Source organism: Electrophorus electricus, chromosome 11 (assembly GCF_013358815.1).
Source record: "Electrophorus electricus isolate fEleEle1 chromosome 11, fEleEle1.pri, whole genome shotgun sequence".
Taxonomy (NCBI): Eukaryota; Metazoa; Chordata; class Actinopteri; order Gymnotiformes; family Gymnotidae; genus Electrophorus; species Electrophorus electricus.
Genome location: NC_049545.1, coordinates 14,662,388 through 14,780,428, shown reverse-complemented (window position 1 = coordinate 14,780,428; position 118,041 = coordinate 14,662,388). Strand labels below are relative to the sequence as shown.

Below are 118,041 nucleotides of genomic sequence, written 5' to 3'. Positions count from 1 at the left end.
CCCAGGCACATATCCCTGGATGCAAATCCCTAAAAAGTGATATCTATACCTTTTGTCCTTGCTAATTTTCCCCCATCCTGACCAGTTAGCAAATGATTAGTAGACTAATAATCTTTGTGAGGAATGCTTGTACTGATGTTTAATTCATATTAGCAGTTTTGCAAAAATTTTTAGGTTTTCCTTCATGATTGTGTGTGTATTCAGGTTCTCCATGTGACACTTTCTTTGATCTGTAAATATGTGTAACCAGAAGTCTGTTCATACTGTTTATAAATGTGACCACCCAAGGCAAAAAAAAAACCTTAGATATGAGAGAAAATTTGGAATTTAAAATTAAGGCCTGCAATGTTGATGTAGCCTTGGACTGCAATCCCTGGACAGTTGTGCCATGGGTGATATTTAGACTTGAATGCTAGGAGCAAAGATTTCAAAAGTGGAAGATTTCCTTTACATTGAAGTGTGCAGTTATAGACAAAGCAGATTACAAAATCTGCAGGTTTTCTAACATCAAAAATTTTAGAAAATGGTAAAATATGAGAATATTTGAGTACTCAATTCAACAGCTAATATGAGATTACATCACTTTTTAGATTACTTTTTTGAAACCACACATATGACACTTTCATCATCCACAAAAACGTCTGGTACCCAAAAGCTGGTTTTATATATTATTTATATACATTATCTAAATGCTTGCCTAAGATAGCTACCTTTGTTTATTCTACTTATGCATATCAAACTATCAGATTAGTTCCTGCCATGAATGTGAGAATGTTTTTAGTTTATATAGACTTAAGATATAATCACCTGAGGAGGTGTGTTCACTAAAGTTATTTTGGAGTTTCCTAAAAGCCCATATGAAAAAGCTGATTGATGAAAGATGATTTATAAAATCTAAAAGTGTGTTGCTTGAAAATTATGAACTAGGCAGCAACATGCCCTCAAAGGCATTTCAAGTGTGTCTTGAAAATCCTCTCTCTCTCTCTCTCTCTCTCTCTCTCTCTCTCTCTCTCTCGCTCTCTCTCTCCTGTCAATCACTCTAGGTGCTGCAGTTTGATGCAGTCTAGCCCTACATGAGCTTGTCACGGGCTGATGGACGTGGATTTTCCCACTTTGCAGGGGGTCACAAAGTGGTGGGTAGAGAGAGAGAGACACACACACACACACACACACTTAACTTCACATTTTTGCATAAAATATTAAACCCTACTGATTTTTGTTTCATGGTGAACTGTGTGAAATGCTGGCTTTTTTCGAACAATACCAGATTTATTGGACGTAAATGAAGTAAGGAAATATAAAACTTTATAAAAAATAGATGCTTGCCTTATACCAAACCTTCCAATGCTTTTATCCTACACAAACATAATCATATACAAAGTTCTGAAGCCCAATTAAACAATAACATGACAATTTCACAGTAGAACAGGCAATCAGCAATTTAGGGGCTTACTGAGGCAATCTAATGGTCTCTAAATGAGCTAGATGGTTGTTCTGACTTCAGACAGACTCAGTGGTAGTGTGGATACAGGTATCAAAAGGATAAAACTGAACACCATGTCGATGGTGTATCCAAAAAACTGTCCTCTGCTAATGTGTGATTTTCAAGGCTGTTCTACATGTTGTGTAGTGTAAAGCTGCTGTGCAAAAAATGTTACCATATTGATTTTTCAAGGTTTGGGCTGGTCACCATTAGACTGGTTTTAGCAATGGCATAATGATAATATATAATTCTTTTTTAGTATCTTTATTAAGATACAAACAGAAAATGCAGGAAATATGTATACAAAATTTTAAAAACCACAATTTTCAGAACAAAATCATTTCTTCAGGCAAAAGTAAGTATTTAGTGTGACCTCCCTGGGCATTAAGCACATTTTTAACTCTTTTGTGGAGACGTTTGCTGAAGTAATCTTCTAGTACCATTCCATTCAGGTTCCATTTAATTTAGGTTTAAGGTCATGCTACATATTTGCTAGTACTGGGGTCACAGTAAATACTTCTTGCTAGTAGCTGTTTTTTCAGATTTTCTTTTCTGTCTGTTCTTTCTTAATACTGCATACAAAGTTCATATATATATATATATATATATATATATATATATATATATATATATATATATATATATATATATATATATATATATATAAACTTATACATATATATGCTTATTAACCATAAATAAGCATAAAGCTACAAAAAGATTTTTGAAAAGAGTCTGGGTTGTAAGACACTGTTGAAGAGTTTGTCCCTAGTCTTCTCTTACCCGTCTCTTCCCGAACCCCCCCTTTTTTTTATGAATAATTGGTGATGTGTGTCAATATTGCACCCCATAGTAACCATATGGTTGGCCTGGGCAGACAGGCAATTGTTTGGTGCTGTGAAATATTGTGTAACCCTGTGAGTTGTGGAGCCAGTGGAAACAGGAACTGTTGTTCAGACTGACAGTTACATTGTCTTCTTGAATAGAGGAAACTTCTGAGGAAAAGACACAAGTAGACCCAGACAGAATGTCCTGACCCTGGAGAGAAAGGCCAATTTGATATGGTATAGGGTCGTCCATTTCTTCCCACCTCTTAGTATTATCCATTAGACCAATGACATAAGAAGAGGCACACTAGATCTCTGGAGGTTTCTCAGTGGTGAAGAAAAAGCATCTTCTTTAACTCTCGTTGTTTTACTTCCATCATTCAGCATTAATGAATTACTAAACTGTTGCCATTTAAGGGGATTTATCTGATGCAAGAGGATGAGAATGAGGGGTAGGCCAGTAAACAAATGTTGTCTAGTTCAATGCATACATAAAAACAGCACTTAATTAATTCACCCAGTACCTATGTACAATCAACAGAAAAGTGAAAGAAATAAAGATTCCACATTACGAGTTTATCTGTTGGTCACCAAATATATGTAAATATATGTAAATGTATTTATTTATTTATTTTGGTCTATATCCCATTGACCAGTGTTTTATTTTCATGCCAGTCATGCTCCCACTGGTTTCACACACTAATCTGTGGTTCAGATGTCAATAGTCTGCCTTCTTGTTGCCAGAACGCTGGTCTGAGTCAGTAAACTCTTGCAAGACTTCTTTACTTGAAGGGCATCCTTCACTGAATCTAGTCATGCCTTCCACAGTCATGTTGGGTTTCCTTTTTGATCATTTCTATTTTCATTTCATTAAGAGAGTGCACTCGGTAGCCATTTCTTGCCTGTTGTAGTTACCTTTAATCATCCTTTACATTTCCGGGCAACAATTAGCATTCTCTCAGCGATAATCTGCTTTGTTGGCAAAGAAAGAGGAAGTAAAGTGATGCCCAGTCTGCCTTTATCTTAAAAATAAAGCAGAACAATTAAAGCCCATGTCCCCTTGCACAGTGTTTGATCTTACACAAAGCCGGCTTTCCCTCTCTGCTTTTTTCTTTGTATATCTGTGTGTGTGTGTGTGTGTGTGTGTGTGTGTGTGTGTGTGTGTGTGTGTGTGTGTGTGTGTGTGTGTGTGTGTGTGTGTGTGTGTGTGTGTGTGTGTGTGTGTATGGGATGGGGGTAATGTAAAGCATTCAGGCGGACCTCAAGCCAGGCATTAACAAGCATGGGGTGCCTCCTTGTTTTTGCCCAGCCAGGGGCATTCAGAGCCAGTGTTTGGACTATAGGCATGATTTATTTGTCTACACTGACCCGTGTTCCCTGTTTAATTACCCTGGGATAATCTCAGACAGAGCCTCTTGACACTGGCAGAAAGCCCAGCTACTTTGGCTCTTGGGACCAACTGTTGACCTGATGGCTGGGGGAGGAGGGTGATGGGAGTCTGCGGGGGCATGGGGTGGCAGGTCACGGGTACACCCAGTGCCCTGACACAGGGTCTCCGCGGCGTCCGGAGCAACAGGCCCACGGTAGAGGGACCCCACTGCCCTAATCAGGCGGTTAAACGTGGGCGTGGAGAGTGTGCTGGCGTTCCCAGGTCGTCCAGCCCTCGGCTGCAAATCATTGACTGGAAGCAGTGCTGGCGACGGAGCCAGTGTGTGTGGTTACCTCAGTGATGGTCCACATCAAACGCCCGCCACTGCCGCTGTTGTCCGAGTAGAGCACATTAATCCATAATGATGATGGGCAAGGGGTTTTGAACTTGTGTGGGGATTAGGAAAATCAACTACATTCTCCAAAGAAAGTAATTTAATTGAAATGGAAATTTGTTTCAACAGTTAAAATGAAGAGATAATTATGATGTCTCATTTGCAGGGGATATCATACAACTGCACAATGTGAACTAAAGCAAAACTAATTACCAGGAAAGTTGTATCTGAAAAAAAACAAACATTTAAAAACACAGCATGAGATCTTTGACTACATTTGAGATGTTTTCCCTTTTCTTATGCACTTGTATTTTTCTATATTCTTTGGCAATGAGGGAACATTTTTATACAAATATAAATAGAAAATTAAGTCAAATGATAGGGTTGAATGAAATCAAGAAGCATAAGATCATTATAGTGCATACACATAAACACTAAGTATTAAGTTTGAAAATTTTCTTTAAACTATATTTCTAAAATTGATTTTACTCTTATTGTGGATGAAATGTAGAAAACATTAATCTTCCATTTCAAACACTGCTTCGTCTCTCATATCACATCATTTTAGAAAATATTGCAGGCAACTTCATTTCAATCAAGTTTATTTTAACCTATACATTTTATATATTTTTTCAAAATGTACTTGAAATTCCATTAATACATAGTGTGCTAATCTGACATTCACCTTTAGCAGTACAACTATCTGTAAATACAGCTTTAGCAGTACAACTGTAGCACTGTAAAAATGACTTTTTGTTATCGTAAGTTCCTCTTTTGTCAAGTCAACTTAGATTTACTAGTGTTCAGATAAAAAAATAATTTGTTTTACATTGTGTTTACTTACTAGTTACGTTTCAGGGAAGTAAGCAAATATTTTATTTTAACTCCCCAACCCAACCCTACACACACACACACACACACACACACACACACACACACACACACACGTCCTGCACGCAGTTACCTTGGAACCTGTGGATGGTGAGCTGAATAATGCTCTCGTGCAAAGCCAGTGACAGCAGAAGTGTGGAGAGAGTGATGGGACGTCCCACTGGCCCTGACTCTGTCCTCCCATCTGAGGCAAGCCCCCTCCTCCCTTTCTGTGTCAGCTCCCTAGTGCCCACAATGGGAAACATTTAAAACTGCATCCACTGTAACCTCTTCTGCCCAAATTAGTGCTTTTCAGAAGGTTCTTGGAGTCAATGTACCCCTTATGTTTAGAAAATGTACTTTTTTAATGCTAATGCTTTAGATGTGGATGTCCATCAGTATAAAACTATTGAGTTGGGGGTTTTTTTGTTTTGTTTTTGTTTTTTTACAATCTTCTGTCTTTAATAGGTTAAAATGCTGACCAGAACATTTACATGACACATAAAATGTATATACATGGTCATTGCTGAAACAAAATGACACTGTCATAGCTCTGACACATTTACTGTTTACAGATAAATAAAAAGAAAGGTAGGAATGCAAGACAGATAAGAATGCAAAGACAGAAGATAAGCAAAACAGATCAGTTAGCAGACGGATACGTCTCATCCACATATATACTTTCATGCAGCCTATTTTGTGCCCTCAGAATTTGGCATGCATTTTCCCTTTCCCCTAAGCCTCGACACTCATATTTTAAAGTGCAAATATATTCTTAATGTTTAACTTTGACTTATGACTATAATCTTCATATAGTTGCACACAGTTTCTTTCACTAACACAGACATGCGCACACACACACACACACACACACACACACACACACACACACACACTCTGCCCCTTTCCTCTTCGTAGGCGAGCATAAGGAGCCCGCTGGGCAGAAGCGCCACTCTCTCTCCAGGGGAAGGCAGCCCTCAGTGTGGGGGCCTCTTTGTCACGCGGCCCCTAGCCCCTGGCCCCTGGCCTCAAGAAGCAGCCTGCCACGCCGACCACATCTACGTGCTTCCCTTTGTCTCTCCCCATGAAGGCAAGAGAGACTGTTGGAAAAAAAGGGAGGGGGCATTTCAGTATGACCAGAGTTACCAGGGCACCCAGAGTTAGAGAGCGAACCTTTGTATGATTTAACTGTGGGTTTGGCTGCCTGTTTGGGCTACTGCTTTCTAGCTTTCAGAGGACAGGCAATTTAAATGACTAGTATGTAGGCACTCATAAAAAAAAAAAAAAAAGATTTGGATAAAATTCTGTTTCTCTGAGAATATAAATAAAAGTGTATGTCAGTCAGCTGTGATGGATAGGAATGTTCCACATATGAATGGTCAACAAGAAAAAAATCACAAAAACTATAGAAACTATATGTATTAGATTACACTGAACAATGTAAATTTCATATTCATTATTTATAGAGCACAATACATTTTTGATCAAATAATTAATTTTACATGCAATAAATATTCAAAAGGGAAAAAATATTAAACATACAACCATATTTACTGATCAATGATTATTTGACTGCAAGAAAGCATATGATAAATGTAAAACAACAGCAAATGTTCTGATGGTGCAGACACATATAGCAATGTATTTTATTGTCCTATAGGTCTGCACATAGAACAAACATAACCTCAACACAATCTAAACATGATCTAAAGTTAAAGTTTTAGATTTAGAATTTTGCAGTAAATTCCTGCTGGGCTGTTCACAAAGTACAAAAATATGCACACGTAATCCAGAATATATACAGAAGCACTGTGAGTGCATTTTGATGGGGTTGGTCTGTAGTCCAGAGTCCCAGAGAGTAATCACTTGCTCTGCAGCCCAAAACAATTCTTGCAAACATTGAACATAATTTAGTTGAATGCTGGAATAGTCTGGACCCACCCAAACCTTTACTTCCATGTTACTGTACTGTACAGGATGAGTTTCTTGATATTTAATGTTCTCCTTCTACAAAAACATCAGTACCAGTACAAAATATCAAGTGATATTTTTTAAAAAGCTTAAAATATAGTTCCACGATCGTAGCACTAACAGAAAATTGAAACTAATGAAATATAGTAACAATGGCAAAAAATGTTGTTGATTAAAACAAAGTTTATCTTTTAAGTGAAAACAGTTTCAGTAGCTGGAAAATGGATTGAATTTGAGCCATAGAGATGTAAACAGCTCATTCCAAATCTGACTTTGCTATTTGAATGAGCAAACTATTAATTTTGTAGCATAATTAAAACTATAATCTTGAAAAATAAACAAGTACAATAACACTTTGACTTAAAAAGCTAGCAATCCCTTTAAAAGCCACTTTCTTAATACCCCAGGTAATGGCTCTGGGAATACTATAGCATTTGTTGGTCACAAAAGTAATTTAAAACTAATAAAATCTACACTGGCTTTAAGAGAATATGAAAATTAATTGTGTGATTGAATTGAATTAGCTTAGATATTATTCACTGTAGTATCTGTATATAAATATGAGACAATTCATAAAGAGACTTAGTTTGTATGCTGCCAGTTATTACAACAGTTAAATACAACACACCCAGACTCACACTAACCCATCCACCAACACACACACAGATAATGGACATCCACACACAGATAGATAAATGAACACACAGATAGATAAACAGACATGAAGATATATAGATAATTATAGGAAGATCATTATTTAATTAAGTAAATTATAAAATGTCACAAATTTAAATTAACGCGTTTCAAAATATTTCGTCGCCTATTAAATAATTGTATTAATTGTTTTAATTTTAATAGCAAACACATTACTTCTGGGTGTTACATATGCTTTTTACATTATGTCTAATTTTTAGGACCTATATTCATTAAACTGATGCTCATTGCTATACTCAGCATTGGTGTTTTTAAAATAAAAAATTAAGCATAGTTTATAATGAATGCCAGGTAGACATTGTATATATTGACTTCACTGACAGAAAAATGTCTTTTTTGAGAGATATACATTCAATCAGGTAATTGCTTTCAGCATAATCTTGAGAATTTAAAAGTGCAAGCAATTCTTTGCTGCCACCCAGTGTCTCATGTGTTGTGTGTATTGTTCTTCATTTAGCTAACCCTGAGTTACATTGTCTTTTTTTGTGTGTTAAAGCAGAGCTAAAGGTTCAACCATTACTCAGACCTGTGACATTAGCAGAGGTCATACGTACACATGGCAATCTGCTGCTCCAGTCTAGGAGAAATTAGACAAATCTAATCAGCAGTGTAAGCACATACAAATGGATCTAAACATGAAAAGATCCTAAACTTGCTGATAAAGAAAAGTTTATATAAATAAATTAAATATAGAAATGACCTAATAAGTACGTTCTACTGAAAATATATGCATAATCATCATATATAACAAATAAAAAAAACAATGCACATAAAAATTCAAAAAATTATGTTACATGTCATTGATTGTTAATTTTAAATGTACTTTTTTAATGTGATGGAAGGGTTTGTACTGAAGTTGTGAGACTTGTTTATGGGCCCACTACAAACTGATAAAAATATTGTAGGAAAATAATTGGAAAATAAGTTTTTTCAATTATTTTACCCACAATTACAGCAAAATAACAGAATCAAATAAATAAAAAGAAAAGAAAAGAAAAAAAATCACATTTGCAAGGTGAAGATTTTTCAAGTGTCTTTGACGTTTGTCAAGCTTCTTTGTGTTTGAACACTATGGGAATTGCAACTGGAAATATGCATGACCAGCAAAAGAAAAAAATGATATTAGACAAACCATATCTCCTTGTTCTATTTATCAAATATCATTTAAAACAAAGCAAAACAATTTGACCAATATAATTATGTGGCCTACTCCAGCCACCCACTTCTCCATAGCCCTGGGCAGACATTCTTGTGCCATATGGAGATGATGCCAACTTTGGACCAGGCCTGTTCATTGGTCACAAAACATGTAAGAAAATGTCCTGGTCCTGCCAGTAGATAAACCTATGTTGCCAATGCTGCCATCCCAGAAATAGCCCATTCACCCTAGACCCACTGGAGTAGCAGAGGCTCTACCCTAGACCAACTAGAGTAACTGAGGCTCCACCCTAGACCCACTGGAGTGATTGAAGCTCCACATCTACACTGAAGTAGCTACTTGGACTAAAAGTAATATAATAAAGCATGGACTGGTTACTAGCTGGGCCACCCAATGGAGGATAGGTTCCCTCTTGAGTCTTGGTCCTCCTAAGGTTTCTTCTTAAACCCACCCAAGCAGTTTTTCCTTGCCACTGTCACCTTTGGATTGCTAATTAGGGATCGTTACCCGTACATTTGTAAAGTTGCTTTGTGACAATGTGTGATTTAAAAATGCTATATGAAAAAAAAAATTGACGACTTAACTTGAATTAGCATCTTATTATAATACCTGTTAATATCCTTCACTAAATTTAAAAAGGCAGCAGTTTATCTATTACACCATTTATAGTATTGAAACAGCAATCTATGCTGTTTTGAACAGTAGATCAGCATGGTGTCTGTGCAAGCAGCATAGACCTCTTTACAGTTTTTGCTACAGCAAGAAGATTTTGGTTTAACCGAGGTTCTTGGCTCCTCCCCTAGGAATACTGCCATGGAGAGTTTATTTCCAACCCCAGCCCAACTCACCTGATTCAGTTAAGTAAGACTTTCAGTTGCATCTGAAAACAAAAACGAGGTGTATTTGAATTCTGCTGGGTGATAGATTTCCTGGGCTTGAGTTGTTGTGTAATCTAATACACCAAAAAACAGGGGGTTGGGGACAGTGAGAAAAATGGCCCTTGGAATCCCAACTCGCAGATCTTTGACGCAGGGTTCATGACAACGAGGCAGGCAGTTGGAAAACACTTTTCAAGCAGGAAGAGGATGTGATTGAGACTAAATAGAACAAGCATGAGAACCCACAAAAGAGGACATTCCCAGAGTACAGTAACTGACTCATCCTGCATTAATCAAAAACTCTATTCTTATAAAGAAACACAAATTCTTTATATACTATTGATTCAAGGGTTTTAGATCAGGAAGCTTCATAATGATACTTCCAGGAATGTAGAGCTGAGCTGTGATGTGAATAAGGTGGATAGTCATGGAGATAACAGGTCATTATAAACAGACAAGTATTCTCATTTAAACATTCAGTGCAGTGCATGATTGCAATGCAAGGTTGTGCAAGATTGTGCCATATGGGAGATAATACAGTAAAGTGAATGAATGGAGTTTAGCATGTTTTCCAAGATTTGTGCAACAGTTGATGTATTAATATTTCAACAGTTCAAAGTCTACATCAGCAATACCAGCCAGTCTTCCTGTTTGGTGATGTAAGCTAGGGCCCCACTCTGAATCAGGAATGTCCTGCTATAACACTACCATGTACTCCTAGTCCACAGTAGCACCATCCAAGCATCTTGGGGTTAATGGACTTATTCCTTCTCCCTGTACAACTCTTCTTCTTCTGCAAATGTAATTTACCAACATTTTCAGTTACAGCATTTGCCAGATGTTCTTACCTAGATTGACTTACATATTTGTCAGACATTGTATGTGTTCCCTGGGAATCAAGCAGATGACGGTGTTGTTGTTAGCACCAGCAGGTAAGTTACAATAACACAAAATATTGTGTACACAATACACTGTGTGCACAATTATTAGGCAAGTTGTATTTTTGGGGATTCATTTTATTATTGAACAACTACAGTGTCCTCGGTCAATCCAGAATGTTAATAAACCTCAAACCTGAATATTTAAGAAAGTAAAAGTGAGGTTTTGGCTTTCTTAGGAGAATATCTATGTGTGCAGAATTATTATGCAACTAAATGAAAAATAGAAATGTTCCCATCTCACTGGTATATTTTCATCTGTTAAAGTGAGAATAATAAACAACTCAAAATGAACAAATAAACATTTCTGACATAAAAAAAACAGTGACCAATATAGCGACCCTTCTTTTCAATAACAGTCATAAGACTTCAATTCATGCTATTCTCTATAAGTCTTATAATTTTTTCATTTGCTCTCGTACTATAAAAGTGCCATTGAGTATCCTGAAAGGCACTTATAACTAAAATGTATCATTATTATTATTTTTTTAGTTTTAAACAATATATGGTTGTATATGTAAAACATCCATTATACAAATCCACTTGTATATTCAAAATGAAACTGTGGATGTGGAAACTGCCACATTCAAGAGGGTATGATGCATGTTCCAGGAGTATCATATTATTTTTATGGTCATTTGTTTCCAGGTGTTAGATATTACATCACAAGTGCTCCTCCCTGGAATGTGAAAATAAACCATTTCTGAACTTGTGAATGGGAAGTTCCTGCAATGGGCATTATGAGTATTAATAAAAGCACTACTAGTCTGCTTCATCCTCATAGAATAAAAATTGAGAAAATTTTGGAAACTTGCAATACCTTTTACTTTATATACTACATCGCAGAATTCAATAATTAGACAGGTGCTAAAATGTCCACTAGATGGAGCATGAGTTCGCTTTTCTTGCCACTCCAACAGTAAATGGCCTTTTGTCTTCTATGAAACAATTCTGCAGACGAGTATTTCCAAACTCCTGTCTTGAGGTCCCCTTGCACTGCACAATTTTGTGTAATGTACTTGAGTTATGCCATTGGCTTTATCAAGCCCTGTAAGAAGTGACATTCCTGTTAGAGCAGGGACCTTATTAGACAGTCCAGAGCAAGATGGATCTCTTCAATTAAAGTTAGAAGACACATCTAGACAGTATAAGAAGTGAACTTATCAACATTATGCATGAGATACTTAAATTAGAGAATTTTAAAGTTAGGTACTGAGAAAAAGGGAGTTCTGCTAGAAATGTCTATATTAAAGAGAATAAAGACAGCCATTTTTTCTTATTTATTTTCATTTTATATTTGGCATAAGGAAAAAATAAAAGCAGTGCAGAGTAGAATATGCTGTGGAAAATGCTTTCTGTGTCTCTAAATGTATTGTTTTACATCTATGTCTGAGAATAACCCCAAGGAAGTTCCCCTTGACTAAACTGAATGAAAAAAAAAAAAACTGGGTGATTGATGTGAATCATATGTAGGCTTGTATCCTAAGAAGTGTGTGTTACATTAGGTAAGGCCATATGGCAATACAATCTGAGAAAAGTCCAAGAAGACTGGTGTTTAAAAGGATTTGATTATGGGTATGGTCACAGTGGCTTCTTCATAGAAACCTTGATGCTGTGTGCATGCAGACTGAAACTAAATGGTATGTATACATGGATTTTTGCACACATTCATTCACACAAGTAGACAGGAGGAAACAGGAAAGCTCCTTGCATAAAACAAATGTGACTTTAGCCAAACTAAATGATTAAATAAATAAAATAAATAAATTATATGTAAATTATTGTGGAAAAGGTGATGTTTTACAGTGCTTCAGAATTTAGAGTAATGTAGATTTGATGCCCTCTTAAGATTCAGATATCCAGAAAAACTCAGTATAATCATACCCACAAATGTTTGTTCCGTGCTATAATAATAATGATTAATCTGTATGTGTGGTTGGTATAATAGTCTTATTTAAGTCTTTATGAGTAAAACACAAAGCCTGAGGGTATTGGTGTCTGGTGGAGGAGAAAAAATGGAATAAATGTTGATAGGAGCCAAAAGCCCATCTGCCCAAGTCTTAGGATGAAGATTGCATCAGAAGTCATTTCCACATCAGAAGGAGCTGCCTCGCATGTAGTCTGAATTTGTAAATTATTTTTATTTATTTATTTATTTGCTGTTTTGGTGATAAAATGTCTGACTTCCATATACATCGAATCATTTTGGGATAGTTTCAGCGGTAAAATGTCTGAGTTACTGTTATTAAGGGAGTCTCTTTTCTTGTGGTTATTCTAAAATATAGTTTATTTATTTTTTGTTGTTTTTAGATAACATGTTCCAACTAGAATAGTTTTAGAACAAGTCCTTGGGCGAAACAACACTTTTACAGATGAAAAAGTGACTTCTGCAGACTGTACAACCATCACAAGCCACCTTAATTTGCCATGAAGTGTCAAACGCACAGCACCCATGGACTTGCACGTCACAGTTACTCAGCAATACCACCTGCTGGACAAAACCGCAAATGGACAATTTCAAACAATACTAAGAAGGTTTAAAGATTTTTTAAAATGGTGGTTTCCTTAAATCTGTATCTATACTATAGGTTTTGTGATGGTTGACGTTTTAGCAAATTAGTGACTGAAACTACGTTAAAGACTTTGAAATATGTTACATGCATTTGTCTAAAATATATAGAAAAGCGAATGAGATAACAATAGTAGCTAGCTAGTTAGATACGCCTACAACCATCGATGGGTGTGGCAAAATTATCAACGTAATTGCGTCATCCTTTTAGCGTAACGTCACCACGCTCCAATGAACGTCTGTACTGGCTTAGCTAGCTAAGTAATTCGGTTTATGATAGGTTGTGAAAGTGGAAAGTACCTCCTTGGAAATCCCCAATGGCTTTTCCTTGTTGACATCAATTTGAAATCTTTTGAGTAGCTAGATTAAATCCTACACTGTGTTTTTTAGCTCCTGTAACGTACGCTCGCTGAAAGAGGTTGAATGTCTGAAGGCGCCATGGACTACTAGGCTACTCTAGGGTACATTGATTGAAGTACCTGCCAGGCAGTGGAGTCAGAGCGTCTTATGGGCTTTGTTGCTGGATACCGACATATTGAACAGGTGAGAGTTGTATGCTTTCAGTCGTTGTCCGCGTCTCTCCCTACTATATATTTATACTAGGTCTATACATATATAAAAGCTGAATACACCGGGAATTAATTTGAAACGTATTGTAGCATGCTAAACGACAATCAGTCTGTCATCCTTGGATGTAATGCCATGGTTTTGACAGCCATTGTTTGTGAAGACGTCACTTTTACCAATTATTAAAAAACATTAATCAAGCAAAGCATGCAATATTTTGTTGCTGGCGCAAATATCGTCGCATTTGGTGTGTGGCAGTGTTGCATTGTCTGTAATGGTTTATCATCTGAATTACGTAATTCGAGCGTCAGGCGGCTATTACTCGGCTTTTGCTAGAACGAAGTGGCTAAACCGCAACCCTCTCTATTGTGCCTATGTGCGGAGATGGAAAACAAACGACAGCTTGTTTTGTATCCGTTTAATGGCATTATCATACATTTTGCTAGGAGGATTTTTTTTTAACGAGATGCGGGATCGTCTGTGTGAGTAGTATTTGGATAAGTTGCCCTCAGACAACTAGGGCACAATCTAAATTATGCCTTTGTAAGTTAAGTCCTTAGCATTCTAAAATATATGTAGTTAATTTCAGCAAGAGAAACTGTAAATCACGACTCATTGTTCGTTATGTCCGTAGACTGCAGACTGTAGTATGCTAGTAGGCAAGTAAGCACCTTGCCCATTTCACTCATGACCTCGAGGTAGTCTCTTGCAATGGAAGTGGAATTATCCACATTCAGTTTCATGGGCAAATAGTCCTCACTTCTGTGTGGTAAAGAGATTGGGGGGGGGGGGGGGTTCACGCTTACAAACAGACATACTAATTTGACATCCCCATCCCCCACTGCACCCCAGGCTGGATTGTCTGATTGGCCAAATACATTGTATGTCTATCCATAAGAAGGAGAAATCATTGTTGCTCTCTTTTTCCCACAGAGATAAACTGGTTTCCCATTCCTTTTCGAGAACACAATGTCCCAGGGCCAGAACTTCCTGCCCAAGTTCCTCTTTGTCAGTAACCTCCTAAAGGCTGTGAAGATCCGGGAGCGTGTACCCAATGACGTGGTGAAGCCTTCGGCCAGCGGTGGCCAGCTACATCACCTGCGGGGCATGCACCGCTACACCCTGGAAATGATCTGCATGAACCAGTTCTCACAGTCATTCCGTGAGGTGATCCAGTCAGCCATCTTGGACCGGTGCATGCAGACGTCTCTCGAACAGGAGAAGCGGCTGAACTGGTGCCGGGAGGTCAAGAAACTAGTGCCGCTCCGGACAAATGGTAGATGACGCCTTGTTTTCAGCTTTACCTTAAAGAGCTTATCTTGGATCACCTGAAAAGGAATCCAATTAGATTGCACATAATTTGTAGCTCATGAATAAGATTTCCCACATCCTGTGTTTTCTAAGAATTTGAGCATGAAGCCTATATCCTGTGAGTATTGAGGCTGCTTGTGTTTGCTATTCACAAAAATATTGGTGCCTTATGAGAAAATTAGGCCTATTTTGTTGAGCATTGTGGGTTTTTTTTTTTTTTTTTTTTGAACGGGACTGATGCACCGAGGGTATGAAAGAAATCACTTTGAATCTCTGTAAGAATTGGGGCAAGATCAAAGAGTTAAAAGCAGGAGGAAACTGTCCTTCTCTTTTTTGTGTCTGTATCATACTTGGAGGGAAAGTCCTGTACCGTCACACTTACACCCTCCTGTCTCAACCCCACCTCATCCTTTTTGGTGCAAGTTGGTCTAAGGGGCACTTTTGAAACACTGCTCTTCATGAGCTTCTTGTGAGTTTAACACTTCTGTTAACTCTGGGTCAGGTTGCACTGCTCACATATGGTGAGTAATGTTCCGAAAGGAAGTTTCTGTGTACTTGCCCTTTTATGCTCCACTCTACAGTCACTAATTTTACTGTAAACCCACCTCACTGGACACAATTGTCATAAAGGCTCACGTTTTACAGAATACCCCAATTGGCCACAGGCCTGGTTGTATTTTTCTTCACCGTTCTCATGATCGGAATATTTATAAGTGGATTTACATATACAGTCAGATGTATTTATATTGTATTTTTCCACTTCTATATTGTTACATATTTTAATTACATCCTCCATAAGATAATTATTGAACCTGGTAATTGTCACTGAAAGCAATTATTCTTTGTCCTACTGTTGGTGACACTTGAACCCATTGCAACCTTGTCCTTAAGGAGTCCCATATTTGGTCTTTTGAGGCTGTTTGCCATGAATGTGAATGTGTTGAAATATAGATTTTGCTGTTTTGGATTTGCTTTGGAGCTCTCAGACTGAAGGCACTTGGCTGCTGATTTCCAGAGTTCATCAAATCACGTGCCCCTGAGACAATGACAAGGGGAGCATGAATGGCCTGTGATGGTGTCTGTAAAGCTGACTCATTTTGCTTTGTGTCCACATGTTGAAGTGGTAGCTGAACTCCATACTGGTGATCCGTAATGATAAGGCTGTGGTTTCGTTGGGGGTCTGGGTACTTCCAAAAATCTGTTACACATGTTTTATATCAGGTTTTCCCACACTCTTTAGCAGTCACAAGGTTTTATAGGTCATTTTAGATGGCACATAAGTTATTCGATCATTGAGTTGTTTGTCTGGAATCAGTTTTAGTCTGTTTTAATCATTTTCCAGATGTGCTCTATAGCATTTATTGAATATGATGTTAGTTTTCTAATGTGTGGCACAGTGTCATTAGGATCATAATGCCTCATCAAGAGTATGGTCTAAGTCAGTGTCTAGTTATGTAGAACGTGGGTCTGTCCTACAGATTTATTTCACTGGTGATGTAGAAGGAAAAAAAAAAAATATATATATATATATATATATATATATATATGTATATAATGTGTGTGTGTGTGTGTGTGTGTGTGTGTGTGTATGTATATGTGTATATGTGTATGTATATATATATATATATATATATATGTATATATATGTATATATATGTATATGTATATGTATGTATGTATGTGGGTGTGTGTATTTTTTATATAGATATATAGAAAAAGTGTGTGTGTCTGTATTCCATACATCATGGAATTAAAAAGAAACTATGGAGGTCCCCTTGATGATCCTGGAACTCTTGGGTGTCAGTGGCATTTGCAAGGCTGCAGGCATTCCAGAGGAGTGAGGCCCCTCCTCTCTGGAAAGTCCAGCTACTTGGTAGCACAGCTCAGCTGTCTCAAGAGCTAGGGGAAGAAAAAGTTGAAGTGCTGGCCTTATGGCATTTAATCAGAGAGAATCGCATAAAAGGGAAATTCCTGTCTGTTGTGTTACAGGCCTGTTAAAGAGTGCCTTGTAACCATGGTGCACATGCACACAAACACACGCACGCACTCACACACTTTCTCAGTCTCTCTCTCTCAAGTTGCACAATATCGAAAAAACCCAGGCCTCAAATGGAATCTAGCATATAGGCTGTTCTGCTGCTATAAGGAGTGTGGTGTAATGCACATTTGGATTGTTTAAGTTGCTCGTAACTATGTATCTAATGATTCCTTTTTGCCAGTTCTTGTCGTAAAGCAAATTTTATTTAGCCTGCAAAGTGTAAAAAAAAAAAAAAAACCCAAAAAAACTTGATTGAAGAATTGCTATTAAATGTTGTGTAGTGTTATGCTTTTTTAATGTCTTTTTTTCTTTTTTTAACAGAAAATGATAGCTTTTTTTAATCTTTGTTGAGTTTGATTGAAAAAAGGGTATAATGGACTATATAGAAAAGGATAGCTCTCAGTATTGAGCTATTTACCTTTTAAAATACAGCTCCTTGCACCTTTTGACTTCTGGATCTTGTGTACCAAGAACCTTTTCTGATTTGATGTCTTAGGAGCCAGTAAATCCTATGTGATCTTCAAGTGTTTTAGTAAATTCACTGGCAGACCTGGAAACGTTGTGATATAGTAGTTCTCTATCCGCTGTAAAACTCATTTCCACTATAGGTGCCATGACAGGTGACACTTCTGTACTTGTACAAAGTCATATTTCCTCTTTCAAAAGATATATGGCCCCATGTAATAGATACCTCTAAACTGCTCTAACAGCTTGGTGGAAATTCCCCAGTTCTTTTTTGTCTCGCTGCTTGACAAAACACTTTAGCATTTGCGATATCTCTAATGGCACCAAAATTCTTTATTGCTTAACAATAACGCACAAAGCACGTAGATAGTTGTTTTGCCTCTTGGAACTAAATCTCAGGTACCTTTCAAATAGCTTCTTGGAACTCATTTGCCCTCTGCCTGGCTTTTGCCTTTGGTTTTTCTTTCTTTTTTTTTCTTTTTTTTATTCCCTGTTAGCTTGTGGAGGCGGCCTACAAAAAGACACCATTCAAACCAGAACCACAAGTCAGCCTGCAGTGCACAGACTAAACCCTTTTTTTTTTTGCTGCTTTTGCTTCTTATCAAGTGAAACTGAAGCATGGTTTGCAGTGTTTCAAAAGACTGGTAGAGGTTCTGAAATTTATAATGACAATTAGGTCTGCAATGACCATCTCAAGTTCCCCAGTCCCTAAGATCATGCTTATGCATCATGGCACCTCTAAATGCTAATGTTGGTTTGGGTGTCCAGAACAGCTTCAGCAACCTGCTCTCGTGCCATACAACGTTAGACAGTGGAAATATGGTTCTCTGTGTGCTTCAGGTGATGAGGCCTCTCTGCTACCTTGTGTGTTGCGTCTAGGTGATGGGAACTGTCTGCTGCATGCAGCCTCGCAGTACATGTTGGGCGTGCAGGACACAGACCTGGTCTTGCGGAAGGCCCTTTACGCCGCTCTCAAAGAGACAGACACAAGTGGTTTCAGAGCACGCTTTCAGACAGAACTACTGCATTCCCAGGAGTTCACCCAAACTGGCCTGCGCTATAGCACTAAGGTAACAACTCTTGAAACAATACAGCACCATGTGCTCCAAGACAGCTTTCTAGAGTAGTACATGGCATAATACCCAGAGGTTTGTACTCTAGGGTGGTGTTTCTCATTCCAGTCTTCTGGTCCCACCATACAGTCAACATTTTTGTCTCAGATTGCAACACATCTGGGCCATTGAAAGCCAATAATATGTTATTAGACGTCATAATACTGGAGAACTGGCTAGTTCTAAAATGAAGAGTTGTGGTAGCTCAGTGGTTAAGGTACTTGACTTGTAATTGGAAGGCTGCTGGTTCAAGCCCCACCACTGCCAAGTTGTTGGGCCCCTGATTGAGACCCTTAACCCTCAATTGCTCAAGTTGTACTCAGTAATTGTAAGTCACTTTGGATAAAAGCAGCAGCTAAATGCCTTAAAAATGTGGCATTAGGCATCATGCTTTGAACCAAACAACTGGAAGCCAGAAGTTTACTATCTACCAGCCCACAATTGCAATGCAAATTTTTGGCAGTGCTTCTCTCTAGGCATATGGTTCTAGATTCAAAGTGTTGACATAAATGTCTGATTTTTCTTTGTTCTTACAGAACTGGGAAGAGGAATGGGAGAAGATAGTTAATATGGCATCTCCTGCGTCCAGCAGTAATGGCCTGCGGTTTGACTCCCTGGAAGATATTCACATCTTTGTGCTGTCAAATATCCTGCGTAGGCCAATTATAGTCATTGCAGGTGTGATTCTCCTCTGGGGCTTGTGGGGTGTGGCATGGGGGGTCTTGAAAGACTAATGCTCAGCCTCAGGATTTACACACTGAATTCTGAATTCACTGATTTATGTAACTCTACAGCTCAAGTGGTAAGGAGCATGAAGTCAGGCACCTCCTTTTCACCTCTCAACTTTGGTGGAATTTACCTGCCTCTTCACTGGTCCCCAGAAGACAGCTACAAGTATCCTATAGTGCTTGGTTATGACTCGCAACACTTTGCCCCCCTCATCACAGTCAAAGACAGTGGCCCAGGTACAGCCTGTACATGGTTCAGCACTTTCAGTATGGGTGATTGGCAAGTGGGTTGCTTTGCCTCTGTGTGTCTGAATTGATTGTTGTATTGTCTTTCTCATCAGAGCTTCGGATGGTACCACTGATAAACCCTGGCAGGGGAGGCTTCGAGGAGTTGCGTGTCCATTTCCTGACTGAGGAGGAGAAGCAGCGGAAGGAAAAGCTGCTCAGTGACTACCTAATAGTCATGGAGATCCCCACTGGCCTGGGCTATGATCCTACACGGATGATCAAGGCAGCCCGGTATGAGCCAGTCAGACACGTCTGCGGGAACCACTGGTGTTTCCCGTTTACAATGTACTCATATTTTGAGTCAACTTTTAATTTCTTGAGTTCAGTTGGAAATTTATCTCACTAGTCATTCATTAATTGGAGCTCAAACATGTATTGCCACTTTGAATGTCTACTATTGACTTGATAGTGTAATATAAGGGTGCGGGCTTAATTTTCAACTTTGCCTTGCATCTCCACCAGACTTGATGAAGGCAACCTACCTGAAGACATGAACCTCATGGAGGACTACCTGCAGCTGGTCAGTCACGAGTTCAAGCTGTGGAATGAGGACAAGGAAGCCCCAAGGGCACCCCAGTCACAGTTCTCTGTCTCTCAGCTGTCCCTGATTGAGATCCGCTGTGCCACACCCCGCTGCACTTTCTATGTTTCGGTGGACACGCAGCCACACTGCCATGAGTGCTTCGAAAAGCGCCAGGCAGGCAGGAAGCTGGAGGCCGTGACCAACCATGTCAACTCGCCATCGGAACCTGAGGGTTGTGGTGGGAGGTCAGCCCCGTCAGAGCGCTCTGTGCTGGCCAGCCCTCGCTCAGCACCACCGACGGCACCCAGCCTGAGCCTCTACAGCGAGACGCATGCCATGAAGTGCAAGACGCCTGGCTGCCTGTTCACACTCAGCGTGGAGCATGATGGCCTGTGCGAGCGCTGCTTTGCCTCCCGTCAAAGCCGGCTGGCAGGCAACAGGCCAACCCAGGGCCCCTCCCATGGCTGGGGCCACGCCCAGTGGGCATTGAGCACGCGGGAGCGGGAAAAGGAGAGGGAACGGGATGCAGAGCGATGTAGCCTGTGCCGGCAGGAGACCTATCGGACGTTCAATGGCATTTGCGGGCCCTGCATGCAGAGGCCTGGTGTGACGGAGAGACCTGACACCCAGCAGCAGGAGTCCCGAATAGATGGTTCGGTGTGGGCTCCACTGAGGGACCGCTCAGGCACTGCTGGCCATGGCTGGCACACCCAGACAGCACGCCAGTGCAAGCGATCGGGCTGCCAGTTTTTTGGGACACAAGAGAAGCTAGGATTCTGCACCATATGTTATGTAGACTATCAGACCAATCACCGTAAGTGGAACCAAAACACGCTAATGTGGCTAACAGTGAATGAGAGCTCATATAGATCACTTAGCATGATGTCTTTCACATTCTTTCTGTTCTTCCTTATCTTTCCTTCATTACTTCTTGCATTTACATGAAACTTACTCTCAGCCAACTACTATGAAACCAAATGCAGCAGAGAACCAAGTGCAGGCAGTACGGGTGTATAATAGGATATGGGATTTATCATTTGGTGGTAATACTACTGTCATTCTCACTCTTAACATTAATCCTAAAACTTGACACTCAGTCCATACCAACAAGTGGCTCTATTTTGTAAAAGGACCATATCCATCATAGCAAGCACAGCAACCCTGGTCAGCAGATGCAGTGTAACCAGTGCTCTCTCGTCAAGCACATGGAAGCTTTCGCGCACCATGCTTCTGTGGTTTGACGTTATACCCACTTGCTCACACAGAGGCAGCTCCTGCAGTGGTGCAGCCCAGACACACGTCGGAGGCGGGCTTCCAGAACGTCCGTTGCCGGGGCCAGGGCTGCGGCCTGGCCGGCAAGGCCATGCTGGAGGGCTACTGCAACAAGTGCTACGTGAAGGAACAGAGCACCAGGCTCAACCAAGCCGCCAGCAGGGGCTCCAGCTCCCCTCCAGTCATGGTGAGTTACTGTGCACCAGCACTTTTTCCACCAAGCACAACTTAAATTCACGCTGGTGCAGTCTAAACCACAAATACCAACTTGTTCATAATTTAGCATAATTACAGGGGTCAAAATTATGTCAAAAAGCTGTAACATTATAGCTTTGCCTCATTAGCTATTCAGAAATCATATCGTGTGCTGATTATTCCAGTTTACACATGAATAAGTTTAAGATTTTCTCATCAGATGTTCCCTACATTAAAACAAGCTCTTTTATGGCCTCCCCCCAACAGCGCGCCTCCAAACCGCGTCCGCTGCCAACACTCAGCCAGGTTCAGTGCCGGCGCAACGGCTGTAAGAATGTGTCCCCTGGCTGTACGGACCTGTGCCCGGACTGCCTGAGCCGAGGGCAGCGCGAGGGCCGCAGAGCCCAGGCACCCAAGGAGAAGAGCAAGCAGCGCTGCCGGACGCAGGGCTGCGACCACTACGCCAACCAGGAGAAGCAGGGCTACTGCAACGAGTGCGACCACTTCAAGCAGATCTATCGAGGCTGATGCAGCACACAGACTTCCCGTCTGAAAACGGGGACCCGGAGCTGGCGTGCCGGCAAGCGCACATGCATGAACGTTCCCACTGGAGGGGTCCAGCGCACAGAGCGAGCGGATTTTTCTCGAGTAGGGCTGACGGGCCAGTTGGCGCTGCGGACCTGGAGATTACCTCTCAAGCAAAATTTTTATCATTTTCTATCATGTGTATAGGCAGGGGTATTGACACAAAGAAACTGATGATACACTGGCATCCAGTCGCATACATCTGTGGTATCTGTGATTAATATCGAACAGGGTATTAGATTGTAAACAATTTGTACATTGCCAAACAGTTTGGGGGAAAGCAACTTCAAAGGATCCTTGATTGATTTTTTTTTTTCTTTCCTGATTGTGAGCTGAAAACCCAGCAAAATTTGACCAAAGTTACTTATGAATATGAATATGAATATGACCAAGCCAATGTACATTGCCACTGTGGACTGCAGTAAGCCAGTGGGGCTTGTAGAAAATACAGGAGACATAGCTACAGGGTTTCAGAGGCCTCAGAGACAGCATTTGATAGTTTTTCATACAGTATAGGTTAAGTGCCAATGAGATTGCAAAGCAGAGCTTCAATTTAATTTATTGCTGCACCATTTGACAAGTGCTGGCAGTATGGACCTGTTGCCTTTGAGATTTTTTTTGTGTGTGTCCTACTTGCTCTTGAAACTTAATCACCTGATTTTGCCTTGACATCTTTTTGCTCAGAAATTGTTTGTTTGTTTGTTTACTGGTCATGACACTGGGCAGTGTTGGACACGTTCTAACATTTTTGAGTAACTTTTAAACAGAAATTCCAAAGTGCAATAAAACAGGTTCTTCACCATACCTCCTTAAGCAACAGCATGTGATCACTCACACCCAAAGCAAGCTAAATAAAGTGGGTGGGAATGGCATCTAAAAGGAAGAAATACAGCAAGAATGTTAATAGGGAGGAACCATAACATAAAGTAAAATCCCCTTCAGGAAAGAAATCTTATTTCCTATATTTAAAAAAACAAGTACTCCAAAAAAGCAGTGATCAGAAGAGGACACATCTGTGAGTTATAAGCCCCCTCTTAGATCTGTGAATACCCTGTCTATGTTTCTCTTTATTTGGCAATGGAGCTTCACTCCCTTGGCTGTATTTCTCTGCTACATTCACATAATGCCTCTACTATGTACATTTGGTATGCAAAAATGTGTCTATTTGACTATGGATACCAGCACTTGCATAGAAATGAGCATGGAAAAATTCTTGGCTACTGTGGCTTCACTGAGAAAAGAACATCTGCGTAATACATTCCCATTTCTAAAGTCTAATATTGTAGTAACACATATAACTTGTGGTGACACAAGAAATAGAACCATGTGGGCCCATATACAGAACTATGCTTTAGTCAAATGACACATTCAAGAAAAATTCAGTCAGATCATGAGTAGGAATTAAGAGCGTTTGCTCTTCAACTACTGGATCTGAATTCATTACAGATTACCACAAATTTGCACAATATTAATACGCTGCTCTGGAATTAGTTGAGGTACTTCTGACTTCTGACATTGACATTCCAACCTAAATACAAAATACAAATTTGTGCAAACTTTCATATAATGTATGAAAATTTTTTTCTTCCTTTTATGGGGAGGGGGTGTTGTTTGGTATTTATTCACAGCAAATATTATCTGTATTGTGTTTCAACAATTATTTATATGTTGTTCTGGAATAAATTATTTTTAATAAGAAAAGTTAACTTGGCTTCTTGTGTGTCTTTTAACATTAAAAACCTAGAACTGTGATTCTATGTATTATACATATTATATAGAACATATTTATAAAGTTGTAATCTTGACATTGACAGTATTTACAGCCAGGTGAGAATGATGATGCATCTGACAGCTAAAATAAAGAACAGGATAAAAATTCATTTTTAGGTTTGTGGAAGTCTTTATTGTAGCGTGTTCAAAATGTCATAAGCAATGACAGAATTTTCTTTATTATAATTTTCCTTTTTCCTTTTTTCTCTTTCACTTTATGTACCATTACAGTCAACACACTGAACTGGAACCGCTGGAGCTATGTCATTGACTTCAGGAAGTTTTGTAACCACAAGTTACAACACTTTTTTCTCCTCGGCATTTTTGTCGGTAATTTTTGCCACTCTTTCTAACAATTCGATTCTGAAAGTCAGCCCACAGGCACTGACAGCCCACAGCCAAACTGTTTGAATAGTAGGCAGCCCCCTTCCCATGCAAGAAGCACTGAACTGACTCACACAGGCAAGAAGGAAAGTGTGCATCAGAAAGCTGTGCAAGAGAGGGAGGGGATATTTGTTGTGAGTGTGAGGTGACATTTCAAACTTGAGGGGGAAGAACCGCTGGCTGCGTGGGCTGTGTGCCCACAGCCTAGAGTGTGGCTGGCAACAATCTCTGAAAATAGCATGCAAAGCAGGATTCTGACCTGCAAACTGCACTCAACTGTAATATATAGATCACCAAAGCTCCCTTGTAGCAATAGGACTCTTCCATGAAATGCTGGAAATTTTGGCAATCATTCAACTTACAGAGCACCATTTCTTTTGTAGAGTCCTACACAATAACATGTCCCAATATATTCCAAAGCAAGGTTAAATGTAATTTTTTGTATATGTATTATCTATCTATCTATCTATCTATCTATCTATCTATCTATCTATCTATCTATCTATAACTATATATCTATGTATATAAAACATATATATATATATATATATATATATATATATATATATATATATATATATATATATATATATATATAAAAACACCAACATGGGTGGGACCAACATGGAATGGAATCATTGACACTAAGCAATGAATGTGTGCCTGAGGCAACCCACATGGCCCGAAGATCCGCCAGACCTAAATGAAATGTTTCATGAGGGAGCAACCTTGGAATCCCCTGGTGAGAAGTAGGAGGAGCCTGGCCACCGTGTCCGATGCGCCAACCCCACGCAGAGTAGTGGAACATTGGAGGGTTAAATGGCCACCAGCAAGCAAGGAGAATGTCTGACTTAAGTTTGACAATGATGTAGACAGTATTCTGGAAGCAACATCATATGCTGACAGGAGACTTCAATCTATGACAACCAACAGGTTTGGCACAATGGAGCGGAAGGACATAAAGATCCCTTATGTAAAGAATTGCAGGGCTGAGAGAATATGCCTGATATGGTGGGAACTCAGTGTATTGAAGAAGATGTTCAAGGAGACTAGCAAGAAAGAGAAGCAGGCTGTGGCTGAACTCTGTGGGATCCTCAGGAAGAAACTCATGTCCCTGCACAGAGCTGAAGGGCACAGGAAAGAAGCAAGAGAGCAGGCCAGGAGATGTGCATCCTACATTTCAAACCCATCTGGGTTTACAGGGCAGGTACTAAGAGAGAAATACAGTACCCTCCTCACTTGCTCCAAAGAGGAGATAGGCCATCATCTCCAACACCTGCAGTGATGCTGAAGAATACTACCTCTATAAATACCACAGACCAGGAATTGGAGGCATGGTTGGTGGCAGTTTATAACTCAGGGCTATCAGGAAAATTCTAGGCCTGGATCTATTAGCTTAGAATCCTTCCCAGGATTTTGCTATCTAAATTCCTTTTGACAATAGTGGAGGGTTTTGTCAGTCAGCATCTGTGCTGGTGGCTGAGCCTGCCACACAGCCTGAGTGGCATTGCTCTGTATGGGAGAAGCTTCAACCCGAGGCTCCCCGTGAGCAGCCTAAGTGAGGTCACCCATTACAAGTGAGGTGCTGCAGTATATGTCAAGTGACCCAAAGATCTCCCAGGCTGGAATTGAACTAAGAATGAGAAAATGGAAGACAAAGGATGCAGTGAACAAGTCAGGCAGAATCATACCTGCAGCAGAGAGCTCTTTTGGGTTCAGCAGCTTTCCCTCAACATGTTATGACCAAGGTGAGGGAAAGGACAGATGCCAGTAGCTGCATGAGAAGGTACAAGCACATATTGAGGAGCTGATTGTAACCCAGATGTTAAGTATCAACCATCAGGGAGAAATTGTGACAGGGTGAGCCCTTCCACATAAAGTTCTTAATACAGTCAGTCTATGGCATCCTTCCAAATCCATCTAACCTCTTCAGCTGGTTGATGCACTGGTATGTCCCTTCTGCCTCAGGAAAGGAGCACTGGAGCACATCTTTAGCTGTTGCCCCAAGATACAAGGTGAAGGTCACTACTGCTGGTGGAATGACCAGGTGCTGAAGGCTATTGCTTAGCCAAGTGCTTCTGACCATCAAGGCAAGGAGTGGCATTTGTCAGAACTGGGGTGAAAACCCAGCCCCAGCCAAAGGCAGAGTAGATATCTTTGAAACAGCAAATCACTGGCGGATGAGGATTTATCTGGGGAAGCAATTCAGATTTCCAGAGAACATTAGATAGACCACCCTGAAACCAGACATTGTGCTGGTTTCAGCAAATATCAAATATTTAGTTGACTGTGCCCTGGGAGGAGAGGATGGAGAAAGCCAACAAAACAGAGCCAAGTAAGCAGACTTGGTGGACGCGTGCCACACAAAGGGGTGGAGTATGTGGTGTGAGGATTTGCAGCACAGTCTCTGTGTAAGGCCTACAGTTTTTTGGGCATCACTGGCAGAACAGGAAGCAGAAGACCATCAGAGTCAACACTGAAGCAGGAAAAAAGGCCTGTAGAAGGCTGTGGATCCAAAGGAGTGATTCATGGGCAAATGCTACGACACAAGCTGAAAACCAATCACTCTCAGCTTGGTCACCTGGGAGAGGGTGTTTGATGTTCGAAAGACCCAAAACACCCAGTGACCCAGGTAACATAATTTACAGTTACATTTATGACATTTTAGCTGACGTTTGTGTCACTTATCACTTATAATGTGTCCAAATACATCATATGTATGTAAAAAATAATTAAAATAATATTTTTAAAATATTATATTTAGATTTTATAAATATATGTAAATATACAAATGATATATATAACATTTCACACTCACCCTCTAAGCGGTCTTTTTCCTTCAAGCTTGAGTCCTCTACCAGGGCCTGGGAGCTTGAGAGTCCTGCATAGTATCTTAGCTGTTCCCAATTCTGCACTCTTCTGGAGGAAGATCTTGGATGTTGTTCCTGAGATCTGCTTGAACCATTCTCCTAGTTTGGTGGTCACAGCCCCTAGTGCTTCAATTACCACAGGAACCACAGTTGCCTTCACTCTCCACTTTTTTCTAGCTCAAATTTCAGACCCTGGTATTTCTAGAGCTTTTTGTGTTCCTTGTTCCTGATGTTGCTATAGGGTGGCCATTTCTTCCCTTACAATTGGGTCAGGTCTTCTACCAGAGACCTAAGAGTCTGAGGGTACAGTGCAGTATTTTTTGCTGTTCCTAGGGTTGTGCTCTTCCGGGCTAAGATTGATGTCATTTTTGGGATTTGTTGAAGCCACTCCTGTAGCTTATTGGTCACAGCCCCAAGTGTCCCTGTCACTAGTAGGGATGGGTATCAAGAACCAGAACTAAATTGGTGCCAGTTCCTGACTGGTGTGTACTGAAATATTGATAAGATCCTCGACAAACAGTGCTGCTATCAGTATTTATGTAACGTTAAGGGTTTGAGCTAAATTAGATCAACAGGAGGGGTAGTCTGCTCCCTGTAATGAAAGCATTTGCATGCCTCTGATTGGCTAACCCTAACCTTAACCATTTCAAATACCAAGTGTCTCCACAATTCTTTGTGGTTCCTGTTATTTGAACATCCTCCCATTTGCTTCTAGGCCCTCAATAATATCTAGGATAGGGTCCCAGTTGCTCACTCACTGCCTTTAAACTTGTGGCCCTTTTGGACCCAATGCAGGTAGATGAAGAAATTATAAGAAAGGAGTTAGATTGTGAGGGAAAAGGAAACTTAACCTCATGATGAATGCCCTGGGACAGGGTCTGGGTTTGATCGCACCCATCAGTACTCAGCCAATGAGTGTATGGAATAAAAAGGGAATTCCTTGTTTGTCAATTTTCAGTGCCACTCACAGGTTTGTCTGGTTTTATCTGATGAGTCGTTCATTATGTCAGGAAAAGTTCCAGAGTTGACCTGATCACACAAGGTGCATTCCAGAAAGATTTTACAACAGTTTTCAGTTAGGGCATGGAAGCAACTACTTAAATATATATAGTACTTTTCAGATATTTATATATTCCTCAGCACTGTAAATATGGCTTTTACCAAAAATGTATATAAGTTAATGTGGTAAATTAATTAGATTCAAGATTTGGTTGGCTTGGTTATAATATCTCAGCAGTCTGTGGAAAACACCTGAGGTCTAAAGTTCATTTTGCTGTTTGCTGTTTTGAGATAAGAAAGTGAAAGAAATTACACTGTCCATAAATGCACATAAATGTCCTTAATAATTGTCAGAAAATTAATAAATAAATAAAGAATTAAATAAATGAAATAAATTATAAATATACTCCAGGTTACAATCAAAGGAGTATATAATAGCCCTGAAATATGCCTATGGATATGCATGATTTGCATGCTGGTATTTGATTCCGGGCCTTTCTAATAGTTGTCGGGTCCATGCTGACTCATCCCCTTTTGAGCAATTGAATCCCGTAAATTTGACCAGCATTTAATTCTGATTCGAGAAGGGCTGCAAATCCAGAGCTCAGGGGGTTGTCCCCAGTGAAAAAGAGCACTTTTGAGTTAGCTCAAATTAAGTGAGCCAAGGCACTCAGGAAACAAATAAAGCCACAATATGAGTGAACTAGAGTACATCTGAAGTGGGGGAGTGCACTTGGGGAACATGCTAGACTTGAAGGGGAATCACTTTGTCATTTTTTAAAGATGGGGGCAACTTTTCAGCAAGTTACCATTTGACTTGTTCCCAACTGTCAGTCACTACCATGTTCAGTCATTCACCATCTCTACAGACACACAGTTCTTTACATATATCTAAATCTCTTGAAACACCTTCACATTTTTCTACATTCCATGACACCAGAGAGGCAGGATGTGCTCTAACAATTACTTACTGAAAAAGTCTAAAACAGTATTTTTATTTATATATTTTACTTTATTTTATTTATTTGCAGTGTGGTGCTTAACCTAGCTAGAAGAACTAAAGCTGTTAGAATCCAGTGGTCTAGTTCTCCTCTCTAAAAATAAAAATAAGAAGTAAGAAAAATATTACGTTCTTCTTGAAAAACCTCACAATCTGTATTTGGTTCTTTATATATATATATATATATATATATATATATATATATATATATATATATATATATATAAATATATATATATGACATCATATTAAGGAAGTAAGGGAATTGCCCTTGTCTTTTAACCCAGCAAGGAAGCAAGAACAATAGTAAATCAAAACAGACGCATTGTGTTTAAAAAATGTTTCTTCCTGTGAGTACACAAGCACAACTCATTGCAGAGATTAAGCTAGCTACATGATATAAAAGTTACAGAATAAAACTATACTAAAACCGGTGCTTAGTTTAACATGCACTCTGTTTCCAATGGTATCACAGCCAGGTAGGTCTAGTGACGTCACATAAATGCATATTTAGTTGAGTGTCATGGCGCTTTAAAAAGTTATAATGCTGCCACCTTGTGGCAATAGACATCTTACACCAATGTTATGTATATTCGCACATTAGTTGAGATCACAATTACAATATTATCACCATTAGAATGCTCTACAGAATCAAGTGTAATAGATGACACACTCAGATAGTAAAATTATTTCATTCTTCCAGGAATTTCATATTTCATCAATAAAGAATCCCAATTCCCTTTCAGTAATAATGTGTACAATGGGACTCTTCCCCTGCATTAGCTGCTTTGGCAGGTGGGATATAATTGAAAAAATAGCAATTCATTTTTCTAAAAATAAATTTAAATTAAAAGAACACACACACATATCACAAGTGCTCCTTGATTCATGGATTTTTCTGAAATGGCTATGTTGGTATGTGAGTGGGGTCCAAATAAAGAGGTTTGTGGAATAGCTTGCTATATGAACTTCAGTAGAAACATCAGATGCATATCAGACAGCTAGACGGGAAAGAATCAGGTCTGAGCCACAGGCTAGTTTTAGCTGGTATATTTCATTAATGAGTGTGTACTGCTTTGATGTTTTGTCTTACTATCTACTATCTAGCCTATACATCTGTAATGCTTTAAAAAATCAGAAGGCATGGCCTTTATTTTACAAGCAAACATTTGCATCAGACCAAATGTTTTCCCCAATTGATACCCAGGCACACGGAGAAAAAGGAAACCTCAGACTCCAATGCTACACAGTCATAGTAATGCAAACACACCGGGGACCATGCACATCTCCTTTATTAGTATTAACTCTGTTGATGTTGTAATTCAGAAAATTATACCTGGCAAATACAATGAAAACATTTCTTTCTATATTTTAAGCACTTATACTTTACATAATAATGTGGCATAAATATACTTAAAACTAATTAGTGTTACAGTGTTAAAGGGATATTGATTCAAAAAATGAAAGGATGTGCAGCTCATGTACATACAAAATTCAAATCTGCACCACACTCCTACAAGCCTTTTCTTCCTACTTGCATGTTTTTTCAGTTCTGCTGACTTTTTCACTGTATGGTTCAGTATTTTGTGAGCCATTATGGCAGGGTTGGCATTATTAATTTTGGATTTGGTGCAGGGATTTCTAACAAGGGTGTGTCACTTTAGGTGTGTCTGGTGATAATCATCAGCTCTAAAGAATTCTCTGTTCTAACCAGAAACTACTTGGCTGTCTACTTTTTTGTTTTTCTACAATGAAATGGCACAGCCTATTTCCAATGCCAAGCATGCATTAGGAATTATTTTTTCCTGTCTATCTTACTATAAAGCCTGGCTTGATGGATTATGTAAAAAAAAATCCCAAGCTAATTTAGAATTCCCTTTAACTTCTTAACGGACAGAAACATTAAAAACATGCTAAATATTGGTATTTTAATAGTGCTGAAGTTTGAAACAACAGAAAAAAAACATGTTAAAATGTACTTAAAGAATAAAGATACGTATGTCAAATGAAAACCCCAAAACCCTTACACATCTCCATAGTACTAAATATGTATAGGTAAGGGCTTCTGATAATGTAAAAAGGCTTGTGCTTCAGCAACACAAAGCATAAGTCAATCCATTCATACCAAATGCACACAATTCATACAGCATCTTAGGACAGTAAGAGCACTTTTGTGTTATAAGTCTAGTCTAAAAGTTATATATTTGGTAGAATGGGTCAAGATGTAACACAATCTTAGCAGAAGTGAGGTGAAATTAGATAGATAAATGGTATATGGATAGTTAAAATAGACAGGTTTATGTATATTTTTATTCTTTAAAAATCACTAGCTATCCGAAACATTTAACAATTAGAAAACAGTGCATTCTAACAGACATAACCACCATTGGCTGGTCAGGTAAGCATCTATGAATGCTCTATCCAGGCACTTCCAGAGATCTGCACTTCCATGCAAACCTATCTGTAGCTGCTCAGAGATAATCCAGGCTTAGTGATGCAGAAGAGCTTGAAAGTAAAAGCAGTTTGTTAATAATGAAAACCAAAGCATTCATTTTCTTGTGGGCCAAGAGTGAGATGCTCCACTAGAGCAACTACAACAGTCTAGCAGTAACCAGTGTCCACAGAGTTGAAATAAAACCCCAAACAGGAATCACAGAAAAACATATGGCAGTTTTTTGGTATTGTGAAAACACAGAACAGCTTTGAACAGCTATAAGGCATATAATACTGTACATATGTCTACCATGCCCTTAATTAGCAAAGATCTAATCTTGGGCAAACTGTAGAGCTGTGTTGCCAATTCCGGATTGGGGCTTTATATTATATTCTAAATCGGTCAAAATATAAAAGTCTTTGTCAAAATATAAAGATTTTTTAAAAGAGCAATGCTTAAACTGTGTGACATATGATAGGTCTGAGAGGACATTTTTAGGAGGATTGGTAGATGTATTTGGTCTTTTCCAAGCCAGTGAGATAGTCTTCATATCGGCGTAGACAGCAGAAGAGAACCCCACAGCCTATCATGAGGATGGTGGCTCCCCATCCAAAGCCATACGCCCATGTGTAGTCATAGCGGCCTTCAAAGATCAACTCGTTGAACTTCACGGGATAAATGATAAGAGCGATGATCTGGAAGATCACTGAAACCACACAAAAGTTACACGGTCAGGCAAGCAGGCTTAAACAAACAAAAACTATACAACCAAACCCCAAAAACACATCACTCTAGAATGTAAGAGCACCCTAATTGGGCTAAAAAGTATTTAAAACCTGTCTATCTAAACAATAAGCAGCACACAAAGACAAATGTAAAGGGCTCAAAGTATTGTGGTTCAAAGGAAGTTTCTCTATGAAAAAGGTCTGCTTTGACTTGCCTAAAATTCCAGGCGATAAAAATTTGACTTGCATATGGAGACTTAAATGTGGATTCCATTGTCTTTCCTTTCCTACTGAATGACAGCATGATCATAGAGGGTATGATTAAAAATGAAGTAAGTGGGTATTCAATTGGGGTTTCATGCGTTTGTGGTTCTAGCAAAACAGTATGGTTCATGCCACACAGATCAAGTTTTGACCATAATCCACAAAAAAAATAATAATAAAAAAAAAATTTCTCGTTTGGAAATCATCAGCTACCTTAAATAAAGGCTCTGAATCTCTTATGGAGTCAATTTGAATGAATTTGACATTCATTAGAAAGGTCAGACTCAATTTCACCGTTTAACATTTATCACCATTAAAAAAAATTAGCATAGACCTCTGCTTAATTGTGACAAACATGTAGCCAGCTTGCTTCCTTTTTGAGTAATGAAACATTATGAGCGAATAAATAACTTCTGGAAAGCCATAGAAGTTAGGTGGGATTTTATACCAACAAACATTGAAACCAACCATGTAATACCACTATATTAAATTCCGAAGTTACATTTTTTGGAAACAAGACTGTCTTGTGGTTCTCAAGGAATCAGGTAGTGAAACTGCCTTATGTCAAACCTGAATTGAATTTAGACTGATGGACTGAACATGCACTCTATAATGTAAAATATGCCATAGACTCTACCATGTTTTAAGGGCTGATTAAAAAAAAAATTAAATGGTATTTTTTTTTCTTCACTTACTTTCTCTATAGGTATTTCATGTAGAAAACAATACCAGTGAGACTTCGTCAACACTGTACTGAAAGTTTAACGTAGACGTGTGAGTAACTGCCTCGCCTTGCTTGTGCATGTGACAACAATTCATACAGGCATGTGAAAGGAGAGATTTAAAAAAATATATATATATATATATATATATTTTTTTTGGATGGTTGTATTATAATAATAATAATAATAATAATAAAGCAAACAAGACTCAAGTTGTGTCTGCCAAAAGAGCAAATGGGGGTATGGAAACAGGGCAAACAGCATATTATTTGCCAGGACTGACTCCCATGCCTGTGCATAGACTGGCTTATGGGTGTGGGTGTGTGGTTTGTGTGTGTCAGCAGGAGGGGTGGGTGGTGTCTCTTTCTGCTCTGTGTCCTCACAAGTCACTTAGAAATCCACTCCCAGGTCTCCATGGAAACAGCACAACAAAGCTAAGGGCAGTGCTGCAAGGTGCACAACTCCTATAGTTCACTCAGAAAGAGCTTGAGGCTAGAGCTGACTGTTCAGGCTTGCACAGGTTCACGTAACTGCTGTCACTGTGTGTCGTTAACCTGGGCCAATATGTTGTGAGTTGACTCAGCACAGGGTGGAAAATTAAAACAAAGAAGAGATTCAAGTCTTCTTTGAGTCATTAAAAAAATAAGGGAATAGGCCACAGTTCATTGGTGTTACATAGATCTAGGAAGACTATTTGATATGTCCAATGTGAGCACATACAGACATTAATTTTATTTGATCACAGAGGGTCTTACCAGCGATGAAAAGGAGAAGTCCAATGAAGGGCAAGATGGGAATATTGAGGGTGCAGCAGAGTGCAACACAGGATATGATGAAGGCTACGATGAGGATTATTAGGCCGATGATCATTAGTGCAACAACAACCTGAGCCCATGCTGAGAGGGAGAGAGAAGGAGCTTTTAGCATACCATCAACAATTATGTTTTTACTATGGCTAATGAATCTCTTTTCTCTTGAGAGTTATAAGACTTGGAATGCTTGTACACATCCTTCAAAACAGGAACAGGTTATTTGATAGCTACTCAAGTTTGCTTAGATGGATAAATAAATAATTAATTAACTTGAAATTTCTGTCCAAACAATCAGGTTTGCAACCTAAATTTCACTGAGTGTAACCTTGTGAAAAAACCATTACTCAAAGATAAAACTGCATGCTTGGACAGGACATGATTTTCAAAAAATCTGGCTCTATAATTTAATTGTCACTTCAGTAAGAAGCCTTGATGGCTCAGTATGACTCAAGAAACACACGACAAAAAGGACAGTTTAGTTTTCAGACACTTGCTCCACCCTGTAATTGCATCACTTGACTTTAACTCTATTAATTCGCCTAAAGAGAAATAAACCAACTGATAATTTAAATTAAAACTGATCATTATGATTACACATTACTAAAGCTTTATGAAAAGCCTCAAGCAGTTGTAATATAAAACGGGGCCATCACCCGCACTGAGAGATTAGAATTTGACAAGTCTGTAAGGTGTGCTTAGGTTGGGCTGAGACTGTACTGGCGAAACCCACATGCACTTAACGGCAGGCGGTAAAGGTCAGACAGCAGAAGGGCGTGGCTGTTGTCACTCCAGATAAACTCAAAGAAACTGAAAAGTTTACTTGGAGTGAGCAAAATCAACTACATAACATTACAAGATGCGGAAAGAAATTGAAGGGACGTTGTAAAAATGATAATTAAAACAAATAATTAACAGAATATAAAAACTTAACACAAAGCATAGGGTCTGAAGTATATTTATTTTTGGGCCGATTAGCTGTAGCAATCTGTGAGGTACAGAACAAGAACATAACCAAGTAAAACTTAAGTATGCTATTAGTCTTGAGGATTTGTTTGTTCTGGGAATGCGGTTTAATGACCATCTAAAATGGCTGACTACCTTGGAGAAGGCAGTTACGGATTCACCTGTGTTAGCTACCGGTTTAACAAGTTCTCCTTCACACAGTGAAAAATATGACCTAAAATGTTCAGTAACGCAAACGAGCCTAGCAAATACTGCTATGCAAACTAAGCCCGAAGGACAACATAATTTAAAAGTACGAATGTAGACACTTTGATAGTGCATAGGCTAAGAATGAACATGATTGGGTGTAAAACAGCTCTCGCTCTAAGCTAGCTAACGTGCACCTGGGACGTGAATCCGGATCGTTCCTCGCTCTTCGAACGAATTGTTGTCATGTAGCCTACATGGGACTCGCTCAAGTCTAAGGTTGTATGCATCAACATGTAGGCTACTCATATCGCTTTGTAGAATACATAAAAGCAACACATTAATACTGTTATAACTCTTGACCAACTTACGAAATTCCAAGAGCGACGTGCAGGTCCAATTGTTGTTGCGGCCTCGGCACTGCTCCCACATGCTCGCGTAATGGGACTTGGCATTTTCGTCTTCTACCCATCCAGATTGTGCTGCGATTGCAATTATGTCAAAAATGACGGCAAAGAGCAGAAGAAGAGGTAGGATCCACCTGCATCTTGGATAGGCAATTCCACAACGAAACATGCTTGATATTAGTCGCCTGCTGTAAAGATCGCTCGAAGTCAACAAGTTGCAACTATTGTTCCTGTCCTGTTAAGTCACCCTCTACACTATACAAGTGCTCCACCCAATGTGTAACCTGATCAGGGGAAGTTGATCGTTTTTTGGGAGGTCTTCCACATGAATGTAGGAGGACTGACCTTTACTTTGCTGAATTACGTTTTCAGTCCGTGGTTAGTATTTTAGCAAATTTCCCTAAAATAGATACACTTAAAAGATGGTTGCTCGTCAGCCCCATACGTAAAACAATGATGTGCCAAATGAACGAAGACAGACAGACAAACAAACGTATAGATAGAATGTTATTGATCCTGAAGAAAACAACAGTTATAGACGCAACGATAGACGTATATATATTAGATATGAACTATTCATGTAAATGTATAAATGATAAATAAATAAACAAAGCTTCAGAATTCTGAATTTTATAACGCATAGCCTGTAATACAATTTTAGATGAGATTTAACATTATACTGTACAATGTTACATTTTCTAGACATTCTGAATATGTACTCTATCCACATTCAAAAAATGCCTTTGTACAATTGTTCATGAATGAAAAATACATGGGTAGAAGAAGGTTCAAGAAGAGAAGTCAGCAAGCTATAAGAAATGCAGAAAAGTGGGATGAAGGTACCTGAGGCCTTGCACACTACCAAGCAAAGATTTACAGCTCTGGCTGCCCACCTGAAGAGGTACACAAGAGAAGTAGGAGCCAGGGGAATAAACAGGCTGTTCTCCCACAAGCTATCCAAAGTGTACTCTTGGTGGCAGTGTACAGGCAATGTGTAGAGTACAGATCCACCAAAACTGGAGACTGAATAATACTGAAAAAGTATATGGGAGAAGGAGGCATCGCACAACAACAATGCCCAGTGGTTATTGAACCCGAGAGCCGACCACAGCAACCTCCCTGAACAGAATCATTAACCATCATGCTAACAGATGTCCAAGAAAGAGTCTCAAGCTTGAAGAGCTAGACAGCTCCAGGCCCTAACATGGTCCATGCCTACTCGCTGAAGAAGCTAACTGCACTCTATGGGCACCTGGCAGCACAAGTGAATCAGCTGCTAATTCATGGAACCCACCCTAAATGGTTAACTGAAGGTCGGAGAGTCCTGACCATAAAGGACCCCCAGAAAGGGGCAGTTCCATTCAACTACCATCAGATAATCTGCCTCTGCACAACATGGAAGCTCCTGTTAGGTATCACTGTGCCTAAGATGAGTAGGCACATGGATGAATACATGAGTGGGGACCAGAAAGGCATTGGTATGGACACCAGGAGAGACAAGCACCAGCTACTGGTGGATAAAACAGTCACTTGAGACTGTAAGACCAGACAGACCAACCTGTGAAGCACCTGGATTGACTTCAAGAAAGACTATGATTCAATACCTCACACATGGATTATGGAATGATTGAGGCTGTATAACATCAGTAGGACTCTAAGAGGCTTCATTAAGAAATTAGTGGAGTTGTGGTACCCTTGAACCCAACTTCAGGCCAATAGCACAAATCACCAAGACTGATTACAGATACCAACTACAGAATGGAGCAACCATCAGCCACATCCTCTACATGGATGACTTCAAGCTGTATGCCAGGAGTGAGTGAGACATTGACTAAGTAATCCATCTCACCAGGATATACTACAACAACATCAGAATGTCATTTGGACCAGATAAGTGACATTGCATGGTTACAAGGAGAGGAAGGTAGCTAGAACAGAGGGGATTGTACTGCCAGAAGGTAACATAACAGATGTTGAGAGCAGCTACAAGTGCCTTGGAATCCCACCACCAAATGGGAATCATAAAGAGGCCTCAAGGAAAGCAGCTACAACCAAATAGCTACAAAGAGTGAGGCAGTTCCTGAGAAGTCAGCTGGATGGGTCGAGGCTCAGTAACAACATGACATCAGGAGTAGGTGTACCTCAGCAGAAAGAGAGAATGGATTGTGCAGGTACAAAGGTGTGTAAATTAGGGAACTATAATGTGGAAAGATGGACTTTGGCAGATCTACCTATGGCAGAACAGCTAAAAGGATTGAGCCAGAAGGAAACACAGGCATGAGGGCACCCTGGAACATCAGCACTTCACCGCTGTAAGTCAACAAACTTGAGTAACAAAAGAGAGGTAGAGTGACAGCATCATAACATCCCAGTTTACCATAACTCTCAAAACCCACAGACCCCCAGATCTACACCTTTACCTAAGATAGGAAGTATTTAATAAAATATCTGACTGTACAAATAGCTTTTCAGCCTAGCCTTAAGTATTGAGACTGTGTCTGAGTTTTGAACATTAACAGGAAGGTTATTCCATAGTATGGGAGCTTTACAGGAAAAGGCTTTGCCTCCTGCGGTAGATGCCAACCCTGGTCAGAAGCCAACAACAGGTCATTAACTACTTTAATCAGTGCTATGATGAGGCCTAAACCCTGACTAAAACACTTAATGTATCTGGTTCTGATTCAGGTATGAACTTAGATGCTGAGATGCAGCTTTTTTCTATGATCTTGGAAATAAATGGAAGGTTAGAGATTGGCCTGTAATTTGACATCTGAAATGGGGCGGAATCGAGGAGATTTTTTTGTGGACTGATTACTGCTAATTTGAATGATTTAGATACATAGCCAATGTTCAAGGAGGGGTTTATTAAATTTAGTAAAGGATCACGAAGATTCAAGAAGATGGTTCCAAGTGATGAGTACCTCAGAGAAGAAACCTGAAGATGATGGGAATGAAGAGGAGCAGGAACCATCATGGGAGGATAAACCTCTGCACAGTGTGTACCACTGACAAATAGTGGAAGTGGCTGATATGAAAATTCTAAAGGCTGGACTGAATGACAGCACAGCACAGGGACAAGCTCTAAATACATCAGTAGAGGCTGGGATCTACCACACCAGGCAAGATGCCCAGAGACAAGCTTTTTTTTAAACCCTCTCCAAACCACGTGCTAAATCAGTTGGACTAATTAGTTGGACTAAATCAGCTCGGCCTGCTAAAACACTAAATAAATATTAATGCTAATCATTCCGGCAATTAAAAATTATTTCTCAAGAGCTTGATATAAAATATATTAAAATGCATTTATATATTTACTATTCATATATATATGAATAGTGGAAAAAAAATAAATAAATAAATAAAATATATATATATATATATATATATATATATGAATAGTGAAAAAAAATAAAAATAAAAATATTTATTTATTTGTTTATTTATTTATCTATTTATTTATTTATTATTTTTTGCCGGGGCGGGGGGTTACAGGGTGTGAAACGTCAGGGGAAGTAGGAAAATATAAACTTCCGTCCGCCATGTTGCAGTGAGACAGCGAGTTTTTTTTTTTGAGAGAAGTTACGGTTTCAATTTGTTGCAACCATGTATTCTGCGCACTCTTTCGAAGATAATGGAAAGATGAGGGATTATCACTACACTGGACCAGTAGAGCATAAATTTTCCCCGTATGCGTTTAATGGAGGGTAAGAAATTGTTCGAAAATACTGAAATGTTACTGTCAGCCGGCGTTGCTCTCTTCCTCGCAAGCAGCTAACCTTAGGTTGCTAGCTAACACTAGGTTAGTTAGCTACGCAACAGTCACATTGTTTAAATTGTTAATTTTATTTAGTCTGTTAGTTGAGTGAACATAGCAAAGCTAAGACTTAATCACCATATCGTGATGCCTAAACATACAGAGTGAACCAAGTAGACTAACTAGCTACTTGTTACTGAAGGTAAATTGCTAGCTAGCTAGGTTAGCTGACATAGTCTTACTTGCTAGCCATCGGTAGCTAGCCAGTATAGGGATTAATTTTACAATTTTATTTATTACTTCGGTTTTGTTACTCGCTGTTATACGTTTTACATAATTATTTGTCCTAAAATCTGTCTAATAGCTTTTAATTTTACAGTCATCTGAGATGCTTCCTAACTTTATTATTCTAACATATGACCCTCAATATCCACAGTGGAAACTTGCACTATAGCTTGTTAATAGGGTTAGGGTTATTTCATTGCTGCACATAACCTTTATTGCTGGTACTAGTCAAAATATAGCCATCTGTCATTCAGAACTATTTATACTATACAGTAGCAAACTGTTACTGTAACACTAGCTAGTTATGTCTCTTCAGCTCTTGCTATCATATACACATTTGATATTCGCATACTGTTTAAAACTCTGATTGACCTGTATTTGAAAATGGCTCCATTTTTTTTTTTAGCTCTTTTTTATACTCTGGCTTGTTCCTTATTCAGTATATTCTACTGTGTAGAGAGAATATTCTGTGTCTCAGCCAAACCAGATCCCAGTGTATCATTATATTTGGTTTGTTATGTGTGCACTCACCAAGACCGATTCCTTGTATGTTTAACATACTTGTCAAAAAATCAGATGCTATTTCTAATTTGTACAATTTGTTTGACAGAACTGTGCTGGCGGTGGCGGGTGAAGACTTTGCGATTGTAGCTTCAGATACACGCTTAAGTGAGGGCTATTCAATTCACAGCCGTGACTCTCCAAAATGTTATAAACTGTAAGTGACCAGATTATTTATATACTAGCATATCATTGGACATGAGATATAAATATATTTTAAAGCTTTATCTTCATGGTTGCAATAAATACAAGTTTCTTAGAAGATTGAATCTGATCTTTCTGTTCTATTCCCACAGGACAGACAGGACAGTGATTGGCTGCAGTGGATTCCATGGTGACTGTTTGACACTGACCAAAATCATTGATGCAAGGCTGAAGGTAGGGTCAGATTCAACACTCATAGCTATAGCTGGTGATATTTGAATTACCAATCCATGAAAGTGCACTAGAGCTGCACAATATATTGTCTGTTAGTCATTTAGGCTAATAACGGCATTTGCAGTATTGATGTCACTTGTATTAAAATGCAAACGTGTCCTTTAACAAATTAAATTAACAATTAATTAACCAAATGTAGGCTACATGACAACAAAGTCTAAAATGTTTTAAATCATGCCTTGTGACCATCATGGATTATCCTGGAAAGTATTCTGGGGTGTTTTGATGAATGACAGAATTCCCATGAATTAATAAATATAAATGTTTTTTGCTCAAAATGATGTAGGCAAACCTTTAACCAAGATGCAGCAAAAGCCATTAATTTTGCCCGTTGTGAGGTGGAACTTACAAGTTGTTAATCATTTAATATAAAACTAGTAATTTGTTTGTTTGAGGGCGCCTTTTATCACAGACACTTTTAGCATGTTCAGTTTGTTCCAGGAAAAAAAAATCCTTCTTATTCAAAATGTGCATTTAAAATTCTCTGGTTTTCTGGAATGTAATCAAAAAGTGTCTGTCTGGTTTGTGTAAATTGTATTTTGTGTGTAAAGTTACAAATTTATAAAATGTATGCTTCATTCTGTCATTGCTGTCACCTGATTCTGCTTCCTAACAGATGTACAAGCATGCAAACAATAAGACCATGACCAGTGGAGCCATTGCTGCCATGCTATCAACAATTCTCTATGGGAGGCGTTTTTTTCCCATATTATGTTTACAACATTATTGGTGGCCTTGATGAGGAAGGTAGGCTTTTAATGGCCATTAATTTTCATCAGGCTTGATTTGTTTTCGTTGTTGGCTTCATATTACTGTTATATGCTACGTAATGTTGCATTCCCCCCTCCAAAATCATAAAAGCAGTCATCCATAAAGGATGGCAATGCAAATCTAAAATTACTAATAATATTTATTTTCAACGTTTTTACAAATTTATTTATTTTTTTTTAAATCTCCCTTTAAGGTCGAGGAGCAGTATATAGTTTTGATCCAGTTGGATCATACCAAAGGGATACTTACAAAGCAGGTGGGTCAGCAAGTGCAATGCTGCAGCCACTGCTTGACAACCAGGTACGTTCACAATTGATTTATCTAGAAAGGCTTAATTAACACAGTGTAATGAAGAAGCTGGATACTTGATCACAGTGCACTATGTACAAATTATTACTCTTAACGGACACAAAGCAGCTTCTCATTAGTCATTTCAAATTTTCTGTTAACTGGGCCTAAGGTAGTTTATTTAAAGTTTAGTTAGTTATACCTTTTATCAACCAGATTGTTTGCAGAAGTATTCCCTCTCGGAATTGCCCACTAAATTTGTCAGAATTCTACTTTGTTTAAATTTGTACTTGAGTGTTTGCTGAAGAAAGCTACAAATTAATGGTCTACGTTAATATATGTGCACTGTCTGGTCAAAAAAGGTCTCTCACACCATTTTGTTGGGCTGCCTTTAGTTTTGATTATGGCACGCATTGGCATCATTTCCACAAGCTTCTGCAATGTCAGCATTTATTTCTGTCCAGAGCTACATTAATGTTTCCCCAAGATCTTGTATTGATGATGGGAGACTTGGACCACTGCGCAAAGTCTTCTCCAGCACGTCTCAAAGGTTCTCAATGGGGTTCAGCTCTGGACTCTGTGGTGGCCAATCCATGTGTGAAAATGATGTCTCATGCTCCCTGAACCACTCTTTCACAGTTTGAGCCTGATGAATCCTGGCATTGTCATCTTGAAATATGCCCGTGCCATCAGGGAAGAAACAATCCATTGATGGAATAACCTGGTCGTTTAGTATATTCAGGTAGTTAGCTGACCTCATTCTTTGGGCACATAACATTGCTGAACTTAGACCTGACCAACTGCAGCAACCCCAGATCATAGCACTGCCCCCACAGGCTTGTACGGTAGGCACTAGGCCTGATGGGCGCATCACTTCAGCCACCTCTCCTCTTACCCTGATGCGCCCATTACTCTGGAACAGGGTAAATCTGGACTCAGACCACCACCTTCTTCTTACATTACTCCAGAGTCCAATCTTTATGCTCCCTAGCAAATTGAAGCCATTTTTGCCGGTTAGCCTCACTGAAAAATGGTTTTCTTAAGGCTACACAGCTGTTTAGTCCCAATCCCTTGAGTTCCCTTCACATTGTGCATGTGGAAATGCTCTTACTTTCACTATTAAACATATCCCTGAGTTCTACTGTTGTTTTGTTGATTTGATTTCACCACACGTTTAAGTGATCGCCGATCACGATCATTCCAGATTTTTTTTTTTCCAACCACATTCCTTCCTCGAAGATGATGTATCCCCACTGTCCTGCCACTTTTTAATAATGTGTTGGACAGTTCTTATCCCGATTTTAGTAGTTTCAGCAATCTCCTTAAATGTTTTCTCTGCTTGATGCATGCCAATAATTTGACCCTTCTGAAACAGATTAACATCTTTTCCATGATTACAGGATGTCTTTCGATATGGTTAACAAATGAGAAGCTACTCACTGCATCACTTAGGGTTAAATAACTTGTTGCCAGCTGAAACATAATCACCCATGCAGTAATTATCCAATGGGAGGCTCTTACCTATTTGCTTTGTTAAATCCAGGTGGTGACCTTTTTTTGGCCAGACAGTGTACATTAGCAGATACAAGATGGACATACTCAAGTTGTCATAAACCTATGTAGCAAAGCAACTTTTACTTGCCACAAAAGTAAATTGCAAAATACCCTAAATAATTTCTGTGTAAGTGATAACTAAAACCATCTCTATTTGTTCTACATTAGTTGTTAATTCTGTAAGATTTACTACGTTTGATGTCAGTAATTAGGACAACACTTGGAAGTTTGCAGTTTCCTTTTTGTTTTTGTTATATAGAATTGTAGTTAAGACAGTTATTCCTGTGTCTTTTTTTCTTCTAGAAAAATACTAATATTAACACTAAACATTCCTTTGATGGGGCTTCATTATCAAAAGTCATGTAAGCTAGCTGTGACGACGTTAGTTATTTTAAATTAAATGTATATCTCCCATATTGATACAAACCATTCATTTTTCTGTTAATTTTCAGATTATTTGTCTTAATCAGGCTATAATTTGTAATAAGGTTCAGCAATTTGTTCAGTAAAAATGCTTATTTAGGTGATGGTTCATGTCTGTGCAATGTATGTCTCTTTATCTGTGATCCAGAATAATTGAGCATATAGAAGAGTAAACTCCTCAAATTGTCTAAAGGTTTAGCATAAAAATGCTTTTATTATGCTTAGATTGGGTTCAAGAACATGGAGAATGTGGAGCAGTTACCCCTAACCCTGGAGAAGGCTGTGCAGCTGGTGAAGGACGTGTTTATATCCGCTGCAGAGAGGGACGTCTATACTGGAGATGCCCTCAAAATCTGCATCATCACAAAGGAGGGCATCCGAGAAGAGATGGTGCCTCTCAGGAAGGACTGAGGACCCTTCTCTACCATGCCAGAACTAGCCTGTTTTTTGTTTGTCAGGAAATAACCATACTTCACTCTGGATTTTTTTTGCTCCTCTGTTCTTTTTATATTGTCTCAATAATTAAAAGAAATACTACAAATAGTCACAGGGTATTGTCTCTTATCTGACACTTTGAGTTGTACTAGGTGAAGGCTTTCAGGAGATGAAGCAAAAACACACTAAATAGAAAAACAATAGAAAAAGCGCATGCTGTTGTGTAGGAGGTTGCTATGGTTACGAAATTTCCGTATGAAGTTGTCCGGGAAATATTTGAATATTGCCTTTTACCGTAAGTCTTGTCAAGAATGGATAATTGTTAGTTAGAAAAGCTTTCCCTAAATGGCCCAGTATTGTTTGCCCCGTTCAAGTATTTACGTTTACGGTTTTTGGGTGACGCTTTTATCCAAAGCGACTTAGAATTATGACAGTACAACTTGAGCAATTGAGGGTTAAGGGCCTTGCTTTTTTTTTTAATTGGTTTAGACGCAGTGATTTCCATGTTTGTGTTTTGTGAGTTATTTGGTGATGGGTCAAATCATAAGACTGGACGATGGATTAAATCAAATATACATTGAAGCAGAGAATGGCATCTCAAAGAAATATTGCACTGAGCTGACCAAGCGCAGTGAAGCTGAGTGCTCTGTCCTTGGAGGGGAACAAACTTAATCCTGTATTTTCTCCCAATATTCAAGAATACTCAAATTGCTCCTCCACACTTCTGCTGGTCCGTGTAAGGCTGTCCTGATCAGCTGGCTCAGCTGTAACTTGTTTGTTTAGGTACAGTGAATTTCGACTGTTGCGTGGCAAGTGTGCAACACGAAGTGCCAGACCACAGCATGCAGGTTCTGAACGAATGTTACAACTCGGAACCTGTCGTTGTGAACGTCGGCGACACAATGGTCACTGTCAAAGTGTTGTCGCCAGATGTCGCTAATTCTCAAGGCAAGTTTGGGGGAAAAAGGTGTAAACCCTGATACTCAGTCACAGTAGTTTTATTATAAAACAGATTAATTTGGATGTGTCTTGTAGCCTACAGCAAAATGTCACGACAGTGATTTGCTGTAACTTAATATTGCATAAGTATTTATGAGAATTATCTATAGACTACTATTAAAATCCATATCAAAGGCATTCTTTAAACTATATTGTAAATGTGTAATTTGTAAGTAATTGGATAGCGACATAGTTGTCCCTTTTGCCCTGTACTCAAGTACATTAGATTTTAAAATAATAAAATGACTACATTCAATTGTTGACTGCATCCTAGTTCCTGTATGATAGAATTTTAAAAAAGGTTGATGTAACATGTCTCTTAGAATATTAGAATATAAGATATTATATATATATATAATCTTTGGTCAAATCTGCTTCACTTTATAGTAGGACAATAACATCCCAGACATCCTTAAAAAAAAAAAGCTTATGGAGTTTTTCAGGGTGAAAAAGCAAGGTGCTGGAATAGTCAAGGGCAGTTCTTAATGTATTCAAAAATAAACAGGCTTCTGTTGATGCATGCCAAACATTGTCTGTTGTATGTATGCTCAGTGATGATGACTGGTTATATATACCATCGTCATTACTCGTAAACAGATTCCTTTAGCTGTCACCTTCTGTGACAGGAATGATCAGATAAAGTGCTTGTATCAATAAATGAAAGGTATGAAAATGGGCACTGTAATTAAACAATTACTGCACCGCTGTTTTTTTAATACATAAGGCTTGTGTTTTTCTTTTGACATGTCCTGATGTTTTATGCAGTGAGCAAAAGGCCATCATCTCTGCTCCATATATTGATATGTTAACTCAGGGGGTCAAAGGTGCATCCATTTACTGAGAGTATATTGGGAGACTCCTGGAAAGTGTTAAATATTTCTTTGCACATCGTGATATGAATAGAAAAGGCTATGCTTCAGTGAAACTGTAGAAGGAATTTTGCATAAATATTGAGGTGAACATTTGGCTTACTAAATGGACTGTGAATAACTTTGCAATTGTTTTTAGTTTTTAGAAAGTAGAAAGTAGATTGAAACTTGCAGAGATTGGAGCGCATTGACATGAGTGCCCTGACCAACCCCCAGTAGACCTGGACACAAAGGCTAATAAAGAATATATAAAAATAATATTTAAAACACTTTTGTTAGAAATATTTCACCTAAAAGCTCACTCTGTTGGTCTTCTTCTTCCTATGTACTCTTTTGCATCTTTACAGGAGGTTACTGTAACAAACTGGTACAAAAATATTTTACTTCCTCAAGTAACCTGGAAATTTAAACTGAACACTCTCTTCAAGTCAGGAGTTTTCATTCAAATGCTACAGATTTTTAGGGCTTCACAAATCTTGGGAACAGGTTTACCTTAAACAAATCCAAGATGATTTCTTTTTCTTTTAGGACTGAAACTGGGAGAAAAGACTGCAGACTGCAGTGAGCATGGAAAATGTAGACAACCTATGCAGTCATGCTCAGAGCCAGATAAACCTGTACAAAGCGCACCTCCCCAAACCAGACAAAAAATGGCAAAATGTAATTTCTCCCTAAAAACTACAGAGGGATTTTCTTGTCTTTTCTCCTTAGGTGTGTTATTGATGATTAAAAATAGACTTTATTTTGTCTTTGAAGGAATAATGTGGATGTTAGTTGGAAACTAGCTGATATTCACGGTGTGCTTTATCCGGTAATAGTTCTGAGGCCCCTCTATCACTGCTCATTAAAATAAATATGTATAATGGTCATGTAAAATATGATGCTTGTTTTACTACTCTTTATTAATCAACTATGGTTTAATTTAACAAGACTCTAATACTCTAAAGCATGACAGGGCTGATTCATTAGTCAAGTCAAGGTTTTTTTTTGTCATTTGCATAAACATACAGGACATTCATGCATTGAAATGTTTGTGGTGAGGCTCGGGTAACTCCTCTGCAGCAGCAATGACATTGATACATGTGAATAATAATGAGATAACAACAATGTACAAAATATACATAATATACAACAGCAGAATAGACAAAATAAACAATGTGACTTTAGGAGGGTCCTAAGGAGGAGCCTTATTTGCTGTTTGAATATATTAGCCAAGGGTAATCTGTAAATAAACTACAGTCATGGCCAAAGGTTTTGAGACTAGAACAAATTTTGGTTTTCACAAAGTTTCCTGCTTCCGTTTTTATGGTGGCAATTTGCATTAACTCTAGATTGTGAAGAGTGATCAGATGAATTGCAATTAATTGCAAAGTCATTCCTTGTCATGAAATCGAACTTAGTCACAAAGATTACTGCATTCCTGCAATTTACTGCATTACTGCAAAATTACTGCATACAGACTGACATTCTGCAGGAAGTGTAGGAATTGGACTGCAGAGCACTGGGGTAAAGTTATTTTCTCTGATGAAGCCCCCTCAGACTGTTTTGGACATCTTGACAAATGATTGTCCCGAGAAGAAAAGGTGAGCGCTACCACGAGTCCTGTGTCATGCCAACAGTATGGCATCCTGAGACCATTCATGTGTGGGGTTGCTTGGCATCCAAGGGAGTGGGTTTGCTCAAAAAAAAAAAAGAAAAGAAAAAAAAAGAACACTGTCATGAATAAGGAATGGTATTAAAACATCCTCCAAGAACAACTTCTCCCAATGATCCAGGAGGAATTTGGTGATGAACATTGCTTTTTTTTCCAGCATGACAGAGCACCATGTCACAAGGCAAAAGTGATAACCAAGTGGCTTGGTGAACAAAACATTGAAATTTTGTGTCCTTGGCCAGGAAACTCCCCAGATCTCAATCCCATCGAGTATATTTGGTCAATCCTCAAAAAGAGGGTGGACAATCATACAGAAACTGTGATCAACTCTAAGCACTGAATAGGCAAGAATGGGTTGCCATCAGTCAAGATTTTATCCAGAAGCTGATATCCAGCATGCCAAGGCGAATTGCATAAATCTTAAAAAAGAAGGGTCAACGCTGTAAATATTAAGTCTTCGCTTAAACTGGATGTATTTGTCAGTAAAAAGTTTTTTAAAAAACATATGAAATGCTTATACTTCACTATACCATATAAAAATCTGAGGCAGTAAACGTTGTAAAAACCAAAATTTGTCAGTCTCAAAACATTCAGCCACAACTGTATACAGTGTATATTATTAGTGACTGTGGAAATGTTCAAGTAGTGGGGTGCTACAATATATTAATAGTAATGGTGATAAAGTACCACAGTGAACTGATACTGGTATGAACTAACTGCTTTACATCCTGTTTAAGGGCCTGATAGCTAGAGGGAAAAACTATTTATCAGCCAGTTTGTTCTGGTCTGTATGCTGCGGAACCTCCTGCCAGATGGCAGCACGGTGAACAGGCCTTGTGCTAGATGGCTAAATCTTTTTGATTTTCCACAAGCAGCGGGACTGATAGATATCCTGAAAGGCTGGAAGTTTGTTGTCTATGATGGATTCTGCAGTCCTCACTACACTCTGGAGGGCCTTGCAGTTGTTTGCAGTGCAGATGCCACACAAGACAGTGATGCAGACTGTGAAGAGTCTCTTTATTGTGTATCTGTAGAAGTTGGTGAAGATGTCAGAGGCAGGCCAAAATTCCTGAGCCTTCATAGGAAGACGAGGTGCTGATGATGATGAATCTCGTCGCTGTGTTGGTGTGTTGGGACCAGCAGTAATCAGACCACTTAACAAAAAATCTAACCTTGACCCATGTCAGCTGTCAAACTATAGGTCAATCTCAAACCATTTATTTCCAAGATCCTAAAAGTAGCTGTAGCTCAGCAGCTAAACTCATATCTGAATCAGAACCAGACACATGAAGTCTTTCAGTCAGGGTTTAGGCCTAATCACAGTACAGAAACAGAACTAATTAAAGTAGTTAATGACCTTTTGTTGGCTTCTGACCAGGGTTATGTCTCTTTGCTTACATTGCTTGATATGAGTGAGGCATTTGACACTATAGATTACAACGATTTACTAGATAGACTTGAAAATGTTGTTGGGATTAGGAGAACAGCCCTTTCCTGGTTTAAATCTTATCTAGCTGCTCACTACCAGTTTGTTAACATAAATGGAGATTTCTCAGCATACAACAAGGTTAGCAATAGTGTCCCACAAGGATCTGTTCTAAAGCCTTTACTTTTTTCATTATATATGCTACCTCTAGGTGACATTATATGTAAACACTGTGCTAGTTTTCACTGCTATGCTGATGATACTCAGCTATATGTCTCAGCAAAACCAGAGGACATATTTCATCTTAGTATTATTGACAAATGCATAAAGGATGTCAGACACTGGATGTTGAGGAACTTTCTCTCACTTAATCCTGACAAAACACAGGTGCTTCTATTAGGACCAGAGACAGCTAGGTCCTCACTCTCTAATTACTCAGTGAACCTCAATGGTCTCTCAATCACATCTTCTCTAAGAGTTAAAGATCTTGGAGTTATTATGGATCCCAGTCTTGAAGTCATTCGGAGCTCATGTATATGATATTTCTAGGACCAACTTTCTCCACTTTAGGAATATTTCAAAGATTAGGAATATACTCTCCTCATTTGATGCAGAGAAGCTAGTCTGTGCATTTATTACTTCAAGATTGGACTACTGTAAGGCCTCACTATCTGGCTGTACCATTAAGTGCCTAAACAAGCTCCAGCTAGTTCAAAATGGAGCAGTCAGAGTTCTTACTAGAATTAGAAAATTTGAGCACATCATTCCTATCTTAGCTACTTTACATTGGCTCCCAGTAAAATTTCATGTTGATTATAAAATACTTCTAATAACCTACAAAATGCCTCACAGTACCTTAGAGAACTCTTAGTACTTATGATCCACTACATCTGCTTAGATTAAAAGGTGCGGGCTTTTTACTATTACCAAGAATAAGAAAATTCTTGGCAGAGCAGGGCCTTTTCCTATAAAGCTCCCACACTATGGAATAACCTTCCTGTAAATGTTTGAGACTCAGACACAGTCTCAATATTTAAGGCTAGGCTGAAAACCTATCTGTACAGTCAGGCATTTTACTAACTACTTCCCATCTTAGGTAAAGGTGTAGATCTGGGGGTCCATGGGCAGAGTTATGGTAAACTGGAATGTTATGATGCTGTCACTTCACCTCTCTTTTGTCACTCAAGTTTGTTGACTGAGAGTAGTGGAGTGCTGATATTCCAGGGTGCCCTCCTGCCAGTGATTACTTCTGGCTGTGCTGGCATATCTAGATCTGCTGGAGTCCATCATTGCACAATATAGTTCCATAATTTACATACCTTCGTACCTGGATATGTCTAATGATCTAGTCTCTCTTTCTGCCAAGGTACACCTACCTCTGATGTCATGATATTACTGAGCCTCAACCCGTCTCAGCTGTCATGGCTGCTCCTACCACCCCCTGATGTTCCCTGCTGTAGCCACCACATCTACACCCCAGCCAACTACTGTCCGTTGCCCTTAATGGAGATTCTCTTGTGGCATGTCATGATGTTACTGAGCCTCAACCCATCTCAACTGCCATGGCTACTCCCACCACCCCCTGATGTCCCCTCCAGTAGCCCATCACACCTCCATCATAGCCAACTACTTCTCCATTGCGCACCGTTCTCTTGCGGGATGGGTCTCAGACACATGCACACCATCAGGTCAAGACTAGGACCACTAGAAAGTTGGACTAACATTAATTGCTTATTTTTTCATTTTTTAAATTAATTTTTCTCTAAAAATTGTTATTGTGGTGACCGTTGTTGGCCAGAGGACTGTAAATGTTTGAGATTCAGACACTGTCTCAATATTTACAGTCAGTCATTTTATTAACTTTCTACCCCTCATAGATAAAGGTATAGATCTTGACAGATGTCACAAAGCAGCTTTACAAATGTCCAAGTCCAAGCCCCCATTAAACAAGCCAAGGGCAATGTGGCAAGGAAAAACTCCCTAGAACATGAGGAAGAAGCCTTGAGAGGAACCAAGACTCAAAGGGCGGCCCATCCTCCTCTGGCCAACAACGGTCCCAAAACCACAATAAAGCTAGACACTGACAGAACCTGCCCAAACCCATATGTGTAAAGCTGTTTAGCTGGAACCTTTTCATGTGTACACAAAGGAACACAAAGGCAAAAAACTTAGATTAGACCTCTTTCTATGTCAAGTTTATATATCACTGCTTATATGACACCTGATCTTATATGAATTCTTTGCTGAGAACTTAACAAGTTAGCACCATCCATACAATATTTAATAATTTATGATTGTGTAAATGATGCAGACTTCAAGTAAATTTAAAACAACAAGACGAGGTCTCAGTGGAAGATGAGTGAGAGGCAACTTTGTTCCTCCAGCAACAAGAACAACACAGGTGAGAAACACATTTCAGTGGTGTTTTAAGACTTAGTCAGTCAATACAAATCTGTTTTTTCCCCCTAGAGAACAGAAGCAGGACACTGGATATTCCCTGTGTGAATGTGTAGTTTCTGACAGGCTGCATGTGTTTGGGTACACTGCTATCCAAACACTTGACCTCAGGGCAGAAGATTGAGCCCAGAGCTGTTTTACCATATGTGAGTTATACTGACCACCATGAAATTTGTGCAGGTAATGAAGGAATTTTCCTCATTAGAGCAGGGTTAGAGTTCATGTTTTCATTTTTCCCTTTCTTTTCTCTTTTTTTTGAACCTGCACATATGCAGTGTGGTTGTGATAGCTGCGCATGCTCTTAGCCTGTGTGTTGCTCTGGGCGAGGTGGCTCAACAGTTAGAGTGGGTACTGCTTAATAGCCACTTTGCTTTGCTTTGCTTGGAGCCCTCATCCAGCAGCCAAACAAGATCACACAGACCTGGACTGCAAAGAGGTGCCAAGCCTTTACCGATCTCTCACAGCTCTCCTGCATCAACCCCTGCAGGGAGCTCCTGGACATGCAGAAGAAGGTGAGTTGACCTTTTTTTGTATGCCTGCTGAAACATATTGGTGCTATCACTTAAGCTTGAGAATGAAGAGTCTTTTTGGGAAAACACTTCATATGGAGGAGTTGTGAATCCGATTGTTCTTGCTGCAATTGTGGTGGCAAAAATGGTAAATGACAACATATTGATCTCACAATGAAATCATGGAAGTCACTTTTGCACATTTCTCCTGTGAGCACGAATAATTGTGGGTTCATAGTTGTCACGGTCACCAAATGTGCGCAGGAGTGTGAGACAGCAGTTAAGACCACATTCCGAAGCAGTGCTACCCTCACCCTTCCTAGCCCAGATTGCCCAGTTTGACAGCGACCCACAGTCGCTGGGGGGCTTACTGCTGACTGGAGATCCCTCAGAGCAGCTGAGCAATAAGCAATCCTATCACAGTTACCTCAGTAGATGGGGTCAGACGTGATACTTTAGATAGGGGTTGGAATACATTTCAATTTCATATCCTTCTTCTTGCATGCTCCTCATTCTGTACTGTAATATTTAACCCTTGTGCAATAGTTTTAATAGTCAGGTGTTGTGAATTTTGCTATTAGAGGGACTGGGAAAGGCAGAGGTGCTCCAGGCCTGTCTACTGGTGATTCCCATTAAAGCCTGCCAGTCAACAAACATTTGATGATGCCTTCATAATGGAGGAGATCGTTCACGTTCTCATGAAACAAGAGCTGTATGATCACTCCAACTGACTCCTAAACTGTGAGAAAAGACATTGGGCTTAGTAAGTTCCTGGAATTGTTTGCATTTATTTATAACAGAAAAATATAAACTCCAAAAGGCAGAAAGGATGCATTTCATATTATGATCATCTTGATAATTAGTCTTCAAAGGTTTACTTGCCGCATCTCATGATGCGTTTCAAAATTGCAATATGCCTTCCAATATTTTAAAGCATTAATGAATCCTCAGTGTGTCATGGTAAAAATGGTCATTAGTTTGATCAAAGTTGTTTGTTATTTGGATCATGTGAACAATGATTCAAGAAAATGTCCCTAGATGCCTGACTGAGAGGGGAATTCTGAAACTGGTTAGGATGTTCACAAAGATTTTTGACTTCTGAAAAATCTTGCCTGAATGTTGGAGCTTTATGTGGTATGTTTCACAAAGACCAGTATTATAAAACTGATTAACAAATAATACATTGTATGACCATATTTGTGACACTTATGTAATATCAGTGATAAATGTATGATTGGATTTATAATAGCATATTTTGTCTTTTGAAAAGGTGGCCTTGAAAAGTACATTGACATATTGAATGGGAAGTTTCTGACCAGCCTGCTAAAGACTGTTTATACAGGAATTCATGACAAATCAGTGGATGACAAGGATCTTCAAGAGTTTTTTTTTAATTTAAGTGCTGGATATGAGGGTCTCAAGCTTTCTTCTAACATTTTAATTATATTTTTCTGGGCTAGAGCTGTCTATATATTGTATGTAGCTGTATATGTTAGATTTTGTGTTTGGGAAGAAAATGGATTTACCAGATTTCCAAAATGGTTCCATATATTCCAAACACCAGTTAAAAGAAAACAGAAAGCAGGCTCAACACAATATTGCTTTAAACAAGTACTCAAGTATGTTTGCACTTAAACATTCACATTTGATTACAAAGGGGTAAATAACTAGGAGTAAGAGATCACATATTCAGACTCTGTTCAGCTTGGTGACAATGAGGACTCGCACACACTGATCGAAGGAAGAACAAACACACAGGCCCTGTTTATCTGGACTCCAGTCGAGGCTGGCAATGGGTTGTGTGGACAGGGTGACGTTCTGCAGGAGGTTTATGGTCCCAGCCACACCTCTGCTCACGCCATCTCCATCTGTTTCACTCCTTTTGGCTGGATACTCACTGACATGGACCAGGAAAGTTATGGAGTCAGCACAGAGCAGCCAATTCGTAATATGAAAAAACTTTCTAATGTTTCAGTTTAGGTACAAAGGATTCATTGACTTACTATTTCCATAAGTGTAGGCTGCCTGCTCCACCTGCTGTCATGAAGATGTCTCGGTTCTGAGGCAAATGCCTCACTTGCCATATGGTAGATTTATGGGCCTTAAATACAGAAAATAATGTTGGTGAATAATGGGTTGTTTTATAGAGTAGATGAGAATGCAGGGGAATTGGGCAGAAGTAGAAAGAGTCAATGCTCTCTATAGCTATATTTTACACTTCTTGGCGAACAGTATGTCAAAAAGATGTTAAGAGTTGTGAAGTGCTGTGGAGGGTTAATAAATGCTACACACTGACACTTTCAATTTATGAGAATCAATCTCCAAATACCTTTTCAGAAACAGATGCAAAGCCTTTGGTTGGGTGCTGAGTCCTCATATCAAACACATGGAACTTGCCTTCTAAAGATGTTGCTACCAGTTTGTTCATATTGATATCTTTTCTGTCAAATTCAACACTGCACACCTATTAAAGGCAGAAACAACAGTTAGTAGTTTTCTGATATAAATGATAAGTCACTCCTGTGTAGGAAAAAGCAGACACTGTTTCAGTTTGTTCCTTATTATCCAACTTTAAGAATATTCCTGTTAAAAGTCACAAATCTCTGCTGGTCATTGAGTAAGACATTGAATGCATATCTGTCATATCGAGATGTGCAATATAGAAAATATCACGCACTCAAATAAGTGGGTTAGGAAAGTCCTAGAAACTTGCACTTACGCCATTTTTAAGATTTTTCTCCCACCGCAGAGACATATTTCGAAGGTCAAACAGTTTGATATCACCATTGTCATAACCAGCACATACACAACGGTCCTGGTCATTGAAGGCATGTCCTATTAAAGAAAAAGTAAAGCATCCAGTAGAACTGGGAAAACACAGAAAACATGAACACGTTTCCGTTTTCATTGACTTGTCTAGACTCGTACAGTAAAATCTTGTAAAGAACAAAAGATGACAACCTATTCACAGGTAAAGTTCTGGGATTGCACACTTTTTAGGAAATCCCATACATACTATAAATACACACCAAAGGCAACGGTCCAGCAGTCTCTCTTTGTTTCCCCTTCAACTGGCTCCATGTTGGCCACAGGCATGTCTTTTTGCCTTGGGTCCCACACTTTAACTGTACCTACAGAGGCAGAACCAAACAAGATAAATAGGTCCTCATATGATAACAAGCATAACCATTTGTAGTGCAGGTCAGCGAACTTACCATCTCGACTTCCAGTGACGATTTCTGGAGCACCATCTCCAATGCCTAACCCTCCAACTCCATCGATGCTATTTACTATTTCCTTGTGGGCTTTCACTGAGTATACTGGAACCTCTGGTGTTTCTAGATTCCTAGACAATTCACACATTGATCTACATGTTACACCAAACCTTGCTGCAAGGCTACATAAGGTATATTAAGTATTAATGCGGTGGGTAGTTTTCATTCGTACCACACATGAAGGTTGCCATCAAAGTCACCTGTCGCCAAATGCCTCTGTTGCAGAGATGTAGCTCCAAATGTTCCACATTTTATTGGCTTGGGTTTCTCTATCTGAAATTTAGGAATTGGTACGCATAAAAATACAGTCATGTCTGTTTACAATGTTACACAAAGGTTTGCAAACATATGTATGTAAACAAAAAAGTGACTGCTGCTTTTCAGAGGTCTGCACAGGGTAAAATAAGGAAATAAGATCCTTTCCTTACATTATGATCAGCACAGCTAGATACACCCATCACTCACATTATTAAAACATTTTTATTAGAAAAAAACATGAAAGTATAGAGAACTCATCTAATGCCATAAGTGGCTTGTGTTAGCCATCCTCCTACATTAACAGTGGTCAGTTTCTGGCCACATAACTACTGCCTTCTGTTTTTTGGGTGACAGGACATTCTCAACCTAGCAGTAACAACTGTAAAAGCTTCAGTAACACCACTGTCCGTTACATTTGTGTGAGTGCATCACGCCACCATCATGTCAGTCACTGCTATGTTGTGATTGGTCCCTTATACAAAAGTGTTAGTGTAAATTACGGCATGTTAGAATTAGAATGTTAGACTCTTATTCATAGAGCGTGAATAATTATTTTAGAATGTAGAACTTGAATAAACTTTTTTTTCTTCAGCAATATAGTCGTTGTTACTGTTTACTGTTGCTATGACAACGATGTATCAAGAGTTTTCTAGAAATCAGCTAGCTAGCTATGACAGCTAGAAGCAATATTAGTTGCCTAGCTAAATGCAACCAGAAGAAATGTTATTTAATGACAAAGTTAGCTAGTTACCTCTTTCACGAGCTGAACATCTCCATGCTGGACTTCATATATCTGCATAACACCAGTTCCTCTTGCAAAGTTGCCCAGACAAACAAACTTTGCACTGCAAGGAATCCATTTGCTGTCAAAAACGGTGTAGTTCAAACTTCTCTGGATATGAGCGATAATCTGTGGTTTTTCAAGAGGTGTTGACATGTCAACAAAAACAGCAGATTATCAAGACAAACGAAAGAAAATTCTAACAAGTTCTGAATACCAAATTTTCAGACAACCTCACTTCATATGGATTCAGTTGATTAATTCAGGATGGTGGTTTGAGGACCCTCTATGCGTGTATGGCTGTTCAAAATATCGCCTGATCACTCGTCCACATTCGGGCTTTATTAACGACACGTTAGCTTAATTAAGACTGTGTTTTTGATCAATATAAGTACATTTTCAAATACATTACGATAGTAATAGTTGGATGTTTTGAATAGATGCAGCAGTTTCTGGCAGTAGTTAGACAAAGCTGAGGTCCTTTTTATATAGTCGAGGACACCGCGTGTTTAAGATAAACAGACGGATGAATTTTGTACATTTTTGTTAGTTTAACATCACAATGGAAGCTTCCAGTAACGTAACCCCTGAGGTCATTACAATTGTGGACAGTGAAGTCAGCACGGATACTTTCGAAAAAGTGAAATCAAAGAAAACTCAGAAACGTAAACATGACATGGGTGAAGTGGAAATGGAATCTGAAGACACGGTGGCACCGAAGAGACCACAATTTCCACCAGTATCTGGTGACAGACTAAAGGTAGCTAAATAAAAATCAAATAAATCACAAAATCATATCGTGAACATTTCTATTTAAATCCTGCATAAAATATCGAGCTAAATAAACGATAGCATAAGATAACTTGCATTACTTTCTACGCATGTTCTTTTCAACTGATATAAAAAGCATATTCCTGTCCGAGCGTGGTGTCCTTTAGGGCATTATTGTGAAGATTTGGCTACACGTACTTTGTATTGCAGTATTATATATTGCAGTATGAGCTCAACAAGCTCTAGTCAGACTGCAAAAAATGCAGTCCTTCCTATGCATGATAACACAGCCTAATTCCCCCAGAAGATGTAATGTGCTGTATGTGTAATTAATTTCCTCATATTGACGACTACATCATACCACTCTGCTATGAAGTATTTTTAGTTTTATAAGGAAGGTTTCTGTAAGCCAATACAGAATATGTTCAATATGTCAATATGGAACTTTGTTGGCTTGTTTTTAAGGGGGGTGCTGATGAAATGAGAAAAATACCAGTTCCTTCACACCGATACACACCCTTGAAAGAAAACTGGCTCAGAATTTTCACCCCCATTGTTGAGAACCTGCAACTTCAAGTCAGATTTAATCTCAAAACAAGAAATGTGGAGATTAAAGTAAGAATGAAGCTTTATTTTCAAAATGAATCTTAAATATGTAAAGCTTTTTACATGAGATATCCCTTTATGAATAAACATGTGTATGTTCTAAAAAACTTTCTCTTTTACAGACATGTAAGGAAACACAAGATATTGGTGCCCTCACAAAAGCAGCAGATTTTGTAAAGGCCTTTGTTTTAGGATTTCAAGTTGAGGTGGGTGTGGCTATTACATTTTTTAGTTACATTTAATTAAGCTATAAAGCTGTGCATTGTGCAGGAAACTGTTGATGTGATTATTCTTTATATATGCACTAAATGCATAAAACAATCCATAGGATGCACTTGCACTAATCAGATTGGATGAACTGTTTCTGGAAACCTTTGATATCACAGACGGTAAGTTTAAAGCCAGTATTTCAGAAGTGATAACTACAGTTTATTGGTAAGCATCTCATGTCTTATGCATTTTTTTGGAACAGTTAAACCTCTTAAGGGAGATCACCTGTCTAGAGCTATTGGTAGAATAGCAGGCAAAGGAGGAAAAACTAAATTTACCATTGAAAATGTCACAAAAACCAGGATTGTCCTTGCAGACACGTGAGTCCAAACAAAAGTTCAAATTTCAACTCATAAGGTGCTTTTTGTTAAGAATGCAACTTAGCAGTGTAACCGTAGCTTATCACTGCAGTTGTAAATATAAATACCAATAGTAAACTTTGATATAATTGCATACAGTAAGGTTATAATTTGTCTCAAATTTCTGTTTTGTAGGAAAGTACACATATTGGGATCCTTTCAAAATATCAAAATGGCACGGACTGCTATATGCAACCTCATCTTAGGTAAGCAAATTGCAGGGCAAGCTCCTAGTCGGGGGTGTCTGTGCATGGGCAAATGATTGGCAGGGACTAGGATTGATGTTTCCTTTCACCTCCACAGGGAGTCCGCCATCAAAGGTCTATGGGAACATTCGGGCAGTTGCCAGCCGAGCAGCTGAGAGATTCTAAAATGGAGATTCGAATGGGATCTATGGACACACTGATCTTTGACCTGATAGAAGATTATTGCAGACCCAGAAATATGATAAATCAGACTCACAAGAGCAATAACCTTTAATGTTGAAGAAAGATCTTTACTTTGCTGTGTGGAGCTGCCTAGCGATCAGAAGACTCTTCATTTGACAGATCACCAATTGCTATAAATATCGCAAATAAATAAACATATAATAAAAACCTGTCCCACCAAAAAAGAGGCAAACTCTATAAGAATTATTATATTTTAATGATTTATTTATGTTTATACAGTATCAAGTCCATGTATTCCCACAGTAGGTAATATGATGCAACATGCAGAGTTGACCTCCCCTAACCTAAAATGAAAGTTTGGAGATAGAGATATATATCTAAGATGAATTGAAATTAATTTGACCTAAAGGATAAGCCATTTCTTTAAATGAAAACAAACAAAAACAAATATTTTAATTGCCTGATTAAGCTGTAAGTCTGGTCACTGTGACTCCACTATTCTAATAAAATTATATATAAATTTTCTAAAATATCTTTTCTAAAATTTGGTGACATCCATGGTGTGCAGATATTTCATATATCACAACCTAACTAAACAGTAGGAGTTCTGAAAATTGTTAAGCATGCAGATACGATGTGCATGCAAGCACTGAAGAAGCTTCTAGGGTTCCAAGACACGAGTGTTGCAGCCTAAGAAAAGGTATAGGTGCATAGGATGGGTAAAGAGGCAAACCCCATTTCCAGCCAAACCTTACTCTTTTAATGACAAAACCATAATAGTGACATTAATAAGCACTCTATTTGGGTGTGAGGTTTAAACTACAGTACATGGTATATCCAGATGGCATGCTGAGATCAAATTTTAGTGTGTGGTGTTTGATGATGTAATCCTGAGATCGCATAATACATATAGATTCTTTTTAAAATGACAATAATGCTGCTTGTATTTAAACATCAAATTTGATTCAGTAGATCCTTTCAGTGCTTCATAATATGCCCACTGCCCATAGAGAAACTGAAACGTATTTAAAAGAAAATGTTGATTTTCATAGGGAATTTCCTTGCAGAAGCAGATACATTTAAGTAAACCTATAAATACAATTATTTTCTTGGCATCTATTTCTAGTGAGTTACCCTCCAATAATATAAACATATATAAATAAACATTTTTTTTCACAGTTAATACAAAAATGGTATTATGAAACATGATTAAATGCAAGAATGATAGAAGAATCTTGTATCACAAAATGGAAAAAAAAGAAAAAAATATGTCTGCTTGAAAATAAAACCGTACACAATCCAACCAAATAAATATGCTAGGCAGTATTTCTGATTTCTCAGTTCTAATGTTCTGCTTGGCACATCATATCCTACTTCAGTACTGTATTGAGATTTTAAATATTTCCCACCTTTGAATCCTCATTCTCAGAAAACCATATACATACTCATTTAAACAAAATAACAATAAATATTTGTTAAAATAATCGCTACAAAACAAACATATGAACAAGCCAACCCATTCCACTTCTCTGGATACAGATGCTCTTAGCTGTTCTTCAGTCAGTAAAGTGCTACACCAGGTTATTGACAGGATCAGAGTTCAATAACACATACGTTCAATTCATCAGGCTCGTGTTAGCAAAAAAGTAGCTTCACAGAGTAAATACTTCTGTTGAAATATTGAGAGCATTTGCTGGATATCTTGAGGAGATCATCAGAGATGGAAAGGAAAGCATGTGTTGTATGTGGTGGGGGCTGGCTAGATACTCACACATCCACCACCATCTTTTTGTGTATGTCAAGCCCACCAACAACCTGAAGAGAAAGATTTGAACTTAAAGCCTTGCCAACCAATAGTTTGTTGGAAATCTTAAACCTGGCAGCATACTTACAGCACAGAACTCTTCAAAAGATATTCTTCCATCACCATCCTTGTCAGCATTGATGATTGTCTTGTCTACAATCTGTTGCAGCTGTGTGTCTTTCAAGTTGTTCCCCACCATCATCTTTAACACTTGGAACAGCTCCCCATTGGAAATGTAGCCGTCCTTGTCCATATCATAGATCCTAAATGCGACTAGATATATTTAGAAACATGTTTAGCTTCAACCAGTGGATTACAGTACACTTTGATGCAAGTTGATTCAGATAGTGCTAGTCACAAGACAGCCTGTTATTAGACTCACATCGGAGCTTCTGTTCCTTATCTCCCTTTACACTGAACTGTGAGACACCCTCTATAAACTCTAAAAACAAAACATGGTTAGATCTTCAGATATGGAATCAACAATAGACATTCCTAGGGGTAGAATTTGGTTTAGCATTGTTTGCAAAGAGTGTACCTTTACCCATAAATTAACTTTTTAGAATTACATAAAACTGCTAAATTGATGGCAAACATCTGCAAAATAAGTTACTTATAAACTACACACACACACACACACACACACACACACACACACACTACTGCAGAGATGGCTTTGTTCAAAGCATTGTTTGAAAAGCATTAATGGAATATTTATATGCATTATTCTTCAGTGCAATAATTTATTTTGTACATTATCAAAATTACTTAATTAACATGTAGGGGATAATCCTCACCTTTAAAATCCACCTCTCCGTTGCCATCTGTGTCAAATATATCGATAACTCTCTGCACCAGTGGATTCTGCTGCAGCTCAGGCAAAGACATAAACTCCTCAACGCTCAGGGATCCAGAGTTATCTAGGTCGAGTTTCTTAAATCTCTTACCAAGCCTCTTAATTTCATCCGCATCGACTAGAGAAGAATGTGCATAGAAAGAAAAAATAGGAAAAGGGAACAGTAAGCAAACAATGCAACAATCTAACCACCTCCCAACTATATGCACCTAACTCCTGGAGTGATCTCAAATGGCCAGAGCTGTTGCAGGTAAACACCTTAATGGAGTCCTCTGGAGAGACTCTGCAATCCAATGAAGCTCTGATGGTAAATGGTAGCAACAAGTAGCAACTTACATCCTGTAGTCTGGTCCTTTCCTTGAAATGGCAATGTGTTTGCTGATCCAGATAGAGCCTTACTCTTTACAGTACACTTCCAAGCCATACTGATCCTGACCTGAGACCCTGTGCTATTTCACAATATTGCCGCTAAGATACTGCTAACACAACGCATTGCTAACTATAAGCTCATCCACACATAATCCTTTGAAAGATATATCCATTAAGCTGAAGAGATGGTAACTGCAGCATATGTGGGTATAGCAAAATAGGTGAAAGGTGGGGGAAGAGTTGCTGGTTAAAAAATGATAGCAAAGTAGCCAAGTAAGTGTACTGAGACCCCATGAGCAGGTCTTGTTCCGCTTCAAGCAAACTCTGGTCAGTTTATTTGAACTATAAACACTGTATAAACAAAGGTACCAAACAGGTTGTGATGGAGAGGAATTCCTACCATGGTTTTTGACTCCTTTCTATTTTACCAGCTCTTTGTGAGTTTTCAACTGGTATAAATGCTACCAGATATACACAATCACATGTCTATTAGTTAAATCCACCTGGATTTAACAAAGCAAATAGGTAAGCGCTTCCCATTGGATAATTACTGCATGGGTGATTATGTTTCAGCTGGCAACAAGTTATTTAACCCTAACTGATGCAGTGAGTAACTTCTCATTTGTTAACCATATCGAAAGACACATCCTGTAGTCATGGAAAAGATGTTAATCTTTTTCAGAAGGGTCAAATTATTGGCATGCATTAAGCAGAGAAAACATTTAAGGAGATTGCTGAAACTACTAAAATCGGGTTAAGAACTGTCCAACACATTATTAAAAAGTGGCAGGACAGTGGGGATACATCATCTTCGAGGAAGGAATGTGGTTGGAAAAAAAAATCTGGAATGATCGTGATTGGCGATCACTTAAACGTGTGGTGAAATCAAATCAACAAAACAACAGTAGAACTCAGGGATATGTTTAATAGTGAAAGTAAGAGCATTTCCACATGCACAATGCGAAGGGAACTCAAGGGATTGGGACTAAACAGCTGTGTAGCCTTAAGAAAACCATTTTTCAGTGAAGCTACCTGGCAAAAATGGCTTCAATTTGCTAGGGAGCATAAAGATTGGACTCTGGAGTAATGTAAGAAGAAGGTGGTGGTCTGAGTCCAGATTTACCCTGTTCCAGAGTAATGGGTGCATCAGGGTAAGAGGAGAGGTGGCTGAAGTGATGCACCCATCAGGCCTAGTGCCTACCGTACAAGCCTGTGGGGGCAGTGCTATGATCTGGGGTTGCTGCAGTTGGTCAGGTCTAAGTTCAGCAATGTTATGTGCCCAAAGAATGAGGTCAGCTAACTACCTGAATATACTGAACGACCAGGTTATTCCATCAATGGATTGTTTCTTCCCTGATGGCATGGGCATATTTCAAGATGACAATGCCAGGATTCATCAAGCTCAAACTGTGAAAGAGTGGTTCAGGGAGCATGAGACATCATTTTCACACATGGATTGGCCACCACAGAGTCCAGAGCTGAACCCCATTGAGAACCTTTGAGACGTGCTGGAGAAGATTTTGCGCAGTGGTCCAAGTCTCCCATCATCAATACAAGATCTTGGGGAAACATTAATGTAGCTCTGGACAGAAATAAATGCTGTGACATTGCAGAAGCTTGTGGAAACAATGCCACAGCGAATGCGTGCCATAATCAAAGCTAAAGGCGGTCCAATGAAATATTAGAGTATGTGACCTTTTTTTTGGCCAGGCAGTGTATATACACATCATAACATCTGTCCATTCAAGATCCTATTCACATGACGTTTGTTAACAACTTGTCAGTGTGAGTGAACCAGGACTACATGCAACAATGGATCAAAATAACCAAACTACAATTCTCAACACATGTTTAGATAATATTGATCTATTGGTTGCGTGTGTGTGTGTGTGCACAATTTTGAAGCCGTATATTGTTGGGGTGATAACTGAACTGTTTTGGGTATGACATAGCCCCACCTAGAGAGAGCAGGGGAAGAATATAAAAACAAAACACTAGCCACAACTGACACACACTATTACTGCCCTAGCAAGACATTACTCCACAGGCAGACTCTGCAGCTGCCTCTGAAGAAAAAGCACAAATCCATGGAAAGGTGAAAGCTTCGTGATACCATTTTGAAAGTGGTTGACAGGCTTAATAGTTTCTTCCTGTTATGAGTGCACTACATATCTTTTCACCTAAGATAATAACACCAAATTTGTACAGTCTACACAAGTATTCCATTTATTGCAACATACACACTTTTGTATGTAGAATGGATTCACACCCTTGTCCATTAGGCAGAAATATAAATAGCTGCAAGTTTTATCATGGTGTTCAGTGCATTACTGGATTGTACATTAGAACTTTCCCTTGGGTATATCATGCATTAAATTTGTCAGTTCAGTACTCCTGTAAAAAGCAAATTGCAGGTTATAGATCAATGATAATTACAGTCTATAACACCAATTATAGCACCAAGAAAAATCACTCTTAGTATATCCATTTTATTAGTTTAATGCTGTGTATTAAGATAGAGCATATAGTGCATGATAATGCTTAATGCTAGTGATACCCACAAATCCTAAATGGGAGAGAAATTGAAACTATTGGTTCTCAAAAATGGCTTGTAATGGCAGAAGATTAAAAAAAAGTCAAGAGATCTCTTGACAAGTCAAGAGATCCGAAATGTTTCAGTCTGGATTTCATGCCTCTGCGCAACATAAGCATATTCCAGAGGGAGCAACTTACCCTTGCCACTAGTTATTGAACAAAATTAAAGCCATTACTAAAATGATCTTGCCTGAAGATCTGGTGCCAGTGTCATGACTCTGATGTGTGATGTGTAGCAGCTTGAGCAACTGTATTTTTAACTTAGGTGGTCATGAGAAAGCCCCTTCCTTGTTGCCCTGACCCATCGCCTGCAGGGAAACCCTTAGCAACAAGGGACTCCAGCAAGCAGGTTATTTTGAGCCACCAAAGCCAGTCTGGTTTCAGGTGCTCCTCTGTGTGTATAGGTCAACTTATGCAGTTTATAACGCATAGGCATATGGGTTTCTGTTAGAGATCCATAATACATATTTTTAATGTATTAAATAATATATTACAGAAACAGGGATTGTCACTTTTCAGTGAAGCATTTACAATTAAATATAAGTGTAAAACCACAATTAGCAACATGATTGGAGACACTATGTCATCTAGTAATGCTGTATATCTTCAACATATTTTCTGGCTACTCATTTACATCTAGAGTGCAGCTGACTTTGCACATAGCAGCAGTGCATTTTAGCTAAGGAGTTGCGAGTTGCAAATGCCAAAGTAGTATATGCTGCATCTTGCTGCTACAAAATTTCAACAAAGACATTCTAGGAAATCAGTACATTTCTAAAAGTGCTCAACATGTATAGTCTTCATAGCTCATATACACGAGTGGAGTTTATTCTAGTGACCCATGTATGGGGTATGCTGGACGTCTAGGTCAAGACACATGCAAAATAATTTTTTCCTGGGATTAAAGTCGTGTGCTGGAAAACTTTCAGATAGACAGGTCTGTGCTTTGTGTGCACATGTGTGCTCACATTTGTATGTGTGTCACTGAGTGGTTGTCTGCTGTTGATGGGCTGAACAGCTGAACTGAGGAAATGTGTATGTGTGAGACAGACAGACAGAGAGAGAGAGAGAGACAGAAACAGAGACAGAGAGAGAATGTAGATATATCTCACAAGCTACCAAATTACCATGCCTGCTGCAAGTCAGGGTTATACACCTGTGTGACTCTGGTGTTTCCAGAGCCATTACCATACTTTACAGAACACTTTAACCTCCCACAGAGACAGCTGTATCTGATTATACATGGGACATGTTGTTTCAGTTTCATTTCAGGAAAGAGGTAAACTAAAAAAAAATTATGTAGAAAATGTGTCGTGAAAGCTGAGGCAGGCCCCTTAAGTAACACAGCCTCATGGATCATTAAGGACTGCACTGGAGGCCCTAACAACATTGCAGGCTCACAGCACTTAAAAACCTTCGTGTAGAACCCCCCCACACGTCTCACCCCATCCTTACTCATTTTTTTTTGTTTTCTGTCTTTCAGCTCTTCATTCTAATCTGCTTGTCTTGCACATGTCTATGAAGGCTAGGACACAGAGGGTCGACAAGCCAATTAAAATGGCATATCAAGACTAAAAATAAAGTGGCTCCATCTGCAGTGCTAGGAATGACCTTCACATTAAAGGAAGGAATATTTAGCCATGACACTGTGTGGAACCCCTCTTGGTTTCTCCCACTATCTCTGTGTCTGTTCAAACTCCATAACTCAACACTTCAAACTATCCTCATCATGAGGGATAAAGACACAGCTAAATAAGTATTAATGAATGTACTATAAATAAGTCTTGGACAATGTTAACAGATTATTTACAACTAATTTATAAATGATTTGAATGAAATACATATGGCTACATGTAAGAGGCAATGTGGTAAACATCTGAAAAAGATCAACAATTCAAATCTACACATACTCAACACCACACAAATTATGTAAGAATTAGGCTTACACCATCAAAAGTGCTGCATCAGAACACATAATACTGTTGCATCATTAAATATTCACTGTAAAGTCTACATTGCCAGTTTTGTGATTTTGAATATAATTTTTTAAATGGAGAAAATAGCCTGTGGCAAAGAGCCTAACAAAACTTAATCATATTCATGAGCCCAGTGTAGAAAAAGCTGAGTGGCATTGTAGCTAATACTTACAGTGTGAGCACATCTCCAGGGGATAACTTGCTTCATTTCCCTACAGAAGAGAAAAATATGAGTTACATAACACAAGGACAGTCAAAATTAGACAACTGTAACCAATTACATATTACATTTCTTCCATTAGGCTAAAGGCCTGACAGTCTGGAGTCAGGAAAGTGAGCTAAATGATAGTGTCCCACATTGCATGCATCAAAAAATATTATGATAAATGCTGAATATTTCACAATATTGGGAAAAAAAACAAACATATTTTTGTGCACAAAATTAACACTAATGAAATGTAATCAGGTATAAATAGGGATTCTTAAGTACTGGTCTAATTAGTCACGTGATAACTTTATAGCAAAAATCTCCCACTGGAGCCACTTGGAAGTTGATGTGCCTGTATTAGTGTGCCATAACTATCTTTGCAACTTGGCCCACAAGCTTTGGTAACGATGATGTGGCTATGTACCCTGTGGGCAGATCTGTGATGTTCAACTGACAGCTTCTTTACATATCACAGAGAAATAAAAGGCATAGATTAAAATGATGACTCATGGAGGGTGCATTAGCTCATGTATAACTCATTTATATCAATGCAGCAAGTTAATTAGAAGATGCTGAAGTTCTCGCATCAGAACAAGGCTTTAATGAGCTAAAATCTACCATTGACATCTGAGATGGACAAGTCACAAAATGCACAAAACATACTCTAGTAAAGTCAGTACAATCATAAGTCAGGGACAAAATACATACAAAATGGAGAAACACATTTGTAAGATCTGCAGAAAAAAAAAAAAGCTGAAGCACCTTAAATTCCCCTTTAGATTTAAGACTTGAGAAATGCCTTCCTTAGTGTGAAACACAGACTTTTCCTCTCACTAATAAACCTGTCACCATGAAAATTCCTTAGATTATGTACCTCACATTACATGGTGATCCAAAATTCTTCCCCTTCATAGCACATAAAATAAAATGTTGTGGTGCACAACAAAAACCACACCACCTCTCTGCTTTATGATTTACAGTGTTCAGTTCAGTTCAGGGGCTCAAAGCTTCATGCTCAACATGGTACCAAAAATAAACACTGATCTAATCTGTTACAGAGTCTTTTCCCCTAACACAATACCTCATGCTAAAAATTTTAATCAAATTAAACACAACAAATAAAACAAATAATTGCATATATACAAAAAAGGGGTTAAGGGTAATGGTTTAAGGTAATGGCTTTTTGATGTCAAACATTTTAGGGTGTGGCTTGGGCCATACTTTTGAGACAGTGAATATATAATTGCATTCTACATCTTAGCTCTGCTGGATCTGTGTGGAGTGGGTTCAAAGGAACATACCATCCTCTCTGTAATGTGGGGGAGGAGCAGCTGCTGATTGCAGAGTAGCATACCCTGATCACCTGTACTGTTCTTTTATCTAATGCTGCAGTCACCACTGCCCACTCTGGAGCCAGAGTTGGAGCTCTCTCAGCCTGGGAAATTTACCCTGATCGACGCCTACTGTCTAAAGGCCGCACCTGCAAGGAACATGCAGCCCACTGATCTGCTTACAGAGCAACATTTCTCATCAGTATATGGAAAAGCATTATATGTCTGTATGGATTTAAAAAAAAATCTTCAGATACTGCAACTTAGCAGTACAGCATCAATAGATTGCACAATATAACACTAGTAATCTTCCAGAGCCTGGTTTTCATCTGCTGTCTGAGCAGCTATACCAGGAAATACGAATACGAAATGCATTCAGATCCATGATTGGACATGAATTCATCCAGTCCCTTAAAGTCCCATTGAAAATATATTTGCCCCTTCTCCTAAACTGTAACTGAGTTTTTGACCAGTGTTGCGACACTGACAAGGAATCTGTTGCTGTTCTACCCTTCCAAGTAAATTATAAACACTCTGAAACAAAACAGGGCTTAATATCTCTTTCCTGTGTATAGGTGATGAGCCTGTATATGCTCAAATAGAACGTATAAAGAAGCACAAACATGCTTGTATAAGCCAAATATGAAGATGTTATGTTAGGAATATATGAACAATGCTGCCTTTTTCTCATTATAGTAAGAAACAATAGCATCACAAAAGCAATTCCACCAGATAGTCAGGCATTTGCTTGCACTGGTGGTCACTTTCATAGGATCTGTCTGAGTTTACGATGCATGCAGTTCAGCAAAGTGTACTAAGTAGATGGATGGGGTGACCAAGGATACAAAGCTTACTTCATAGGTCTGGTGCACCAAGCAGCTCCAGCAGCCAAAACCTTTTACACATTCCTTTTGTCCTTTATGACATCTAAAAGCTGAACAAGCATAAAATGTTATTTCTAATTACATTTTCTATATATGTATTGCTGTGTTGTGTGCTGGCATGTAATTGCCCATTTATATCTTCTTTGAATGCACTTTCAGCCATACCCTGGATTTACTTTTTGGCTTTAAGGTCTGTGGAGAAACCAAAGGCGGTTTTCACTGGCATGGAATGTAAAGTAAATCGATTCTAAACATTGCATTTTTGATGCAATATAATCTGCAGGTATAATCTGCAGTCTCATCCAGACACAAACATAATTTTGACAAGTGTCAAGAATGTATTTTTATATCTTTGTACTACATTATGAATAAAACAGTATTCAGCTGGAATCTGCAAAAGTAATTTATAAGAGTTTAAGGGAAGAACACGCAAGAGACAGGGAAAAGATTTAACCACCCATTGGATGTGTGAGACAGGAATCTTTTGAAGAAGACAGGAATCTTTTGAGGAAGATTCCAGAGTTACTGTAGGGCACGGTAGGTAAAGATCACTTAATCTTTTTGCTTTTTAAAGAGACCCTTATCTTAGGAGCATAGGTGTTTAATGGCATTGCACAACATATAAAAATTTGCTCTATACAGGTTAATAAAGTAATACCCATATGAAAGCTAAAATGGAAAAACTTGAATAGAATATCAGAATATAATACCCAAATGAAAGTGTTGGAATGAAGCATCAGTGAACTATTCTTGGATGTATACTAAGTACTGGATTCTTCATTCAGTCAAATAGACTTAACAAAATATGCTTGGAACAATAAATACTTTAGCAAAATGATCAGTGATATTGAATAAAAAAAAACAAACAAAAAAACTAAATATATGTCTGGAAAAAAATTATAAGGTGTAACAGATATTCCAGAGCTGGATTATTATCCTACTATTAGCCTGTCTAGGATGTTGTGTTGAACATTCCCTTCACAGTGGTGTCTCCTGCATTCTATATATTTTTTTTTATTATGCCAAGTGGTATGCTTTAAAATTTAAAAATGGTACAATTCCAAACACTTAATACATTAATACCCTAAATGTAGCAAGCTCAGAAGGAAAGAGGAGAAGCCTCCTGTGCTCTGGTCTTCACCTCTTCTGCACTACTTCTCCCTTTGACTTTCTCCATTTCATTTTCACCTCATACTATGATGAATATAGGGTAGCCTATTATTCAGAAGTGATAACAAAAGTTGTTCAATTATGTACAATGAATACAAAAAAGACTGAAGCACCTGTTGTAAATACAGTGAAAATACATAAAATAGGCATTGGGCAAGTGTGCCAAATAGAACACCAGAACTACCCCAGTATCAATCTTACAGTATGTTTATCCTGTTTGGTGTAAGATTAACATAAGGTGATAAGCTGTGGGTTAGAGCACTAAATGTCAGCTAATAAGACTAATGTGTATGTGACTTCCCCATCAGCTCTGTTTCATGTGTGTGCAAAGATTGTCACAACATTTTATGTGCAGCCCTACAATATATTGTTTTCAAGAATACACAAAATGCTTTTATGTAATTTCCTGATTTGTGCAGATTGCATGGTGCGCTGAAGCAAACAGCTGGGAGGTACATGTAAATGAGGCAGTTCAAAGTGAGGTGTTGCTAATTTCATGAATACTTAGCCTAAGACTTAATAGGTGAGAAACACATCTATTTTCAGTACAAACCCAGAGGAATATGATATTTTCATGATGCCATAAGACACAGATGTAAGTGAAAAAATAAGACAAGGATGAATTGTTTCTTTTACTGCACACTCAGTTTTTATTACTAATTTCTGGTGTACAGTTTGTATTCAGATATTATTCAGACAGTATATTATTAGTATTGTGGTTCCATATATTTGCGTATATGCTTTTACCTTTGGGACAAATGCATCTGTTTTTTGTGTTCAGCTTTTATATTTCGGGTTTACCTACTGTGCTTAGTGAAGCATGTTCAAAGATCTGAGACAAGTAATATGATTAGTTGAGGGGATAGTAAACACTATGCCCACTTATTTATATTCAACTTCACCCAGTCTTTCTATGCACAGAACTTCCGAATGTACCTGCAGGAAAATAGTGAATGTCTTTTGGACATGGAATTATGTCTTATGTATATATAGTAGTGCATTTATGTATATATAGTAGTGCAATTATGTATATATAGTAGTGCAAATTAAGTGGCATGACCTCATGATCTGTATATAAAAGGACCACAGTAACATAGTAACTTTGACCATGCATTACCATTTCCTCCTGTATGCTCATACTGCTTGATATGGCAATATTTATACAACAGCAATAATATGCCTTATTACTTTAAAGTATGACAAAACACAAATCTGGCAGGTCAACAGCACATGGTGCAGACATAGATTATTGGTGGCTTTTCTTAAATAAAGCTGTGAAAATAATTTCATATTTTCTCATTCACTACACACCTCCCCAATACAGCTGTTTGTTTTTTTTGTTGCAAAATTCACAACACTTCCATTGTCCAGAAAAAGACACGAGTTGCCTGCTTGTGCACACAGAACAGTTTTATTATAAACTCCTGAAACCTCGAAGTGACCCATTAGAGTACAGACCTAGTTCATGCTCTGGTAGTAAATGGTCCTGTAATGAGTATGGCGTTTTAGGTGTAATTTCATGTGCTCATTGGTTACCATACCACAAAGTAGGTTTTAAAGGTTTAAATGAAAAGGCTTAACACTACAATCAGTACATTGTGAGTAGGGTTGTTATGGTGTATGATTTTGCATCCAGCGACTTGGCAAATATGTACGTTGGAGCTTGTAACCCTCTGTCTCTGGATGCCCCTAATGTCAATTATGCCATTGTCTTTGCTGGCACACAAAATTCATCAACCACAGCAAAATTGGGCCTAACATTTTGTAGAATTTTGTCAATTTTGTAGAATTTTCTCTGAATTATGCGCGGCCGATATGACACCCCTGTAGTATGAACGGTTCGCAATGTGATTTTTTTATTTGTGCTAGCTGTCACAAACCCAACGATACTTTCAAATACACTTGAAATTTCTGGAAAAGGATCTGGTCACATCTCGTAGTGTGAGTACCTCTGCAACAAGTAGCCTAATAAGAACAGCAATGACAGAGAAACCTCTTGCAGAACGAATTGTGCCAATGGTTCTGTATACAGAAATTCAGATTATATGCTTCTTATACTTATTACAAACTGCCTAAAGGAATAGCCAGAAATTAAAGTTTTAAAACTGTGAATCTTATTTCTGTAAATACAATTTGGGAAAACGTTTGTGAAAGAAAAAAAATCATTTTTGGACTTTTGGGGCATTACAACCTTTTTGCCTCAGCATATGAGGTTCCCTTGGTTTCACTTTCAACATTAATTACCAACAGTTCATTGATGTGAATAAATAGGCTTAGCTTGGTAGAAAAGATTAGCTTTAGAACAGAATAGTGTTATACACCTCTATAAAAACTCTCAATAATTTTATGAACATGCCTGTTCTCTGCACATAGGTTTTTGTCCATGAGTGAGAATGAATGTATTTAGCTTTAAACCAAGCTTTCTGCTCTCACAAAATGTATAAGTATTCCTGTTATCGTTAGCCTGTGTCAAGTGAAACATGGGTTTCAAAACTTCTAATCAGATCGGAGCAATTGATTTGGTTTGCTTGCACTTTTCAAACGTTGTATTGTGTTTTGTTGCACTGTTTATCTCCAACTCTATTTGGAAGGACAGACAGGTCCTGTCAGGTCCTTCCTCCACAATTTCCTTTTATTATTCTTTTTTCTTGTTTCTGTTCAAACTAGACCCTAAACATCCCCTATAGCCAGTTTTCAGGCTCCATCTTCACAGTTCTCATTTGTATTTTTGTGAAAAAGTGGCATTTGTGGAGTTCGTCAGTGATCTTCTCAGTTAAAAGATCGTGTAGTGCATGAGCCTCATTTGCTTGCGCAGTGTTCATGTCAATAAAACGTCATGTAATGTGTAAAACCCATCATGTAAAACCATTTAGCTGAGTTATCCAATCCATAACACCCGACTGTGGCGTTATTCTAAGACTCGTAGGTTGCATGAGCAATTTTACAATGGTCATTATTCACTTATGACTTCTATTATTTCTTTTACTTTAATTGCAGTCTTATTGTAAATGTAACCTTGATCAACTTGCATGTAATTTGGCAAATGTATCCATACACACTAGTTAGTGTTTTAATGTGCCATCTACTAATGCTGTACCACTAAGTGCAACATAGAGTGATTACGAGAAATAACATCTTTCAGTTCTGTACCAGCACAGACTGTTAAAACTGGCCCATATACTGAGATGCTAAGGGGAATATTGTCTGCCAAAATGGAGTACAGTAATTTTGCAGGTTATATGTTCCTTAGAAGATTAGATTTATATGTGTAGACATGCTATTGAGTGCTTACATGCTGAAATTTTCATTTTCTTAAATTTAGACTTTGACAATAATTTATGTTCGCTTAAAGTCGTCTACTGTTGTTATTGTTTTTCTTTTGTTGGATTATTTGGTTTTCCTGACTGAAAACCCATTTTCTCTTGTTTATCATGTCACCATCTTTGAGCCAGTATCAAATGACACAACTTCTGGGCCTTAGACCTAACTTGAACTTTAAACGAAACGGGGGGGGGGGAAAAAATCATAGTTTTTCTGACTCCTCCCACAGGCACGTTCAGATGCTGCCTTTCCTGTATGCAAAATGCTTGACTGAAGGGTAAACTAGAATTAACTTACTTAGAATTAACAATTATGTCGTTTTTTTTAAACAATATACATAAAGAAACACGATTTTATGTATACTATTAATCTCAAATACCTCAATCATAGACAGAAATGTGCGATTTATAAATGTACTGTACAATGTAGGCCTACATATCTCCGTTAATAACCCAACTGCTACGAATCTTAATACATTCGCCTGATACACAGCTACTGTACACTGTTGCAAATTAAAATTTGTTTACTTCCTGCGGTCGTTGACAAAAAGCTATACAAAAGTAACATCGTCAGTGTAGTATTTCACATTCCACATTCCCTGTTTCGACTTTTATATCTCACATAATTTATCGGAGTCTAAGAACTAGTTTTAAAGCGATCCATGACTTTGCCAAAAATAGCCAGGTTGTTATCTGGGCCACATATTGTAGACTGGCAACGCTAAAAAAAAATTAGCAAGGAAACAAAACCCCAGTTTAACCAGTAAGGCTACAATTTGGTTTCTGGTTTGTTAATCAGTGCTTCTTGGTTACACAGGATACAGCCACATTCGATATCAAGCACACTCGATAATTGTTTTAAATTAAAGTTTTAAATTAAAATTTTAAATTTGCCATCTTTAGAAGCTAGAAACAAAAACCACATTCTTACCATTTTGTTGCCTGTGCGACAGAATTCCGCTTCAAAACTGGCAGAAATCAATGACTGCAAAAATAAATGTTAACCTTTTCTTCTTCAAGCAAAGAAGGATAGTTAAATACTATATTTCTGTTTGAATAAGATACTACGGAAAAACCTATTTGCTGCTTGTTTCTTTGGGTTTTACTGCAGCAAGGGTACACCCGCAAGGAGGGGTTAGCGAAGCAAAGAAGACCCACTAGTGCAAGAAAGACTACGGCGTGAGGGAGGGCCTCCATTACAGTACATCCGGGCACCTGTGTGAGAAGGACTCAACCCATACTTGTGGAATATTTCATTAAACCTGGAGGATATTATATTTAACGGTCTCTGTTTTGTAGTCACAAATGCATAGAGTAAAAGAAATAAGTATTTTGTATCTTGCTACATACAATAAATTCATGTAAAGACAACGAATTGCCAGCCATGACGCATTTATAATTTAATGACTTAAATTGTTCATAATTATTCATGTAATTCATAATTACATTTTATATGCTTTATTTTATACCCCATCGCTGATTTTCACCCTTTCGAGGCTTCATAATCTCTGATGCTTTAGCGCCACCTGAAGGAGAACACAGTTTATATTAAACCAGAAGGCGGACTTAATACAAAATAATTAATGAAGGCCTAAAAAGGTCACTTTCTGAAAGAGTTTAATAACAGATTAGTTAGTTCTGGACTATGGTGTTCTCAATTAAGTTAAAACATATTACATTGAATTTATGGTGGGCTATAATTGAGTTATGGTGGGCTATGGTTGATAAAATGGATCCAGAAGTTCAAGGCTCTGGGACTGAATATGCAAATACAGACAAAACTGGCTGAGTACAGGCAGTGATGGAAATACTTCACTGAGCATGAGAATATAGTGTTAAAGAAAATAGTTTGGTTATCTCTTCAACATCAGATGCAGAATCAAAGAAGAATAATCCCTGGATATCAACATGTAATTAACTCAATGCAAATGAACACACATCTAAAAGAATTAGACATTATATGTTATGCTTCATGCAGGTATTATAGAAGAACAACAAAAAAACAACAACTGTGCAGCAACTTGGCAGGAGAAGAAGGAGAACATACAAGCACATCTGCATAGGGTATATGAGTATACATATCACTTTGGTTTCATGTTTCTCTTATTTTTCTTTTAAATGTAAATTTATGTCCCATCATTTGTGTCTGTGACCATGAATGTGACTTTTTCCAATTATGCAAAAATATATTCTTCTTCGTTAGCTTTTTGCAAGTGGAAAGTAATCTGGACAAACGAGATAAGTTGCAAAGTACTTTGCCTTCTATGGCCACAGAAACATTGATGACCATTTTTGCACTTTTAGCCATCAGAAAGAAGCTCACACTCCATGAAAGCCTGGCCAGTGAATTTCATAACCATAAGCTGAAATGTCAAACAGAGGGCCATAAAATGAAAATGAAGATCAAATCATACAAGAATATTAAGGAGAGGCATATTAGACTAAGTATAGGGCTCTTTTAATCCATAACTCAAAAATTGAGTTAGAGTTAGTCTGCATTAAAGAAACAAATAAGTCTATGACTATGCTTAATTTCTGTCCAGGGAACTGCCCCTATATGTCATAGAATTATACCACTCTAGTAATGGCAATGATCAAATATAAATAAGACGCATGAATAAGTTGTTGTATCACAATATACACAATGTTTATTAGGTTGACTTTACAAAATTACACAATTTACACACAAAAAAGTCTGAACGTAATCAGCAGGAAAACACTAACTATAACCAGTAAAATGTATCAATACTATTTTACTGTTATAGCGTTTGCGCTATAAAAAACTGTGTATACACAAATTTTAAAGTACACATTGTTACAATGTTCATCAGGAAAATGTGACTAATGTGTTTAAAATGACCACCACAGTAACTCTCACCTGGAGATCAAGACAGTACAAGTACAAATGGACAAACATGAAATTAAAAAATTATAAATTACCTCGACTAACATGAATTTCTGTTTTGTTTTTTGGATTAATTATCACACCAACAAGAACCTCAGTCAGTCAAACCATATCATCTCTCAAGAATGGGCAATGCTACATTTTTTTTAACTGACAAGTCCTAATATACATATGTACACTTTGCTATGGATATTTCCTGTGTCCAGATAATGTGCTCTCTAACAGAGTTACAGGTATCTAATTTCTAATTCCACATTTCATCATATGACTGTAGGTTGCTTCTCACAAAAACAGTTCTTTATTGATGGACATCAAACTACAAGTTTCATTGGGTTTACACTCATACTCAATGCTGCAGAAGCTGTTTCCTCACTGGCAGTGGTCTCTCTTGTTGCAATTGTAGAATTTTACCTGCCACACATTCTCAAATAGGCCAGCCTGATTGAACTGTTAAGGGGGGTGAAAGCCATGTCCAGTGGGATTCTTAGTTTGGTTACCATGTAAATCCCTTTATATGAAACACTACACCTGCTTATCTGTATGCTGACTTGGACAGGTTGCCTCTCCTCTCTTTTGGTGTGAGCTACTCCTTCAGTCTCATATGCTCCTGAATATATTACTGATGTGGGGTCTTTGGACTGCTGGTCCAAGGGAAAAGTTATCCCCACCAACAGTCATGGATCTAAAGGTATTTATATGAATTCCTTAACAATAACAACCATCAAAATATGCACTATTGCTAAAACCATAGCTGTAACCATGACCATGATGAAAACAAGAGGAAAGTGGGGAAGGACAAGCTTTCCATTTAAATACATAGCCTCAGTGGCGCCAGGTTTAATGACCACGTCAATTCTATACTTAATTTCGGTCAATAATTCTTCTGCTCTGGTCAAATGTCGTTCCATCCGTTTAGAACAATACGGATCAATTGTGTGTAGTTGTTTTCAAGGAAATTCCAATTTTAATCAGTTGCGGGACGTTCTGTGCATTTGGTGGAGTAGGGAAGGGCTATTAGACTTCATTCCAGTTGTGCAATAAGTTTAACTGTAAAAAGTGACTTGACATGTCTAATCTCTGAGACTGTTTTAACCACAGACTGAAATTTGTCCACTACACACTGAATTTGAATGCATGCAGAGAGTCATATCTCAGTGAAACTAGGTTCTATATTATTTAGCAATGCTTAATTTTCATGACTGATATGTTTGAAGACTTTCCATTATGAATGTGCCACATTTGTTATCTGATAATTGACCATGGAAATGTGTGAATCATAATTGTAGAGTAACTTCCCTTTTGTACAAGGGTTATCATGCAAGCAGTGAACACAAAAGCTACTGCCTGTGGCTGTGGTCCTCACACTCTCTAGACAGCGCAGTGAATAAACAGCTAAGAACTGCTGACACCCATGGAGCCCAAGACCATTAGAGAGGGGTACCTAGTCAAAAAGGTAAGATTCTGTAAAATACTAAAAATTTAAATTGAAATGTGAAATGAGATCTGATATGTGCTGTGTGGTATTACATGGGTTATAGTAATCTCTCTTTATTTTGACCCCATGTTGAATGACGAGGATGATGGAACAATGCGAGACTCTAAACTGAGACATGTATTATTTCAAATCGAACATACTGGATTTTCACATTTTTTTATCTTCCTGATTTCTTTGTCTAGTTGGATAGGAGCCCAGTGAAAATGTAACTTTTTCTTTTGAGAGATGCCTACATTTAGGCAGCATGAGTGTTTGGTTAGAACAATGCTTCCCCCTTGCCTCTGTTGCTCATAATTTGTGTGGTAACTTCCTTCACAACCACAGCTAAGATAAAAATATTTCTGGTGGTGTAAGTATTTGTGCTGGTGTATGAGTAGTGTCTCAGCAGTCAGATGAGCAACATGGTGCACAAAGGTCTTGAAGGACTAATATTTCACTGTTAGAATGAATCTTTTTCATGGCATTTGTGACAAGTTGTTATTTTAGAAAAAATAAAAAAATACAACACATTTATTTGAAAAAGGGCTATTATTGTTGTAACTTTCATTCAGATTATTCTAGATATGTTTAAGTGAAAATTTAAATAAACAAGACATCAGAGAGTAAAGACATTTTTCCTCATAATTACCTAGATAAATATTTAAGCTATATTCAGTTATTTTTCTATACCAGCATCATATACTTTGTGTATAGTACATATGATTTATAATGCTTTATATCATGACAATACTTGTATGTTTTATTTTAAACTAGAGGCTTTATTGTTTTCTTCAGGGTACTGTACTAAATTCATGGAAGGTGGTATGGGTGGTATTAGCAGATGATGGAATAGAGTTTTACAAGAAGAAGACAGACAGCAGTCCAAAGGGGATGATTCCATTAAAAGGAGCCATACTGACCAACCCCTGCCAGGACTTCAGCAAAAGAATGGTGATGTGTGCGACAAACGTTCTCCTCTAGTATAAAGCTTTTTCTTTTTTTCTTATTATTTTTCTTACTTTTCTCCAATTGTGCTCTTGATTTTTTAATCAGTTTGTGTTCAAGCTGAGCATAGCAAAGAATCAGGACCATTTCTTCCAAGCCACTCACCTGGAGGAAAGAGAACTCTGGATAAAAGACATCAAAAGAGCCATAAAGTGTTTGCAGGGAGGCAAGAAGTTTGCAAGGAAATCTACCCGGAGGTCTATTCGATTGCCTGAAACCATTAACCTAAGGTATAATCTTATGACTGCAAAAATATAAGGAAATGAGACTGCATTTAAACAGTGCCCTCCAATATATTTGGGTCAGTAAAATTGCTTCATACTCAATGTGTTTTAGTTAAGATAACAAGAGTTTATATTCTATTTTATATTGTACTATTTTATAATAGTACAAGTTCCTACAATTTAATCCTGGATATATGTTCATATTTTAAAGTAAAATAACATTTTGTGTCACCATTTATCACATCCTCTTCCCATGTATGGCCCTAGTTTGTATGTTTATTTTCTTTGTCTTTTCTATATTACTGTTTTGCTTGCCTGACCATTTGACTATTTTCAGTTCCTTTTTGTCTTTGCATTTTGGATTTGTTTGCTGGTGATATAGCAGTCGTGGTTTAGAAGCTTTACACTTGCATCGCTTTGTGTGCTTCAGCCTCTCACCGAGGTCAAACAACAGAATTATAAAAGTTACAAAGTGTAAAACTGTGAACAGCAGCATGAAGTTCACAAGCCTAAGCTAGACTAAAAAGTTACTACAAAGCTACAAAAATTAATGGCTCAGAAACCAAGGTTTTTTTGAGCAGATTTCAATAAAGGTCTACATCCTGATTACTGGTGAATGTAAAAAAAAAGACTGCTAAAAAGGGACTGGGGTCAAAAACCCAAGAAAATGAAGAAATTAAAGTGGCTTTGAAAAAAAATCAAAATCATTGTTGCTGAATGCAAGGCACCCTAAATGCTTTTTAAACTATTACTAAACTCCTAAAATTTAACAGGTTTAACAAAAACAAGGATAACTAAATGGTCACACATTAAAGTAACACCTAAAAAGTAACATGTTTACCTTTTCATAAATGACCATTATTCATGCCGAATTATTGGACACCTGCAATGCTATGTGTTCTTTTTAAGTGAGCTGTACTTTCTGATGAAAGACCAAGATGCAGGAATTAAAGAGATGAAGCTGGAAAAGGATAAGAAGGTCTTCAACCACTGCTTCACTGGTATGATATGTTAGATAAAATCATCAGGGAAGATCCAAGGTGTGGTCTGTACATTCTTTCTAATGTGTGTGCTATTCTTAGTAAAGGAAAGACTTTACTGACACTAATACTTAAGCAACTTCCAGTGCACTCCACTGGACATCAGTGGAGAAATCATCAAAGTCAAATTTACACCATGCTTCTTTTATACTGTTCTGTCAGCATGACTTGATTCACATACTGACTGCTTGTATCAGCACACTTCTAAATTGTATTTATGATTTGATACACTGCTACAGATTTTGCACTGCTTTTTTGCCATGCCTGTGAATGACCCCTGCTGTGTGCCGGTGTCTGGACAGGGAACAATGTGATCGACTGGCTGGTGTCTCAGGGGAAGGTGAGGAATCGGACAGAGGGCCTGATGGTGGCCGCAGGACTCCTGAATGAGGGATTCCTGCAGCCAGCCGGGGAGCTGTCGCAAGCTGGCGCAGAGAACAGCTCAGACCTGACACTCCTGGACCAGCCTGATGCATTTTACTACTTTGTGAGTGGACTGACCTGGAACCAGAGTGCATACAGAGCTGTTGACCGCTGTAAACATTTGGAGTTTATGGAACTCTTTTGTATGAGTTGTTGTAAAGGAGGCTAAGAAGTGGGCTTTGAGAGCTTGTATAGAGACTGTGTGTCCCCTCTGCAGGCTGATAGTGGCTTCTACTGTGAAGGCTACTCCAGTGATGATGATGTCATTGTGAAGGAAGAGTTCAGAGGGGCCAAAGTCAAACAAGGCTGCCTCCTTAAACAGGTCTTGGTTTGACTTTTACTTTTACTCTGCCAGAAATGCAAGGGGTAGTAAAAGTTGTAGTTATTCACATTTATGCAAAATCGATATGCATACACTGGAGGTTTTTGATCAAGGAGGAAGTGTGACTATTTCCTGGTTGAAATTACTCCCTCTTGGGACTGGTGAAGTGTGACTAAACAGATATTGATGGCTAATTTGTTTAACTAAAAAAAAAAAAAATAGGGTCACCTTCGAAAAAACTGGAAGGTGAGAAATTTTATCCTAAGGGATGATCCTGCATACCTCCACTACTACGACCCCACAAAGGTGAGAAAGGTTCTTAAATCAAAGAGCAGGCTTAAGAATTATTCTATTCCTTGTATGCCTCCCTCACTCCTTCACTCACACTCTCTCTGTCTGTCTTAAGGGTGAGGAGGACCCTCTTGGTTCAATTCACTTGCATGGATCAGTAGTGACTGCAGTGGATTATGTGCCAGATGGTAAGATACCATTTTTCTTTAGTCATTAATCAGTGGTAAAACACATAGGTTTTTAATTATTTAAAAGTTCCATAATGTAATGCTAACAACTATGTCATTGATTCAAAGCAGCCATGCAAATTTAGAAGCTTCCATGAATCACCAAAAGCAATTAATTTATTTTTTTTTAAAATTATGTTATCAACTACCACAGCTAAACGACATGACGTGGAAGGAAATCTTTTTGAGATCATCACTTCAGATGAGATACACTACTACCTGCAGGCCGCTACAGCTGAAGAATGCAATGAATGGATCAAAGCGATCCAAGCAGTAGCAAAGTCTGGGAAATAAGTGTAAAAACCTCTGAATGTGGCATGAACTATCCTAACAAAGAAAATAATAATTGTTTTGAGGACTCATGTAACACAGAATCAGATTTTAATAATATACACATAAAAACATAATATTAAATACAGTTAAATGGAGTGAAAGAGGAGCAGTGTATAAGATATTTGTGTCTCTTAACCACAGTAACATTTATGACACATTGTTAAAACATACAATAGGCCTCTTAAGCCTCTAAGAGTGGAAAAACGTTGAAATCTTCTCAGTCCTGCAATTTCCTCTTTCTGTTGTTACACACATCACTTCCTGTCAGTCTTCCTGCCACTCTGTGGTTATGCATTAATCTGTTGCCAGAATATGTCTCTTTGGTCAGTGCCTGATGATAAGACTGCTAGATATGTATATCATTTTTTGCCTTACCTTATCAAATTCCAAAAAATGGGACTATTATATGAAATTCTAAAACGGTAGTGGACAAACCAAAGAACAAGTGTTCACTTTTTTATTTGAATTGATAAGCATTTGACTATTCAGTTTCTATTTTTCACGGTTTATCATCACTTCTCCCTTTGTGACTAAATACATACTGACAGTATTGATGTATACACTATATCAAAATCTGAAGCCATATTATCACTTGCTGGAAAAGCTGCTTAAATTAGTTACATGAAAATTGGTTCAAAGACATATTTCAGATAAAAAAACATCTTGGTGGAAATGAACAGGAGATGTATGTTTGCCTACTTTAACTAGGCATGTTTATTTATTTAGCACTTTTTAAGCACAGTGGCCATTCAGGATACTTAAAGAGCCTCAAGTTATAATAAGTTAACTAATTAGATAAGAATACATATTGGAAAGCCAACAACACTGAAAGAGGACTAATTGAGGGATTTTTACCTAAGAATTTTGTTTAAAAGAAAAGTTCTTAATGAAAATCCTAACTCATTTGTAGGGTACAAACCTTGAGCATTTAGCAGATAGGAAATTATTACCTCACTGTGTTACACAACTATTAATGTGGACTTAAAAGACTATCATCACAATGTCAATTTCCTTTTAAAATTGGCTTTTCTACCAGAACAAGCATAATCAATTCTATTAAAATAGTAGCCTTGTTTGTATGTAAACCTATTAGGCTAAACCAAGTATTTGGCACAAAATCACTAAAATGATTTAAAATTACACCAAAAAAGTATTTTTTTAAATAGTTTTTTATTACTTTTATTATGCATCAGCAGCCCATCCTCTGTTTCAGTGTAATATGTGTTTTCATGCTTACATCCTCAAAATTGTTAGTGTATATTTCCTCATGGTCTACATTAGTCCTAAAGAAGGTAGATTCTCTGGGATTCATTTTTCTTTCACCATGCCTTCAGATGTCTTCCGTCTGATTTTATCTTTTGAGTCAATATAATGGTTGCTAGGCCCTGAGAAAGACTCACCTTGACTCACCTCACCTGAGACTCACCTTGGGTTGAGTCATTTTCTCATTTAACTTTTGCATCATTACTCACATGCTCTCACTTTTTCTGGTAAAGAACCGGAACAGGATGCACCGAGGGGCACTTTTGTATTAATAACTGATGCACTTTCTCCTGGTCCTTTCTTTCAGGTAGTTCAAATTTCTTCATAACTATGACTGGCCAAATGTGATTGTTATATGTGTGGTAATGTTATTAGTGCTCATTCACTATCACATTAGTTCCTCCTTCACATACTTTTTTTTTTTTTATCTGAACAGTGTCATGAAATTATTGTGAATTTACATGACTAATACCATGGTGTCATTATAAGGAAGTCACTTTACTACTGCAATGTTCCCAACACAAGGGGGCAATATTTGTCAGATTTTGCATTTGTGCAGCACAATGAACTGGGGGGATGGAAGGTTTAGTTAATGCTCCCAGCAAATATGCTTGGCTAGTCATGTTTTGAGTACTGTAATATGATTAACCTGTTTTTAATATCGCAATGTTTTGATAAACTCTACAAAAGATCATGCTGTAGTAGATCATTAGAGCATCTTAAAATCATTTGCAAATAATTGTTTTACTCTCATTAGTTATTATAGAATTATTATAGTTATTATAGAAAATTAATTATGGTGTAGTAACTGGATGTTAAAACAACTTTGAAGCATACAGTGTTGTCAGTGCTGTAGAAACTAAGAAATCTAATTTTAAGCTAGTTTCATTTCACAATTAATTTTGTACAGTTCATGAGTTAGGATCATCCCTGCTAACATCAGTAGATATGAAATATATTGCATGGTAAGAAATTTCATATATTGGTGAGCACTTTATTTTGGTTCATAAGGTAAATCTGGTTTGTAACTCAGTAAAATAGCATGGCAGAATTAAGGGGGGATGTTATTGAGTGAGACATGATCAAATGTCTTTGAATCATGAACTTAAACCAGCCTCATGTAGAACAATTTTGAAGTTCATCAGCCTTTAGTGGGACTTCTCCCACTGGTAAAGAGCCATGAACAGCTTTACTTGGCACTTAATCCAAACTTAATGTCGAATATATTATTTCGGTTTGTCATGGCATATTCATTACTACAATTTTCCCCCAATATTCCATTACAAATTTTTTTGTCCAGTTGATCCTACCCACAGAGAGTTGTAACATCTAGAAATTAAACTTTAGAGGCAAGCAGAATTTACAAGAACAGTGCAATGGCCAAGTATACCTGCTGACAACTATACCTGACTTTACCTGCTATGAATATCCTGTTGACTTCCCAAAATATTTCTTAACTGCTAACAATACATTTTGAAATTCATGCACTGACTTTAGTAAACACTCCATGCAGACCATAATATACAACTGTCTGATTCTACTTTTTGTGTCATTAGAAATATTTCCGCTTGTGAGCTTTTGTTACAATGTCCAGGAAACAGGTTATTTGACTCTTTTACTAAAATTAAGGTTGCCATTTCTGGCTGTGCAATTTCACTGAATAATGACTCCATTATTGTACAGCATTTTACCCAGTGATGCATTTTGTTCAAAGGTACTTCAGCAGCAAAATAAAGAAAAAAAAGTCTGCCCAGGAGGGGAGGACATCTTGTTAATTTAAAAAGACCTCCCTGCAGTTTTCCAGTTCTTGCATCCAGCAAATAATCATCTCATCATCTCTTTCTAGTTTAATCAAGGTTCCAGTGATTATGCCATTTTAAAATGGATAAGCTTGAAATTGCACAGTCACAGTAATGCACTATTTTATCAGGCTCTGATGCAAAAAGCACCCAGGTCACAGTGGCTTCATGGGTTTTGAACTTATCGAGTTTTGTCAATTAATTTTTCAAGTCTGACTCTTGCCTCAGCCTATGTTCTAATGAGGTGATGAAACATGTCCACTGGTTTTCCAGATTCAGTGTTCATTTTGCTTGTACAGCTAGTAGAAGCAGCACTTAATTTTCATGTTCAGATGACTGCACAATTTGAGTCTGATTAATGCAAAGCATATAAATGTATGCTGATGTTTAGCCTCTTATAGTGCAAATGAACAAAGCTGGGCTTTACTGCAAAGTGCATAGTCTAACAGTACATTAACAGTACATTACCTTTCCTGTTTCACCTGGAGTTGATAAACAATGTAATGACACCACTGGCAAAGGTTTAAACATGGCTTAGAATAAATCATTTTAAATTTTAAACACAGTATTTCTCATTCAATGAAAACAATATTTTGATCGCCATAATGGAAAGAGGTAGCAAGACAGCTTATTGTTTCACAGACATTCAAAATCCTATCCTAACTGCATTAAAGAAGTGAAAGGGACGCTTGATATATCATCATTTTTCATCTTCATCTGACAGGGGGATCAAATCAAAAACCTTTTAATGATGTCATAGTTCCCCCTTGTAGCGTCACAAACCCCAATAAAATGTCTGCCATGTGCTGCTGTTTTTGTTCAGTTTGGGCCTTGTCGTGTATATTGGTTTTCCTTGCCCTCGATTTAGCCCAGCTGTGTCTTGTCTCTGGTTATTGTTGATGTTAATGTGTAATTGTGTGTGTGTGTGTGTGTGTGTTTGTGTGTATCACGACCTGTTTGTGTTATTGCCTTCGCATTTAACCTCATGTTGGTTTGTTTCACTCATGTGCTGTTAATTAATGTACTCTGGATATGTCTCATTAATTTCTGACATGTCAACATCAGGCCATTTCATGGATTATGATAAAAGACTGGCCCGTAATAAACGTCGCTCATTTCACTGTGTCCTGCCTATCGTTCAGTGTTCAAAATGACTGGGAACAAATACAGTTTTGATAAACTTGAAGGTAGGCAGATTTCAGCTGTCTTTTTGTGAAGTGATGGCAATCATATCATTCTGAACTCATGCACTGTTGTTGAACATAATTTTAAGCATTTTTCTCTTCCAGATGTGCATGGTCAATAAATTCCACCTGAAAATACAATTAAATACAATTGAAAACCAAAACTGAAAATTAAAAAAAATATCAGTATGATAGCATTTATCCAGTTTCATGTCAATTTAAAGGGGAATATGAAATTACAAACTAATCCGCCTACCAAGAGCCCCCAAAAAGATACCTTCAAAAGTGAAATCATTTCCTTGGTGTAGGATATAATTATTACCTCACTATAAAGAATTAGGACATTATCATTCGCACAGAACCAATATGTACAATTTTCAAAATGATCTAAATGTATTGAAAATAATACAAGATATGAAAGTATGTCCAAGACCAACACAGAGTTCCAGCACAAATACTACAAGTTTGTAATTATGTACTGAAAAAGCAATTAAAAAACTAATTTCTTTTTCACTGAGAATTTCATATATGGTGGGAAAATTATTCAGAGAAATTGTTGTATACCATGTCTTGCAATAAATAAAATAAATATAAATACATAAATTAATTAAATTAAATGATCATTTCTGTAAGATCACAAAAACACAACATCGATATTCTTTTTCCTTCATAGTATCTAGATGTGAAACACAATACAAACGTATAAATATACTATAAATTATGGTTCAGTCAAATTACTGTACAGTTCCAAAACAGAAAACTGCACAAAAACTGATTAATAGTGTTAGTTACTAGTCAGAGCCTATCTAAAGTATGAATACTGCTTCTTTGAGATTCTGCATCATATATACTGTCATTTCTTTTTCATGTTCTCTGATCATTTCAGTAGCTACAAATATTTTTCTTTCTCCTGTGGTATAACTTTAAAGTAAAACAAAACTTTTCAGCCCCTAACATTTGAACCGAGGATCTCTAAGAATCATCTTGGTATTCCTTTTTGTATATTTGTGTGCAAGTGCATGTTGAATGAGTAACATAAACTCGCACCATCACATAACGAACACATACTGCAGCTGTTGTATCTGGAGAATACAGATGCAAGCCTTTATGACCTTGAGGCTTCAAATGTTCATGTACTGCTAGTTCAGTTGTGCAGTGAAATCTAGCACTCATTTCTGCAATATGAGCACCAGTACTGTAATTATGGCCTCAGATCTGCATTTAAAAAAAGCAAATAGTCAAACGTCAGTCTGGAGAAGAAAACACATCTAGCCATAATTGAAATTTATTAGGGAAAACAAAATGTTCCCAAATTCTGCCACACCTATACATTCACTGTTTATGGTCTGGAATATATAGAAATCAGATTTTGTGGCAGTGATGAGACGGTTTATGTAGTTGTTCCAAACACGAGCTACTGGGAATTTTTGAAGTCTCCTACATCTCTATCAGTATGATGTAAGGATTGCAATGACTTGAGATCAGATCATTGCAATAGTGAGGAATTACATTATCTTACCATTGTCTTAACTGGCTGAGTATGAGACTAGGCAATAGGCCCCTAGTACATAAGCATTAGTCCAGTGGAGTTACAGTTTGAACTTGAATTTAATAACTTTAATTACGTCTGTCATGCATCTAAGCATAGTGAGGCATGTAGTTACTGTTTTTTCCCCCCCAGATTGATAATAGGGTGGTCCTATAAAAGCTGACAACTGAACATATGTGAAAAGCACAGGAAAAATACCTATCAAATGTAACTTGAACATTTTCCTTTCTGGCAACTCTCAAAATGCTTTTTCTACAAGGTTTTAGACATTTGGCTCTTCAGACTTCGAGCCAGTCAACATATTCTAAAGGTCATATTCAAAATGTCTCTGCACAAGTTTGATGGACCACTGGCTTTAACTAGGTCTTTTATTCCCATTGGAAAACTTCTATTTACTATCCTCATTTTATCTCAGAATATACAGCATACAGAGCATTGGGACTGGTGTAGAATTCCCAACTGGTTACCGAGTACTACAGAGAAGGAAAGGTTAAAATATGCCAGCAGAGAGGGAAGCACAAAGCTCATTTTAGGCTTGTTATCAAACAGGCAACATGCACTTATGCCAGCTGTGAGAAAGACTGCACATGTGAGCCAAAGATCAAACACTGAAGATGCAGGAATTGAGCCCTCTTATCTCATGGATGTGTTCCCATTTTACAATACGGGTAAGTCAGGTTTGAACTATGGACTGAGAGGAAATGCAAATTAACAAAACAGAGAGACTCATAGGTTCCAAAACATGCTAAATGCAATTGTAATTCTGCAAGATGTGCCAGACATGTATGGATCAGCCAAATAGCGTTTTTATTGGCTGAGGGACAATCCAAGAATGTAATCAAAAACTAGGCCAAGACAAAGAACACCATAAGATTACTAGAGCAAAGAAACATCCAAAGAGAAGCCAAAACAGTCCAAAAACAAAGCCAGAAAGAGCAGTCTAGAAGGCTACCAAATACAAAAGGGAAATAATAATAAAAAAACCAGTCAGGTAATCACAAAACTGGTAAATACACACACAAACAAAAAACCACAGTAACACTGCTCAAACAGCTAAAACACAGGCCTTAAATAGAGATGAGAAGGAGAAAACAGGTGTTCCAATTCAGTATTCCAGGGATGATGACCTCCCCTGGGAATTCTGGAGAATGTAGTGAGGAACCCTTGTGTTAGCTTCATTGGCTAGGAATACTGAGACAGGGGGCTGTGTAACCATTTTCATTCATTTATTTTTTTTTTCAATCAAATGTTTTGTGGAACTTTCACACACAACAACTTTCAGTCAAATATGATGATTAACATTATGTAATGAAAGTATGTTATTAGCTGCCTGTTGGTAAAGCATTTATCAGAATGTTAGATCAATTCACAAAATAGCTACACATCGACAGGATAGCTTCACCTAATGTTATTTTTAATTCTCACATATCAGCTAATTTATTTATTTATGTCAGGTGTAGGCCTTCCTGTCAATGCCCCATTTTCTTTTTTTTTTTTTTTTTGATCCCTTCTGTCAGCTGTCTGTTTGAAAAGAGTAGCAGTATCAGTGCTAATTATGATAAGGGTGCTTCTGAACTTGAGTTAGCTACCTAATTTTATTTAGCCTTCATCCGGTTATTTTAAAAATAAACATGATATACCTATAATGATCTTACTAGTAGTTATTGAATATAGATAATAGTGTCTTTTATCCCTGTGGTGCTCTAAAATCTGTGCATGGCATGTGAAAAATGATGGGCCAGTGTCTAGGAATGCTTTGCATGGGACCTGTTTGTTGTAGCAGGGAAGATGGAGGCTGCACAACTCACCCAGGTAGCCCATGGTGAGGGTTGTTTCTGGTAAAGGAACAGTGTTTGCAGGGAGCCATTTTCTGCTCATATCAATACCGTGTTGAAGTTCTTTTCATGGCTCTTGGTTGTGATGTGTTCTTTTTTTCATACACCACCAGCATGTAAGTGTTGTGAGCAGGCATCCTTTCCCCAGTGCTCGTCTCACGTTGTCTCCTCGGTCCCATGGCTCGATATGGGCACCTTGTAAACTGAGGCCGTTCTGCATGCAGCGTTATCATTCCTATTCAGTCAGCGCCTACGCAGTGTGGTTCAAGCTGTAGTGCGGACTTGTTGCTGTAGTCTGTCTTGCGTGGAAGCACAAATAGAAGCTTCTAGCACTAAATCTTTGGAATTACTAGGGTGGGCAATACAATAAAAGGTCAGAAGAATAGGTGGCAAGTCAGAAATAGCAAGTAAAGATTCCCTACGAACTATAGAAAAGAACAATTAACCTGATATTCGAGAGCAACATATGTAGTTTATTCCATTCCAAAGTTTAAATAGCATACAATGCAAATGAAACTGAATAAACCTAAACAATCTGAATTTAATCCTGAATAACATTTTAGTCAGTCAATTCACACAAAACTAACAAACAACCAGCCGTTGTGAGTACAACTTGGATTTTTTTTTTTTAAGAGTGATATCATAAACAAACAAACGTTAGTAAGAAATCTGCTTGAAATGCACGTTACTTTAAGTTAACTAGCCGTAGTAGTGTTTGGCCTTCGTAGGTAAGATAGGTTAGGCATTAGCCAGCCAGCCAGCTAGCTAGCTGACTGCAGGTTCAATTAACTTATCCATATTTGTAAATGATGTAGAAGATCAGGCCTTAATAATTTAGGTTTAATGCCAATGTTTATGTAATATATAAACGCACGCAATGAGAAATATACGACATCGTTCACCAATAAGCAGTCCGATCTTACAGTAGCTAATGTTGCTTAATTTCCACGTAGCATTAGCTAACGTATTTAGCTAGCATTATCTAGCTTCCCTGCTCAGGTGTGAGTTCAGGTTAGCCTTAACATTGTAATTGTTAGCGTGAGCCGAGAATAATTTTATGTTTAGGTGTGGTACTACAAAAATAAGAAGTTTAAAAATGACAAATCATGTAAAACCTTCTCAGGGACTAATTGACACCTGCCTCCTAATAGGCTGCCGCACAAGCCCCAAAGCCCTCTTCACTGGCAAGAGGAACGCCGCATTCCACGGATATGAGCACGTTTTGTTTCTATGGTATTTAAGTATACTGCAATCTTAGTAATTTTATAGATATTTGACTGACGAAAATATAGAATTTATATTGCATGGTTTAGTAATTGTTATGCAAATGTAGCTTGGATACATAGCTGCTGAAATTTACAGGTTAATATATATTTTATACACAACACACTTTATTTAAGGGTTTCGTGGAGGAGAACAGTTTCAAAAGGGAAAGTCACCCCAGGCTGGGTAAAGAAGAAATGGGGGAAAAATCTAAAGCAAAAATACGGAAAAAAAAAGGTAAGATTGAATTGTACTGGCCCTGTTAATCTACCGCACTGGAGGGTTTAGTTCCAAGCCTAATCTACCATACAAGAACCTTCACAGTGTATCTCTCTCTCCCACATACACACTTCCTCAGCTCAGCTGTTCAGCCTATCAACAGCAGACAATCATTTAGTGACATACACATGTGAACATGTGTGCACACAAAGCACAGACCTGTCTATCAGAAAGTTAGACTCAAACATGCAGATGGATGAGTTGCATATGCACAGTAATGACTGTGTGACCCTTCCCTCTTTTGCACTCTCTCTCTCTCTCTCTCTCTCTCTCTCTCTCTCTCTCTCTCTCTCTCTCTCTCTCTCTCTCTCTCTCACACACTTCACATTAAATCAAAGATTTGTGTGTGAAAATGTGAGTCTAGTTGCAGTGTTACAGAAGGAGATGTATATATTTTTCCAGATGCAAGCTGTGTGATTGGCAAATGTTTCAACAAATAGAAGATGTGTAGATGAAAATGTAGACACCTCACTTGCCTTATGTTACCCACTTAGTCATCTACAGCCATGCGTACAGCAAAAGATCTCTTGTGTGTTATAATCCTATAAAGTGTAGCACATGCAGGTGATGCTGTTTGGTGAAACTTGTAGTAAAAGATATTGTATTTAGTGAGTAATTTAATTGTCAATACTTTTGGATGTCATGGAAAGGAAGAGGTTTATATTAGCTGAGATTTATGTGGAGTTGTGGATTCAGTGATATCTTCACTCAAGACCAAAGATATGAACTCCATCATGTTTTCATTTAAGGCATTTAGCTGACACTTTTATTCAAAGCAGTTTACAGTTATGACTGAGAACAACTTGAGCAATTGAGGGCTAAGTGCCTGGCTTAGGGGCCCAACAGTGACAACTTGGAGGTGGTGGGGCTTGGTTTGAACCAACAATCTTCCAATTACAAGTGAAGTACCTTAACCATTGAGCTACCACTGCCCAACTTTCAGATGAAATTGTCAGGTTATGGAGAATGTATGTAACAGAGTGATCAGTACATTAAGACAAGTCCAGAGTGTCCCTTATGAAAGTCACCATAGTACCAAGACATGAGCTGTCAGCAGCTGCTGTTGCTGTCCATACAAATGACAGAGTAAAAAGGGAGTTGGAACTAGAAAACAGCCAGGAATTCTTTTGGACAGTCTCAAGGGTTGTCCTAGGATATGTGAACAGTGCCAGGTCTCGCGCACTTGTGACAAACCGCATTCAACACATCAGGGAAATTACCAGTCCAAATCAGTGAGGATACATTACTTCTAAGCAAAATCCTGCCGACCATGTGTTGAGGGGTCTCAAGGTGAAAGATATTATTGCTTCCAGCTGGTTTACTGGTCCAGACTTTGTCTGGTGTGATGAGCTTCCAAGTGGACATATTAAGGTGGGAGACATTGCAGTTGAAGACTCAGAAATTCTTAAGGTCTTCACATACATGACCTTGACAACAGAAGATTCATTCACTTCCTAAAATCATTTTGTGATTCATCTACTTCATAATTCTCACAGTGTGCGACAGCATGGATGTACAAAATAAATTCCTGTAATCAAAGGAATGCCTTGTGTTTGACTTTAACTGGAGGCGAGATAAAGGAAACTACAATAAGTGATAGAAGGGTTCAGTTAACAGCAGTGCAATATTTCCACAAATGGATGTCTTCTTTCTGCATTTGAAGATGGCAGTGATGTTAGGACAGCCAGTGGAGGTTCAGTTCACTATTAAGGAGACTTGGAGGATGGTGTTTCAAGCTGAGCCGTACTTGTGTTTTGAAGTGTGAGGTACGGATCAGGCTCTTACCGTCATCATGTAGGGATGAACTAATCCATTGTTGGCTTTGTAGTCAAGTCTCAAATTTGATGCGAGCAGCTACCTGAAGCCAGTCAAGGGAACACAGCAGTGTGGCTCATGTGTGCTGGGTAGCATGTGTGGCATCTGGAACCCAGCCCCAACTACGCTACTCTCAATTGAGGGATGTAGGCAACCTATTGATTGAATGTAGTCACAAAGAAAGAGATTAAACACCAACATTGAATCCTTCCCCCCACAAGGCATGTTCAATTAAATGAATATCAGATGACAGAAGTCTTTAGTCATCAATTTAATAAACGCTGAACTGCAAGTAACAGCTCACCTGTGATTTATTTTCCAAATCTCAAATCTTTATAATGTTAGTACAATCACCAACCGTTCCCAATCATACAAGGGATACCCACTGGGGCCTTAAACTAAGCACTCCAATCGTAGTGACCCCACCAAACCAATAACAAATAGATGAGATCCACAACAGTTCAAAAGAAAACACAGCAAAAACACTTATACACAGAACTTTGACATAGTTGGCTTCACCATCATCAGCAATGGATAATGCAAAACTACACGGTAAAAGATGAAGTATAGTCTCAGTTTAATAGCAGGTTTTGGAGAGACAAAACCCCCCAGAAAATTACAACCCCCTTCCCCCATAAAACAAACCCAAAATCAAAATAAAGTTACAAAACCATACTACAAAACAAAAATTGTATTACAAAACGGTGGCTACAAATCTGCCATACACCCCTGGCAAAACGAGAAGGAACCACTATGCCACTATAACACATTACATACCTGTATGGCTATCTGCCCATTTTAGAAACAGTCATTTACCATCTGGATACTCTCCCAGAATTACAGGATCACCATTACAGTCAGGAAGGCTGTAAATAAATAGAACATAATCATTACTCAATCTATTTAAATAAGCATAAAAAAATTACAAAATATATTTTAAAAAAAACTTACTCAATAAGCTCTGCCATTTGTCACCTCAACAGCAATAAAATTCCAAGGGAACACCAACCAGGTTAAAATTTAAAAGAAATACTGAGCCTTTCTCCTACCTAACACTACGATAAAATAGCGTATGTGAGCACTTACCTCTGATTTTGGTCGCCTTAATGGTAGAAATATGGGTTAAAACAAAAAGCAAACCTTCCACGATGAAGTGTACCTCCACTTCCACACAGGCAGGTCAGAAACAAACAAAACGGAATCTAAAACAAACGCAGCACCCGATTTTAATTTCAATCAGACTTCATCCTCTTTTCTAGCAAGCTGATTCATTTAAAAGGCCCACAAGAACGCCAAACTCACCACGTTCTCCCATGAATGCATACGCCAGGTGAATTTAAAGCAACAGACACAACATTTTCTACCCTAGAAGCTACCAGCAATGCTGGATCCTAATGCCTCATGATACATCTGCAGTTCTACAGTTCCTTTTAAATCATACCAGTTACACATGTTTATTGCTGGGGTTAGCTGCATAGACAGGCCCATGTTGAAACAGAGAATAAAGCTCCTTATTGGTACAATGAGAGAGACTCTGGATTACACTTACATTATTATGGGCATACAAGCATTGGCCAGTGTATCAATTCATTAAAAGTTATTTAAGGTTTTTATCTTTGCACTCATCATGGCACTGACTGTACTGATGGTATACTACTACACCAGGGGGCACTAGCATAGCATGCTGGTTTCCATTTTATATTCTTTGTTTTCAGGTTTATATATTTAGCTTTTTGTTCTGTATATTCATGGTTCATTCAATATTCTCAGAATTTTGTGTTGTATTCTACCTTTGTTCAATGTTCAAATTTTCCATACTTATTTTCTGAATGGCTCCCCATACGGCAAACCAAACAAGAAATATTGAATGGATATATATGGAATGATCCTTGCATATTGTTCATTCATTGTATATGGAATGAGCATCAAGAATATTCATATTTCATGTTCTGTTCTTCCAACTCGATATTGTTGACAATTAGATATGTGTAACATACACTGCTTGGCCAAAAAAAGGTCACACACTCTAATGTTTCGTTGGACTGCCTTTAGCTTTGATTATGGCACGCATTTGCTGTGGCATCATTTCCACGAGCTTCTGCAATGTCACAACATTTATTTCTGTCCAGAGTTGCATTATTTTTTCCCCCAGGATCTTGTATTGATGATGGGAGATTTGGACCACTGCGCAAAGTCTTCTCCAGCACATCCCAAAGATTCTCAATGGGGTTCAGGTCTGGACTCTGTGGTGGCCAATCCATGTGTGAAAATGATGTCTCATGCTCCCTGAACCACACGTTCACAATTTGAGCCCGATGAATCCTGGCATTGTCATCTTGGAATATGCCCGTGCCATCAGGGAAGAAAAAAATCCATTCAGGTATATTCAGGTGACTAGCTGACCTCATTCTTTGGGCACATAACGTTGCTGAACCTAGACCTGACCAACTGCAGCAACCCCAGATCATAGCACTGCCCCATAGGCTTGTACAGTAGGCACTAGGCCTGATGGGTGCATCACTTCAGCCATCTCTCTTATCCTGATGCGCCCATCACTCTGGAACAGGGTAAATCTGCACTCATCAAACCATATGACCTTCTTCCATTGCTCCAGAGTCCAATCTTTATGCTCCCTAGCAAATTAAAGCCGTTTTTGCCGGTTAACCTCACTGACAAGTGGTTTTCTTAAGGCTACTCAGCTGTTTAGTCCCAATCCCTTGAGTTCCCTTCACATTGTGTGTGTGGAAATGCTCCGTTGTTTTTCTACGATTTGATTTCACCACATGTTTAAGTGATCGCCGATCACGATCATTCAAGATTTTTTTCCGACCACATTCCTTCCTCGAAGATGATGTTTCCCCACTCTCCTTCCACTTTTTAATAATGCGTTAGACAGTTTTTATCCCGATTTTAGTAGTTTGAGCAGTCTCCTTAGATGTTTTTTCTGCTTGATGTATGCCAATAATTTGACCCTTCTGAAACAGATTAACATCTTTTCCACAACCACAGGATGTCTCTTTCGACAAGGTTGTTTAACAAATGAGAAGCTACTCACTGCATCAGTTAGGGTTAAATAACTTGTTGCCAGCTGAAACATAATCACCCATGCAGTAATTCTCCAATGGGAGGCTCTTACCTATTTGCTTAGTTAAATCCAGGTGGTGACCTTTTTGTTGGCCAGGCAGTGTAGATTTCTCTTTTACTACATCCTGTTCCTTAAGTTGTCAGATAGCTTTTTTGTGGTCTTTTCACAAATATTTTTCACAAATATTAAGCAAGACATAATACTTCACATGAACAAAATTATTTAGTGCTGCCGTGAGTGCCATTTTCATCATAACATGATCATAATCTTCATTCCAAAATATCCAAATCAATAGGCTTTTGTCCAGCAAAGAAATTTGTGTAGTTCTGTGAAATATTGCTAAATGCCAGAAGCCATACCCTGGAAGATCAAAGAGGCTAACTCATTCACACTAATCTGTTTGTACCCCAAACAAAATAAATACAATAAGGCACCTGACAACAATTTTTTTCTGTTTGACAAAAAGAGCTTAATTCTCTATTATACAGCTTTGTGCTACTGTCCATATTTGACATTTTTCTACGTTATATATTTTGGAAGATGAAGAAAAAGCATACAAATAGGCCCAGAAAACACCTTCATGGATGGTTCTTTAGTTTTTTATGACAGTAATGCACAAAGGTATTACTTCATTGTTTCTGCATTAATTGGTCATGTTACTAGAAATTAGAGGTGAGCTAATAAATTTTGCAGCAATACAGTCAGTAATTGAAGAGAACTTTCACCTAGAAGGTAGGGTCATGTTGGTCAGCACCTGGGCAACCTCCCACACATGCATGCACTAATCACTAATCTGCACCTACCAGTCAACATTCCTCAATCACTTCCCCGATCTCACTCACTTTTTAGTTCACTGTGTGTACCTGTTTGTTTTCTTTTCACTTTTATTTCTTCTGGTCCCCATCTTCAGTGTTTTGCATTAGTGGCTGTCATTGAATTTAATGATAAAATTGTCTTATGAATGAGAATGCAAACTTATTTCTTCAGGAAGTCTCCCTAGCGGAAAGTTTACAAACGCACATCATCTGTCATATGATGGTTATCTCCCTCCTTATAACACTTTCATATGAGACATGATATTTGCGGCCAATGAAGAACCCCTTTCTCAAATGGAAAATCACTTATTGATCATGTAGGGTCCCAGATTCCCTAAGAGTGCTTCGATAGGCCAAGATGTACTGACCATGAGCTGTACATGCATTAGCCAAATATTTAGATAAGACCCTTGGTGTGAGTTGAACTCCAAATGGTCTTAACACCACAGATTTCACTCTTACAAAATTAAGGAATAACATTTAACCGAATATAGAGCCCACAACTGTAAAAACAACAATAATAATAAAATAAGCAAACAAAACAATAAAAATAAAAAATCTACACTGACACAAGAGACTGCAATGCTGACCCAAAGTGCTTCTTGCTGGCTTCTCGGTGGGTATCTAATGATCTATGGTGCCTTTTTGTTCTGTTTAGTATCATAGAACAAGCTGATATCTCTTACTATTTAGGAATTTGTGTAGATTATGCTGTCCAGTCTGATTCATTAAACTCCTCTGCAAGACTATGGATGAATAAAGTGTTATGTCTGCCTGTGTGTCTGTCTTCCCTGTGTTCCAGGTTCTGCCTCTGCCTCTCCGGTATTCCCCATCCTGATCCACACCAGGTTTTTGGTGAGCAGAGCACCATATAAAAGGAAGAGAAAGCGACAAAGGGCTTGGCTTAGGATTTGTTGGAGAAGAGATTGTTGTCGATAGTGTTGCTTTTTGATCTTGTTTGTTTTGCTTTGTGTGCATGACTTTGGATTTGCCCCTTGATTTATGGTTTGCTTTGCCCCTTGTTTTTGGATTTATCTTTGTTTCTAACAGTTTAGTCAGAATAGGCATTGTATGTTTCTTTTTGTTAGCTTAGTCAAATGCCTTTTTGTTTCTAGTGTGGTTTTGTTTGTTGTGTTGGCCTTGGTCACTCCTGATGCGATTGTACCAGTTTCTTGTATTTAAACACCAAAACGTGTAAATACACTTGATCTTTGCTCTCAACTTTGTCTGGTTATTCATTCAATTACTCATTTCTACTGCTCTAACACTCAAACCCTATGTTACGGCCTCCCAGCCTAGACAGGGTTGTAACAAAAGAAATATATAATATGATAACATATAAAAGGTCTGATAATTACCTCCATTATCAGTCTCCACATTATCTAAACACATTATCAAGTCAGATTTGCACTGCTTTAAAGCAATTGCACTGCAATTATTCTAAATTGGCACACATGAACTGTGATTCAGATTTCTTTTTCTGTGGTAAACTACATTAAGCTCATGCAAACCATGTACTAAAGCATTTGGATAATTTTTCATAGTTTCAACCCCCCCTGTTAAGTGGCAGAGCCAGTTTCCCCACAATTCTCTGAGATCAAAACTAATGTATCAGTTGTGACGGCCCAAGTGCTGCAGGGCAAGGAGCAGGGTGCACAGACTCCCTCGACGTAGATAGACATTTATTGACACACCAGAGGAATGAGAAACCATGGCACTCACATAAAACAAGCAGGGTGAACATGATCAATGTCACCAGGATTAGTGACTCACATTGTGCCACTCTCATACAAGGGTTTAAATACACACAAATGAAACCAAGAATTGGGTGCAGGTGTGAAGCAACATAGAGGCATGCTTACAAATAAGACAAGTCACAATAAACAGTCAACAGTGAACTCCCACTACAAGTGGTGTGCACATGATCAGTGGGAAGGGGAGCGTTCCGTGACATCAAACTCCCCTCTGGGAAAGTGTCTGCAGAGTGCAGAAGAAGCAGGAGGCATGTTTCCTCTTTGCAAAAAGACACAGCCAAAAACCACAGTTAACCTGGCTCAGATTACATGCAGTAAAATATGATCATTCAGGTACAAAAATTAATAGACTGTTTGGATGGGCAGCAATACCAACAATTTAATTTGTCCTATAGGGATTGCACCATTAAGAGAAGCCACCTGAGATCATAAAGTATGGAACCTTTATGAAACAGCAACCTCACTGCACAAATATGCTCCAAATTGTCATGGAATGCTCGCCTCCTGCGAGGCATGTAGTTTGGCCAGCCACGTGCAGTGGGAGGACCTTCGTTTGTGGCCACGCCTGCACACACCTACACCTTGTTTGTCTATGTGTATTTAAACCCACGTCAGGGTGTGCAGCGTTGTTGATCATTGTTGACATAACGTGATAATGTGGTGTGTTATTGTCAATGTTACTGTTAAACGTTATCTTCATTATTATTAGATGTATACGTGTTAATCGTCCGTTTTTGATGTTAACCATTTCTTGTTTGTATTAATCGTGTGTGAATCTTGTGAGTGCCGTTAGTGTTCTATGTTAAATGTTAATAAATGTACGTCCCAGACGTTGGAGTCTGTGCGTCCTGCCCCTCGCCCTGCGGCACACGGGCCACCCCATGTTACAGAATGACCAACCACCACAGGACACCAGCTCCTGCGGCTAAGAGCAGACTTCCTAGTGGGAGGTGCATGGGCACCCCCTGCACTGCCGGCTGGATCCCAGGAGATTGGGGAGAGGACCGCGACTGGTGTCCGGGTTCACTCCGGAGGTGGAGGGGAACAACCCCAGGAATTTCTTGGGGGGGGGGGCCTATAGCTATGGAGCCTGGGCCTAGGAGGACCAATGTGCCCCACAACCAGAAAGAGGGTGGTTGTGTGGGGCAGCAGGTTCAATGTTGTTCTGTGTGAGTGCCCTGTTAAATGTTATTAAATGTCTCACAAAGTTGAGGGAGTCTGTGCATCCTGCTCTACGCCCTTTGGCACTCGGGCTGCACGTTACACAAATGGCCTCACGTTTGGTGGTTTACAAGATTGGGAGGTAATCTAGGCTTTTTGTTCATGAATCGTAAAGCATTTTGCATTTTCAATTAGCTGGGCAGAAGGTATAACAATAGTTTATATAATTTTTATCATAAATTCTGCCTTGTCATTTCTCATCATGTTACGTGATGCCTTTTTTATGTGCTGTTTTATAGATATAGATTCTAGAGAACTGTGAGGATCTTTTTGCCATTGACATTTTCAAATTCAATATTAAAATCCACTGAGAATAGTATTTCTTTACTGCAAAGGAACTTTTTTTTTGTTGAATGGTGCTTCAAACTCTGTAAACCCAACTGTAGTGGTCACCAGGAGAAAAGTAGTGACAATGAGATTATCACACCATATATGGGACTGCAAATGATATAGACAACTAATGTAGTACACAACATTTTGGATCCCGGGTAGAGTGGGTTATGCTATATATCTTTGAGGTTGATTGGTATGCATTTAAGGGTTAAGAGAAAAATAAATAAATAAATATAAAATGAGAAAATAAGCAAATAATGTCTAGTCTGGTTTTCTAGAGCTCCTAGTCTTGTCTCAATGGTGTGCATGGGTCCAAAACCTATCTCACATGAGAACATCCATCAAGGGCAGCAGAGAAGTAGTTGGCTAGGGTGGAGGTTTGGTGGGCTACAGCAGGGGATATCAGGGGGTGGTGGGAGTAGCCATGGCAGCTGAGACGGGTTGAAGCTCAGTAACTTCATGACATCAGGAGTATGTGTACCTTTGCAGAAAGAGAGACTAGATTATTAGGCATGTCCAGGTATGACGGTGTGTATATTAGTGAACTATAATGTGCAAAGATGTACTCCAGCAGATCTAGCTATGGCAGCACAACTAAAAGAATGGAGCCAGAAGGAAGCACAGGCATGAGGGCACCCTGGAACATCAGCACTCCACTGCTCTCAGTCAACAAACTTGAGTGACAAAAGAGAGGTGAAGTGACAGTATCATAACATCCCATTTACCAAAAATCTCAATGCCCATGGACCCCAAGATTTAAGATGGGAAGTAGTTAGTAAAGTGCCGGACTGTACAGATAAGTTTTTAGACTAACCTTAAATATTGAGACTGTGTCTGAGTCTCAAACATTTACAGGAAGGTTATTCCATAGTCTGGTAGCTTTATAGGAGAAGGCTTTGCTCCCTGTAGTAGATTTTCTTATTCTTGGTACTAGTAAAGAGCCTGCACCTTTTGATCTAAGCAGATGTGTTGGATCATAACGCAGCAGGAGTTCTCTACTGTGGGCATTCAGTGCTTTGTAGGTCATTAGAAGTATTTTATAATCAATACAAAATTTTACTGGCAGCCAGTGTAAAGTAGCTAAAATAGGACTGATGTGATCAAATTTTCTGGTTCTAGTAAAAACTCTGGCTGCTGCATTTTGAACTAGTTGGAGCTTGTTTAGGCACTTAATGGTACAGCCAGATAGTAAGGCATTACAGTAGTCCAATCTTGAAGTAATAAATGCATAGATATGCATCATATGAAGAGGGCATGTTCCTAATCTGTGAAATGTTCCTAAGGTGGAAAGGTGGAGCTTCGAATGAAAGACTGGGATCCCTAATAATGCCAAAATCTTGAACTGATAGAGATGTGATTTGGAGGTTCATTGAATAATTAGAAAGTGAGGACTTAGCTGTGTCTGGGCCTAATAGAAGCACCTGTGTTTTGTCAGGATTAAGTGAGCGAGAGTTCCTCAACATCCAGTGTCTGACATCCTTTATGTATTCGTCTATAATTGTAAGATGATATATGTCCTCTGATTTGGCTGAGACATATAGTTGAGTATCATCAGCATATCAGTGGAAACTAGCAGTGTTTATGTATAATGTCACCTAGAGGTAGCATATATATAAAGAAAAAAACAAATGCCCTAGAACAGATCCTTGTGGCACACCATAGCTAACCTTGTTTTATGCTGAGAAATTTCTATTTATGTTAACAAAGTGGTAGCAACCAGATAGATAAAATATAATCCAGGAAAGGGCTGTTGTCCTAATCCCAACAACATTTTCAAGTATATCTAGTAAAATGTTGTGATCTAGAGTGTCAAATGCTGCACTCATATTAACTACTTATTAACTACTTTAATTAGTGCTGTATCCATACTATGATTAGGTCTAAACCCTGACTGAAAGACTTCGTGTATCTGGTTCTGATTCAGATATGAGATTTTTCTAGGATCTTTGAAATAAATGGAAGGTTTGAGATCAGCCCGTATTTGGACATCTGATATGGGTCGGGATTAGATTTTTGGATAAATGGCCTGATTACTGCTAATTTGAATGATTTAGGAATGTAGCCAAGGTTCAACGAGGAGTTTATTAAATTTTGTTAAGGTTCAATTACTTCAGGTAGGATTTCCTTAAAAAAGTGTGTGGGTAATGAATCTAGTAAGCAAGTGGAGGATTTTGAGATCCTTTTTTGTCCTTTTTGGCTTTGTTGTTCTGATCTCTAAGTAGCTGCTTGATGTCACATTAATACTCAATGTTATCTCTAATGTGCTTAATTTTCTCATAAAATAATTCATGAAATCATTACTACTATGTGATGTAATCTAAGCTTTGGTGTCAGTTTTATTCTTAGTTAAATGTGCAATTGTACTAAATAGAAATCTGGGATTATTTTTTGGTATTTTTTATTAGGGTCAAAAGATAAGATGTTCGAGTGATAATTGCCTTTCTATACATGAGAAGGTTCTCCTTCCATGCAAGCTGGAAGACTAGAAGCTTAGTGTGACACCATTTATGTTCTATTTCTCGAATTTTGTTTTAAATTGTGAATGTAGTTATTATACCAAAATACTATTTTTTTTTGTCTGTAATTTTTTATTCTTAAGTGGAGAAAGCTCATTGAGTGTGCAGTGGAATACTGATTCTAAGCATTCAGTTATTTGATCAAGTTCCATGGGGTTTGAGGGTACCCTAGTACCCTATATGATAAATCGCTTAGCGACCAGCAGACCTTTAGTTTAGCCTCTCTGTCTGCTGCCTGGCCTTCTCTCTGGATTGTCATAGATTAACTAGGTCTGTCATGAGATTATGTGTTATGTTACCTCCCTAGTAGAATTGAGTTCGAATGTGTTCCAATTATCTATAAACCCCAGATTGTTTTGTGAGCACCACTTGGACATCCAGCAGTTCAGCAAAGATAACCAGTATGTTATATCACCGCACTGTATTGGGATGGGACCAAAGCATACTACAGCATTGGTCATCACCTTCGCTAATTGACACACCTATTAAATATTATTCTTAGTAATCTCTTACTGACGAAGGTGTATATCGTTAGCTCCTATGTGAATAATTATCTTAGAGGACCTGTGCTTGCCTAAAACTTTAAGATTACCTGCAATGTCTGGCACACTGGCCCCTGGTATACAGCTATTTACTGGTGCTGGTGTCCCTAAAGGCCTAGCTAATTTCACACATCACAAAATAGAGTCCCCTATAACCAGAGCTCGTTCAACAGGCTTTGCAATCTGTGCTTTGCTGAGTGGGGCAAACCTGTTGGACACACGAATTGGGGATAGTGTAGTACTACCGTGGGCAAGTCGAAGCGCGGCTATTTGTCCTTTTTGTCACTTCTGGGTGAGAGTATGCTTGGTGCATTTGTTGCTGCCACTTCTCGCCAGATCTTTTACTTTTTGTTGCTGTGTTTTCTTTCACGGATCATAATTTGGATTACATTTTTGGTTTATGTTCTGTGTATGTGTGTAGCTTGACCTTACCTGCCTTCCTGCTGTGAACTTTCTCCCCACTAACCTTCACTTTGGCTGCTTCTTTATTGGGTGAGTTTTTAATTGCTCTTTAAAGTTGTTGGCTGCCAGCACTTGGATATGTTTGGTTTCTATGTGCATCCTTGCTGGATGCAAGGCTGGCTGTTGATTGGTATAGGAGGATGGCTAACATAGCATGATAAATAGGTCCAAGTCAGACTGGCTTTTTCTACAAATGCGAACTGGTTCTCTGTCAATAAAGATCTGCCATGATGTTTTCTGGATGTACGCAGCGTCTTTCTTCGATTTTTTGCTTTGGAGTGTTTGTGGCTGGCCTACCTGCCTGTCACTACTGGGCTATGGTGTTCTGGTACACACCATTACAACTCCGCAGACTCTGTTCCTGTTATCGTCTTCCACCTACATGCTATGTCAGTCACTTAGTATTGCTCGCCACCCCCATTATATTCATCGATCCTACAGACCTCAGTTCTCTACTTACCACTCATCTGCTATTCCTGTTTAGTGGACAAATAGATGACACCAGCTAACACCTTCCCCCCCTTCTGCGCCTGGAGCATTCACTTTCATGTTCTTTGCCCTCTGCCTTGCACCATTTCCCAGCCCTCTTCTGAAAACTTGGGAAGGACTAATAAGCTTAACTTTGCATTGCTGAACTGTTACTCCCTCATGGATGAAGCCTCTATATGCCATGATCTCATTGTTCAAAACAAATTTGATTTTTTTTTTTTTTACTGAGCAGTAACTTGAGGACTACTTGCATCACAATTTACTAAAACCCAGTGGCCATAATTATTTGGCTAAGTCCAAAACCCAGGGAAAAGGTGGTGGTCTGGCCACTGTCTATAACAACAATCTTAATGTTTCTGCCTGTACCTTTCATGAGGTATCCTCATTTGAATATTTGGTGTTGAAGCTAACTGTTTCCTTACCATTACTGTTTTTGTTAATCTACTAACCACCCAGAACATCATCAGACTTTCTGTCAGAATTCAGTGAATTTCTCACTCTGGCCAGTGCAATGTGTTCAGTGATGGTTGTGCTAGAGGACTTTAATATCCATGTGGACACTGATTGTTCAATTTCAGTTGAGTTCCTATCTGTGCTTGACTATTTTTCTCTGACTCAACATGTTGATTTTCCTACCCACTCTCATAGTTACACATTAGATTTAATCTGCTCCTCTGGTTTAGATATTACCTCTGTTACTGGATAGCTAGTTGGTATCTCTGATCATAAACTTATTGAAGCCACTGCAAGCATCTCAGTCACTCGGCCATGCACTAAATTTCCCATCTCTTTCCATAATATCAAAGCTGTTGACCTTCTCATTTTCTCTGCTTATCTCCACTCCTCTCCACTGATGTTGGTTTCAAAACTGTCCTATACTGATGATATTCTCTCTATATATAATGTGTCCATCTCTGAGCTACTTGAACAGTAGCACCTCTCAAGTCCAGGCAGGTTCCCTCTGGACATTCTTCTCCATGGTTTACCCCTGAGTTAAATGCCTTGAAAAGCAAAGGTCTGTGCCTTGAGCACCTCTATAAGAGAACCGGTCTCAGTGTTCATAAAGTAGCCTATTCCGACCATATGCTCAATTATAGGTCACCTCTAAATACTGCTCGTTCACACTTTATTTCTTCTGTTATCAACGGTACCGGATATAAACCCAAAACACTCTTTTCCACTATTAATAAGCTCCTTCATCCTCCATCTTCTTCTCCATCTGGTACTGTTGAACAATGTGAAAGTTTTCTTAGATTCTTTAATGTAAAAATAAGCAAAATTAACCATTAATTAACCCTACATCCAATTATGGGGACACCCTTCTCACCCCTGCTGCTGAACAATTTTCTGCTTTCTCTCTCACCCAACCTTCCCTAATTTGTGAATTTATAACAAAATCTAGTTCCCCAGGGATCAGTCCTTGGCCCTCTCCTGTTCATTATCTATATGCTACCCCTTGGTCAGATTATCTGCAGGCATGTTCTTCATTTCCACTGTTATGCAGATGATTTCTATTAACACGAATGCTAACACTACCCTACCACCTCCTGTTTCACGTTCTTGTATCCAAGATCTCAAGCAATGGATGAGCATACATTTTTTAAAACTAAACTCTGATAAAACAGAATTTTTTACTTATTGGCCTGAAGTCCAATTTTAAATTAAATCTGGACGGTGTCTTGATCAGTTTCTCATCCATGGTTAGGAACCTTGTTGTACTTTTTGACTGGTCAAAAATGGGTAAGTCACTGATCAGAAATGCCTTTTTTAACCTCCATAATATTGCTAGGCTTAGGCCCATGCTTTCCACACACGACACTGTGATCCTGGGTCACACCTTCATCACCTCCTGTCTTGACTACTGTAACTCTCTCTTCATTGGCATCCCTAACAAAATCGTTCACTTCCATATGTCCAAAACTCAGCCACTAGAATATTAGAAAATCAGCCCACATCACCACTAGTCTACATCAGATACCCTGAGCACATTCAGTTTAAAATCCTCCTCCTTACATTCAAAGCTCTGCATGGTCTTGCACCTAGCTGGACTCCTACACCTTTACTGCCCCACTCGTACACTTCGGTTCAATGACGCAGGTCTCCATCCCCAAGTTTAGATTGGTCTCTGTAGGAGGCAGATCCTTTAGTGTCTTGGCACCAAAATTATGGAACACTTTACCTCAATCTCTCCATCCCTGCTCTTCACTTTCCTCTTTCAAATCTCATCTTAAAACATACCTCTTTTCTCAATATTTTTCATAAATTCTCTTCATATTTGTATTTGTTAATTAATGTGTTGATTGTGTCAATTATTGTCTTTTTTAGACATTGTAAAGCAACCTTGAGTCTGTGAAAGGCGCTATGTAAATAAAACGTATTATTATTATTTTGCTGCAAAATCACCCATTCACCTTGCTGCAAGAGCTGTAGTGCCAGAGTTGAGGACTTGCTAACCTCCCCTAAGGCATCAGGATCTTGTACTTCTAGTTCCTTGGTAGGTCTAACACTTTCTAAGGTCTGGATGCACACTTCTAGTGCTAGAATCTTCTCCATCAGACTAGCAATTAATCTACACTTCTCACAGATAAAACCATCGCTAACAACGGATGAAAAATAACTAAACATGTTGCACTCAGCGCACTGAAGGAGAACGAAAGAGGCCATGGTGGAAAAACAAATTGTTCACGTTACTTTTGTTTTTGGTAATTCTTTGGATGTAGTTTGTGGTGATAAAGTAGTTTTTGATGTCTGATGGAAGTTGCCGGTTTCCAGGTAGAAGGAAGGAAAGGAAAAAATTGATAAACAGCTAGAGAGTAGTAAGTGCTACTATGCCAAAACAGTGGAGTTGGCACAAAACAGTTCAAAAACAGGAAGCAGCGTCACCATACATCCTTGCTGTTGGCCAAACCCATAACAGAACTGACTTTCTATATCATCATCGACAAACAGCTCATCTTCTGCTAAGCCACCAGCTCAGGTGCTTTTGATAAACTGTTTAAATCTCTCTACTTGTCTTAAGATGGATACCTGGTCTAGCTCTACACTTTTGTGTGGACAAACAGCTCCAACAATAGACAAAAGACTAAAGTAATGAGACTACTTCGACTAAATTTACAAAAGGTTTGAGTTTAAATGTTGAAATTTGTTAGACTGTAAATCTAGACTGCCATTCTTTGATAACCCATTTAATAATTGGTCACAGTTTCTATTCTAGCACCAGGTTTAAATTGGTTTGTGCACAAGATTGTTTTCAACATATTTGGGTTTCAAAAAACATTGTGTTCATGAGAGGAATTTTTGTCAAAATGGTGATGAAGCAAAATCATTTCAAGCTAATGTTTACAGTGTCTGAGATACTACAGAGGTTGATGGAACAAGTGTCAGAGTGCCAGAGTCATCTTTACAACAGATCCTGTAAGACCTACATTAAAAGAAAGTTGAGAATTTTGAAAACCCTTTTGTTAACTTTAATGCTGAACCTAAGCATGAAATATTTACATTTGATACAAGGTGAAACAGGTACTTATGATCAAGTTCCAGTGAAAGACATTTTTCTTTACATTCCAGTTTTGGAAATACTAAAATTCATGTGCTACAATTGTGATATTTGTAAACTGAGGAACCTTATATATCAAAAATAGACAGACTTTTTGTGAATGAAGTTAAGACACTTCCATTGTTCTCGAAACAGATTTCTTTACAAATACAGATGTGCTATGATGACTGCTAATCCTCTGGGTTCAATACACAGTGTTCACAAAATAAGTGCTGTATTTTGTTCTGCCACTATAGTTTAACTCTGGTGTTCTCATGTCTGCTCCTACCCTTGTAATAACATCAAAACACTGGAAAGTCATGGCCTTACATTTGAAGACTGCAAGGGACTCTGCTGTCTGGATAGCAAGTGGTAGTTCATTCCATTATCTTGATGCCAGGACAGAAAATAGTCTCGATGCTTGTCGTCCATGAGACCTGAAGCAAGGTATTTCAAGCCGAGCCATACTTGAGATTTAAAGTACTCGAGGTATGGATCGGACTTTGACCATTGACCTCATGTATGAAGGGGCTGGTCCATTTTTGGCTTTGTAGGCAAGCATCAAGGATTTAAATCTGATGCGTGCAGCTACAGGGAGCCAATGAGGGGAGCATAGCTGTGGAGTAACATGTGTGAACTTCGGAAGATTGAAGACCAGTCATGCTGCTGCATTCTGGACAAGTTGTAGCAGTTTGATGGCTCTTAGAGGAAGACCAGCAAGTAATGAGTTGCAGTAGTCTAGCTTTGAGATCACAAGAGACTGCACAAGCATCTGGGTAGCTTCCTGCAAGAGAAAGGGTCAAATCCTTTGTATGTTACAAAGGAGGAATCTGCAAGACTGGGTTAGATTAGAAACATGAGTTGAGATTGACAACTGGTTGTCCAAAGTTAGGCCCAGGCTACGGGTAGCTTCAGATGGTGATACCAGGGAGTTCTCAAAGCAAACACTGAGCTCATGGTAAGGGTTGGGAGTACCTGGGATGAACAGAAGCTCGGTTTTACTGGGGTTGAGCTTCAAGTGGTGGGCTGTAATTCATGATGCGATGTCAGTCAAGCATGCTGAGATACATCTGCAGACCTGCGTGTCAGAGGGTGGAAAAGAAAGAAATAATTGAGTGTCATCAGCATAGCAGTGGTAGGAGAAACCATGAGAAGATATTACATCACCAAGAGAATGAGTATATAAAGAGAAGAGAAGGGGGCCTAATACTGAGCCTTGTGGAACACTAGTGGAGAGTCTGCATGGTTTGGATTTGGATCCTCTCCATGTCACCTGATAGGACCATCCCTCCAGATAGGACTGAAACCATCTCCAAGCAGAGCCAGTCACACCAAGCCTGGAGAGAACAGAGAGAAGAATGTTGTGGTTCACTGTGTAAAAGGCTGCTGAAAGGTCTAGAAGAATCAAAACAGATGACAGTTTGGCAGCTTTAGCAGCATGAAGTTTCTCAGTCACTGCTATGGTGGCCGTTTCTGTAGAATGTGCCAGTTTGTAGCCAGACTGATTGGGATCATGCAGCTGGCTCTGGATGAGAAAAAGATTGATTGATAAGTAGATTACCATTTTGGTTACTCTCATAGGTTGCGCAACACAATTTTAATTTACTTTTTACTATTTACTTTTTGTTTCTCTACTCTTTTCTTTATTAGCTACCTGTATCCACCAGCAATGGTTTGTGTAAAATTTAGCTTGTTTACATTGTTTGGCTTGTAATTATAATGACTCTAGTGAACTAGACACTCCTGGTCATTAATGGAATCTTAGTTAATTATTGTTTGAGTCTTGGTTTCTTCCTCATGCTCTAGGAGTTGTTCCTTGCCACTGTTGCCCTTGGCTTGCTCACTGGGGGCTTGCACTTGAACATTTATAAAGCTGCTTTGTGACAACATCTGTTGTAAAAAGTGCGATATATATGATAACGGGTGGCATGACATACACATGCTTCTTGTTAGCCTTCATTACCCTGTGTATATATACTCTGTGTTTTCTGTCCTAGTTGGCTGGTCATTGTTACTCCATGCCTCGCATGTGATCAAGTCATAATTGATTCTGGAGCAGAGGGTATTTTCATACATGCCCATCTGATTCCAGAACTGGACATTCCCCTTAAACCTCTACCCAAAATCCTCCACCTGGCTGCCCTTGATAAAACCCCAATAGAGGCTGGGTCCATAAACCTCTGTACCAAAACCCATCAGACTCTCCACCGATGAGAACTTGTATTGTCCTCTGTTCTCAGTTTTTCCCCTGTTATTTTTGGCCTGTCATGGTTAGAACAGCATGACCCTAGTATTTCATGGTCCAAAAAAGAGATCATTCACTGGTCTCCATGCTGTTACTATAACTGTTTGGAATTTTCCACTGTCAACCCGTGTTCCACCACCATAGAAAGCCTGTCGGGCAATCAGCTCTGTTCCATTCCAAGTGAGTATTAGGATCTTGCTGCAGTAAAGGGAGAGCCACTTTACTACCTCCTCACTGTAAACATGATTGTGCCATCAAACTGTTAGAAGGAGCCAATTTACCTAAAGCATGCATATACCCACTCACCCAGCAGGAGGAGAAAGCCATGGAAGCCTACACTGAGGAGGCCCTGAGACAGGGATTAATCCAGCCTTCCACTTCCCCTATGACATCAGGTTTCTTCTTCATAAAGGACAGAGGTCTCTGCCTGTGCAACCTAATCCTAATCCAAAGAAGTATACTTACCTTTTACCACTCATGCTGGTAGCACTTGAACAGCTAAGAGATGCCAAATATTTCTCTAAGTTAGATCTTACAGTGCTTACAATCTGGTTTATATAAAAAGAGGGGATGAAGACCGCCTTTATTGCCACTAGGGTTCACTATGAGGGTTCACAATGTTATGCTTTATAGCATCAGTGTAGCACCTTCCATTTCTTCAAGCTTTTATTAATGATCTTCATGAGTTCATTGGGAAATATGTCATAGCCTATATCGATGACATCTTACTATACTCTAGATTTTAATATCCATGTTCAACATGTTCGTTCGGTACTCAAGAAAATCCTGAACAACATCATATACGTTAAAGGGGAGAAATGTGAATTCCATCTCACATCTACGACATTTCTAGGATACATAATTAGCCATAGTGGGATCACCATGGACGATCAAAAGATAGAAGCTATTCTTAATTGGCCTGTACCTACTTCAATCAAGAAACTTTAAGCTTTGCAAATCTCTCTTTTTTTAATGCTCCTCTTCCAGCCCTCCTAAGAGGAGCCACAACAAAAAATCGTTGGAATCAAGATGCAGAACAAGCATTCTACCCACTAAAAGTGATTTTTACCCTTGCTCCTCTTAAGCATACAAATCCCTCCCATTTGTTGTGGAGTTTGATGCTTTGCACATAGGTGTAGGATCTGTTTTGCCTCAAAGAAACGACAATTCCAAATGATATCCTGTGGTGTATTTTTCCCATAATCTGTCCCTGGCCGAAAGAAACTATGGTATAGGAGAAGGCAAGCTGTTAGCCATAAAACTGGCTTTGGAGAAATGAAAACACAGGTTGGAAGGGGCCAACCATCCCTTGGTGATGGTTATTACTGAACATAGGAATCTAGAGTATATGCGCTCTGCCAAATGATTAAACGCTCGACAAGCCCACTGGTCACTATTCTTTTCTAGATTCCAATTTAAGATCCTGTAGAACCCAGGTTCCCACAATACAAAAGCGTATGCCCTGTCCTGCATTCACCTGGGTGAGTCAGAGAAGGATCATAACTCTCAGGAAACCATCCTCCCTACATGTGTGCATATAGCGTCTGTAAGATGGGAGATTGCTGCGGAGATTGAACAAGCACTAAAAGGAACAGAAATACTGGCTGAATGTCCCGAGGGGAGACTGTATGTACCAGTATCATGCCGAGATCAGTTATTAACCTGGGCTCATTCTTCTCTCACTATAGGTCATCCCAGTGAAACTCCAAGATAGTCGTTATTGGTGGGAATCCCTAACAAGCGACATGCACAGGTTCGTCACCTCATGCTCAGTATACAGTCAAAGTAAGTAAAACTCCCACCATCCTTGCAGATAAAACTTATGCTGCTCCTTATACCTGAAAGGTCTTGGTTAAACCTAGCTGTGGATTTCATTACTGACCTACCCTGCTCTAATGGCAATACAACAAGTCTAACTGTGGTAGACCAGTTTTTATGTGGGGTGAGAGTCACTGCATTCTCTGGATTACCTACTGCCTTCCAAACCGCAAAGCATATATTCAATATTTGATTTAGTGTGCTAATTTATTAAGGATTGTGTAAAAGTTTGTAACTTGAAGTTCATAATGTATTACTGTAAAAAAAAAAAAAAAGTAATCTTGCATAATACTCTGTCCAATGACTGCAGCTGCTGTAGTCGTGAGTGCAAAAATGCTTGTGTCAGGAATGGCCACCCGCCTGGCGTCCCTGTTTCCAAGGTTTCCCTGTCGCGTCTCTGTTTTCCTTTACTTTTTAGTTGTTCCGTTCCTTGGTTTCGTTTTCTCTGCCTCCTAGTCTGTTTTTCTACGCCTGTTATTACTTTCACCTGTGTCTGGTTAAGAGTTAATTAGTTCATACATTTAAACCCAGTCTGATGCACTATGTCCCTGCTGTTCACTTAATGTATGTGTGTTTTTGAAAGTCTTCGTGGTTCTTAGTCCGAGTTCTTCCTAGCGTCTTTGTTATAGCTTGCCTCCCCTGTTTGCCTTCGTTTTTTTTTGTTTTTTGTTTTGGTTTGTGCTTCATAGCCTTCGTTTATCCTAGCCCTTGTTTTATCATGTATTCTACGACTCTTCGTATCAGTAAAATGACCCTGGACTGCTTTGACAACTCTGAATTTGGATTTGCCCCTAATAAATCTCGCTCTTCTCCGCACATGCGTCCGCCTCTTTACCGCTCAACGTTACATCTTGTCGACTTCAAAGTTAGATGAAAACAAATGATGTGTATGAACCAATCTGGATTGTTAAAGATTTTTAGCTATATTACTGGGGTAATATACATGCATTAGTAACAGTTGTTTTCTTCTTCTTTAATATTCATCTTGGAGAGTGGTGTTCTGTTACAAATTCTGCCCAGCCAAATGAGATTGCCACACCCGGATTCTACCACTCCAGGGAATCTCCCCGACTAATGAGATCACCCTGTCCTGAGATTCTGCCTACTGTTCTGACCCTGGACATGAAAGATGACTCTCTGCCTTGTGATCTCCCTATTACTCATGCCACCCCTGCCTATTTATTTGCTATCCCTGCTTAAATAGTCTGAACCATATAGAAAATAAAGACTTCTGTATTTGGATTCCTACTTACATCTGTCCTAGTATTCCTTACAGTTGTTAAATAATGTTGCAATGTACATGTAAATACTATATTTTTAAACTAAATGTACATAGTAATATGTTTGTATTTTCTGCTGATTTTGCCATTACCTATATTCAGCCATAACTGTGTTGCCAAAATAAGAGCTAACAGTATCATTCTTATCAACAGCATTCTGTGCAGTGTCTGATTACTGTCATCTGATTGGTACTAAATTGTTACTGCTCCATATGCATGTTTTATTTGTCTGTGATGAATAGTACATTTCAATTTTGTGATGCAGTTTAAATCACAACTATGATCTAATTTGCAACACATTAATCATTTGGTCTGAAGGTGTAATGAAATGTTTTATTTAAGACAGTGGAAACTGAGAAGACAGCACATTATTATTCAACCACATGAATGACAGCTTTGACTACAAAATAATCAAAATCTTACTCTAAAATAAGTAAGTAAAAAAATCACTGTAAAATAATAAAATAGGTTAAAAAAGAGAAAAAGGGGTAAAAGGCTGCAAATACATTCTCCTTTCTTAAAATGTTCCTACTTGTACTGCTGAAATGAACAGATTTTTAATGTATTCCCAAAGCCTTCACATGCTTCTGCTGAACAGCAGTCAAGCTGTCATTCAGCATGGCCTCTGCATTCTCAAATTGTGGTTGCATGCAGCATCACATAGGTGCCCATTAGTTTGTATCCACAGGTGGAGAAGAGGATGAGGCTGATTATCAGGAGGAAAAGGGGGCAGACACATTCCTTTAAGAAGCTGGTCCTGGGTTCCTTGTGGCTTCAATCTTTCTTTCGGCAAGAGCTAAGGCTCCTAAAAGACCATGGTTTCTCATTTCCTTAAGTCTCTCTCTCATCAAGGAATAGAGGAAGGCTGTGAGCCTTACTAGTTTATACAGAATTATGTGCTGTTAAGTTGTCTGTCACTTTTTATCTCTCTTTCTTTTTCTTTCCTCTTCTGGCTTTGTCTTGATGCATGAGTTATGTCTGAGCATATGATTTGAGTAATTACACTGGGGAGCAGCTATATAATAGGGTTGTCTAGGTGTGCCTGTACGTATCACCACACCACACCTTATGTATGTAGGCAGGTACCACCCTTTGTACTTCATTAAATATGTAGTTAATAAAGTTCTACCTAGGTTAGTATTAGGACTAATTTTGTTAAGTTCTTTTTTAGTACCTTCTTTGCCCCTTTAATGTCTCCCCATGTAGGTAAGGCTTGTACTATCTTTCTTAAACTGTAAGTCATTAAACTATTTGCTTTGCCTCATATTTGGATTGTCCTTGTTCCTCAACAGAGGGTATCAAAAATCTTGTGTAGCTGCATTGTGGTATTTTTACTCTTTACCATTTGTACCCATTATACATTGGGCAGGATTGTAACGCTGTATAGACAAGCACATTTGACATTAGCAGCTTAATATTACGCATCCTACATTTTGAAAGATGAAAGTTGTGTAGCACAGGATGAATCACAATCACAAGCTGACTTTAGAGTGCCAGTCTCTTCGACACTGGTCACACAAGTAGTTGCCAACAGTTGGGACAGAGACTGCTTGATAACCAGCTCAATATTTCCAATACTACTGTCCTGTTTGCAGGTATCATAGAATCACAGATATGGTTGTCCAACTGGTCTGGAACTTTGTGAGAGCTTGCTATAGAGCACATCCTTGGGGCTGTGGTCAGCATTCATTCACCTGATGTGATGGTGATGGCAGGCAGGGAGTTAATGTCCTAGGCTAGGACCTGGGTCTTCTTCAAGATGATGGTCAATCCAAAGTACTTGCAAGCTTTTGAGAGTCAGTTACTGATATATTGCTGTTGAACCTCTTTGTGACATATGTAAATGGAAGCTCTCAAATTAGGGTGTTGTTCCTAGGTCTTCCTAAATTCAAGACTGTTTACTCAATACACACTAAATATAAATAAAGTTGCAGACTCTGGAATTAATTGAAGAGAAGAGCTGGTCCTGTCTTTATTCTGAGCTCAATGTTACAAATGAGGCATTGTCCGGAGAATGTCCAACAGTCTCAGGTGGGCACACCTTTTATACATTTTCTTCATAACCATTTTTATTTTTCATAAAAACTTGACCAGGTTCCACTATTGTTCTCCAAACCATACATTATTCAATGAATGCAAATTCATATTCAATACTTACACCAACCACTTTTTGGTATCATTAGGTTCATCTTGAACTACTTCTATTTTTTTTTTTTTTAAAGGTGATCATATTCTATATCACCGGCTGCCCATATTGTTTCTTCCAGTGCTAGGCCGGGATGTCCCATCCTTGAACCCAGTCTCCCCCTTAGACTGAGGCCTGTCAAAGAGGCCTCCTGAGGGTTTACACTGAAGCCTACAGAGGCCTTTCCTGCATGAAACCAGTTTATTCTGGACCATCCCTATTTTTCTGCTTACAATATCATTTTATTACTTCAAGGGCTTTGCATATCTCTTGGACTTGGCATGGAGGCGAGCAAGACTGAAAATCTGCCCTTCTGTGAATGTAAACTGATGCGGTGCAAGCTTTAATGGTATTTTGATGGAGTATGGAGAAGATTTGTGAAGAGCATCTAAGACAAAACCTTATTTCACTCCACTAATCATGGGAAAGTCTTCTAATGTGGCACCATTGAAGCAGATTGTGCTGTGCATATATTCATGAAAACATGTGATGGTACTTAGCCGCTTATGGGGACATACTGTCTTGTGAAGTACACTGAACAGCCTCCTCCTGCCAGCTTTGGTCAAGTTAATGAATGCAATATAGGCTGGCTGCTTGCAACACTTTTCCCAGAACTGACATATTGAGATGGTCATGTCCACTATAGATCTTCTGGCTTTGAAGTAGCATTGTGATGATGAACAGTGGAGCCAAGAGTCTGAAGATTCTGTAGGAAAACTTGGGTGAATGCTTTGCCCATAATGCAGAAAAGGAAGATGAAATGACAGTGTTTGCAATTACTATGGTCACACTTGTTCTTGTACAGAGTGACTAAATTGGCATCTTGGATGTATTGATAGATGTAGCATTTCTCCCAGTACAGGAAAATAAATTTGTACAGCTCTTGCAGCCATGAAGGTTTCCTGCTCTTAGGCACGTTGACATCACCACTTCCCACAAGCTAGTCAGTCTATAGCTTTGCTGAGCCATGTGGAGCCATCTGATATGTGATTATCAGATTTGGAAGTGTGTGAGATGGAAAGCACCAAGTATATTGAATTGCCCAAGGTGTTCACTCACAGCAACACACCTGTTTACACAGAGAATATAACACCCAAACAATAAGACATCCAGACGTGGCCTTATATCAGTGTACACTTACCAGAATTAGAAGCAGATGTAGGCCTACTTATTGGAGCAAATTGTTAAAGAGCCATGGCATGTCATCAACAGTGAAATGGGAGGCCATTATGCAGTGAAGACTGCCATTGGCTGGATTGTGAATTGGCCCATAAGGAAGGAACTGAATGACATGGGAAACAAAGTATCTCATTGTTTAGTGTGCAGGATCTCCATGATGGAATTTGAGAAGTTATTGGTTCAACAATGCAATGCTGATTTTCTAGAGCGCAACTATGACTACAAAGAAGAGAGGCCTCAAGAAGAGAAGCAGTTCACGCAATCTGTGCAAAAATAAAGGTTTTTGAGAATGAACATTACAGCATTGCATTGCTACTCAAGAATGAGAAGCTTCAAATGAATAATAACTGCTGTGTGGCAGAACATCCCATAGCTAGTTTGCTCAGAAAGTTCAAGAAACATCCTGGGTTCTTTGAAGATTGCAAGGGCTTCATGGACACTATTATTAACAAAAGCTATGCTGTCCAAGTTCCAGCACAACATGATGACAACAGGGTGTTTACATACCACACCACGGGGTATATCACCCAAAAAAGGAAAGTGGTCTTTGACTGTATGACCACATTTCAGGTCTGGTCTCTGAACAGTGAATTATTACAAGGGCCTGACTTTTTCAACACATTAGTTGGTATTCTTTTATGATTTCAAGAGGATCCAATAGCCATGATGACAGACAATAAGTCAATGTTCTGTAAGGTAAAGGGGCCAGTAGATGATGCAGATCTCCTCCAATTTGAACAAGCCCATGGATAATATTAGAATGACAGTACACCTCTTTGGGGCCACTTCATATGTGTCACCTTATATGTACTGAGAAAAATGGCTGAGGATCACAAGTCTGTTGCATCACCAGAAGCTGTCCAGAATATCCTGAACAACTTCTATGTAGACAATTCTTTGAAGAGTGTACCTACAGAAAATGATGATCTTCATACTTTGCTTGCCAGTGGAGGTTTCACTTTAACAAAGTGGATGAGTCATAGCAAGAAGGTATTAATGTCTATTTCAGAAGTACAAAGAGCCAGTGAGGTGAGAGACCTGGATCTAAGTCATGATACCCTACTGGTTGAGAGGGCCCTAGCTGTACAGTGGGATACAGAAAGATACTTTCAACTATAGCATAAAGCTGCAAGACAAGCCAGTGACCAGAAGAGGTATTTTATCCATCATCAACTCTAGCTTTCACCCCTTTGGCTTCTTGGCATCAATCATCTTGTCTGCTAAACTCCTGTTGAGAGATCTATGTAAGGAGCTATGTGGTTGTGATGAGAATGTTGGTGAAAGGCATGCAGATGATTGGAAAGGATATGGAATATGTTACTGCTCTGACTTTCATGTGAGCAAGTGTTTGAAACCTTCAAGGAAATGTTACAATTATAGCACTGATCCAAAAAGCCCCCAAGCTCTCTCAAATATGCTGGAACAGCAGAAACCCTGCAGATCTATTAAATCAAGACCTGATGGCTACAAAGTTGGTTATCAATGTTATCAGTGAAAAATAGATCAATGGACCAAACTTCTTACTGAACAATGAAGAAGATTGCCTGAAACAACCTGTGCAAACAAAAGAGCCTTCAAGATGATATGGAGATGAAGAGCACAGTTATAGTCAACATGATCAAGGTTGAAGATAAGGCACAAGCAAAGAACAAACTTGTCATCGTTCAAACTTGTTATCTCTCCAATTGGCATAAACATAAATGGTCAGTGGTGTGGATTCTAAAACTAAGGAAATGCTTGCAACAACTAAAGGAAGAAAGAAAGGATGTATGAAAAATAATCAACCAAACTGAAAAGGACCCAGAAAGGCAAAAGTCAAAGTTAGAACACCATATGAAAACATTCAGAGCAGCAGCAGAAAAGAGATCACTTACCTTGGATGATCTGATCACTTCAGCCAAATTTAATGAATTT

General features: G+C 38.5%; 8 protein-coding genes across 8 annotated transcripts; 4 read left to right on the top strand and 4 right to left on the bottom strand.

The window, feature by feature from the left end:
- Window positions 1–13,411: 13,411 nt before the first annotated feature.
- tnfaip3 (tumor necrosis factor, alpha-induced protein 3) lies at window positions 13,412–23,962 on the top strand. The gene is made up of 9 exons (XM_027023576.2): window positions 13,412–13,715; window positions 14,673–15,015; window positions 18,433–18,623; window positions 19,202–19,343; window positions 19,460–19,630; window positions 19,735–19,912; window positions 20,144–21,018; window positions 21,470–21,663; window positions 21,939–23,962. The coding sequence occupies exons 2-9, from the start codon at window positions 14,709–14,711 to the stop codon at window positions 22,197–22,199; spliced, it is 2,319 nt and encodes a 772-aa protein (XP_026879377.1). The 5' UTR covers window positions 13,412–13,715; window positions 14,673–14,708; the 3' UTR covers window positions 22,200–23,962.
- A 6,591-nt stretch (window positions 23,963–30,553) lies between these two features.
- perp (p53 apoptosis effector related to pmp22) lies at window positions 30,554–36,076 on the bottom strand. The gene is made up of 3 exons (XM_027023804.2): window positions 35,757–36,076; window positions 34,180–34,320; window positions 30,554–32,419 (listed from the first exon to the last, which is right to left on the bottom strand). The coding sequence occupies exons 1-3, from the start codon at window positions 35,959–35,961 to the stop codon at window positions 32,208–32,210; spliced, it is 558 nt and encodes a 185-aa protein (XP_026879605.2). The 5' UTR covers window positions 35,962–36,076; the 3' UTR covers window positions 30,554–32,207.
- Window positions 36,077–39,309: 3,233 nt separating this feature from the next.
- psmb1 (proteasome 20S subunit beta 1) lies at window positions 39,310–44,409 on the top strand. Its single transcript, XM_027023835.2, is given in 7 exon segments — window positions 39,310–39,496; window positions 40,442–40,549; window positions 40,689–40,770; window positions 41,447–41,527; window positions 41,529–41,577; window positions 41,795–41,901; window positions 44,092–44,409. Coding segments are annotated over 7 exon segments (714 nt in total). The 5' UTR covers window positions 39,310–39,395; the 3' UTR covers window positions 44,278–44,409.
- An 8,570-nt stretch (window positions 44,410–52,979) lies between these two features.
- Window positions 52,980–56,786, bottom strand: wdr92 (WD repeat domain 92). The gene is made up of 8 exons (XM_027023393.2): window positions 56,500–56,786; window positions 55,663–55,763; window positions 55,431–55,561; window positions 55,245–55,346; window positions 54,935–55,050; window positions 54,545–54,679; window positions 54,219–54,316; window positions 52,980–54,112 (listed from the first exon to the last, which is right to left on the bottom strand). Exons 1-8 carry the CDS (start codon window positions 56,683–56,685, stop codon window positions 53,905–53,907), a joined length of 1,077 nt encoding a protein of 358 aa, XP_026879194.1. The 5' UTR covers window positions 56,686–56,786; the 3' UTR covers window positions 52,980–53,904.
- A 221-nt stretch (window positions 56,787–57,007) lies between these two features.
- Window positions 57,008–60,160, top strand: pno1 (partner of NOB1 homolog). The gene is made up of 7 exons (XM_027023191.2): window positions 57,008–57,289; window positions 57,766–57,915; window positions 58,029–58,112; window positions 58,235–58,295; window positions 58,379–58,496; window positions 58,671–58,741; window positions 58,839–60,160. The coding sequence occupies exons 1-7, from the start codon at window positions 57,092–57,094 to the stop codon at window positions 58,904–58,906; spliced, it is 750 nt and encodes a 249-aa protein (XP_026878992.1). The 5' UTR covers window positions 57,008–57,091; the 3' UTR covers window positions 58,907–60,160.
- On the bottom strand, window positions 59,171–74,650 carry ppp3r1a (protein phosphatase 3, regulatory subunit B, alpha a). Its single transcript, XM_027023200.2, has 6 exons — window positions 74,369–74,650; window positions 66,697–66,736; window positions 61,526–61,702; window positions 61,111–61,170; window positions 60,817–61,001; window positions 59,171–60,739 (listed from the first exon to the last, which is right to left on the bottom strand). Exons 1-6 carry the CDS (start codon window positions 74,369–74,371, stop codon window positions 60,692–60,694), a joined length of 513 nt encoding a protein of 170 aa, XP_026879001.1. The 5' UTR covers window positions 74,372–74,650; the 3' UTR covers window positions 59,171–60,691.
- Window positions 74,651–76,624: 1,974 nt separating this feature from the next.
- cnrip1b (cannabinoid receptor interacting protein 1b) lies at window positions 76,625–77,755 on the bottom strand. The gene is given in 6 exon segments (XM_035531621.1): window positions 76,625–76,789; window positions 76,864–77,007; window positions 77,009–77,024; window positions 77,159–77,224; window positions 77,226–77,326; window positions 77,750–77,755. Coding segments are annotated over 6 exon segments (498 nt in total).
- Window positions 77,668–84,885, top strand: plek (pleckstrin). The gene is made up of 9 exons (XM_027023848.2): window positions 77,668–77,795; window positions 78,612–78,767; window positions 78,870–79,051; window positions 79,955–80,046; window positions 80,388–80,572; window positions 80,726–80,830; window positions 81,053–81,136; window positions 81,237–81,309; window positions 81,503–84,885. Exons 1-9 carry the CDS (start codon window positions 77,754–77,756, stop codon window positions 81,640–81,642), a joined length of 1,059 nt encoding a protein of 352 aa, XP_026879649.2. The 5' UTR covers window positions 77,668–77,753; the 3' UTR covers window positions 81,643–84,885.
- Window positions 84,886–118,041: the final 33,156 nt, after the last annotated feature.

Bases quoted from the DNA above. Each gene is read 5' to 3' on its own strand.
- wdr92 (XM_027023393.2), bottom strand. From the start codon at position 56,685: ATGTCAACACCTCTTGAAAAACCACAGATTATCGCTCATATCCAGAGA. The intron at 55,051-55,244 runs GTGTGTATTTAT...TTTCTTTAATAG, and splicing joins CTGCTGGACCGTTGCCTTTG to GACATGCCTTCAATGACCAG. The intron at 54,317-54,544 runs GTATTTGGAGAT...TCTGTATTTAAG, and splicing joins TTGCATCTGTTTCTGAAAAG to GCCCATAAATCTACCATATG.
- tnfaip3 (XM_027023576.2), top strand. From the start codon at position 14,709: ATGTCCCAGGGCCAGAACTTCCTGCCCAAGTTCCTCTTTGTCAGTAAC. The intron at 18,624-19,201 runs GTAACAACTCTT...TTGTTCTTACAG, and splicing joins GCCTGCGCTATAGCACTAAG to AACTGGGAAGAGGAATGGGA. The intron at 19,631-19,734 runs GTACAGCCTGTA...CTTTCTCATCAG, and splicing joins AGTCAAAGACAGTGGCCCAG to AGCTTCGGATGGTACCACTG.
- plek (XM_027023848.2), top strand. From the start codon at position 77,754: ATGGAGCCCAAGACCATTAGAGAGGGGTACCTAGTCAAAAAG. The intron at 80,047-80,387 runs GTATGATATGTT...GTGTCTGGACAG, and splicing joins CTTCAACCACTGCTTCACTG to GGAACAATGTGATCGACTGG. The intron at 80,573-80,725 runs GTGAGTGGACTG...TCCCCTCTGCAG, and splicing joins CTGATGCATTTTACTACTTT to GCTGATAGTGGCTTCTACTG.
- ppp3r1a (XM_027023200.2), bottom strand. The intron at 61,002-61,110 runs GTGAGTCTAATA...AAATATATCTAG, and splicing joins TAAGGAACAGAAGCTCCGAT to TCGCATTTAGGATCTATGAT. The intron at 60,740-60,816 runs GTAAGTATGCTG...CTTTCTCTTCAG, and splicing joins CTTTTGAAGAGTTCTGTGCT to GTTGTTGGTGGGCTTGACAT.
- perp (XM_027023804.2), bottom strand. From the start codon at position 35,961: ATGTTTCGTTGTGGAATTGCCTATCCAAGATGCAGGTGGATCCTACCT. The intron at 34,321-35,756 runs GTAAGTTGGTCA...TCTCCCTCTCAG, and splicing joins CACGTCGCTCTTGGAATTTC to CATGGGCTCAGGTTGTTGTT. The intron at 32,420-34,179 runs GTAAGACCCTCT...GTGTGGTTTCAG, and splicing joins ACTTCTCCTTTTCATCGCTG to TGATCTTCCAGATCATCGCT.
- pno1 (XM_027023191.2), top strand. From the start codon at position 57,092: ATGGAAGCTTCCAGTAACGTAACCCCTGAGGTCATTACAATTGTGGAC. The intron at 57,916-58,028 runs GTAAGAATGAAG...TCTCTTTTACAG, and splicing joins CAAGAAATGTGGAGATTAAA to ACATGTAAGGAAACACAAGA. The intron at 58,113-58,234 runs GTGGGTGTGGCT...AACAATCCATAG, and splicing joins TTTTAGGATTTCAAGTTGAG to GATGCACTTGCACTAATCAG.